The sequence below is a fragment of the Biomphalaria glabrata genome, chromosome 4 (genome assembly GCF_947242115.1).
Source record: "Biomphalaria glabrata chromosome 4, xgBioGlab47.1, whole genome shotgun sequence".
Lineage (NCBI taxonomy): Eukaryota > Metazoa > Mollusca > Gastropoda > Planorbidae > Biomphalaria > Biomphalaria glabrata.
This window is the reverse complement of record NC_074714.1, coordinates 33,001,434-33,125,110: the sequence shown is the minus strand read 5'-3', so window position 1 is coordinate 33,125,110 and position 123,677 is coordinate 33,001,434. Positions and strand designations below refer to the sequence as shown.

Sequence of the window (123,677 nt, the reverse complement as noted above, 5' to 3'; positions counted from 1 at the left end):
CTTGATGCTTTCTTTTAGGCACCATAATGGTTTGTGCGCTAGTTCCTAAGGACGCACTACGTTGAGGTCATTGCTCTGTTTGTTTTTGATGGTTAGCAGTCGTTCTGTTTACTTCCCCAGAGATGGATAAGTTCGTTTATTTTTGCTTTATTCTTCGCGTTGTAGTTTTAAAATAGTTACTAATATAATCTTGTGAATGGCGGTCTCAAGGAATGCGTATTTTTCTTGTTTAGGGACCCAGGCTTGTGACTCTGTTGTAGTCAAGCCTTATTTGTTATGGTATGGTCCTTACATCCTTGGCATCACTTACGCGACCGCAGTGGGCCCCGCACTTTCATAGGACCCGCGCTAATTCTAGGTCTATAAATTATTAAATGAAACCATTGTATAACTTATAACAGATTTCCCGCGGCCTCCTGTCAATTTACCAGGAGCTCCTGAAAATCTCCTGAAATTGCAAAATATACAAAAAAAAGTCCTGGAAATATCCAGAAATTATTAAAATCTTTAGAAAACTCATACAAATCTCCTGAAATATATAGACGAAAATTGTCATTTTGGGGTGTCATTCAATAAGGAAAATGCCAATCCTACGCGCGATAAAAAAAAACGGCATTATCCCGTAATTTTGGAATCTGGTGAAAGAAGCTTTTCGCGCCTCAAACTAATGAAGAATTACTTAAATTCAACAATTCTCGTAGATAAATTGAAACATTTGTTAATTCTTGCTATTGAACGTGATTTATGTAGGAAATAGAATTTTTATGATAGGCATATACTGTATGACTCGCTACACGCAAGGCTCGTAAAGTTCGTGGGATAACTCTATCCGCAGAAATAAAAGAGTGATCTTTTTTTTACTTCTTCTTCTCGTCCAAACTCTTGAGCGAAGAAGAGAATTATATATATATATAGATTGAGGCTTCATGATTCATATCATAATATTTCATTTGTTCATTAAATTGCTAAACTTAAGCTCTTGTTGTCAACTCATGTAAATTAAGGTATCGTTATTATTAACTATTGTTCGTGTTGAACCATTGTTGTTATTCAATAACTGTTCAGTTGAATGACATTTAGTCGATGTTTAGTAAGTCAGAGTTTTACACGCTAGTACTCCTTGTTTTGGTTTATACTGTTGAGCTGGGGGAGGAACCCGGGAAATCAATGCAAGTATGTGCACCCCTAGATAAGCAAACAGTACCTCACCTGACAGTCATGGAGGTTCAAGTCTATAATTAAGTCATGAAAGTTCCAGGATAGTTTCACACTAGATCTAGCACTTAGTAAAAGTAATAAAATGATCTTAAAGTTTTTTCATTACAGACACAGAGACAAATCTAAATCCACTTGTTTTTTTCTTTTATTATATACAAATATTGCACTTATGTGAATACATGAATTCTATTGGAAATCACGGTCTAACCATCACTTACTTTTAAGCATCTAACCAATAGAGTCTAGTATCTATCCTATCTCTGAAGTAACTGGAAAATGTTTACCTTAACAACCTGAAGACTATTTGATATCAAACTTTCAAAAGAGGATTTAGTTCTAGTGCTTGACTACTTCTGAAAAGATTGACTACCATCTACTCTAGCTCTGCAGTGCTCGACTACTTCTGAAATGATTGACTACCATCTACTATAGCTCTGCAGTGCTCGACTACTTCTGAAATGATTGACTACCATCTACTATAGCTCTGTAGTGCTCGACTACTTCTGAAAAGATTGACTACCATCTACTATAGCTCTGCAGTGCTCGACTACTTCTGAAAAGATTGACTACCATCTACTATAGCTCTGCAGTGCTCGACTACTTCTGAAAAGATTGACTACCATCTACTCTAGCTCTGCAGTGCTCGACTACTTCTGAAATGATTGATTACCATCTACTATAGCTCTGCAGTGCTCGACTACTTCTGAAATGATTGACTACCATCTACTATAGCTCTGCAGTGCTCGACTACTTCTGAAAAGATTGACTACCATCTACTATAGCTCTGCAGTGCTCGACTACTTCTGAAATGATTGACTACCATCTACTCTAGCTCTGTAGTGCTCGACTACTTCTGAAATGATTGACTACCATCTACTCTAGCTCTGCAATGCTCGACTACTTCTGAAAAGATTGACTACCATCTACTATAGCTCTGCAGTGCTCGACTACTTCTGAAATGATTGACTACCATCTACTCTAGCTCTGTAGTGCTCGACTACTTCTGAAATGATTGACTACCATCTACTATAGCTCTGTAGTGCTCGACTACTTCTGAAAAGATTGACTACCATCTACTCTAGCTCTGCAGTGCTCGACTACTTCTGAAAAGATTGACTACCATCTACTCTAGCTCTGCAGTGCTCGACTACTTCTGAAAAGATTGACTACCATCTACTATACCTCTGCAGTGCTCGACTACTTCTGAAAAGATTGACTACCATCTACTATAGCTCTGCAGTGCTCGACTACTTCTGAAAAGATTGACTACCATCTACTATAGCTCTGCAGTGCTCGACTACTTCTGAAAAGATTGACTACCATCTACTATAGCTCTGCAATGCTCGACTACTTCTGAAAAGATTGACTACCATCTACTCTAGCTCTGCAGTGCTCGACTACTTCTGAAATGATTGACTACCATCTACTCTAGCTCTGTAGTGCTCGACTACTTCTGAAAAGATTGACTACCATCTACTATAGCTCTGCAGTGCTCGACTACTTCTGAAAAGATTGACTACCATCTACTATACCTCTGTAGTGCTCGACTACTTCTGAAAAGATTGACTACCATCTACTCTAGCTCTGCAGTGCTCGACTACTTCTGAAATGATTGACTACCATCTACTCTAGCTCTGTAGTGCTCGACTACTTCTGAAAAGATTGACTACCATCTACTATAGCTCTGCAGTGCTCGACTACTTCTGAAAAGATTGACTACCATCTACTCTAGCTCTGTAGTGCTCGACTACTTCTGAAATGATTGACTACCATCTACTATAGCTCTGTAGTGCTCGACTAGTTCTGAAATGATTGACTACCATCTACTCTAGCTCTGTAGTGCTCGACTACTTCTGAAATGATTGACTACCATCTACTCTAGCTCTGCAGTGCTCGACTACTTCTGAAATGATTGACTACCATCTACTCTAGCTCTGTAGTGCTCGACTACTTCTGAAATGATTGACTACCATCTACTCTAGCTCTGTAGTGCTCGACTACTTCTGAATTGATTGACTACCCTCTACTCTAGCTCTGTAGTGCTCGACTACTTCTGAAATGATTGACTACCCTCTACTATAGCTCTGTAGTGCTCGACTACTTCTGAAAAGATTGACTACCATCTACTCTAGCTCTGCAGTGCTCGACTACTTCTGAAATGATTGACTACCATCTACTCTAGCTCTGCAGTGCTCGACTACTTCTGAATTGATTGACTACCCTCTACTATAGCTCTGCAGTTCTCGACTACTTCTGAAAAGATTGACTACCATCTACTATAGCTCTGTAGTGCTCGACTACTTCTGAAAAGATTGACTACCCTCTACTCTAGCTCTGCAGTGCTCGACTACTTCTAAAATGATTGACTACCATCTACTCTAGCTCTGCAGTGCTCGACTACTTCTGAAAAGATTGACTACCCTCTACTCTAGCTCTGTAGTGCTCGACTACTTCTGAAAAGATTGACTACCCTCTACTCTAGCTCTGCAGTGCTCGACTACTTCTGAAAAGATTGACTACCATCTACTATAGCTCTGTAGTGCTCGACTAGTTCTGAAATGATTGACTACCATCTACTCTAGCTCTGTAGTGCTCGACTACTTCTGAAATGATTGACTACCATCTACTCTAGCTCTGCAGTGCTCGACTACTTCTGAAATGATTGACTACCATCTACTCTAGCTCTGTAGTGCTCGACTACTTCTGAAATGATTGACTACCATCTACTCTAGCTCTGTAGTGCTCGACTACTTCTGAATTGATTGACTACCCTCTACTCTAGCTCTGTAGTGCTCGACTACTTCTGAAATGATTGACTACCCTCTACTATAGCTCTGTAGTGCTCGACTACTTCTGAAAAGATTGACTACCATCTACTATAGCTCTGTAGTGCTCGACTACTTCTGAAATGATTGACTACCATCTACTATAGCTCTGTAGTGCTCGACTACTTCTGAAATGATTGACTACCATCTACTATAGCTCTGTAGTGCTCGACTACTTCTGAAAAGATTGACTACCATCTACTCTAGCTCTGCAGTGCTCGACTACTTCTGAAAAGATTGACTACCATCTACTCTAGCTCTGTAGTGCTCGACTACTTCTGAAAAGATTGACTACCATCTACTCTAGCTCTGCAGTGATCGACTACTTCTGAAAAGATTGACTACCATCTACTATAGCTCTGCAGTGATCGACTACTTCTGAAAAGATTGACTACCATCTACTATAGCTCTGCAGTGATCGACTACTTCTGAAAAGATTGACTACCATCTACTCTAGCTCTGCAGTGATCGACTACTTCTGAAAAGATTGACTACCCTCTACTATAGCTCTGCAGTGCTCGACTACTTCTGAAAAGATTGACTACCATCTACTATAGCTCTGTAGTGCTCGACTACTTCTGAAAAGATTGACTACCATCTACTATAGCTCTGTAGTGCTCGACTACTTCTGAAATGATTGACTACCATCTACTCTAGCTCTGCAGTGCTCGACTACTTCTGAAAAGATTGACTACCCTCTACTCTAGCTCTGCAGTGCTCGACTACTTCTGAAAAGATTGACTACCCTCTACTCTAGCTCTGTAGTGCTCGACTACTTCTGAAAAGATTGACTACCATCTACTCTAGCTCTGCAGTGCTCGACTACTTCTGAAAAGATTGACTACCATCTACTCTAGCTCTGTAGTGCTCGACTACTTCTGAAATGATTGACTACCCTCTACTCTAGCTCTGCAGTGATCGACTACTTCTGAAAAGATTGACTACCATCTACTCTAGCTCTGTATTGCTCGACTACTTCTGAAAAGATTGACTATCATCTACTATAGCTCTGCAGTGCTCGACTACTTCTAAAAAGATTGACTACCATCTACTCTAGCTCAGTAGTGCTCGACTACTTCTGAAATGATTGACTACCATCTACTCTAGCTCTGCAGTTCTCGACTACTTCTGAAAAGATTGACTACCATCTACTCTAGCTCTGCAGTGCTCGACTACTTCTGAAAAGATTGACTACCATCTACTCTAGCTCTGTAGTGCTCGACTACTTCTGAAAAGATTGACTACCATCTACTATAGCTCTGCAGTGCTCGACTACTTCTGAAAAGATTGACTACCATCTACTCTAGCTCTGTAGTGCTCGACTACTTCTGAAATGATTGACTACCATCTACTATAGCTCTGTAGTGCTCGACTAGTTCTGAAATGATTGACTACCATCTACTCTAGCTCTGTAGTGCTCGACTACTTCTGAAATGATTGACTACCATCTACTCTAGCTCTGCAGTGCTCGACTACTTCTGAAATGATTGACTACCATCTACTCTAGCTCTGTAGTGCTCGACTACTTCTGAAATGATTGACTACCATCTACTCTAGCTCTGTAGTGCTCGACTACTTCTGAATTGATTGACTACCCTCTACTCTAGCTCTGTAGTGCTCGACTACTTCTGAAATGATTGACTACCCTCTACTATAGCTCTGTAGTGCTCGACTACTTCTGAAAAGATTGACTACCATCTACTCTAGCTCTGCAGTGCTCGACTACTTCTGAAATGATTGACTACCATCTACTCTAGCTCTGCAGTGCTCGACTACTTCTGAATTGATTGACTACCCTCTACTATAGCTCTGCAGTTCTCGACTACTTCTGAAAAGATTGACTACCATCTACTATAGCTTTGTAGTGCTCGACTACTTCTGAAAAGATTGACTACCCTCTACTCTAGCTCTGCAGTGCTCGACTACTTCTGAAATGATTGACTACCCTCTACTCTAGCTCTGCAGTGCTCGACTACTTCTGAAAAGATTGACTACCCTCTACTCTAGCTCTGTAGTGCTCGACTACTTCTGAAAAGATTGACTACCCTCTACTCTAGCTCTGCAGTGCTCGACTACTTCTGAAAAGATTGACTACCATCTACTATAGCTTTGTAGTGCTCGACTAGTTCTGAAATGATTGACTACCATCTACTCTAGCTCTGTAGTGCTCGACTACTTCTGAAATGATTGACTACCATCTACTCTAGCTCTGCAGTGCTCGACAACTTCTGAAATGATTGACTACCATCTACTCTAGCTCTGTAGTGCTCGACTACTTCTGAAATGATTGACTACCATCTACTCTAGCTCTGTAGTGCTCGACTACTTCTGAATTGATTGACTACCCTCTACTCTAGCTCTGTAGTGCTCGACTACTTCTGAAATGATTGACTACCCTCTACTATAGCTCTGTAGTGCTCGACTACTTCTGAATTGATTTACTACCATCTACTATAGCTCTGTAGTGCTCGACTACTTCTGAAATGATTGACTACCATCTACTATAGCTCTGTAGTGCTCGACTACTTCTGAAATGATTGACTACCATCTACTCTAGCTCTGCAGTGCTCGACTACTTCTGAAAAGATTGACTACCCTCTACTCTAGCTCTGCAGTGCTCGACTACTTCTAAAAAGATTGACTACCCTCTACTCTAGCTCTGTAGTGCTCGACTACTTCTGAAAAGATTGACTACCATGTACTCTAGCTTTGCAGTGCTCGACTACTTCTGAAAAGATTGACTACCATCTACTCTAGCTCTGTAGTGCTCGACTACTTCTGAAATGATTGACTACCCTCTACTCTAGCTCTGCAGTGATCGACTACTTCTGAAAAGATTGACTACCATCTACTCTAGCTCTGTATTGCTCGACTACTTCTGAAAAGATTGACTATCATCTACTATAGCTCTGCAGTGCTCGACTACTTCTAAAAAGATTGACTACCATCTACTCTAGCTCAGTAGTGCTCGACTACTTCTGAAATGATTGACTACCATCTACTATAGCTCTGTAGTGCTCGACTAGTTCTGAAATGATTGACTACCATCTACTCTAGCTCTGTAGTGCTCGACTACTTCTGAAATGATTGACTACCATCTACTCTAGCTCTGCAGTGCTCGACTACTTCTGAAATGATTGACTACCATCTACTCTAGCTCTGTAGTGCTCGACTACTTCTGAAATGATTGACTACCATCTACTCTAGCTCTGTAGTGCTCGACTACTTCTGAATTGATTGACTACCCTCTACTCTAGCTCTGTAGTGCTCGACTACTTCTGAAATGATTGACTACCCTCTACTATAGCTCTGTAGTGCTCGACTACTTCTGAAAAGATTGACTACCATCTACTCTAGCTCTGCAGTGCTCGACTACTTCTGAAATGATTGACTACCATCTACTCTAGCTCTGCAGTGCTCGACTACTTCTGAATTGATTGACTACCCTCTACTATAGCTCTGCAGTTCTCGACTACTTCTGAAAAGATTGACTACCATCTACTATAGCTCTGTAGTGCTCGACTACTTCTGAAAAGATTGACTACCCTCTACTCTAGCTCTGCAGTGCTCGACTACTTCTAAAATGATTGACTACCATCTACTCTAGCTCTGCAGTGCTCGACTACTTCTGAAAAGATTGACTACCCTCTACTCTAGCTCTGTAGTGCTCGACTACTTCTAAAAAGATTGACTACCCTCTACTCTAGCTCTGCAGTGCTCGACTACTTCTGAAAAGATTGACTACCATCTACTATAGCTCTGTAGTGCTCGACTAGTTCTGAAATGATTGACTACCATCTACTCTAGCTCTGTAGTGCTCGACTACTTCTGAAATGATTGACTACCATCTACTCTAGCTCTGCAGTGCTCGACTACTTCTGAAATGATTGACTACCATCTACTCTAGCTCTGTAGTGCTCGACTACTTCTGAAATGATTGACTACCATCTACTCTAGCTCTGTAGTGCTCGACTACTTCTGAATTGATTGACTACCCTCTACTCTAGCTCTGTAGTGCTCGACTACTTCTGAAATGATTGACTACCCTCTACTATAGCTCTGTAGTGCTCGACTACTTCTGAAAAGATTGACTACCATCTACTATAGCTCTGTAGTGCTCGACTACTTCTGAAATGATTGACTACCATCTACTATAGCTCTGTAGTGCTCGACTACTTCTGAAATGATTGACTACCATCTACTATAGCTCTGTAGTGCTCGACTACTTCTGAAAAGATTGACTACCATCTACTCTAGCTCTGCAGTGCTCGACTACTTCTGAAAAGATTGACTACCATCTACTCTAGCTCTGTAGTGCTCGACTACTTCTGAAAAGATTGACTACCATCTACTCTAGCTCTGCAGTGATCGACTACTTCTGAAAAGATTGACTACCATCTACTATAGCTCTGCAGTGATCGACTACTTCTGAAAAGATTGACTACCATCTACTATAGCTCTGCAGTGATCGACTACTTCTGAAAACATTGACTACCATCTACTCTAGCTCTGCAGTGATCGACTACTTCTGAAAAGATTGACTACCCTCTACTATAGCTCTGCAGTGCTCGACTACTTCTGAAAAGATTGACTACCATCTACTATAGCTCTGTAGTGCTCGACTACTTCTGAAAAGATTGACTACCATCTACTATAGCTCTGTAGTGCTCGACTACTTCTGAAATGATTGACTACCATCTACTCTAGCTCTGCAGTGCTCGACTACTTCTGAAAAGATTGACTACCCTCTACTCTAGCTCTGCAGTGCTCGACTACTTCTGAAAAGATTGACTACCCTCTACTCTAGCTCTGTAGTGCTCGACTACTTCTGAAAAGATTGACTACCATCTACTCTAGCTCTGCAGTGCTCGACTACTTCTGAAAAGATTGACTACCATCTACTCTAGCTCTGTAGTGCTCGACTACTTCTGAAATGATTGACTACCCTCTACTCTAGCTCTGCAGTGATCGACTACTTCTGAAAAGATTGACTACCATCTACTCTAGCTCTGTATTGCTCGACTACTTCTGAAAAGATTGACTATCATCTACTATAGCTCTGCAGTGCTCGACTACTTCTAAAAAGATTGACTACCATCTACTCTAGCTCAGTAGTGCTCGACTACTTCTGAAATGATTGACTACCATCTACTCTAGCTCTGCAGTTCTCGACTACTTCTGAAAAGATTGACTACCATCTACTCTAGCTCTGCAGTGCTCGACTACTTCTGAAAAGATTGACTACCATCTACTCTAGCTCTGTAGTGCTCGACTACTTCTGAAAAGATTGACTACCATCTACTATAGCTCTGCAGTGCTCGACTACTTCTGAAAAGATTGACTACCATCTACTCTAGCTCTGTAGTGCTCGACTACTTCTGAAATGATTGACTACCATCTACTATAGCTCTGTAGTGCTCGACTAGTTCTGAAATGATTGACTACCATCTACTCTAGCTCTGTAGTGCTCGACTACTTCTGAAATGATTGACTACCATCTACTCTAGCTCTGCAGTGCTCGACTACTTCTGAAATGATTGACTACCATCTACTCTAGCTCTGTAGTGCTCGACTACTTCTGAAATGATTGACTACCATCTACTCTAGCTCTGTAGTGCTCGACTACTTCTGAATTGATTGACTACCCTCTACTCTAGCTCTGTAGTGCTCGACTACTTCTGAAATGATTGACTACCCTCTACTATAGCTCTGTAGTGCTCGACTACTTCTGAAAAGATTGACTACCATCTACTCTAGCTCTGCAGTGCTCGACTACTTCTGAAATGATTGACTACCATCTACTCTAGCTCTGCAGTGCTCGACTACTTCTGAATTGATTGACTACCCTCTACTATAGCTCTGCAGTTCTCGACTACTTCTGAAAAGATTGACTACCATCTACTATAGCTTTGTAGTGCTCGACTACTTCTGAAAAGATTGACTACCCTCTACTCTAGCTCTGCAGTGCTCGACTACTTCTGAAATGATTGACTACCCTCTACTCTAGCTCTGCAGTGCTCGACTACTTCTGAAAAGATTGACTACCCTCTACTCTAGCTCTGTAGTGCTCGACTACTTCTGAAAAGATTGACTACCCTCTACTCTAGCTCTGCAGTGCTCGACTACTTCTGAAAAGATTGACTACCATCTACTATAGCTTTGTAGTGCTCGACTAGTTCTGAAATGATTGACTACCATCTACTCTAGCTCTGTAGTGCTCGACTACTTCTGAAATGATTGACTACCATCTACTCTAGCTCTGCAGTGCTCGACAACTTCTGAAATGATTGACTACCATCTACTCTAGCTCTGTAGTGCTCGACTACTTCTGAAATGATTGACTACCATCTACTCTAGCTCTGTAGTGCTCGACTACTTCTGAATTGATTGACTACCCTCTACTCTAGCTCTGTAGTGCTCGACTACTTCTGAAATGATTGACTACCCTCTACTATAGCTCTGTAGTGCTCGACTACTTCTGAATTGATTTACTACCATCTACTATAGCTCTGTAGTGCTCGACTACTTCTGAAATGATTGACTACCATCTACTATAGCTCTGTAGTGCTCGACTACTTCTGAAATGATTGACTACCATCTACTCTAGCTCTGCAGTGCTCGACTACTTCTGAAAAGATTGACTACCCTCTACTCTAGCTCTGCAGTGCTCGACTACTTCTAAAAAGATTGACTACCCTCTACTCTAGCTCTGTAGTGCTCGACTACTTCTGAAAAGATTGACTACCATGTACTCTAGCTTTGCAGTGCTCGACTACTTCTGAAAAGATTGACTACCATCTACTCTAGCTCTGTAGTGCTCGACTACTTCTGAAATGATTGACTACCCTCTACTCTAGCTCTGCAGTGATCGACTACTTCTGAAAAGATTGACTACCATCTACTCTAGCTCTGTATTGCTCGACTACTTCTGAAAAGATTGACTATCATCTACTATAGCTCTGCAGTGCTCGACTACTTCTAAAAAGATTGACTACCATCTACTCTAGCTCAGTAGTGCTCGACTACTTCTGAAATGATTGACTACCATCTACTCTAGCTCTGCAGTTCTCGACTACTTCTGATAAGATTGACTACCATCTACTCTAGATCTGCAGTGCTCGACTACTTCTGAAAAGATTGACTACCATCTACTCTAGCTCTGTAGTGCTCGACTACTTCTGAAATGATTGACTACCATCTACTCTAGCTCTGCAGTGCTCGACTACTTCTGAAATGATTGACTACCATCTACTCTAGCTCTGTAGTGCTCGACTACTTCTGAAATGATTGACTACCATCTACTATAGCTCTGTAGTGCTCGACTACTTCTGAAAAGATTGATTACTATCTACTCTAGCTCTGTAGTGCTCGACTACTTCTGAAAAGATTGACTACCATCTACTCTAGCTCTGTAGTGCTCGACTACTTCTGAAAAGATTGACTACCATCTACTCTAGCTCTGCAGTGCTCGACTACTTCTGATATGATTGACTACCCTCTACTATAGCTCTGTAGTGCTCGACTACTTCTGAAAAGATTGACTACCATCTACTATAGCTCTGCAGTGATCGACTACTTCTGAAATGATTGACTACCATCTACTCTAGCTCTGTAGTGCTCGACTACTTCTGAAAAGATTGACTACCATCTACTCTAGCTCTACAGTGCTCGACTTCTTCTGAAAAGATTGACTACCATCTACTATAGCTCTGCAGTGCTCGACTACTTCTGAAATGATTGACTACCCTCTACTATAGCTCTGTAGTGCTCGACTACTTCTGAAATGATTGACTACCCTCTACTATAGCTCTGTAGTGCTCGACTACTTCTGAAATGATTGACTACCCTCTACTATAGCTCTGTAGTGCTCAACTACTTCTGAAATGATTGACTACCATCTACTCTAGCTCTGTAGTGCTCGACTACTTCTGAAATGATTGACTACCATCTACTATAGCTCTGCAGTGCTCGACTACTTCTGAAATGATTGACTACTATCTACTCTAGCTCTGTAGTGCTCGACTACTTCTGAAAAGATTGACTACCCTCTACTATAGCTCTGTAGTGCTCGACTACTTCTGAAATGATTGACTACCCTGTACTATAGCTCTGTAGTGCTCGACTACTTCTAAAATGATTGACTACCATCTACTCTAGCTCTGTAGTGCTCGACTACTTCTGAAATGATTGACTACCCTCTACTATAGCTCTGTAGTGCTCGACTACTTCTCGAAAAGATTGACTACCCTCTACTATAGCTCTGCAGTGCTCGACTACTTCTGAAAAGATTGACTACCATCTACTATACCTCTGTAGTGCTCGACTACTTCTGAAAAGATTGACTACCATCTACTCTAGCTCTGCAGTGCTCGACTACTTCTGAAATGATTGACTACCATCTACTCTAGCTCTGTAGTGCTCGACTACTTCTGAAAAGATTGACTACCATCTACTATAGCTCTGCAGTGCTCGACTACTTCTGAAAAGATTGACTACCATCTACTCTAGCTCTGTAGTGCTCGACTACTTCTGAAATGATTGACTACCATCTACTATAGCTCTGTAGTGCTCGACTAGTTCTGAAATGATTGACTACCATCTACTCTAGCTCTGTAGTGCTCGACTACTTCTGAAATGATTAACTACCATCTACTCTAGCTCTGCAGTGCTCGACTACTTCTGAAATGATTGACTACCATCTACTCTAGCTCTGTAGTGCTCGACTACTTCTGAAATGATTGACTACCATCTACTCTAGCTCTGTAGTGCTCGACTACTTCTGAATTGATTGACTACCATCTACTCTAGCTCTGTAGTGCTCGACTACTTCTGAAATGATTGACTACCCTCTAATATAGCTCTGTAGTGCTCGACTACTTCTGAAATGATTGACTACCATCTACTCTAGCTCTGCAGTGCTCGACTACTTCTGAAAAGATTGACTACCATCTACTATTGCTCTGCAGTGATCGACTACTTCTGAAATGATTGACTACCGTCTACTCTAGCTCTGCAGTGCTCGACTACTTCTGAAAAGATTGACTACCATCTACTATAGCTCTGCAGTGATCGACTACTTCTGAAAAGATTGACTACCATCTACTCTAGCTCTGCAGTGATCGACTACTTCTGAAAAGATTGACTACCATCTACTATAGCTCTGTAGTGCTCGACTACTTCTGAAAAGATTGACTACCATCTACTCTAGCTCTGCAGTGCTCGACTACTTCTGAAATGATTGACGACCATCTACTCTAGCTCAGCAGTGCTCGACTACTTCTGAAATGATTGACTACCCTCTACTATAGCTCTGCAGTTCTCGACTACTTCTGAAAAGATTGACTACCATCTACTATAGCTCTGTAGTGCTCGACTACTTCTGAAAAGATTGACTACCCTCTACTCTAGCTCTGCAGTGCTCGACTACTTCTGAAATGATTGACTACCATCTACTCTAGCTCTGCAGTGCTCGACTACTTCTGAAAAGATTGACTACCCTCTACTCTAGCTCTGTAGTGCTCGACTACTTCTGAAAAGATTGACTACCCTCTACTCTAGCTCTGCAGTGCTCGACTACTTCTGAAAAGATTGACTACCATCTACTATAGCTCTGTAGTGCTCGACTAGTTCTGAAATGATTGACTACCATCTACTCTAGCTCTGTAGTGCTCGACTACTTCGGAAAAGATTGACTACCATCTACTCTAGCTCTGCAGTGATCGACTACTTCTGAAAAGATTGACTACCATCTACTATAGCTCTGCAGTGATCGACTACTTCTGAAAAGATTGACTACCATCTACTATAGCTCTGCAGTGATCGACTACTTCTGAAAAGATTGACTACCATCTACTCTAGCTCTGCAGTGATCGACTACTTCTGAAAAGATTGACTACCCTCTACTATAGCTCTGCAGTGCTCGACTACTTCTGAAAAGATTGACTACCATCTACTATAGCTCTGTAGTGCTCGACTACTTCTGAAAAGATTGACTACCATCTACTATAGCTCTGTAGTGCTCGACTACTTCTGAAATGATTGACTACCATCTACTCTAGCTCTGCAGTGCTCGACTACTTCTGAAAAGATTGACTACCCTCTACTCTAGCTCTGCAGTGCTCGACTACTTCTGAAAAGATTGACTACCCTCTACTCTAGCTCTGTAGTGCTCGACTACTTCTGAAAAGATTGACTACCATCTACTCTAGCTCTGCCGTGCTCGACTACTTCTGAAAAGATTGACTACCATCTACTCTAGCTCTGTAGTGCTCGACTACTTCTGAAATGATTGACTACCCTCTACTCTAGCTCTGCAGTGATCGACTACTTCTGAAAAGATTGACTACCATCTACTCTAGCTCTGTAGTGCTCGACTACTTCTGAAAAGATTGACTACCATCTACTATAGCTCTGCAGTGCTCGACTACTTCTAAAAAGATTGACTACCATCTACTCTAGCTCAGTAGTGCTCGACTACTTCTGAAATGATTGACTACCATCTACTCTAGCTCTGCAGTTCTGGACTACTTCTGAAAAGATTGACTACCATCTACTCTAGCTCTGCAGTGCTCGACTACTTCTGAAAAGATTGACTACCATCTACTCTAGCTCTGTAGTGCTCGACTACTTCTGAAATGATTGACTACCATTTACTCTAGCTCTGCAGTGCTCGACTACTTCTGAAATGATTGACTACCATCTACTCTAGCTCTGTAGTGCTCGACTACTTCTGAAATGATTGACTACCATCTACTATAGCTCTGTAGTGCTCGACTACTTCTGAAAAGATTGATTACTATCTACTCTAGCTCTGTAGTGCTCGACTACTTCTGAAAAGATTGACTACCATCTACTCTAGCTCTGTAGTGCTCGACTACTTCTGAAAAGATTGACTACCATCTACTCTAGCTCTGCAGTGCTCGACTACTTCTGATATGATTGACTACCCTCTACTATAGCTCTGTAGTGCTCGACTACTTCTGAAAAGATTGACTACCATCTACTATAGCTCTGCAGTGATCGACTACTTCTGAAATGATTGACTACCCTCTACTATAGCTCTGTAGTGCTCGACTACTTCTGAAATGATTGACTACCCTCTACTATAGCTCTGTAGTGCTCGACTACTTCTGAAATGATTGACTACCCTCTACTATAGCTCTGTAGTGCTCGACTACTTCTGAAATGATTGACTACCCTCTACTATAGCTCTGTAGTGCTCGACTACTTCTGAAATGATTGACTACCATCTACTCTAGCTCTGTAGTGCTCGACTACTTCTGAAATGATTGACTACCATCTACTATAGCTCTGCAGTGCTCGACTACTTCTGAAATGATTGACTACTATCTACTCTAGCTCTGTAGTGCTCGACTACTTCTGAAAAGATTGACTACCCTCTACTATAGCTCTGTAGTGCTCGACTACTTCTGAAATGATTGACTACCCTGTACTATAGCTCTGTAGTGCTCGACTACTTCTAAAATGATTGACTACCATCTACTCTAGCTCTGTAGTGCTCGACTACTTCTGAAATGATTGACTACCCTCTACTATAGCTCTGTAGTGCTCGACAACTTCTCGAAAAGATTGACTACCCTCTACTATAGCTCTGTAGTGCTCGACTACTTCTGAAATGATTGACTACCATCTACTATAGCTCTGTAGTGCTCGACTACTTCTGAAAAGATTGACTACCATCTACTCTAGCTCTGCAGTGCTCGACTACTTCTGATATGATTGACTACCCTCTACTATAGCTCTGTAGTGCTCGACTACTTCTGAAAAGATTGACTACCATCTACTCTAGCTCTGCAGTGCTCGACTACTTCTGATATGATTGACTACCCTCTACTATAGCTCTGTAGTGCTCGACTACTTCTGAAAAGATTGACTACCATCTACTATAGCTCTGCAGTGATCGACTACTTCTGAAATGATTGACTACCATCTACTCTAGCTCTGTAGTGCTCGACTACTTCTGAAAAGATTGACTACCATCTATTCTAGCTCTGCAGTGCTCGACTTCTTCTGAAAAGATTGACTACCATCTACTATAGCTCTGCAGTGCTCGACTACTTCTGAAATGATTGACTACCCTCTACTATAGCTCTGTAGTGCTCGACTACTTCTGAAATGATTGACTACCCTCTACTATAGCTCTGTTGTGCTCGACTACTTCTGAAATGATTGACTACCCTCTACTATAGCTCTGTAGTGCTCGACTACTTCTGAAATGATTGACTACCATCTACTCTAGCTCTGTAGTGCTCGACTACTTCTGAAATGATTGACTACCATCTACTATAGCTCTGCAGTGCTCGACTACTTCTGAAATGTTTGACTACTATCTACTCTAGCTCTGTAGTGCTAGACTACTTCTGAAAAGATTGACTACCCTCTACTATAGCTCTGTAGTGCTCGACTACTTCTGAAATGATTGACTACCCTGTACTATAGCTCTGTAGTGCTCGACTACTTCTAAAATGATTGACTACCATCTACTCTAGCTCTGTAGTGCTCGACTACTTCTGAAATGATTGACTACCCTCTACTATAGCTCTGTAGTGCTCGACTACTTCTCGAAAAGATTGACTACCCTCTACTATAGCTCTGTATTGCTCGACTACTTCTGAAATGATTGACTACCATCTACTATAGCTCTGTAGTGCTCGACTACTTCTGAAAAGATTGACTACCATCTACTCTAGCTCTGCAGTGCTTGACTACTTCTGAAATGATTGACTACCATCTACTCTAGCTCTGCAGTGCTCGACTACTTCTGAAATGATTGACTACCCTCTACTATAGCTCTGCAGTTCTCGACTACTTCTGAAAAGATTGACTACCATCTACTATAGCTCTGTAGTGCTCGACTACTTCTGAAAAGATTGACTACCCTCTACTCTAGCTCTGCAGTGCTCGACTACTTCTGAAAAGATTGACTACCATCTACTCTAGCTCTGCAGTGCTCGACTACTTCTGAAAAGATTGACTACCATCTACTCTAGCTCTGTAGTGCTCGACTACTTCCGAAATGATTGACTACCATCTACTCTAGCTCTGCAGTGCTCGACTACTTCTGAAAAGATTGACTACCATCTACTCTAGCTCTGTGGACCCTCTGCTGCTCGTCCTATATACGGGCAGCCAGCCAACAGACTTGCATTTTTTCTGCATTAGTTCCTCGGGCATTCTACTTGACTGGGACTCCTGGGATTCGCTGGACGGCATGCTCTCCTGTCTCTCCTGCTTGTTCATGAACACCAACTGAATCTCCTCCAGCGTCTTGCCTTTGGTCTCTGGCACGTAGAGAACCACGAAGCAGGAGCCCAGCACGCTGGCTAAGCCGAAAAGTAAAAATGTTCCTAGAAATTGGAGGAAACAAAAACAGAGTACATCTAGGCAGAGTTTGAATTTTTTGTTGTTACATCTAGTACATTGAGGTGTCCTAGTCGTACATTGATGTGTCCTAGTCGTACATTGATGTGTCCTAGTCGTACATTGAGGTGTCCTAGTCGTACATTGATGTGTCCTAGTCGTACATTGATGTGTCCTAGTCGTACATTGATGTGTCCTAGTCGTACATTGATGTGTCCTAGTCGTACATTGAGGTGTCCTAGTCGTACATTGATGTGTCCTAGTCGTACATTGATGTGTCCTAGTCGTACATTGATGTGTCCTAGTCGTACATTGATGTGTCCTAGTCGTACATTGATGTGTCCTAGTCGTACCTTGAGGTGTCCTAGTCGTACATTGATGTGTCCTAGTCGTACATTGATGTGTTCTAATCGTACATTGATGTGTCCTAGTAGAGAACTAATAGGCCAGTCATTTCGGAGTTTATGTATTCCACAGACCAAAAAAATGAAAAAGATTTAATAGGCCAACATTTGGATATAACTAATAGAGTACCAAGTGGGTCTAAAAGTAAATACTTTTCTTTGGTGATCCATTCTCGAAACTTTTTTTTAAAGTTTGATTGGATAGCATCCCTTTAGAACAAAACAAACTGGCTTTTGAGTGGACTGATGAATGAATTCACATAGCAGACTTGGACACTTTAGATCATCAAACGGTAGTTGGTATAGAAAGGTTAGCTGAAGTGGTTCAACATGAACAAACAAAAATTCACCATTTCAAAAGCTGGTAATAATTTTTTTTTCACAAAAATATAATAAGCTCAAGTAGTCTCCCTTGGTTACTCATTGTTTCTTGCTAAGACTACGCTGTGTGTTAGCTCGGGGTACTCACCCCACAACGTAACAGCTCTATGTACTCACCCCACAAACATAACAGCTCTATGTACTTACCACACAAACTTTACAGCTCTATGTACTCACCCCACAAACATAACAGCTCTAAGTACTTACCACACAAACGTAAGATCTCTACGTACTTACCACACAAACTTTACAGCTATATGTACTAGATGTCATTATCCATATATTTAACAGCTCTATGTACTCACCCCACAAACATAACAGCTCTATGATCTCACCCCACAAACATAACAGCTCTATGATCTCACCCCACAAACATAACAGCTCTATGATCTCACCCCACAAACATAACAGCTCTATGATCTCACCCCACAAACATAACAGCTCTATGTACTCACCCCACAAACATAACAGCTCTATGTACTTACCACACAAACTTTACAGCTCTATGTACTAGATGTCATTATCCACATATTTAACAACTTGATATACTTACCCACATATTTAACAGCTAGATATACTTACCCACATATTTAACAACTAGATATACTTACCCATATATTTAACAACTAGATATACTTACCCACATATTTAACAACTTGATACCCACATATTTAATAGCTTGATGTACTTACCCACATATTTAATAGCTTGATGTACTTACCCACATATTTAATAGCTTGATGTACTTACCCACATATTTAATAGCTTGATGTACTTACCCCACATATTTAACAGCTCTATGTACTTACCCACATATTTAACAGCTTGATGTACTTACCCACATATTTAATAGCTTGATGTACTTACCCCACATATTTAACAGCTCTATGTACTTACCCACATATTTAATAGCTTGATGTACTTACCCACATATTTAATAGCTTGATGTACTTACCCCACATATTTAACAGCTCTATGTACTTACCCACATATTTAATAGCTTGATGTACTTACCCACATATTTAATAGCTTGATGTATGCACCCCACATATTTAACAGCTTGATGTACTTACCCACATATTTAATAGCTTGATGTACTTACCCACATATTTAATAGCTTGATGTACTTACCCCACATATTTAACAGCTCTATGTACTTACCCCACATATACAGATAGTATTTTAGTGTCAGGAAACTGAAGGAGACAATCAAATTGCATGTCCAGTTAGTAAGCGTGGCTAGGGAGTTTGCCATTCCCCGACACCAGGAGGGGTAGATCTCAGCGTTGATTGTCCATGGCATGGGGCCAGCACCTGAGATCATACATGGCCTGGTGACCAACAATTTCTAAAGCACACACCCTTTCACTATCGCTTTTTTTTTCTCTCTGATTTATTAAAGCAAGTAAAGAACCCTCACTCGAACTTAAACTTCATGGCTCAGGAACTAAATGTTTAGCCACTCTACCACCATGCTTCAATAGAGCCAGGAACTGTACGTTATTGGTGCAAACTTTGATCAGGAGATTTTCAAGTTTCTTGTTATATTTGCCCCCCCCCCCCCAATCCACCACCACCACCACATATTGCGGATTAGGAACTAAGAATAATTAGTCAACCAGAAAATAAATAGTGATTCGTAAATGACTAGACATCAGTTATCTATATTAAATCCAGTGACGTGTGTAGGGTGGGGGAGGGGTGTTCAAATTTTAAAATCTCCCTCACTTGAGAGGGTCCCCCAAATGATTGTCCGAAATGTGTTTTACATGAGATATGAAATGTGAAGCCACTATCTCGTGTCATAGATGTTGAATGTCAAAATGCAGGGCCCCCCAAAGAGGTCAAAGTCCGTGGGTCCCCAAATCCCTAGCTATGCCACTGAGTAGATCGATGGTAATCAAGAGGTGTCAATTATTTATATAAAGCTTTTATCAACTCACTCTATCTGTCAGTCTTTCTCTTTGTCTATCTGTTTATCTGTCTGTCTGTTTGTCTGTCTGTCTTGTAAAAGTTTTTACACATTATTTATGAAGCTGAAATTGTGCACAATTATTTATTTTTGACAACATAAGGATCAATTTAAAAAAAAATACTAATTAGTTAATTAACTATTGGTTATTAATTATTTTGTTAGGTATCTTGAACAAGCGTGAATGCTCCACAAAACTGAAATGGTGGTATAAGCTGAATTAGTCCCCTTTATAGGTCACCGCTCTAAATTAAAGCAAACAATATATAACTATACAATTTCTTTAGTCATAAGTACCTCACTGGCAAAGTGGCCAGCACGTGAGCCCGAGGGGGCGTGAGTTCGAATTCAGGTCGTTACCCAGATACACTTTTTTGTAAATGTTTTTTTAAGCCAATTATGGTAAAAATCTACCCAGATCTCGATTTCTCTCTTCTCCCCATATTCCCAACTAGTCCAGATAAGTCATAGAGTATTGAGAAAGCTAAAAGCATGAAATGGCGCTAAACAAAATATATATATTATTAATGGCACAGATTTATTGTTGTTGGTTTAGATTTATGACAAATGTAATGACATGACTGATCCAAGCTAGTGATACAGTCACACTTTGCATAAGCTTTGTTTTGAAAGAATGTTTTTGTTTTTCTGGTCATTGTATTTTGGAAGTAATCATCAAATATTGGGCAGTATGAACAAACCATCAAATTGAAAAAAAAAACTATTAAATAATCGTTGTTTTGTTTCATTTTCAATGTTCATAAGCGTTCATGTCACGTGATAAAGTTGTTTTAAGACCAACTTGAATTTTTCGACCTTTTTTTATATCTTCTTATCTTCTTATCTTATCTTTCGGAGAGGTTCTTTACCTGGAGCAAAGCTGAGGACCACCAGGATGAGCCCAGCCTCTGCAAAGAACGAGAAGACAGACGGACACAGTCCGTACACCCACATGACGTCATTCCTCTTGTAGGAGTTGGAGATGTTGGAGTAAGAACATTTGCCCCACAAGGCGAATTGCTTGTCGCCAATGTCGGTGCTGATGCAGGAGCCATTCAGTGGCTCATCGTCGTCCGTGTTGCTGGCGCAGTAGCCGCAAAGCTTGTCGTAGATACACTCTTCACAAGTGCTGAAATAAAACATGATACAGTTCTTAGGCAAAGTCCAACAGCTGAAATAAACATGTGACAGTTCTTAGGCAAAGTCTAACAGCTGGAATAAAACATGATACAGTTCTTAGGCAAAGTCTAACAGCAGAAATAAAACATGTGACAGTTCTTATGCAATGTCTAACAGCTGAAATAAAATATAAGACAGTTCTTAGGCAAAGTCCAACAGCTGAAATAAAACATGAGACAGTTTTTAGTCAAAGTTTAACAATAGAAACAATGTTTTTAATGTCGCTGATAAAATCAAGCAATGTCGCAAATGTCGTAAGATATCAAATTTCTAAGAAAACCGTTGGAGTCATCTTTAAGATACGTGTTCAGGTTCCATGTTTAGCCGATGAAGAATTTGCAAGCTGATAAGAGTAAGTGTACAAAATGTCGCTGAAAAAATCAAGGAATGTCGCAAGAGTTGTAAACATAAGTCCATTGGATCTGTGCGAGTCTTTCTTTGTGCTGCATAACAAAATACAAACTGAAGTCAGTCTCAGAACTCAGGCCCCATTCTAAACGTGTCGCACACGTTGTCTAGCGCTCTGGGGCGTACGATCTTTTACACAGGGATGATGTTACCTTTGTAATTCTTAAATCATTTTACATTTTATATTATATCATAACTTATCATATTATATTACACTGTCAAATCCGGTTAGCCAAGCCACAAATTAATCGGATCAGCCACTTATTTGGACCATTACCTAAAGATTCAAAATAAATATTATTGCACAGTAGTGTATCGGACCAGAAGGTTGACATGACCAAAATGATCGAGGCATGTCGTGGTCCGACGGGTTCGACTGTGTTTTATTATTTTTAATATGATCCGCACACCCTTTATTCTCCACGAGAACCAGTTAATGTCACATCATGGCCAGTTTCATGTTTACTTGGAGTCTGGAGTACAATAAAAGTCAAATATGAAGGGGCTTTAACAATATAGCCCCTAACTCACAATCATGGTTTGTGACATTTAGTAGACCGAAGAATGACTAGGAAATAAACACTTCACTAATAAAAAAGTTTTTATCAACTCACTCTGTCACTCTGTCTGTCTGGTAAAAAGTTTGAACACGTTATTTTCCCCACACCCATTCTCGGAACAAGTTCAATTTTTGCACAATTTATTGATAGGCGAAGACAATACATAAATCAATTTTTAAAAATATAGCAAATAAGTCAATTAATTACTAGTAATTAATTATTTTGTTTGATACCGATAATCAAAATTAATGTTCAATATTCAGAGATATGGTTAATATTTGGGTTTTGTCCCCTTAGAAAATTGTACATGTTATTTCTCCCACACCAATTCTCGGATCAAGTTGAAACTTTAGGCAGTTCTTTATTGTACCTAATACAAAATGAATCAATCAAAAGTTGGTATTTTTTATGTAGAAAAAAGGAAATAAATTCTACATTAATGAGATATATAGGTGTAAATGTAAAGTTATTCACCCTAGATTAGTTTTTTTTAAAGTATTTTTATATTATCCTTGTTTTATTGATGAAGCTAGATTAACAACTGTAAAGTAGCCGATTTCTAGCTTGTGTCAAAAAAAGGTCTACAGAAGTGTATTCCGTCCACTTACTGATACTGACTGCATAGGTCCTCCATAGGGTTTTCTTCGAAGCTAGACGAAGCTGGTGGAGACTCCAGATGGACCATAGCGAAGCCGAAAGACATGACGCCCAAGGCACCAGCTATAGCTGTAACATTCAACAACAGAGTGTTCATTAGCCTATATCCATAGCTGAACTGATACGGAACACTTTTGTGGATGGAATCTTGTTTGGTGTTTGTCACAACTAGGATGGACCATCCAAACCCCACGGTATAGCTGGATAGTCATACATATTTAAATCATTCATTGAATTTCACATGAACGTGCACACAAGTCAACACAATAAACCTTTTGGAATACGACCCCACGGTACTTGTTCTTCCCTGTTTTTTTAAACATGACCCGCGTCTGAAATAACTTCAAATTTAGTTTAGTACAATGGAATTCTATTATGTGCAAGTTAGTGTATCTTCTCGAAGCTACGTCATTATAAACAATATATTTATATGACAGTAAAGCGTAGATACATATATACAGTATTAGATTGATTTGAATCATGAGACCTTGACGCGTACATTACGCGACAGACTATAACATTACATAAAGTTTATCAATATCCAGTCATAGCTGTAACATTCAACATTATTGAAACCAGAGAGAAACAAAACCTGGTGAAATAGGACAAATCGCTCTGTGACTTGAGTGTTGACAGAAATAACAAATGGCATTTAAGAAACCGAAGCTCTCTGCAAAGTATATTATCTAAGACCCTCAATTGTTTTCAGTATGCCAAGGACGCAGATGGGTCCGTTGGCAGGTTTTCAGAGGCGTAGATAGGGTGGGGGAAGGAGGGGAGAATTTTACAAATCCCTTCGGGCCCTAGTTGAGAGGGACCCCCAAAGATGTCAAGCCCTCGGTCACCAAATGATTGCAAATTCCTAGCTACGCCACTGCAGGTTTTGTTTTCTAGTTTGCAATCTCAGCAGTTTGGCAGTTTTGACTTAGCCTCTCTCTCTCTCTCTCTTTCTCTTCTCTCTCTCCCTTAGATTGCTTCTAATTTGCTGTGTACTATTCATTATGCCAGATATCAAACTTAAAGTCCTGTCTTTATCCCTCCCTCTCTCCCCAATGCCAATGTTATCCCAAAGACGTCGATCCAGATCTACGCAAAGCACTGCCAACGTGGCAGACATGTAGGCTCCACAAGTCTTCTTTTACTCACCGCCGAAACTGAAAGCCAAAATCATTTTCCGCCCTGTTGTCTCCACTGCCCAAAGTGCAATAAAAGTGGCCAGGAAATTGAAGGTGGCAGGAATGCAAGCCAACCACAGCGCCTGTTTTCTAGCATAGCCAGCATATTTCAAAATGGTGGCGCTGTAATAACTGTTGTTTAAAATAAATGGACTCGTGTTTACATTTGGACTCAAGCAGCAACTTCTTTGGCAATAAACGTTAAAAACTGCACTCTCTTTTAGAAGCGAAAACTAACGAAACTTGTTAACTCCAGTGGGAAATGAGAGTCGTTAATTACATGGGCGTAGCCAGGGGGGTTTGGGGCTCAAACCCCCCCCCCCCCCGAAATGAAATCCTCCCTCCGCAGGGGGGGGGGGAGACGGACTTTAGTGACTGATTTTTTTCTTTGATTTTGTTTATTTTAGGGGAGATTTTAATTCTAAACCATCACTTGCCTAAGCGCAGCCAAGGGGGTTTTGAGTTTAAAACCCCTACCAGGGGGTTTTGCAGTTAAATTCCCCTCTTCTATAAAACAAAAGAAAACGACAATCCCCAAATTCCAAGAGCATAGCTAGGAAGATTTTGATTTTAAAACCCCTCTCCGAAATTTACTACAAAACCCCCTCTTCAATATAAAAAGGCAAATTACACAGTGAAAATGCTATGAGCGTAGCCAAAGGGGTTTTGAGTTTAAACCCCCCTTCAGCGGATTTAAAGCTAAAAAAAATACCTCTTCAATATAAAAAAAGCAAATTACACACTACAAATTCTATGAGTGTAGCCAAAGGGGATTTTGAGTTTCAACCCCCCTTTCAGTGGATTTGAAGCGAAAAAAATTCTCTTCTATTAAAAAAAAAGCAAATTACACACTCAATATTCTATGAACGTAGCCAAAGAGGGTTTTCAGTTTAAACCCCCATTCATCGGGGTTTGATGCTAAAAAATACTTCAATATAAAAAAAAATGTGAATTACACACAAAAATTCTTTGAGCTTAGCCAAGCCAAAGGGGAGTTTTGAATTTAAACCCCCTCTTCCAGATGGCTTTTTTAAAAGTTGAAAACCATTCCAGATGTTTTTGAGTTTAAAATCCCCCTACAGAGAGTTTTGAGGTTGAAAACCTCTCTCTTCAATATTATTCAAAAGCAAACTACACTCACCAAATTCTATGAGCGTAGCTAAATGGGGTTTTGAATATGTTAAAAAAAAACTCCAGAGATTCTTTTAGTTTAAAACCCCACAACAGATTATTTTGACGATAAAACTTCCCTTTTCAATATAAAATCTAAAGCAAACTACAGTCACATAATTCCAAGAGCGTAGCCAAGAGAGGTTGCAAAATTTATACCAGTGGCTGGACTTTATTAATAAAGTGCAGTGGATAGTCATCTGCCGATATTGAAAAAGACTAAATGTGGCTCAACAAAGATGGCTCAGACGGATTTTAGGAGTCAGTTATTTTTAAGTTATAGAGATCGGGTCTCAATCAAGGAAATCTTATGCCAAACTGGGAGTCGACCCCTTGGTAAGGTTGTGACAGAGGGTTGCATGAGGTTTGCGGAAAATGTATTCCGACAAAAATGAATTACGCATAATAAGAGTTGCAATGACATAGAGGCCATTACGAGGAAATCGCAAACAGGAACATCCTAGTACAACTTCACGCCACACTTTTATAGAGATCCTCAGAGCAGATGGGAAGAAGCTTCAGACATTGCCAGTGACAGATTTTTGTGGAAACAGCTTGTCGCCCAATGAGCCGAACGGCGCGGGAGGATCTAAGTCAGTAAGAATAGCACAGGTTTTGAAATAAAACTTTTTAATAGCAGAATAATGCACTGTAAATACCTCAGTGCTTGCATTTTTTAGGCTTTCAATACCGGAAATAGTGCTTGGCGAGCTCACATTGCTCCCCCAGACCCCATTACTGTCAAGGTTCGGGGAGTCTACAATTTTTCCACAAAATCCAAGAAGAACCTATTTTAGGGTATAATAAACGTCTTCCGAAAGAATGAAGAGTCAGAATGTAATAAAGATTATTTATACACACACAAACACACATATACATACATACATACATACATACATACATACATACATACATACATACATACATATATACATACATACATACATACATACATATATATATATATATATATATATATATATATATATATATATATATATATATATATATATATATATATATAAATATATAGCGCGGGGGGGGTGGAGAAAAAATCCCCCCAACACTCCCCCCTCCCCGAAAAAAATCCTGGCTACGCCCATGGTTAATTATATATAGTAAAGTAGCAATCTATAGTATATTGAACTATGTTCCTATATATAGTATATAGTATATTCCTAAAAGGGTACTGGTTCATGTACTGGCATAACACTCATTCTCTACTTGAGGTGAACGAAAAAATACGAAAACTTCACCAGTTATTATTTCCCTTGTGCCTAGAACAACTACGCACCTTTCATGAGCGAAACCACAGGGATTTACTGAAAGCGAGTTTGTATCCACAAGGTACCTGATTAAAAGTTGTTCCGTTTTTTACGCACTATTTCAACTTGTGTGTGTGTGTGTATGTGTGTGTGTGCATACATTTCTCTCGGGCGCCAAACTTGCTTTTGTTTATTCTTCCTATGAAACAGAAATTGACTGAGTACGGAGTTTTGTTGTACAAATGTATCAAAACAAACTTCTATGTAGCTCGAGTTATAACTTTTATTATTGTGTGTGTGTGTGTTGAGGGTGGAAGTGAGAACAAAAGGGGGGGGGGGGTCCGACCAAAGGCTTGGAGAGACTGGAATATTAAATACGAAGCCGAAGATTGTATGTCAAGCGATTGTATGTCAAGTGATTGTATGTCAAGTGATTGTATGTCAAGTGATTGTATGTCAAATCATATTGAGGGGTGATAACGAGGAAAGCTAGACAAGTGTGAACCATGTAAGTCTCAGTCCAGAAGTATGTGTTGGCGTATGGGAGGTCAATAGAAGCGGGCCGAGATCTAATTCAAAGTAACACAAAGTAGAAATCACGGCCAAAATATGTTACAGGAGAGTTTAAATGAGGGGGGGGGGGAAATTTGGCCAAAATATGTCAGCGTTCGATGCGCATGATACAATATTAACAAAAGCTCAAGCAACAAAGAGCTTTTGAAATATTTGAAAGATCGAGACCTACTCCGAGATAGTATTTGGTGGAGGGGGGTGCGTGATACCGGTCATCGAATTTACCTCTAATTAATATTTGGGACTACAGTGCTTACATTGATGCATAAACATGCATAGAACCTACCTAAATTTACCTTTGACGAAACGCCAATAATGAGGCCTATGCGTATAAAATAAGATAAAATAGCTTCTAATTGTCTGAGTCAAAAATAACCATAATACTAGTATTGATGTGTGTTACTGTATTTGTTGATGTGTGTTACTGTATTTGTTGATGTGTGTTACTGTATTTGTTGATGTGTGTTCCTGTATTTGTTGATGTGTGTTACTGTATTTGTTGATGTGTGTCTTGACACGTGTGTTTCAGTTCACATGGTTTAGGCTACATACATGACTGTGTTGATACCACAAAACTGTTGAAACATCTGCAGGGAACAGCCGATGAACAAGGCTTTCCTGACATGTGGAGTTTGCAGCATCTTGGCCAGCACAGAGACATCTACATCCGGTGACGTCAGAGAACAAGATAAGACCAAGACCGACCATTAGTAAAACGTTAAATTCGCACAGTATACAATGAATATAACAATGCCGGTTACCTTATGAAGGCATGTACGTGTGTGTTAAGTTTTCTTTCATATTAGCTTTTATAGTTATCTATTGTTAGTTTCAAATTTTTAATTGACGACCTAATTATAAAACAAAATTAATTAATGAATACTAATTTATAAAATAATTGGTCAAATTTTGATTCCCATGTTGTTTGGGGCAATGGTTAGTTGTTTCAACTAGAGGAGAGAATGAGGAGAGAATGAGGAGAGAGTGAGGAGAGAGTGAGGAGAGAATGAGGAGAGAGTGAGGAGAGAGTGAGGAGAGAGTGAGGAGAGAGATATAACGTGTACAAACTTTATATCAGAGACACCGCGAGGAAGTTGGTAGAAGTTTTGTAAAATAAAAGTAGAGAGGTCATTATATCCATCAGTTTAAATCAGTCATGTCATTAAATTTGTAAAAGATATTGACTAACAATAAATCTGTGCGGTTAGAAATATTTTCACCAATTGTTTTGTTCTCGCTATTCCATGCATTTAGCTTTCTTTTGTCAAGGCGTTATGATCGTATCACTTGCAAGGGGAGGGGGGGGGGGAATAAATACAAATGTGAATGTTACCATGGTCGCTTTTTAAATGAATAAAACAAAAGTTCGGCTCAAGCCTCCTCAAGGGGACTAATTCAGATTAAACCACCACATCTGTCAAGTACGAATTCTTTCTTTTGCTCGATACCAAAATAATAATAATAATAATAATAATAATAATAACCCAAGAATAAAACAACTATTGAAAGTCTGTATGGATAATTGGAAGATAAACCTGCACCTAAATCGTGATAAACTAGGTTCTGTGCACATAAGAAGAGGTATATACCAGGGTGACTCACTATCTCCACTCTGGTTCCACCTAGCGATTAATCCTCTATCTACATTACTCCAAGACTCTACAAACGGTTTTAGGGTTGACACTAAATGTACAAAATGTGTGTCCCACTTATTATACATGGATGATCTAAAGCTATATGCAGAAACCGAGCAAAAATTACACACCTTAATCAAAACGGTAAAATGCTTTAGTGACGATATCTGTATGTCTTTTGGCCTGGATAAGTGTGGCATCATAAGCATTAAAAAGGGCAAGGCAACGAACACCAACATTGAATTTGAAGGCATCGAGGAATTGAACTCCGCCTCTATTTATAAATATCTTGGAATAAACCAGAATGCCAAGATAAACCATAAGAAATTAAAAGAGGACTTTCTTGGCAAATATAGGCAAAGAGTTAATAAAATCCTCAACACCAAACTGTCTGGCAGTAATCTCATCACTGCAATTAACAGCTGGGCCGTCCCTGTGCTCCTTTACACGTTCGGTGTGATCAAATGGACTGACACCGACCTACATGACATTGACAGACTCACTAGAAAATTACTAACCAAGTTTCGATGTCTACACCCCAAGTCCTCCACCATAAGGTTATACCTGCCCAGGAAGGATGGGGGTCGTGGATTGCAGAACATCTTCAAATTGTGTAAGATGCAAGTTTTAAAAATACGATCAAAACTGCTCGCCTCCAGCAATAAATTAGTTTCCTTCCTACGGAAATACGACTCCGATGCAACCCCTCTGAACCTACACAATGCTGATGTCAATATCGGTTTGGACGACGCAGGGCATGAGATTCGCCAATGGGAAGAAAAAACACTCCACGGAAAATTTCCGGCTTCATTACATGGGGACAACATCGACAAGGCTGCTTCCTTAACATGGCTCAAAGCAGGTCATCTCTACCCTGAAACAGAAGGCTTTGTTACAGCAATACAGGACAGAGTAATCAGGACAAAAAATTACGAGAAGCATATCCTGAAACTCAATGTTGTCGACAAATGCCGAAAATGTGGAAATGTGGGCGAGTCGATTGAACACATTATGGCAGGATGTCCAGCCCTATCAGAATCAGCCTACCTAGGTCGCCATAACCAAGTTGCAAAGTTAATACACCAACACCTGGCTTTGACGTACAAATTGATCGGTAAGGACACTCCCCCTTATTATAAATACTCTCCGCAAGAGGTTCTCGAGTCTACTGAACATCTGCTGTACTGGGATAGGCCTATTCTGACCGACAAAACGGTAGATCTCAATCGCCCGGATCTGCTGTTCATCGATAAAAAAGAAAAAACCGCTACCATTATCGATATCGCCGTACCACTGTCTCATAATTTAAGAAAAACTGAGATAGAAAAACAAAGAAAATATGGGAACCTAGGCTTGGAGATTAAGCGTCTATGGAAATTGTCCAAAATAACAATATACCCCATTGTTATATCAACCGAGGGGATAATAACAACTGACCTCACAGACACCTTCAAGGCCCTTAACATTCCTAGGAACATCTTCGTTGCCTGTCAGAAGGCGGTACTGCTGCAGACCTGCCACATCACCAGAAAATTCCTCAGTGGAAACTGTTAAAGGGACTACGATGAATTTTGTTTCTCTTTAGCGAAACTCGACCCTGGCAGCGCCAGAGAATGACTACTCGTTCATTTCTAACATAATAATAACTAATAGTAAATTAAGTAAATAGATAATTGTTTTGTTAAGAGATAATTGTGCAAAACTTCAACTTGCTTGAGATAGGGCGACAAGCGTTTTACTAGACAGACAGACAGACAGACAGAGTTGATAAAAAAAACATCGTTAGATAACAAGAAACGATAATATTAAGAAAAGCAAAGGTGACATCAGGAGAAACAGTATAATGTTGTCTCTAGGCTTATGAAAGGAATATTTGAATGACCCCATACAACAGGACATTGATCAATGTGACCACTGATGTTGTGTGTGGAGATTGATAAATGTGAACAACCACTGATGGTGTATGGAGATTGATAAATGTGACCACTGATGGTGTATGGAGCTTGATAAATGTGACCACTGATGGTGTGTATGGAGATTGATAAATGTGACCACTGATGTTGTGTGTGGAGATTGATAAATGTGACCACTGATGTTGTGTGTGGAGATTGATAAATGTGACCACTGATGGTGTGTGTGGAGATAGATATATGTGACACTGATGGTGTGTGTGGAGATAGATAAATGTGATCACTGATGGTGTGTGTGGAGATAGATAAATGTGACGCTGATGTTGTGTGTGAAGATTGATAAATGTGACCATTGATGTTGTGTGTGGAGATAGATAAATGTGACCACTATTGTTGTGTGTGGAGATTGATAAATGTGACCACTGATGGTGTGTGTGGAGATAGATAAATGTGACGCTGATGTGTGTGTGTGGAGATAGATAAATGTGACGCTGATGTGTGTGTGTGGAGATAGATAAATGTGACCACTATTGTTGTGTGTGGAGATAGATAAATGTGACCACTATTGTTGTGTGTGGAGATAGATAAATGTGACGCTGATGTTGTGTGTGGAGATAGATAAATGTGACGCTGATGTGTGTGTGTGGAGATAGATAAATGTGACGCTGATGTGTGTGTGTGGAGATAGATAAATGTGACGCTGATGTGTGTGTGTAGAGATAGATAAATGTGACCACTGATGTTGTGTGTGGAGATAGATAAATGTGACCACTATTGTTGTGTGTGGAGATAGATAAATGTGACGCTGATGTTGTGTGTAGAGATAGATAAATGTGACGCTGATGTTGTGTGTGGAGATAGATAAATGTGACGCTGATGTTGTGTGTGGAGATAGATAAATGTGACCACTATTGTTGTGTGTGGAGATAGATAAATGTGACCACTATTGTTGTGTGTGGAGATAGATAAATGTGACGCTGATGTTGTGTGTGGAGATAGATAAATGTGACGCTGATGTTGTGTGTGGAGATAGATAAATGTGACGCTGATGTGTGTGTGTGTGGAGATAGATAAATGTGACGCTGATGTGTGTGTGTGGAGATAGATAAATGTGACGCTGATGTGTGTGTGTGGAGATAGATAAATGTGACGCTGATGTGTGTGTGTGGAGATAGATAAATGTGACGCTGATGTGTGATCAATTCATTTGTTAGAGCACTAAAGTTTCCAATGTTTCTCGTGCTTATTATTTTGCAGCCATTCTAATGACACAAGAACAAAATGTTGCCGGGCATCCATTACGTAGAATTCACTTAACATTAACCAACTATTGTACATTAAATCATATGGGTAGATACTAGAAGCTTGAATCATAGAAACAAAAGTAGCGTAAAAAAACTTCAGGCATTAAGCTTAGAATAAATGAATTAAAAAAAAACAATACATAGAAAGTATTGAAATAAATCACACAAAAAACTGACCGAGAATTTTCTCTTTTGTCCCTTTATATACTCTGTGATACAGATAAAATACATCTAGAAATATCAAGATTTACAACTTGTAAAAAACTTTGTCTAATTAATATCTCCGTTAGGCTTTTAATAAACTATTTTTTTTAGCTCTACCACAAGTTTTCAGTCCTTTCAAGAAGACAAGTTGATAAAACAAAGCCGCTACTGCACTAGAAACTTTGAGCTTTGACTTTCTAGAAGTCCAACTCTTCTACACTCACGTTTTCCTGCTTCTTCTTCGTCCAAAGATTGTTGAATGTCCAACATCTCCTTCTCAACATTCTCCAGGCCACGTATCCGTCTGAGTGTGTTCAGTGCCTGCAGAGTTTGGCCTCTCATCATCTAAACAAACATTCATTTTCAGGATGTGTATTACATGTATTAGGGATTTATTGAGGATGAGTACAAATCTAGTTCATCACATTAATCTACTCTTGTACAAATCTAGTGCATCACATTAATCTACTCTTTATTTACGAACCAGTTGACATTTCAAAGACATCTATTTACATATGGCTACAGATGGATACACATGGCTACATATGGGTAAATATATAAAAAGAACTGCTTTGCCGTTTCGTCCAAGATAAAATCCCTTTGCTCAAGTAAGAGTCATATAAGAGTCATGTAAGAGTCAAGTAAGAGTATACATAGAAATATAAATTCATCTAAAGAATATAAAAAAAACGTTTCATAGTTTTGTCCCAAACTTACAAAGTCACCAGTTGAACTAGTGACTACTCGCCCAGTCTAGTTTAATGAGTTGAACTAGTGGCTGCTCGCCAAGTCTAGTTTAATGAGTTGAAATAGTGGCTGCTCGCCAAGTCTAGTTTAATGAGTTAAACTAGTGGCTGCTCGCCTAGCCTAGTTTAATGAGTTGAACTAGTGGCTGCTTGCCTAGCCTAGTTTAATGAGTTGAACTAGTGGCTACTTGCCTAGTCTAGTTTAATGAGTTCAATCAACAACAACAACAAAAAAACAGTTATTGACTTAATTTTTTTTAAAAAGAAGTATTTTTTTCACTGACCTGATACCTGGGGGATTCAGGAAGTAAAATGAAGAATATAAATTGAAACATTCCAGGTAGAGCTGCTGAGCCCAACATCCACCTGTACACAAAAGAAGTCTCCAAATTGATGGTAGACCATCAAGTAACTAATTGCCAAAAATGACTGTCAAAACTAAGAGCTAAATAGAATCAATTAAAAGTTATACGACTAGCCTAATTGGAAATCCTGTACTTCACATTCCATCTCTGTACTTCACGTTCAGCTCCCTGTACTTCACATTCCACCCCTGTACTTCACGTTCAGCTCCCTGTACTTCACATTCCACCCCTGTACTTCACGTTCAGCTCCCTGTACTTCACATTCCATCCCTGTACTTCACATTCCACCCCTGTACTTCACGTTCAGCTCCCTGTACTTCACATTCCACCCATGTACTTCACATTCCACCCCTGTACTTCACATTCCACCCCTCCCTTTACTTCACAATCCACCCATCCCTTTACTTCAAATTCCACCTCTGTATTTACATTCCACCCCTGTACCTCACGTTCAGCTCCCTGTACTTCACATTCCAACCCTGTACTTCACGTTCAGCTCCTGTATTTCACGTTCAGCTCCTATACTTCACGTTCAGCTCCTGTACTTTACTTTCAGCTCCTGTACTTTACGTTCAGCTCCTGTACTTCACGTTCAGCTCCCTGTACTTCACGTTCAGCTCCTGTACTTCACGTTCAGCTCCTGTACTTCACGTTCAGCTCCCTGTACTTCACATTCCAACCCTGTACTTTACATTCCACCCCTGTACCTCACGTTCAGCTCCCTTTACTTCACATTCCACCCCTGTACTTCACGTTCAGCTCCTGTACTTCACGTTCAGCTCCTGTACTTCACGTTCAGCTCCTGTATTTCACGTTCACCTCCCTGTACTTCACGTTCAGCTCCTGTACTTCACGTTCAGCTCCTGTACTTCACATTCCACCCCTATACTTTACGTTCAGCTCCCTGTACTTCACATTCCACCCATGTACTTCACGTTAAGCTCCCTGTACTTCACATTCAACCCCTATACTTCACGTTCAGCTCCCTGTACTTCACATTCCACCCATGTACTTCACGTTCAGCTCCTGTACTTCACATTCCACCCCTATACTTTACGTTCAGCTCCCTGTACTTCACATTCCACCCATGTACTTCACGTTCAGCTCCCTGTACTTCAAATTCCACCCCTATACGTCACGTTCAGCTCCCTGTACTTCACATTCCACCCATGTACTTCACGTTCAGCTCCTGTACTTCACATTTCACCCATGTACTTCACGTTCAGCTCCCTGTACTTCACATTCCACCCCTGTACTTCACGTTCAGCTCCCTGTATTTCACATTCCATCCATGTACTTCACGTTCAGGTCCCTGTACTTCACATTCCACCCATGTACTTTACTTCAGCTCCCTGTACTTCACATTCCACTCCTATACTTTACGTTCAGCTCCCTGTACTTCACATTCCGACCCTGTACTTCACATTCCACCCCTGTACTTCACATTCCACCCCTGTACTTCACACTCCACCCCTGTACCTCACATTCCACCCCTGTACTTCACATTCCACCCATGTACTTCACGTTAAGCTCCCTGTACTTCACATTCAACCCCTATACTTCACGTTCAGCTCCCTGTACTTCACATTCCACCCATGTACTTCACGTTCAGCTCCTGTACTTCACATTCCACCCCTATACTTTACGTTCAGCTCCCTGTACTTCACATTCCACCCATGTACTTCACGTTCAGCTCCCTGTACTTCAAATTCCACCCCTATACGTCACGTTCAGCTCCCTGTACTTCACATTCCACCCATGTACTTCACGTTCAGCTCCTGTACTTCACATTTCACCCCTATTTTTTACGTTCAGCTCCCTGTACTTCACATTCCACCCATGTACTTCACGTTCAGCTCCCTGTACTTCACATTCCACCCCTGTACTTCACGTTCAGCTCCCTGTACTTCACATTCCATCCATGTACTTCACGTGTTCAGGTCCCTGTACTTCACATTCCACCCATGTACTTTACTTCAGCTCCCTGTACTTCACATTCCACTCCTATACTTTACGTTCAGCTCCCTGTACTTCACATTCCGACCCTGTACTTCACATTCCACCCCTGTACTTCACATTCCACCCCTGTACTTCACACTCCACCCCTGTACCTCACATTCCACCCCTTTACTTCACATTCCACCCCTGTACTTCACGTTTAGCTCCCTGTACTTCACATTCCACCCCTGTACTTTACATTCCACCCCTTGTACTTCACATTCCACCCCTGTACTTCACATTCCACCCCCTGTACTTTACATTCCACCCCTGTACTTCACATTCCACCCCTGTACTTCACATTCCACCCCTGTACTTCACATTCCACCCCTGTACTTGACATTCCACCCCTGTACTTCACATTCCACCCCTGTACTTCACATTCCACCCCTGTACTTGACATTCCACCACTGTACTTCATATTCCACCCCTGTACTTCACATTCCACCCCTGTACTTCACATTCCACCCCTATACTTCACGTTCAGCTCCTGTACTTCACATTCTACCCCTACACTTTACGTTCAGCTCCCTGTACTTCACATTCCACCCCTGTACTTGACATTCCACCCGTGTACTTCACATTCCACCCCCTGTACTTTACATTACACCCCTTGTACTTACATTCCACCCCCTGTACTTCACATTCCACCCCTGTACTTCACATTCCACCCCTGTACTTCACATTCCACCCCTGTACTTCATGTTCATCTCCCTGTACTTCACGTTCAGCTCCCTGTACTTCACATTGCACCCATGTACTTCACGTTCAGCTCCATGTACTTCACAATCCACCCCTCCTTTTACTTCACAATCCATCCCTCCTTTTACTTCACATTCCACCCCTGTACTTCACATTCCACCCCTGTACCTCACGTTCAGCTCCCTGTACTTCACATTCCACCCCTGTACTTCACATTCCACCCCTATACTTCACGTTCAGCTCCTGTACTTCAAATTCCAACCCTATACTTTACGTTCAGCTCCCTGTACTTCACATTCCACCCCTATACTTCACGTTCAGCTCCTGTACTTCACATTCCACCCCTACACTTTACGTTCAGCTCCCTGTACTTCACATTCCACCCCTGTACTTCACATTCCACCCGTGTACTTCACATTCCACCCCCTGTACTTTACATTCCACCCCTTGTACATTACATTCCACCTCCTGTACTTCACATTCCACCACTGTACTTCACATTCCACCCCAGTACTTCACATTCCACCCCTGTACTTCACGTTCAGCTCCCTGTACTTCACATTCCACCCATGTACTTCACGTTCAGCTCCATGTACTTCACAATCCACCCCTCCCTTTACTTCACAATCCATCCCTCCTTTTACTTCACATTCCACCCCTGTACTTCACATTCCACCCCTGTACCTCACGTTCAGCTCCCTGTACTTCACATTCCACTCCTGTACTTCACGTTCAGCTCCCTGTACTTCACGTTCAGCTCCTGTACTTCACGTTCAGCTCCTGTATTTCACGTTCAGCTCCCTGTACTTCACGTTCAGCTCCTGTATTTCACGTTCAGCTCCTGTACTTTACGTTCAGCTCTTGTACTTCACGTTCAGCTCCCTGTACTTCACGTTCAGCTCCTGTACTTCACGTTCAGCTCCTGTACTTCACGTTCAGCTCCCTGTACTTCACATTCCACCCCTGTACTTCACATTCCACCCCTGTACTTCACATTCCACCCCCTGTACTTTACATTCCACCCCTGTACTTCACATTCCACCCCTATACTTCACGTTCAGCTCCCTGTACTTCACATTTCACCCATGTACTTCACGTTCAGCTCCTGTACTTCACATTCCACCTTTATACTTTACGTTCAGCTCCCTGTACTTCACATTCCACCCATGTACTTCACGTTCAGCTCCCTGTACTTCACATTCCACCCCTGTACTTCACGTTCAGCTCCCTGTACTTCACATTCCACCCATGTACTTCACGTTCAGGTCCCTGTACTTCACATTCCACCCATGTACTTTACTTCAGCTCCCTGTACTTCACATTCCACTCCTATACTTTACGTTCAGCTCCCTGTACTTCACATTCCGACCCTGTACTTCACATTCCACCCCTGTACTTCACATTCCACCCCTGTACTTCACACTCCACCCCTGTACCTCACATTCCACCCCTGTACTTCACATTCCACCCATGTACTTCACGTTAAGCTCCCTGTACTTCACATTCAACCCCTATACTTCACGTTCAGCTCCTGTACTTCACATTCCACCCCTATACTTTACGTTCAGCTCCCTGTACTTCACATTCCACCCATGTACTTCACGTTCAGCTCCCTGTACTTCAAATTCCACCCCTATACGTCACGTTCAGCTCCCTGTACTTCACATTCCACCCATGTACTTCACGTTCAGCTCCTGTACTTCACATTTCACCCCTATTTTTTACGTTCAGCTCCCTGTACTTCACATTCCACCCATGTACTTCACGTTCAGCTCCCTGTACTTCACATTCCACCCCTGTACTTCACGTTCAGCTCCCTGTACTTCACATTCCATCCATGTACTTCACGTTCAGGTCCCTGTACTTCACATTCCACCCATGTACTTTACTTCAGCTCCCTGTACTTCACATTCCACTCCTATACTTTACGTTCAGCTCCCTGTACTTCACATTCCGACCCTGTACTTCACATTCCACCCCTGTACTTCACATTCCACCCCTGTACTTCACACTCCACCCCTGTACTTCACATTCCACCCCTTTACTTCACATTCCACCCCTGTACTTCACGTTTAGCTCCCTGTACTTCACATTCCACCACTGTACTTCACATTCCACCCCTGTACTTTACATTCCACCCCTTGTACTTCACATTCCACCCCTGTACTTCACATTCCACCCCCTGTACTTTACATTCCACCCCTGTACTTCACATTCCACCCCTGTACTACACATTCCACCCCTGTACTTCACATTCCACCCCTGTACTTCACATTCCACCCCTGTACTTCACATTCCACCCCTGTACTTCACATTCCACCCCTGTACTTGACATTCCACCACTGTACTTCATATTCCACCCCTGTACTTCACATTCCACCCCTGTACTTCACATTCCACCCCTATACTTCACGTTCAGCTCCTGTACTTCACATTCTACCACTACACTTTACGTTCAGCTCCCTGTACTTCACATTCCACCCCTGTACTTGACATTCCACCCGTGTACTTCACATTCCACCCCCTGTACTTTACATTCCACCCCTTGTACTTACATTCCACCCCCTGTACTTCACATTCCACCCCTGTACTTCACATTCCACCCCTGTACTTCACATTCCATCCCTGTACTTCACGTTCATCTCCCTGTACTTCACGTTTAGCTCCCTGTACTTCACATTGCACCCATGTACTTCACGTTCAGCTCCATGTACTTCACAATCCACCCCTCCTTTTACTTCACATTCCACCCCTGTACCTCACGTTCAGCTCCCTGTACTTCACATTCCACCCCTGTACTTCACATTCCACCCCTATACTTCACGTTCAGCTCCTGTACTTCACATTCCAACCCTATACTTTACGTTCAGCTCCCTGTACTTCACATTCCACCCCTATACTTCACGTTCAGCTCCTGTACTTCACATTCCACCCCTACACTTTACGTTCAGCTCCCTGTACTTCACATTCCACCCCTGTACTTCACATTCCACCCGTGTACTTCACATTCCACCCCCTGTACTTTACATTCCACCCCTTGTACATTACATTCCACCTCCTGTACTTCACATTCCACCACTGTACTTCACATTCCACCGCAGTACTTCACATTCCACCCCTGTACTTCACGTTCAGCTCCCTGTACTTCACATTCCACCCATGTACTTCACGTTCAGCTCCATGTACTTCACAATCCACCCCTCCCTTTACTTCACAATCCATCCCTCCTTTTACTTCACATTCCACCCCTGTACTTCACATTCCACCCCTGTACCTCACGTTCAGCTCCCTGTACTTCACATTCCACTCCTGTACTTCACGTTCAGCTCCTGTACTTCACGTTCAGCTCCTGTACTTCACGTTCAGCTCCTGTATTTCACGTTCAGCTCCCTGTACTTCACGTTCAGCTCCTGTATTTCACGTTCAGCTCCTGTACTTTACGTTCAGCTCTTGTACTTCACGTTCAGCTCCCTGTACTTCACGTTCAGCTCCTGTACTTCACGTTCAGCTCCTGTACTTCACGTTCAGCTCCCTGTACTTCACATTCCACCCCTGTACTTCACATTCCACCCCTGTACTTCACATTCCACCCCCTGTACTTTACATTCCACCCCTGTACTTCACATTCCACCCCTATACTTCACGTTCAGCTCCCTGTACTTCACATTCCACCCATGTACTTCACGTTCAGCTCCTGTACTTCACATTCCACCTTTATACTTTACGTTCAGCTCCCTGTACTTCACATTCCACCCATGTACTTCACGTTCAGCTCCCTGTACTTCACATTCCACCCCTGTACTTCACGTTCAGCTCCCTGTACTTCACATTCCACCCATGTACTTCACGTTCAGCTCCCTGTACTTCACATTCCACCCATGTACTTTACTTCAGCTCACTGTACTTCACATTTCACCCATGTACTTCACGTTCAGCTCCCTGTACTTCAAATTCCACCCCTATACGTCACGTTCAGCTCCCTGTACTTCACATTCCACCCATGTACTTCACGTTCAGCTCCTGTACTTCACATTTCACCCCTATTTTTTACGTTCAGCTCCATGTACTTCACATTCCACCCATGTACTTCACGTTCAGCTCCCTGTACTTCACATTCCACCCCTGTACTTCACGTTCAGCTCCCTGTACTTCACATTCCATCCATGTACTTCACGTTCAGGTCCCTGTACTTCACATTCCACCCATGTACTTTACTTCAGCTCCCTGTACTTCACATTCCACTCCTATACTTTACGTTCAGCTCCCTGTACTTCACATTCCGACCCTGTACTTCACATTCCACCCCTGTACTTCACATTCCACCCCTGCACTTCACACTCCACCCCTGTACCTCACATTCCACCCCTTTACTTCACATTCCACCCCTGTACTTCACGTTTAGCTCCCTGTACTTCACATTCCACCACTGTACTTCACATTCCACCCCTGTACTTTACATTCCACCCCTTGTACTTCACATTCCACCCCTGTACTTCACATTCCACCCCCTGTACTTTACATTCCACCCCTGTACTTCACATTCCACCCCTGTACTTCACATTTCACCCCTGTACTTCACATTCCACCCCTGTACTTGACATTCCACCCCTGTACTTCACATTCCACCCCTGTACTTCACATTCCACCCCTGTACTTGACATTCCACCCCTGTACTTCACATTCCACCCCTGTACTTCACATTCCACCCCTATACTTCACGTTCAGCTCCTGTACTTCACATTCTACCCCTACACTTTACGTTCAGCTCCCTGTACTTCACATTCCACCCCTGTACTTGACATTCCACCCGTGTACTTCACATTCCACCCCCTGTACTTTACATTCCACCCCTTGTACTTACATTCCACCCCCTGTACTTCACATTCCACCCATGTACTTCACGTTCAGCTCCCTGTACTTCACATTCCACCCCTGTACTTCACGTTCATCTCCCTGTACTTCACGTTCAGCTCCCTGTACTTCACATTTCACCCCTCCCTTTACTTAACGTTCAGCTCCCTGTACTTCACATTCCACCCCTGTACCTCACATTCCACCCCTGTACTTTACATTCCACCCCTGTACCTCACATGCCACACCTGTACTTCACTTTCCACCCCTGTACCTCACATTCCACCCCTGTACTTCACATTCCACCCCTGTACTTTACGTTCAGCTCCCTGTACTTCTCGTTCCACCCCTATACTTCACACTCCACCCCTGTACCTCACATTCCACCCCTGTACTTCACATTCCACCTCTGTACTTTACATTCCACCCCTGTACTTTACGTTTAGCTCCCTGTACTTCACATTCCACCCCTGTACTTTACATTCCACCCCCTGTACTTCACATTCCACCCCTGTACTTCACATTCCACCCCCTGTACTTTACATTCCACCCCTGTACTTTACATTCCACCCCTGTACTTCACATTCCACCCCTGTACTTCACATTCCACCCCCTGTACTTCACATTCCACCCCCTTTACTTCACATTCCACCCCTGTACTTCACATTCCACCCCCTGTACTTCACATTCCACCCCCTGTACTTCACATTCCACCCCTGTACTTCACATTCCACCCCTGTACTTCACGTTTAGCTCCCTGTACTTCACATTCCACCACTGTACTTCACATTCCACCCCCTGTACTTCACATTCCACCCCTGTACTTCACATTCCACCCCCTGTACTTCACATTCCACCCCTGTACTTCACATTCCACCCCTGTACTTCACATTCCACCCCTGTACTTCACATTCCACCCCCTGTACTTCACGTTTAGCTCCCTGTACTTCACATTCCACCACTTTACTTCACATTCCACCCCCTGTACTTCACATTCCACCCCTGTACTTCACATTCCACCCCCTGTACTTCACATTCCACCCCTGTACTTCACATTCCACCCCTGTACTTCACATTCCACCCCTGTACTTCACGTTTAGCTCCCTGTACTTCACATTCCACCACTGTACTTCACATTCCACCCCCTGTACTTCACATTCCACCCCCTGTACTTCACATTCCACTCCTGTACTTCACATTCCACCCCCTGTACTTCACATTCCACCCCTGTACTTCACATTCCACCCCTGTACTTCACATTCCACCCCTGTACTTCGTAAGCTCAACTTGTTTTGTTTTACCTCCAGCCGCTCTCTTTCAGTTCTTGTAGTCCTGCTGCCAGAAGAGCAGACGCCATGATGCCAACAGTGATGAACAACTGGTACATTGTAATGAGTTGACCCCTGATGTCCGCTGGGGCACATTCTGACACATACACTGGTACTACTGAAGACGCAATTCCTTTAGAGGGAGACAAAGGTGCAAAGAAACCGGTTAGTTCTTAGGAAACACTAGCACTACCCAACAGTGACGCCCAGCCTATATATTGTTTATTTTGTCATCGATTATCTGGCTATTCGTCTGCTTTTCAGTTCTTATTTCCAAATATTTCATACGCTCTATGGTACTTTTTGGCCTGGACCCTTTTTTTCTTTTTACATCCTACAAATCGTTACGCTCACATAATACTTTAGTCGAACTACCAACACCCTACTTTTTTTTATGTTAGCACTTTTAATAAAGCTACCCGCATTGGAAGAATCCCTCAGTGTCTTCTAGTAGTTGATACGTTTAACTAGAACGGTCCGCTTTAAATTGCCCTCCCAAAGACTTCCAGCGTGTCGTTTTTATATCATTTTTCTCTCCCTTTTGACCCGTCACGCCCACCCCCACCACATAAAAACATGAATTTAGTATCTGTTACGTCTTCTAACCCTACCCCTCCCAAACATATACTTTTTTTTGCCCGTGCGGTATTACTTACCCCCCATACACACACACACACACTACGCCGTACAAAACAGTCGCACATACAATCTCTGATTATTCTTTGATATTCTACGGAAATATTTGAAAGTCGCTTTGATGTTTTTCACCTTTTTTATTAGCGGCCCCCGAAAGGGGAAAAGACGCTATTAGTTTTGTGCGAAATGTCTGTCCGTCTGACCGTCTGTCCGTCCGTCCCGTTTAGATCTCGTAAACTAGAAACAATATTGAAAATCCGTCATCACAATATTTTAGACCATTCAAAGTTCTGATGCAACGGCTACTTTTTTTTTCTGAAAGCGAAAAATCTAATTTTTAAAATCAGTTATGCAAGCAGTTTTTTAAAGAGAAAAAGCTAATTAGTATGCATTATAAATTAGATCTAATTTAAAATGAATACTGATCTTATAAACTTCATTTTTCTGAACATTTTTTTTTATTGCGGAAATTATTTATTTTTTTTGAGGATTCGAATAAGAGATTGATTAAGTAGCTAACACTTGAGGATTTATTTCTGTGGATTACTTGTGTTTCTGTGGTTTTTTTTGTGATTCTGCGGATTTTTGTGTGTTACTGTTTAGAGTGGACGGCGCGAGGGTTGTGTAGTAAAGTACTGTGTAGTTTGTAGTGTAGTTATCGTCTCTTTTCTGTCTCTGTACTTGTGATAAACCCTTGTAAAAATGTCAGTTAAGACATTTTTTATTGAAAAAAAGGACCTGGATGGTGGACTTGTCTACGCCCCAGGTACCTTGTAGAGATGGGAATCGAACCCAACTTTTTAAGTTCGGGTTCGGTCAGATTTAAGTTCGAGTTCGGTTCGGTTCGATGACGAGTATAGTTCGAGTTCGGTTCGGTTCGGTCAGGTCTAAAGTTCGGGTTCGGCTCGGTTCGATGTTATGAAATTATGTAATAGCAAAATTAAGTTATAAGGTTTAATGCAATGTATTAGTTAAAACACTTTTATTTGAATTTTTACATAAAACAAATACTTTGCAATATATAATAGGCCTATGGGCAATACTTTTTCCAAAATAATGTTGCCTACATACATTTTAAGCGTTGTAAAAATTTCTTAATGGAGATAGAAATGAAGATGCGCAGGTTTTCGCTCAAGTCGGCAAGTGGTTTAATTTAGGGCGTGACTCGGCGCTAAGCGAATTTTTTTTAAAAGGCTAATATCGATGTGCTTTCTTTCAGAAGGCACTATTCATCATAATAAAAAAAAGTCGAGGGCCATATTAAATCTAATAATAAAGAGGCAGACCTGGCCAATAGAATTATGCAAAGGACATTCTAGGTAAGCCTACATATTGCGCACGTACTTCTATAATGGGCGTGATCTTTTTAAAGAAATATTCTTCGTGTAAAGACGTCTCTATGGAGGATTTTTTTTTCACACAAAAGTCGTCACTATAATAAATTGCAATATACGGAAGAAATTTGACTATTCTGAGACAAAAAAAATTGCAGAAGAATCACACTAGCGGAGATGTTTTAAAATGTTTTCTTCAAAATGTTTTTTGTCCCATATTGTGCATACGCGCCTCGCAAAAGCAGTCTTCAGTTGACAAGGTCTTATTAGAAGATACAATGACATCTCCTACTTAATATATTTTAATTTTTAAACATGTAATTATACCAATATTCAGATAAGTTACACTAAAAATAAAACTTTTTTCTATGCCCCCTCTCCTTGTTAGTTGGTCGTTGGTTTGTCGCTTACAAACAGCTAGTATAACTGAACCAATAAAGGCCTTTTTATATTTTTACCGGTAAGGATAGTATAGAGGAACTTCTTATGGTCCGACAGTTACGCTGGGCAGGGCACGTATCCCGTATGGGAGACGAACGCATGCCAAAGGCAGTCTTTTTTTTTTTTGGTGAGCTAAAAGGTGGTCGACGTAACAGAGGCTCCCCACGGAAACGCTTTAAAGACCAGCTTAGGCGTCAACTTTGCTTAGCTGACACAGAAGAGAGCACCTGGTTGCATGCGGCCTTAGAACGAGTCAGTTGGAGTTCACTCCCGAAGGCCGCGGGATACACATTTGAGACCAAAAGAAAATCCGCTGCAGAGGACAAACGCAGACGCGTTCTGCAGTGGTTCTGCTTGCCCTGGATGTGGCAAAATATGTAGGTCGCAGCTGAGCCTGCGCAGCCATGGGAAAAACTGCATTCCTCACTAATCTTCGGACTCGAAGACAAGTCTTATAATAATATATAAACTTAAAAAACTTTAAAATAATATAGCCTAACTGTTATTACAATATTCACATATTTAAATTGTGATAGAGATGTAAAATTAATTAAATATACTGATATTTAAACTAAATCTAGGTCACCACAAAACAACATCTTTACTCTTTCATATCTCAAGATAGTCTGCCGTTTCACATTTGCATTACGCTAATTTCATCATCGTCAATGCATAAAAACCAATCAATCGCTTAACCTCTTCTTACCGCCACCAGAAAACACATACACACACACTCTGACACCCCTTTTTGTGAGGAAATTGCGTCTCCACATCCCCCAATTCAAGGTACTCGCCATCCCCACCTACAGGGGAGAACCCAAAGTTTGAGAAACGCTGCATTAAAAATACGGATAATCAATAATGCAAAACAGAATAATAGTAAAAATATTAAGCGGCGTAGATAGGAATTTTTCATCATTTGGGGGCCGGGGAGGGGCTGGACCTCTTTGGGGACCCCTGCATTTTGCGTAATATTGAATATTTATTGTAAAAAACACTCATTTGGGGCCCCCCTCAAGTGGGGGCTCGTGGGGATACACTCTCTAATAGGCAAAAACTATTCTACTCTCAACTAACAGCCATCTCAAATAAAAGTGACAATATTATAATGTTTACTTTTTACTTACTAGGAACTAGAGTCTAGATCTAGATCTAATTAGAGGGCGCCTATTCGACTCAAAACCAATATTGCAAACAGCCCGCGAAAATTCAAGGCTAGGAGAGAGTCGGCACATACGAAAAACCCATGGGAATTACAGCGCGCCGCTTTTTTTTTCTTTTTAAAGTTTTTAAAATACCCCCCCCCTTTTCCCAAGTTTTCAAAGTATAATGGAATCATTAGAATAAAAAAAAATATTTAAGTAATTTTTTATATTTTTTTAAACCCAAAATATAAAAAAAGGGATGAACAAATTGCAAAATTAGTTCGGTTAAGAAAAGGAAGGTTCGTTCGGTTCGGTTCGTACCAAGCAGTTTCAAAGTTCGGGTTCGGTTCGGTTCGGTCATAAGTGAGGTTCGAGTTCGGTTCGTTCGGTTCGGGTTCGGTTCGTTTCCCATCTCTAGTACCTTGCTTCTAAAGCTGTCAGGCCAAGGGGCTGTTAAGGCCACTATGGCGAGCCTAATAGAGTGCCTGAAACTAGAGATGGGAAACGAACCGAACCCGAACCGAACGAACCGAACTCGAACCTCACTTATGACCGAACCGAACAGAACCCGAACTTTGAAACTGCTTGGTACGAACCGAACCGAACGAACCCTCCTTTTCTTAACCGAACTAATTTTGCAATTTTTGCATCCCTTTTTTATATTTTGTGTTTAAAAAAAATAATTACTTAAATATTTTATTTAAATTCTAATGATTCCATTATACTTTGAAAACTTTGGAGGGGGTGGTGGTATTTTGAAAAAAAAAAAGCGGCGCGCTTTGATTCCCATGGGTTTTTCCGTACGTGCCGACTCTCCCCCTAACCTTGAATTTTCGCGGGCTGTTTGCAATATTGGTTTTGAGTCGAATAGGCGCCCTCTAATTAGATCTAGATCTAGATTCAAGTTCCTAGTAAGTAGAAAGTCAACATTAAAATATTGTCACTTTTATTTGAGATGACTGTTAGTTGAGAGTAGAATATTTTTTGCCGATTAGAGAGTGTAGATATCTACAATAAGTTCATTTGTGTTCTAGTTTAAAATAAATTTTAATTATCTTCTATTAAGTGATTTATTTTTACAAAATTGTGAAGTATTCCATATTGGAATATTATCAGTGGCGTAGAAAGGGTGGGGGAGGAGGGGGAGAAATGTAAAATCCCCCCGAGCCCCCACTTGAGGGGGGCCCCAAATGAGTGTTTTTTTACAATAAATATTCAATATTACGCAAAATGCAGGGGGCAAAGAGTAAAGACGTTGTTTTGTGGTGACCTAGATTTTGTTTAAATATCAGTTTATTTCATTTATATTACATCTCTATCTCAAGCTAAATATGTGAATATTGTAATAACAGTTAGTGAGTTAGGCTATATTGAGTTGTTCAGATAAAAACTTTATTTTAAAGTTTATTAAGTTTAAATGTTATTATAAGGCTTGTCTTCGAGTCCGAAGATTAGTGAGGAATGCAGTTTTTCCCATGGCTGCGCTTGCCCAGCTGTGACCTACATATTTTTCCACATCCAGGGCAAGCATAACCACTGTTCGCAGGTGGTCAATTTAGTTTTTCTTTTCGCGTCTGCGTTTGTCCCCGGCAGCGGATTTTCTTTTGGTCTCAAATGTGTATCCCGCGGCCTTCGGGAGTGAATTCCAACTGACTCGTTCTAAGGCCGCATGCAACCAGGTGCTCTCTTCTATGTCAGCTAAGCAAAGTTGACGCCTAAGCTGGTCTTTGAAGCGTTTTCGTGGGGCGCATCTGTAACGTCGACCACCTTTTAGCTCACCAAAACAAAAAGACTGCCTTTCGCATACGTTCGTCTCCCATACGGGATACGTGCCCTACCCAGCATAACTGTCGGACCATAAGAAGTCCATCTATACTATCCATACCGGTAAAAATATAAAACGCCTATATTGGTTCAATTGTACGAGCTGTTTGTAAGCGACAAACCAACGACCAACTAACAAAGAGAGGGGGCATCGAAAAAAAAAGTTTTATTTTTAGTGTAACTTATCTGAATATAAGTATAATTACATGTTTAAAAATTAAAATATATTAAGTGGAGATGTCATTTTATCTTCTAATAACACCTTGTCAACTGAAGACTGCTTTTTGCGAGGCGCGTATGCACAATATGGTTCAAAACGTTTTGAAGTAAACATTTTAAAACATCTCCGCTAGTGTGATTCTTCTGCATTTTTTTTTTGTCTCAGAATAGTCGAGTTTCTTCCGTATATTGCAATTTATTATAGTGACGACTTATGTGTGATACAAAATCCTCGATAGATCTTTACACGAAGAATATTTCTTTAAAAAGATAGAAGTACGTGCGCAATATGTAGGCCTACCTAGAATGTCCCTTGCATAATTCTATTGGCCAGGTCTGCCTCTTTATTATTAGATTTAATACGGTCCTCGACTTTTTTTTTTATTATGATGAATAGTGCGTTCTGAAAGAAAGCACATCGATATTAGCCTTTTTAAAAAATTCGCTTAGCGCCTAGTCACGCACTGAATTAAACCATTGGCCGACTTGAGCGAAAACCTGCCGCATCTTCATTTCTATCTCCATTAAGAAATTTTTACAACGCTTTAATTGTATTTAGGCAACATTATTTTGGAAAAAGTATTGCCCATAGGCCTATTATATATTGCAAAGTATTTGTTTCATGTAAAAACTCAAATAAAAAAGTTTTAACTAATAAATTGCATTAAACCTTATAACTTAATTTTGCTATTACATAATTTCATAGCATCGAACCGAGCCGAACCCGAACTTTAGACCTGACCGAACCGAACCCGAACTATACTCGTCATCGAACCGAACCGAACTCGAACTTAAATCTGACCGAACCGATCCGAACCCGAACTTTAAAAGTTGGGTTCGATTCCCATCTCTACCTGAAACTAACACCGGACGAAGTGAGTTCTCTCTATCGCTTCGAGAACCCCTTTGTCTGGTTCCTGGTCCCAACATCCACCCGTATACTAGGGAAATCATTCGGGAATGATAAGGACTTCAAGGTAGATGTCTGTACCTTAGAAGACGAAAAAATCAGGGTTACCCTTCACTGGGTAGCACCAACCATAAACAAATCAAAGATAGGAGAAATCTTTGGAGCCTTTGCAGAAGAAGGCTCCAAGATAGAGCCAATCAAGCTAGGCAACTCAGATAAGTGGGCGGCTTGGATCAAACTCCGCAAACAGACTGAACTCCCACATTATATTCAGTTACGATATGAGGACGATCCGAGGACCTACAAGGTCCTCGTGACCATCCCGGGACGTAGACAACAGTTCTGGCATTGCGGACAGGATCAGCACTGGTCAAACCAGTGTCCAAATAGGGCGAACCCCAGACGGGACCAAAACCCCACAGAAGGTGCAAAGGAGGTAGGAGGGAAAATCTCCTATGCCATGGCCCTTAAAGGGGAGGGAGAGAAAAAGCAATCAGAGATTGATCAACAGCTAAAAAAAGATGGCTTCACAATGGTTGAAAGCAGCAAAGGAGGGGAAAAAAACAAATAGAAGCTATGGGAGCTACTCCAAGTGGTCTCCCCCCACCTAACAGCCCTGAAAACAAATCTAAGCAAAGTAAAAAAATTAAAACATCCGGAGGGGCAAGTTCAGCACCCACCACCCCAACCAAAATAACAAGAAAGAGGGCCCTCTCTCTCTCTTCCTCATCAGAGGATCTAAACGAGGATCCCCGGGTAGAGGAGGAGAAAAGAGAGGAAGAACAGTTGAAGCTCGAGCTGAACTTTCCAGACTCCCCGTCAGTGCTAGTCATAGATGAGGGCGAGGACCCTAACACACATTCAAACACATAAACAACAAAGCAACTCTTAAAGATAAAACGCACACACACACAATAGAATAACAAACACGCAAACCAATCTCACACACTCATGGCAGACATCAAAATTTTGACACTCAACATCAGAGGGCTTAACAATAAACACACCTACATAGCACACCTCACAAGGAAATACAAGCCAGATTTTATCTTTCTGCAAGAGACCAACACACAGTTAGAGTACAAGGCCAAAAAAGCAGTCTCTCTTATGGGCCTCCGGGAGGGTTATTTTAGTTTAGGTAGAAAGCCACGAGGGACAGCCATTTTACAAACATCCAATAGGTTTTCAACCACACACTCATATCAAGACAATAGCGGGAGGATAGTAATAATTAGGACAATCTCACAAAAACACACATACACGTTAGTCAACATTTATGCACCCGCTCAAAAAAAAGAGAAACACGAGTTTTTTGGAATGCTAAGTGACATTCTACACACTCAGTACGCAGGAGAAAATTTGATAGTAGGGGGTGATTTAAATTACATTGATTCCCAATTAGACAAGCAAAACACAAACACAGAGGGTCCTACTCCTCATGTAACAATTAAAACGCATGACTATTTGGGGGGAGTCATCAAGGCTTTCCGGTTAGTAGATGCCTATAGAGAAGTAGAGGTCACGGGCCGGGTCACCACGTTCAGGGACAAGGCACACCAAATAGAAACACGGATAGATAGAGTGTATGTGCCAAGGGCGTGCGAAACAAAAAGTGTAACGCATCTCGTAGAGACCTTACAATATACAGACCACAAAGGAGTCTTAGTGGAACTGCTGAACCCAAAACTAAAAAAGAAAAAACAAAAAACACCGATCTGGAAACTTAACAACGACCTCCTAAATGACCCGCTCTATTTAAAAACAATCGCAAACCTCCTCAAAAATATAATACATGACTCAAACACACCCCATTTCAAAGTCACACAAATATGGACGCTAATTAAAAGCTCCATTAAGCAGCAAAGCCAAATACTGGCCACACTAGTTAACTCAAAAAGGAAAAAAGAAGAGGAAAGACTTAAAAATTTACTAACACACGAAGAAGACGAAGCAGCCAAAACACATATACTAACACAACTAGAAGAACTATTTAACTATCAATACAAAGGAGCGGAATTGAGGTGCAAAAGTAAAAAAATAACCGATGGGCCTAACAAACTTTTTTTATCAGCAGAACAAAAAAAAAAACATTCAAATTGACAGAACTATTGACAACATTGTTGATAGTAAAGGAGAAACTATACAAGACCTGGACAAAATAACAGACACATTTACGAAACACTTTACTAATTTGTATGACAAGGAACAGACGGACGACAACGCACAAAAAGTATTTTTACAGAACTGCAAAGAAATACCAATTACAGAACAGATAGAGACAGACGCTCCCTTTACGCTAGACGAACTGAGGGCTGCTTTAGATATAACACAAAACAACAAATCCCCTGGCCCAGACGGTCTGACGTTTGAATTTTACAAAGCCTTTTTTCCCCAAATAGGACCCCTACTATTAAATCTATACAGCGACATGTTAGTGACAGAACAGTTACCTAGAGATTTCAACTTAGCATACATCACACTTCTACCAAAAAAACCAATAAAACAACACCTCACCTAGCGACTTTCGACCGATCTCACTTCTAAACACCGACTACAAACTCCTGACGAAAATGATTTTTTTAAGACTAAAACCCCTCATACCACACTTAATAGGACAGGACCAATACTGTAGCAACCCAGACAAAAACATCGACGAACTTAACCATTTTTTAAGAGACATTATATATTACTGTAAAGACAAAGACTTGAAAGCAGCCCTCTTTTCTATTGACCAGGAAAAAGCCTTTGACAGAATAGACCATGATTACCTTTTTCAAAATACTAGACAAGACGAAGACAGATGGAAGAATGAAGAAATACATAAAGCTAGTTTACACTGATGCCACAAGCAAACTCATAATAAACCAAACCCTTTGTGGCAGTATCCCTATTAGATCTGTTAGACAAGGGTGTCCCCTTTCTCCCTTTTTATACACCCTTTGCCTAGAACCCCTTTTAGAAACCATCAGGCTAGATAGTGGAATCATGGGGATAAAAATCCCAGGCCCCACGCCCGTAGTTAAAGTTAAAGCATACGCTGATGACACCACCCTTTTTCCCTCCTCAGAAAAAGACATAGCCGCAATCATAGATAAGTTTATTCAATTTGGGCGGGCAAACGGGTCAAAAATCAACATAAATAAATCTTGTATTATGGGATTGGGCAGGTGGGAAATCCCCTTAAACATCCCCTTTAACCTTAAAATAGAGAAGGCAATTAAAATATGCGGCATCACGTCGACAAGCAACCCAACATATTACCACACACAGCAGTGGGAAAATATTTTAAACAAAACAAAAAACACACTTAAAAGATTTCATTATACAGCAACTACTATATTTGGTAGAGCAATACTAGTACACAACCTGGTCATCCCGAAGATAGTTTATTTAGCAAACATCACAGAACCTCCACCAACTTTTATACCAAGCATAAACACAATCATTAGGAATTTTATATTTAAAAGCACTATCAGGAACATTAAACACACAACACTTATACAAAACAAAGAGGATGGGGGGATAAACTTACAGGACGTCAGAACCAAAATACAAGCACTTAGATTAAAATACATAGGACAAGTAGCCAAGAACCCAAACAATTTTCCATTAACAATATACTACTACGGCTTAAGGTTAAATAAAATAATTCCAATAAAAAATGACACCCCACATCACTTTGGTACAAACACACATCCATTTTACAGATCCATATCAAGAATACTCCCCGGCAATGAACATCTAATACACAGTAAATTAAAAGACACATATACAACACTTAAGAAACAGTTACAAGAAAGATTATTCAATAGGATCAAATGGAGTAGAGAGTTAGGTGTAACAGATTTCAGAGACACTTTTATAAACCTACACAGCAAACACATTACACCCAAAGCCAGAGAAATAACATACAGACTAATCTTCGGGATGACCCCTGTAGGAAGTAAGAAAAGAAATGTACACACATGTGTTTTCTGTCACACAGATAATGGTAACAATGAAAGCCATATTTTTTAAAATGTAAAATATTTGATAATGTTAGATGCACTATGAAAGTCCTACTAGAGGCAAACTGTAAGACCAATGTTAATCTTAACCTAGCTATTGTTTTAAATAAATTGCCTAAAATCAAAAGTAAGATGATTCATAAATTTAATCTAATAATAGTGAGTGAATACAGAAATCTTGTGTGGCACAGTAGAATTAAAGTTGTTAATAACAATGTATCTTTAAATCCTTATAATCTAGAGTTAATATTTAGAAAAATAATTGAACATAGAATTGATAACTATACTGGTTAGATAGAAATTGTAATTATTGTATAATTTATTGTCCTTGATTAAATTGTCAGACCTCAGAGATAAAAATCTAAATACTGTAATCATTCTGTAAAGTTACTCTATTGGTATTATGTCAGTTAGTTTAAGTGGTTTTGCGAGTGTGTGAGAGTGTGTATGTACCTGGGTTAAAGAGAGTTTGGGCTGAGAGATGCGGGATAGGAATCAAATTGAACTTTATTTATCTATGGAAAACTACTCAAGAACTGTCTTTTAAAGGGAAGTCAACACTTTAGAAGAATTATTTCTCCCTCGCGGTTACGTCCTCTTTGATCACATGATCGGAGAGCATGTCACAAGTCAACAACAAGTGTGTCTGTACAACACTCACAGAACACGGCAAGCCCGTGGAAACGTAACAAGAACACTATGACAATGTCTATATCTTAGCGGCAGCCTCATCCTAGACATACCGGGAAACAAAGGAACAAGAAAACAAGACGCAACTGAATGGAGCCTGCGAAGAGACTAGAAACAAAAATAACCAAAACCAATAATCCTAAAGAATATAGACAAGGGCAGACAATTGAAAGTCAAGAATCTTTTATGAATAATGTAATAGTTTAAGACAAATTAACTATTTTTTATTTATTTATCAATTTTTTTTTATTTATTTTTTTTAAACCCCTCGTAATGAGAGAAAAAAGAATCCTTAATCGACACTCCTATCCTGAAATAATTTACACATGACCCTAACAGAACCCTGAACAATTGTGATACAGCAGCACCTTTGCTTGGTTAACTATCCCAGAACGATTCTAACAGACCCAAGGGCCACCTTCATGATGCTAGAGTAGCCCTCTTACATCTCAAGGGGACCTTTAAAAATTGTCGTGAGAGGGATTAACCTGTTCCCTGATCAGTCTTTTTAAATACACAAGGCATACAAGGCAGCTGTATAAAACCTATATTAGCTTGCCTTGCCTAATTACTTGCTACTACCTGGGAACATAGCATTGCTACAAAGTCAATTTCCGGAAAGATTGTTAATGTTGCTGTGCAGCTTTGTTAATAAACTCATTTATGTAGAAGATTGTTACTGTTAAAGCAAAAATACTGAGGCCACTTATCAAGGAAGTCCTTTTTCTCTGTATTACTTTATAGAAAAGATGTTGTTCTGTTGTGTAAAATTAAATATTATTATATGTCTAAAATACTATTTGACGAGACAGAATGGAGGCTTAGGAGGAAATCAGTCACTTTTTCCTCTTCGTACTACCACCAAGATCAATACATTATGTCCCCTTTAACCATAAAGTGACAATGACAAAGCCAAGTGCTTAAAAGGAAACATAAACTAATTGGATACAATCACACTACAGATTTCCCTTTGTTTCGTTTAAATTTTTTTGGAAAATGTCTACAAGATAAGATAACTTAAATTCAGTTTGACTACAATTGACGGCGTTGTCAAACTAGTGGATATTAAATGAATTGTAATTTCTTGACCACTCATGTTTTATTTTTATTTTTTTGAAAATGACTACAAATTAGTAGAAATTAAATGAATTGTAATTTGTTGACCACTCATGTTTTATTTTTAATTTTTTGAAAATGACTACAAATTAGTAGATATTGAATGAATTGTAATTTCTTAACCACTATTGTTTTATTTTTATTTTTTGAAAATGACTACAAATTAGTAGATATTAAATGAATTTTAATTTCTTGACCACTCATGTTTTATTTTTATTTATTTATTTTTTGAAAATAACTACAAATTAGTAGATATTAAATGAATTGTAATTTCTTGACCACTCATGTTTTATTTTTATTTATTTTGAAAATGACTACAAATTAGTAGATATTAAATGAATTGTAATTTCTTGAAAAAAAAAAAAAAAAAGAAAAGAATAAGAGATTGAGCCTTTTCAAAACAATTAGATCGATTATAAGACATCAGTTAGGCCAGGGGAGGCGCGGTGGCTGAGCGGTAAAGCGCTTGGCTTATGAACCGGGGGTCCCGGGTTCGAATCCTGGTGAAGACTGGGATTTTCAACTTTAGAATCTTTGGGCGCCTCTGAGTCCACTCAGCTCTAAGGGTACCTGACATTAGTTGGGGAAAAGTATAGGCGGTTGGTCGTTGTGCTGGCTACATGACACCCTCGCTAATCGTAGGCCACAAAAACAGATGAACTTTACATCATCTGCCCTATAGACCACAAGGTCTAAAAGGGGAACTAGTTAGGCCAGGTTCACATCTAACTTTACATTCACTTACACCTATCCTTTGATTTGCTGGACCGTTGGGGCACTACGCAAGATCTGTTTACCTTCTTTCTCCATTCCTATCTCTCATTTGTCTTTGATATAATTTCTTTTGGATGTTCTTTCTGAAAATATTCAAGCCTGCCTGGGTGGACCTCTTCGGGGGCCGATTTTGAGTTTGTGTTTCCACACAAACTGTCTTTTGTAACCTTGTTTATTCTTGAATCTTGCGCATGGAACACTCACATAGAGTTTTGGCCGAATCCCCCAACACCCCAACAAAATTTTTATAATGTGTTACTTTGAATTAGAAAAGCCCCGCTTCTATCGAGCTCCCACACTGAAACACTTCTAGCCAGAGAATTGTAATATCACTTGTCCCCCGTCACCACCACTGATATTGTAATACTTCTACAAACAATCACTTCGGCTTCTTTATTGAATATTGAAGTATATCGTTTAAGCTCTATGATGCTTTTGGTCGGACCCTTTTTTGGTTATCCCCCTGGCAAAGTAACGGTCTCTCACCCAAGAATTCTATCACTTTGACAAAGTAAGGGTCTCTCACCCAAGAATTCTATCACTCTGACAAAGTAACGGTATTTCACCCAAGAATTCTATCACTTTGACAAAGTAAGGGTCTCTCACCCAAGAATTCTATCACTCTGACAAAGTAACGGTATTTCACCCAAGAATTCTATCACTTTGACAAAGTAAGGGTCTCTCACCCAAGAATTCTATCACTCTGACAAAGTAACGGTCTCTCACCCAAGAATTCTATCACTCTGACAAAGTAAGGGTCTCTCACCCAAGAACTATCACTTTGACAAAGTAACGGTATTTCACCCAAGAATTCTATCACTTTGACAAAGTAACGGTATTTCACCCAAGAATTCTATCACTCTGACAAAGTAACGGTCTCTCATCCAAGAATTCTATCACTCTGACAAAGTAACGGTCTCTCACCCAAGAATTCTATCACTCTGACAAAGTAACGGTCTCTCACCCAAGAATTCTATCACTCTGACAAAGTAACGGTCTCTCATCCAAGAATTCTATCACTCTGACAAAGTAACGGTCTCTCACCCAAGAATTCTATCACTCTGACAAAGTAACGGTATTTCACCCAAGAATTCTACCACTCTGACAAAGTAACGGTATTTCACCCAAGAATTCTATCACTTTGACAAAGTAAGGGTCTCTCACCCAAGAATTCTATCACTCTGACAAAGTAAGGGTCTCTCACCCAAGAATTCTATCACTCTGACAAAGTAAGGGTCTCTCACCCAAGAATTCTATCACTTTGACAAAGTAACGGTATTTCACCCAAGAATTCTATCACTCTGACAAAGTAACGGTCTCTCATCCAAGAATTCTATCACTCTGACAAAGTAACGGTCTCTCACCCAAGAATTCTATCACTCTGACAAAGTAACGGTCTCTCACCCAAGAATTCTATCACTCTGACAAAGTAACGGTCTCTCACCCAAGAATTCTATCACTCTGACAAAGTAAGGGTCCCTCACCCAAGAATTCTATCACTTTGACAAAGTAACGGTATTTCACCCAAGAATTCTATCACTTTGACAAAGTAACGGTATTTCACCCAAGAATTCTATCACTCTGACAAAGTAACGGTATTTCACCCAAGAATTCTATCACTCTGACAAAGTAACGGTCTCTCATCCAAGAATTCTATCACTCTGACAAAGTAACGGTCTCTCACCCAAGAATTCTATCACTCTGACAAAGTAACGGTCTCTCACCCAAGAATTCTATCACTCTGACAAAGTAACGGTCTCTCATCCAAGAATTCTATCACTCTGACAAAGTAACGGTCTCTCATCCAAGAATTCTATCACTCTGACAAAGTAACGGTATTTCACCCAAGAATTCTACCACTCTGACAAAGTAACGGTATTTCACCCAAGAATTCTATCACTTTGACAAAGTAACGGTCTCTCACCCAAGAATTCTATCACTCTGACAAAGTAACGGTATTTCACCCAAGAATTCTATCACTCTGACAAAGTAAGGGTCTCTCACCCAAGAATTCTATCACTCCGACAAAGTAAGGGTCTCTCACCCAAGAATTCTATCACTCTGACAAAGTAAGGGTCTCTCATCCAAGAATTCTATCACTCTGACAAAGTAAGGGTCTCTCACCCAAGAATTCTATCACTCTGACAAAGTAACGATCTCTCACCCAAGAATTCTATCACTTTGACAAAGTAACGGTCTCTCACCCAAGAATGCTATTTTTTTTTACCATTATTCTCAACACCCAAAATATTTTATTTTGCGTTTAAATTTTTTTACACACAAAATCACATATTGGGTCTAAATTGCGAATACAAAATCGCTTTAGTTCGATTTCACCTGTCCTGAAAATGGTTTAGTTGTTCTAGACCTAAGGCAAGTAATAAGAGGTCAAATGTTCGTATTGTGTCGTCCACGACAAGTGAAAAAATTAAAGATAGGTGAGTGGTGAGTAGTGTTTGAAAGAATGTCTCAGGGCCATTAGACATCTTTTATTAATTGATTACTTTAGTGGAAATCTATGGTTCCCACTATCACGTCTTCATCATCAAACGTCCTTTGAGTGAGAGAAACTTGATTTCATTGTGGTAGACATGCGCAAACATTATTAGATGCTTTAACAAAAAAAATACATAGATTATCAATTCTTGCGTTTTTTGCTGTTGTTTTTTTTTTTTATTTACACCGGAGGCCGACCACTTACCTATACTCGCCCCAACTACAAGTCTTCCAACAAGCAGCATTTCTGTACCATTGGCAACCCCCATGATACCTCCGCCTATGCTGAATACAACTCCTGAGATCATTATCGTCAACTGCAATGAGCCAATAAACCAAAACGTATATGTCCTCAATGCAAACAGTCAATAGGCCTACACTAGATTGACTTGTACTTAAAGGTAAGTGTTCACTGCGCACACCTCTGGAGAAAATGGGAACAAGTTAGTCCTTATGAATCTTGCAACTTCCCTTTCATAATATCTGCTCACTGTCCAGTAAACTGTTTAAGTAGGTCAGCTAATTTTGAGAATAAAATAATATTACGACATAAATCTCGCTGAAAAACAAAATGTCGGGTCCATACGTTGACCAGTTGTGTAAAGTTTGTCTATAAAATGTCGGGTCCATACGTTGACCAGTTGTGTAAAGTTTGTCTATAAAATGTCGGGTCCATACGTTGACCAGTCGTGTAAAGTTTGTCTATAAAATGTCGGGTCCATACGTTGACCAGTTGTGTAAAGTTTGTCTATAAGAAAAAAAAAGTATTCCGACTAGGGGGAAGAATGTTTCTAGACAGGTCCTTGTAAGAAATGGTCAAGATTTGTTGTAGTCCTTTGTTGATTACTGTCACTCAGGTCCATCTGTCCGTCCAGCGACCTTGTTGTAGTAATGCTAACATTTGTCTTCAATTGTGTGACAAACTTTCAAGGCATGAAACTTTGAATCACCTAAACATCGAGGTCGAGTTCCTTATGGAAACTAGTTGAAGATCCTGCGTTGAATTTGAGAGAAAATAAAGAATAGAGCTAACATTTTTTTCAACTCTGAAAACATAATGATCAATCATTCAATTGAAGTGTAGCGAAATCGTGGTTTTTTAAAATTAGTTTTTATTGTATTTTAATTAAATCATCCTCTTTATCTTAAAATTCCTTTCACAGGTAAAAGGGGGGGGGGGAGAGCATGTATTCAATAAAATCATGTCACACTGACCTTACGGCCTATTGTATCCGCGAGCGCACCAGAAACGAAAGAAAACATTGCAGCTGAAAAGATGGTGGAGGATACGATGAGTGAAATCCAGAGGTCCGTCAATGTGAACTGTTCGTCAATCAGGATCACAGCACCATTGATGATTCCTGAGGAGTTGAAACATAGTGATATAGCCATTACATAGTTACATAGTCACTTTGCATTAATATTACTCTTCATAAATATATAAATAGTACAAGATAAAAAATTATAAAGGGAGAAAAAGTTTGCATATCCAATTCTAAAAACAAGAAAAATATAAAAAAACATATAAAAAAAACAACAAAGTTTATATTAAGTGTAATTGTATGAATTAGTTTAGAGCAATCATGGGATTCAATTTTATAGACTAACAATAGACGAATCTAACGTAGACTAATTTGTGCCATTAAAAATATTTGAACCAATTGTTTTTGTTTAGCGCTATTTCATGATTTTAGCTTTCTCTCTGCGCTGCGATCCTAACACCGGTCTGGGAAAAGAAAGGGGTAAGAAAGGGGTATTTATGTGTGAAGGTTACCGTGATCGCTTTATAAATGCATAAAAAATTGTTCACTCATGGCTCAAGCCTCCTCAAGGGGACTAATTCAATTCTTACCACCACATCTGTCAAGTACGATTTCTTTCCCTTGTTCGATAGCAAACAAAATAATTAATTATCGATAGATAATTAATTTTTTAAATTTTTTTTTTATTCTTGTTTTGTTAGGTAGATGAAATAACTGTGCGGAATTCCAACTTGATATGAGATTGGGTGTATACACACCCTTTATCCGACAGATAGACAGAGTATGTTGATATAAGTTTTGTATTAAAATCTTCCATCCAGCCCGAGGCAGCCGTTGCACCAAAAGGGCCACAATACAAACCTAGAGGCGATGACGAAATCAAACTCTCAAAAGCACTATTCGTTTGTTGTTGTTGTTTTTTAGATCTAACCATGAAAGAGACGGACAGAATAAAACCCATACCAGCTCTTCTCTAACTGGAGCTCTTACTGGAGCTCTAAATTGTGCACTGGTTCTCTGAATTGAGTTTATGTAGGTAGGTAGACTATATTCCTACCAAGGCAAAAAGAAGAGCAAGTCTTGGATTGTGTAGGCCTAGTGTCTTAGTAGATGAAATGTGGACATCAGAGGACCTGTGTTCAATGTATACCGCGGTAGACTTCGGGGATCTCGAGCGCAGGTGGTATTTGTGCATAGAAAGAAATATATACCAGGTCTTCTATTGTTAAACCCTGATTAGACTAATAAAAGGTGGGAGAAATATGTATAAATGTTCGCTTTCGACACGTCATCATTGCGTTAAACTGTTTGAAACATAACTAATGTGTACACCTTAATAGTTTCAACATGGACACACAACACTAGGACATTACAACAATTGAACACACAACATAACAGTCAAACAGCAACACAATCTAGTTCTCTTCTTGTACTGTGAAGTTTACTCACACTGACCTGTGTCGTAACCCATCAGAAAGCCACTGACCTGTGTCGTAACCCATCAGAAAGCCACTGACCGTAGCACAGATCGCTAGACAGTAGATGACGCTTGGGTGTCTTCTGTCAGTGCCCGCACTAGTTTCATCGCCTTGCATGGTCAGTCACTGCATCCTGAAAGTAGAGTACTGATTCGTCTCTTTACCCAAAATACAGTCTATCATTTATTGAGTCACTGGTAGGTCTCTTTTTTTTTTTTGTTAGTGGTACGTCTGTCATTTATTTAGTCTGTAGTTTCAAGTTCTCTTAATAATACTTTTAATTGTATTTCAAATAATTCCCTGCAAAATCTATTTGTCTATATAGATGTTTTGACTAGCAGGGAAACTCAAACATTAAAGTACTAATTATAACTATTAAAAGGGTGCCAATAAATGTATACACCATTACATATATTTATTTATAAATCATGTAGATTTGAAGTCGTAAACAGAAATCATTTGAAGAAATAAAGTAAGTGTCGCAATTTTTTTTTGCATGATTCAAAAAAAAATGTGAGTGAACGGTACCAGCATAAATAAGACTATAAAACCAAGATCTCTATATCTAGTAGTGTCGCTAATAAGATCTATGACTGTAATTCTAGATCTAGTAGTGCCGCTACTAAGATCTCTAGTTCTAGCTCAACTAGTATCACTACCAAGATCTCTAGCTTTAGATCTAATTATTGTCACTTTGCTGTCGTTTATAACTGACAAGACTAGGTAACACCTCTGTTTGGGATCCCTCAAGAAAACAAAGTAACGAGAACAGAAACAAGTCGTGAAATTAGTGACCAATAAATACATTTAACTAGAATAGCAGCATTAGTAAAACCACTAAATTTATAGATATTTAAATATAGAAGACTACAAACCATAATTTACAAAGACAAAAACACAACCTAATAAAACACTCAAGCGTGGGACGGGTTGCCTGAATCAGCCAGGAAAACACATGACACGAGAGTAAATCTCCATTTGCCTGCACGACTAGATTGACTCATGGATACACGTAGGACGTCATTATCTTCTGCCAAGATTCTGTCAATTACAAGACAAGATACGAACGTTTAAGGCAATGAAGCTAATTAGCTTTCAAGTTTACAATTGTTTCCTTGGGTCTGTGACTTGGGCGAACCTACTGCACACTGTAGCTACTATTAGGCAAGGTCAAGTCACTATTCCCAGGTACTCAAAGTAAAACTGAAAGAACTGGTTGACCTGTCAACCACTGGGCAAGTCGTCACTTTTTCAATAGAATTCTCTGATACAACACACACATAGGCCTAGCTCTCTGATACAACACACACATAGGCCTAGCTCTCTGATACAACACACACATAGGCCTAGCTCTCTGATACAACACACACATAGGCCTAGCTCTCTGATACAACACACACATAGGCCTAGCTCTCTGATACAACACACACATAGGCCTAGCTCTCTGATACAACACACACATAGGCCTAGCTCTCTGATACAACACACACATAGGCCTAGCTCTCTGATACAACACACACACATAGGCCTAGCTATCTGATACAACACACACACATAGGCCTAGCTCTCTGATACAACACACACATAGGCCTAGCTATCTGATACAACACACACATAGGCCTAGCTCTCTGACATGTTCTTTGACTTGGAGTGAACAAAAGTATATTTAGTAACGTTGTTTTGTGGACTATGAATGTGTCCCTTGTCGACCAACACACCAATGAAACCAAAACGTCAGTCAGGCCTAATAGCTCATGTCATTTGCATGTCACAATAGTTCAATGACTGTATTATAACGTAACCATGACTTTTTTGTTTTACTATGTGAGCCACTATAGTGGTATGTTCCTTCATCAAACTAATCGTCTTCATAAACGTTTTAAATTGTTCTCAACATATTGGCTTCTGTTCAAAGAAACAATGTTTCGGAGAGTTCTCTCTCTTTTTATCGCTGTACCTCACGTGACCTGAGTGACCTGCAATCCAGTATAGGCCCTAGTCTTACTAAATGTATAGTCTATTACATGTACTACAGTCTATGCTTCAACCTTAGATCTAGGAATCTTGTTCTAAATTTACTTACAAATCTTAGAATCTTGGGGTGCCTTAGAGACCATGGACATGTTGCGCTTTTGACGTGACGTATCCATTTCATCTGTCTACCAAGTCTAGTTTATCAACAAAAATGTGTGTTTTTACCTACGAGAAGTCAAAGTGTGGCATTCACTATGAGGCTAGAACTCTTGTATAAATCTATATTGAAATCATGTTGCGTTGTTTGTTTTAGTGTAAGCGTATTTTAAACACTGTAATTTACACGTGATCTAAATGTCTCAGTCAACGAGTCTCAATGCTGCCATGTTTTCTTGACACATGACGTCATTACTTTCAGCGCTCATGGTAATTTAAAAGATCATTGAACTGTAAGAAATTGTTTTGTTGCATTTTTTTCTAGAGAAACTGGCAAGCAAACAAAAAAAATTTTTTTTTAGATATAAAAAAAACATACAATTTACTTTTAAAGCAAAAAAAAAAAGTTGTCTTTCATTCTACGATAAATATTACCATAATTTTGTCTAAAACCACAGTTTCTCACTGAACCATTGCATTTTAAATTTTTTTTTTTAAAGGTGATCAACTGCACTCGATAAGAGGCCTCTGGCAGTAGTAATGACACCAATCCATTTCATTAAGATTTTCAGTTATTTTGATTCTTACTTTATAAAGTACAGACGTTTCTTCTATGGTTTGTTGCTGAACATAAAAATTATATATGTGTCAGACGCGAATAGCCCAATTTTCATTAAAAGAAATTACAAAAGTCATTTCTCTATAGAAGTTACGAAGGCTATATAAAATACAACCACAGACCTATATATACTACAATAAATATAGGCTTTTGATTGCCAGTTACGATTTATTTAGGTAGGTGCTGTTTTACTATTACATACCAAGTATTAGAGTTTAGAAAAACCCAGGTTTCTTTCTTGTGCAACGCTATTAGCTAACACCTCATATCACCTCTCCATTAGTATATTTAGATCTATAATCTAATTCTAGTCAAGATCTATAGGCCTATATAAAAATCGAATAGATCTAGTAATAGTATAGATTCTATCTATAATAGCCTATGCCAGGGCTGGCGAACCTTTCTCAGTCCGAGTGCCAATTAATTTCAATTTAAAAACAATGAAGATTGTTGCGTGCCCAGTAGGTCTACTAGTGACGCCTCTATATAAAAGAAGTGCTACAGCCATGTCAGTAAGTTAACTGCATGCATAAAAACAGCTTAGTAACAACATTACTTGTTTATTCAATTTTATTATCCTGACCTACAGATTTGAAGTCTTAGGGCAGGTCAATCAGTGCGACTTCTGCTGTTGTGTGGTAGACGATAACAGTTTGATATCTGGTGTATACCGTGTATTCTTCAAAGTTACACACGCCGCACTTAGTTCATCGGTCAAGCAACTTCTGGCATCTGATTAATATAATTCATTGTAGAAAATAAAGATTCGCATGAGTAAGTAGACGAGAAAATTGACAGAATGGATGTTGCTACTTTTATCAGAGAATTGAAAGTTTTAGGCAGGTCATTCCAAACATGAAGAATCTCAGTTTCTGCTAATATCTGAGGTTCTAATAATCCATTTAACCGTTCACGTTCAATTAATTCAAGTCGTATTCGTAAGTTAATAAATTTCTATCTCCAAATTGCGCTGGACTGAAACTCAACAAGTTGCATTTCAAAGTCGTGTAATCCCATCCAAGAAAACATGGTCAAATCCAGAGTTTCTATTTGGATATTTTATAAATTTGGAGGTGTACTCGAATTTTCGAAATTGTTCAAAACGCATTGAAAATTGTTCAGCAGATGTGTCAATTATCTCTAAAAATAATCTTGTCTGATAATCTTTGCCGGTAGTATCATGAACTTTTAAATCATCATAAAATTTCTTCAGTTTGTTAAAATATTTTAATTCTTCCTTCTCTATGTCACGTTTGTAAATCTTCAACTTTTTCTCAAATGCTGTCAAGATGTCAAATGCCTGATCGACAGATTTTCCGAAACCTTGCAACTTCGTATTAAGTTCATTTAAATGGGATGAAAAATCGGTAAAAAACATTAGTCTGATAAGCCAGTCAATATTTGTCAATTCTGAACAATTTTGTTTGTTATCATCCATAAAGATTCGAATTTCATCAAGGCATTCCACAAACCGTTCCAGAACGTGACCTCGGCTTAGCCATCGTACGTTGTTGTACATTAATAAGCCAAAGTAACTGGACTGAACTTCATTTAGCAGCTGTTCAAATTTTCTCTAATTCAGTAATGAAGTTTACGGTTTCTGTTACACATTTCATAATGTCTTCAAGTTCCTTTAAGCCGTTTTTTAAACATAGGGCTTGTTGGTGAACAATGCAGTGAAAAGTTATTAGTGGGTGTCCAACATGTCCTGTAAACAAAGTAACGAAACCTGCATCTTTTCCAGTCATACTTGGAGCACCATCAGTTGTAACAGAAACTATTTTTTTTGAGATCTATACCTGCATTTCTGAGTTCAGTCACAACAGTTTGACATATATCTGCACCTGTTGTTGTCGTTGGTAAAGTTGCTAATTTTATTAGTTCTTCGTGTATTTTATTTTCTTTGCTATATTTGGCAATGATGGCCAGTCTAGCGGACGATGTCGCATCAGTACTTTCATCAAGGCAAATAGAATAGGCTTGACATGCATTAATATTCTTCTTTACTTGTTCTTGAATATTAACGTGCAATTTCATAACTCTCGCTTTAACCGTGTTTCGGCTTATTGGCAAATCCTTTATTCTCTGAATGACTTTATCCTTGTTTTGAAAGTCTTCAAACAAATAAGACGCACATTCTAACATTGCTTCCTTGTTATAATCACCGTCACTTAAAGGTTTTCCATGCTTAGCTATAGTTTTTGAAACTTCAAAACTTGCAGCCACTAAGTTAGAAGAACTTTTTAACAAAGCTTACAAAAGAACTGGATTGTGAAATCGCTTTTTTTAAACTCACGCGATATATGTTCTTTTTGCTCATCCTCGCTTTTGCCTAAAAGCCAGCTGTGATTGGACTCATAATGACGTTTTACTGATGATGTCCGACAAACAACACTTTCCAAATATATGGCACATAAGGCCTTGTTTTCTCTGTGAATCATTCCAAATCTTTCAGTCCACCACTCTTGAAAAGGTCTTCTTCATTTAGTTTTCTTTTTTTTAATTTTTGAGAATGACAGGTTATGGTAATTATTCTGATAAAAATTTATTGATGGTAACGCTAGCAATCGATGTAAGACCGACACGTTTTCAGTATCAACAAAATGGCGGAAGCTAAAAAGATCTCGTTCAAATACAAGAACTGTCTTGAAAAAAAATTATTATGCCCTATGCTCCCCAAATGAAACACAGTCGTATGAACAAATTATATGGAATATGATCCACTAGCGCTTCTTCCATATTATTTACAGTTCTCGGAATTAATTGAACGTTATTAATTATGGTAATTTGAGATATCCGTGATTTTTCCAAAAAAAAACAAATTTCTTAATATCATCGTCGTCGCGTGCCACACAAGATCGTTTCGCGTGCCACCTTGGGCACGCGTGCCATAGGTTCGCCAGCCCTAGCCTATGCTATGCCTATAATCAGTTTTTATTAGAAAAAAGCCAAGATATTAATAAAGACTAAAGTTTTTTTAATTATTAGATATAGACATAACACATAGATCTAATAATACTGTAATACGTTTACTATACTCTATACTTAATCTACTAAACTAGAGATCTATCTATAGATCTATCTATAATCTAGTCAATCTAGATCTATACAATATTCATTATAATACTTCTACTTACAATGACTTATTTAATAAGTTAGTACTTAGACTTATAGTTTATTAATAGATTTACTTTTCAATGCCTAGACCTAATAATAAAATTGCGAATGATGTCTATAATGACTATTATTTTTTTTTTTTAATAATAGGCCTACTAAATCTAGGTCTAGACTCTACTTAAATCTAGTCTAAAATAATGACTGTCTAAGACTCTAGATGATTGAGAAGTTCACATAGAGCTGTTTTTAATAATACGGCATGTTGGCTGAAAGTATATAAAGTGCTTTTTTTTTTAGTAAAAATAAAAAAGAGGCCCCGGTACTCATTGATAGATTGCCTAACTTTCAACTAATAATAAATTAACAATTAACGTTGAATTACAAGAAAAGTAACCATTTTTCCCGACATTGAAAAAAGGTGCCGGTACCCCGTACCGGTGCGTACCGTCACAAAAATATATGTATATCTCAATCTTCTTTCATTTTTTTTTTTTTTTTTTTTGCGGGGTTATTGCTACTTAATACCGGATCGATTTAAAAAGGGCCTAAGTATACAAGCAGGATTTCGAGCATTGGATAAATTTATTTTGTAAGTACAAAGTTTTATGGAAGAGGCAATATATTAGTTGTTTGAAGTTTGTAACTACTTAAATTCAGGCTAAAAATATCGAAGCCTACATTTTTACACTCATTTCTAAACAATTAGAAGAGATGTGTAGCTTAAAATGTGTAGCCTACATCTGCAAAAACACAAACTCAGTTAGACTTTCAAAACTATTAAAAGAAAAACTTAGTGATTATTTTTACTGTATAATTCTATTATTATTCCTTTTTAGAATTATGATATAAACAAAAATTTGCCATATGACTTTATCTAACAGAAAGAAAAAAAAACTTACGTCTATTTATGCGGTTATTTATAGTTACCTAGTAATATAAAATATATTGAACTAACACGTACATTCATCATAATGCAGCCATGCGATTTTTCGTTTATAAACATAGCATTATTTAGGACCAATATTTTACAAAGGCTGCTTGGAGAAATCAGGTATACCCATTAGGAGAAAAACGACCCCTTACTCAAGAAAAATTTAAGAAACTAGAACAGACACAAAATAAACAGTGACATTCATAACAAAATAATATTCAAAATTGATTAGAGTAACACCTTTTTAAGTAATCATTTAAAGTTTAAAATCACTACAATTTTTTTCAACAATTATTTTGTGTGTGAAATTGTGTATCGGAAAATGCCGGGTACATGAAATAAGCTAGTCCTAAAAAAACAACACAGATCTTGGGTAAAATACTCATCAAATAAAGTACTGTAAATGTGTAGTTTTACGCGCTAGTTTCAGGTCTTTTCTTTTTATAGCCTCTATCGGGTTTGATCACAACTACCCGTATTTTTGTGCAGAATTTTTTTTCTCTATCAGGCACACTTAAAATTATAGCATAATAATGTCACTTTAATTTAAAGAGAGAACTGAAAAATGCAAAGATATATAGGGAAAAAAGCGACTTCCGGCCCAATACTTTTTAATCAAAGAAACGAAACGGACTAGTCCAACAAACCCTATTAGAATCTTTCTAGTCTTGTCATTTTATCTACTGTTCCAGCAAAAATATAAATTGAGAAAAAACATGTAGATCTAGTCTTCATAAATAAAAATCCGATTGAATCGTATTGCTAATAGAAAGTGGTGGACATACAGATTAATTACCGGAAATATATAGCCCTTAGTGTTAACAAATGTCCTGCAAAAGAAGTTCGTGTCAGGTCGATAGGCAGCGCATTAGCCTCAAGAAAGAAAATATTGGACTCTTGATCTTATTGTTATAATTCCAAACTCACCCATAAAGGATTTAATGTCATGCGTACCAAAAAAAATTAATGTTAGGCCGGCCTTAGATAATTGAAGGCCATAAATGTAGTGAATTTAAAAATCCATTTAAAAAAAAAAAAAAAGCTTATCTCAGCGGGAAGAACTCGGTCCTTAAGACTATATCTTCCAATAATGTTCAAGCTATTGCCCTTATTTGATATCAAACAAAATATTTCATTACCAATAATTAATTGACTAATTGAGCATTTTCGTTTATTGATTCATGTTTTGTTAGGTGCAATTTAAAGTACCAACTTGATCGAAGATTGCTCGAGGGAGAAATTCCGTTAAACAATTAATGAAGGGGACTAAGCCCAACAAATGTAGCCATATGTGTGAATATTGAAGTATTCGTTTCCCTTGATGTAATTAAACAAAATAATTACCAGTAATTAATTGTCTAATTGGTTGCTCTTTTTTATTGATTCATGTCTTGTCTATGTCAATGAATAAGTGTGCGAAGTTTCAACTTGATCCGAGAATCGGTGTGGGAGAAAAAACGTGTTCACAATTTTACCAGACAGACAAACAGACAGACAGGGTGAGTTGATATAAGATTTGTCAAAATAAAAAAATAAACAGCGAAAAAAATAAACGCCATTTATTTACTACAACAGCCACTTTGGACAAAAGTTTTTTTTTTATTTCGTCCATAAAAAAATGTTTTCAGACCTGTGCGAGGTCCCAACCAATCGGAGGCCCTATGCCTTAGGCCGGCCCTGATGATGTACAGTTATTTAACTAAGACCGTATGAACATACAGCAGGACAAACAGACTGCACGTTTCTAACAAACTCCTTCATGAACAGTTCTGTTTGTTCATTCAATGTTCATTCAAGGCTGTTCAAACGAAAAGCTTCCGAAGATTTGTGAATTTCTTTTTTTTTGGTCAATGCGTTTGTGCTTGTTGATTCAGTGGCCGCACAATAGATAACATAACTATTCTCCAGTGACTCGGTGGAAGTTATTATAATCACTGAGAATAATGAGAATAAGATAAGATAAGATGTTCCACACGAGGGATTGCGCTTAATATATTCAGTTGTAGAGCCATTATTTACATTTTGCATAAATTAAAATGTAGACCTGGTTTTTAAGTTTGTCTTTTTTGTCCTCCTTTGAGAGATTTTGTCTTCTTTCTGTCCTCCTTTGAGAGGTTTTGTCTTCTTTCTGTCCTCCTTTGAGAGGTTTTGTCTTCTTTCTGTCCTCCTTTGAGAGGTTTTGTCTTCTTTCTGTCCTCCTTTGAGAGGTTTTGTCTTCTTTCTGTCCTCCTTTGAGAGGTTTTGTCTTCTTTCTGTCCTCCTTTGAGAGGTTTTGTCTTCTTTCTGTCCTCCTTTGAGAGGTTTTGTCTTCTTTCTGTCCTCCTTTGAGAGGTTTTGTCTTCTTTCTGTCCTCCTTTGTGAGGTTTTGTCTTCTATCTTTCCTCCTTTGAGAGGTTTTGTCTTCTATCTTTCCTCCTTTGTGAGGTTTTGTCTTCTATCTTTCCTCCTTTGAGAGGTTTTGTCCTCGTTCTGTTATCCATTAAAGAAGTAGGTGTCTGGTAGTCCTAATACCTCTAGACCACGTCAAAGTGAAGAGAAGATTTGTGAGACAAGCTATTCACAGTCAGATGTTCTCAACCTACGAAGTGAAACGAAATTTATCGGGGTTTCTATAAAGTCTAAATAAGCTCAACTAATACAATGTTCTGTTGGAAAGAGTTCTATAATGAAGTATATTCCAATCAAAAGTAAGTCAAGACACGAGACAGTCTCCCGTGTGTTTTCTTTGTCTAATGAAGAGAAAAGAAAATGACGTGTTCTCAAATATCGATCACATTTCAAGAAGATCGATGACCAGGCACGCGTACCAGTTTTTTTTTTTTTGTTTTCCCTCTTTCTGTGTTCTATTGTGCATCCTCTCTCCGGTTGCTCGGTACAAGTCTGGGTTTATTGAAACAAGCAGACACATGGATCGTCCAGCAACACTGGTTATGTAGTTTCACAGACAGGAGAGTGATGTTCAAAGTTTGTTGCTATGGTGAGCGAAATGGTTTCCCGGTAAGCTTTAGCATGTAGAAAAATGAGCTTAGTTTTCATGTTGTTTTTTTTTTTTTTGTTTGTTTGTTTGTTGTTGTTTTCTTTGTTTTTTTGTTGTCTTGTTTTAAATCTAAAGAGCTCTGATATTTTTTTTTAATGTTGACCTACAGCGGTCCACGTGATCTAATGTGTGGCACTTAAGAATACATTACAAATAGACATATACAACACATCTCCATACGTAGACACACCTTCATATACACCCCCACGAGTAGGGCCTTCACTACACGTTTATAGCCTCAATAGGGCCACACTAGGCTCTACTTGTATCTCATTATTTTAAATCAAACTCGACTCACATTGTAGGCCTACTTTTCATTTGAAAACAAATAAATCGAAGATTCCTGAACAATTTTCTGACAGACGAAATCTAGATCTATTAAAAGTAGATAAAAAGTTCCCCGTGCGGTCTAAAGGGCAGATAATGTAAATATCATCTGTTTCTTTGGCCAACGGTTAACGAGCAGGGTGTTATGTGATTAGCACAACGACCAACAGTTTTTACTTTCCCCAATTTAAGTCAGGTACCCATTAGAGTTGGGTAGACTCGGGGCGCCCTAAAAATCCCGAAATTTAAAGTCCCCGTCTTCACCGAGATTTGAACACAAGACCCCATGTTCGGAAGCCAAGCGCTTTACCACTCAGCCACTGTGCCCCCAAATATAAATCTATTAGCTAGGAAAATTTGTTGTTGTTGTTTTTTTTTTTTCAATTTTTTTTTAAATTTAGACCTAAAATTATATGACGCTAAATGTTAACGATTATCATTTGGTTCTGTTCACATGTACTGATATAGAGGTAATAGAGGCTCGGTCGTTCTTCATAGCTTCACACGAGCAATGTAAGGAGCTTTTAAATTTTGGTTTCAGTATGATATTCAACTTTTCTAGGATTCTAAGACAACACGAAATCTCTCACACGTCATTAGAAAGAATGTTTTCTTAGAGTGAATCTTGTCATGCAGGTGACTCTTACACATTGGTTGTTTCATGTAATGACATCATTATACATATAACAATCTATAAACACCTACTCCATTACTTAGGACGTAACTTTGTGAAACACTAATTTTGCGACACCTCGCAACATTATCTATTATGTATAAGCGAAGATACCACTCATTCAATGATTCACTCATCCACTGATTCACTGATTCACTGATCACGAAATCTCTTGACTCGCTTCTATTTTGAACTTATGGCGTAACTTAGTGAAGCAATAATTTAACACCACCTCGTAACATAGTACGCTTCTATTTTGAACTTATGGCGTAACTTAGTGAAGCAATAATTTAACACCACCTCGTAACATAGTACGCTTCTATTTTGAACTTATGGCGTAACTTAGTGAAGCAATAATTAAACACCACCTCGTAACATAGTACGCTTCTATTTTGAACTTATGGCGTAACTTAGTGAAGCAATAATTTAACACCACCTCGTAACATAGTACGCTTCTATTTTGAACTTATGGCGTAACTTAGTGAAGCAATAATTAAACACCACCTCGTAACATAGTACGCTTCTATTTTGAACGACAAAAATAGTGCACTTAAATAGACTTCATTACAATAATAGTGCACTTAAATTGACTTCATTACAAAAATAGTGCACTTAAATTGACTTCATTACAAAAATAGTGCACTTAAATAGACTTCATTACAAAAATAGTGCACTTAAATTGACTTCATTACAAAAATAGTGCACTTAAATAGACTTCATTACAAAAATAGTGCACTTAAATTGACTTCATTACAAAAATAGTGCACTTAAATAGACTTCATTACAAAAATAGTGCACTTAAATAGACTTCATTACAAAATAGTGCACTTAAATAGACTTCATTACAAAAATAGTACACTTAAATTGACTTCATTACAATAATAGTGCACTTAAATTGACTTCATTTCTGAGATATCACTTCTCGAGAAGGACTTGCATTTGTAGCTCAGTCATTATTAATTTTGACTAAACTCACAAATATCGCATGCTAGATGATTGATATAGCTATGGCTTAGAAATATTGAAATGTGCATTCACTTGCATTCACTGCATTCATTTGCTATTCACTTTATTCAGTTCTTGCTGAATGGTCTTTGTCTATCTTGGGAAGACGCGTTCGTAAAATAAATATCTGTTCACAAACAGGCTTGTTTTGTTTTTCAAACAAATGTGTGAGGAAAATAAGGATCATGGGAATGGAAAGAACTGCGGGTTATACACACACATTACGTGCTCATTGCACACCAGGCACACACACACACTATTACACCCACACTACACACTTCGTAGATTTCACATTTCTTCACTTTAATTTTTCAGATTAGAAATCTGAGCTCAAGAAAATGAGTCTTCAACAACTTCTCGATGCAAACTGGACATTGGGACCAAGCAGTGGTCAAGCCTTGCTAGTCCAGAGTTCTGATGACATAAATATGTTAAAGGCTCGTGTAGGTGTCAACTACAGAAAAGTCAAACTGTAATTTAATGTATTTTATGATTTTAAAAAAAGCTGCACTTTTTTTTTTTTGAAAGTCCTAAATTTATGGCTCATAGACTACGGCCTACATAAACACATACATTGATTTGTGCAACACAGCCGCGTTGGTTTTTTTTAACACGATGTTTAATGAAGATAATGTTATTAAAAATAAAAATTGGATGCATTGTATCCCTAAATCAAATGCGACTTAATTGGGGTATGGCTTATATTCGAGAATACACGGTAATATTGAGTCTATTGAACATACGATAAGAGATAGACGATTAGCTGATGTGACGGAACACAATTCTTAATCACTCTGTGTAGTAAGAGAAAGAGGCGTGGTAGTTGTTGCCCCTTGGTTTACCATTATAAAGTGTTAAACAGTATTGAAGTATTCTACTTCCATAGGTTATAAACATGAACTTTTCCCACCCTCCTTGTTTGAAAATAGTAACGAATTAACTTGATATACTTGTATTTATTGTGCCCACATTGTTCATTATCAATGAATGACTATTTTACTTGGCCTTCACTATTCTCTAGTTATTCTCTAGTTATGGAGTGTTATATCGTTATAACATATTTGTTTCTGACTAAAAAGTGAACTTGAAATGTTTGACTTCATTGGAACAGAAAGATTTCAACCATCTGGTCTACACGACCTCTCGCCGTCACCGTTATGAAATGACCCGATCTCTTCCAAGTGTATTAACTTCATCAACAGACCAAGGCATCAGGTGAGAACTAAGTCTGATAGGTAACCCTGATAGGTAACCCTGATAAGTCTGATAGGTAACCCTGATAAGTCTGATAGGTAACCCTGATAGGTAACCCTGATAAGTCTGATAGGTAACCCTGATAGGTAAACCCTGATAAGTCTGATAGGTAACCCTGATAGGTCTGATAGGTAACCCTGATAGGTAACCCTGATAAGTCTGATAGGTAACCCTGATAAGTCTGATAGGTAACCCTGATAGGTAACCCTGATAGGTAACCCTGATAAGTCTGATAGGTAACCCTGATAAGTCTGATAGGTAACCCTGATAAGTAACCCTGATAGGTAACCCTGATAAGTCTGATAGATAACCCTGATAGGTAACCCTGATAAGTCTGATAGGTAACCCTGATAAGTCTGATAGGTAACCCTGATAGGTAACCCTGATAAGCAAAACGTAGAATCCCATCACGCCCCTAAATAATGTTTCAAATGAAAGGTAATTTAAAACAAAAGAAAATGCGTCACATAAATGAAGCATTGCTTAACATGGCACAGTTCAACAAGTCAAAAAACTTCTTCTGAACATCTTGATCTATCAAAGTGTTAAGGATTGCTATGCTTGATGATCACAAAGATTAAAGGAGCCTATGATTTAACGCAGCTTAGTTACAGTCTACTTTTGATAATTGTTTCATGTTACTTGCTACCGACGTCAATCTTTACAAATTAAGACTACTAAAACATATCTTCAACATCGAAGCAAACAGTTGCTATTCAGTTGTTAAGTATTTCTGAACATTTCTTTGGAGTTCAACTATCCAATTTGAAACTGACATTAATATTACTTACTTGTTGTTTTTTATAAAGTGTCAGAATGACCGACTCGTCTCTAATCATGTATGTTGTTCTTTGAAGTGTAAATAACAGGCGCAGTACCAGGCGAAAGTAAGCCACAGACAAAAGAGAATATTTTAATTATCATTACAAAACTTAGTGAGGTCTAGAGAAGCTTAAATACTCCCTCCCAAAGCCCTGAACATGTCTCCGTACAAGTTAAAAGCATGTGGCTTCCCAGAGACGTGTCCAAACAAAATTCGGCGTGTCTGGGAGAGCCAAAAGAATACGAGCCACTGAATCCTCGACATGGATGATTGCCCGTCTTGCTCTGGACTAGAATAGCTTGTTCAGGACTGGGTTGCCTTCACCACGGGAAGATTAAGTCAGGGCGATGCATATCATCCCAATCTCCATGGGCTTCTTGAGATTTGTTCCTACACTCCAACCATTTCTCTACTTGTCTTTTGAATGAAGGCTCACATTTTGATGGCATTATCCTTCCCTACAGGCCAGAGTTTTCAATTGTAGGCATATTGTCAGTCTCGCATATGACCTGTCATCAGGGTTCCGTAGCGTTGGCCTACATTATGGACCATCAGAGTTTATTTTGTCAGATTCTTTAAGGCCGCTATGTCACAAACAAATGCGGAAGGTATAAGAAAAATAACAAAATGTCACAAATAATGTTTCTAGAGAACGTACAATGATGTAGATGTTGACATTTTTTTAAAACTGTTTCAGATTTGATGGTCGTAAGGCGATCGTTTTTCTCAGAAGACACAGTGAAGGTCATCTTGGTGTGGGTATCCAGGGAGGTCAAGAGTTTAACTCCCCTGTTGTTGTATCTGTACCAGGAGAACAGGGCCAGTCTCGGGTATTACACTATTTACACTTAGGCAATGTAATAGATCGAGATGTTAAACTTCATTTCCATTTCAACAGTTTATCTCATTCAGCTAAAGTTCTATTATCACCAAACAGTGTTTAATTATTATTTCGCTCAACTGAAGTTGTATTTCTCCAGGGCTTACGTATTGGGGACAAGATCCTAAACGTCAATGGCTATGACTTCAGAAACATCACTCACGCTGAAGCAGTGATGGTCATCCAGTCTGCATGGAATGTCCTTATGTTGGTGGAGCACCAGGACAACTCTATACATAAACAAGCACGTAGTGGTAAGTTTGTTTGTTTTTTGACAAGGTTCCCTTCTAGTGAAACACTGATACCGGTACAATCTACAATTCAATCGGTATATAATACTGTAAGCTTAAATTTAAACAATAACACTCTTCAGCACTAAGAGTTCATAAAGTCTGAAATTCAAACTTTTATCAGTGTACTTCATACTTTCCTTTTGAAATGTACCATCTGCAAGTCTTAGTTCAAAAAAAAAGTATATATCCTTACTGAATGGTAAAGAATGTCAGCAGGCAAGATTCAAACTTTGGACCAGCATAGAGACAGTCATTAGTGTCTACCATTTAGATGGGCAGTCATCTTGAATCATTGCCATTAGAAACCAATTTTCTTTACTTGAATTCCAAACGTAACCAAATTATTTGATTACAGATTTACAGTTGATGTCACTTTACAAAAATCTTATAGATCTATCAGGATGCTGAATTATGTTTTTCTTCTTTGGGTTCAATTAAGATTTTTTTCTTCATTTTGTGTGTTCTTAGAATTAAGTCTAAGACGACCAGTAGGCCAACATCAAGAGCTTGATCTATTTATTTACCCATCAAAGAATGGCAAACTTGGATGTGGTGTCACCAGGTAGGCCCCAAGTACAGATTGATTTATTTCTGATTTTTTTGTCAGAGGGTTTACAGTTAACTAGAACAATATCTGAGATGTCCAGCACAGGGGTTTGCAGATCAGGAAGCTCTCCATAGAGTTTTTCTTCTAGGTTTTTGGAACCAGTGTCCTGGTGTAGTCTCTATAGACTTTGTTTCTTTGAATATTTGTCACTACATCTGTGTCTTTGGGACTGATGTTTTCAGACACATAGTCCTGCAAAGGGACAATTTATCTCAACAGACATTAAGGGCTATAGGATTTTATTTTTCCTTGCCATAAAAAAAATCTAGCTTTGAAATAAAATGCTGGCAGATTAAATCACTTTTTCAAATAAGGCTAGTCATCAAAAAAGAGATACAGCCACCATTATGATTGTTACAATTAACACTAAGCATTGTCTCTTTAAGTGTAAAGATAAAAAAATATTTACAGCCCAGATTTTTTCAAATCTAAAGGTAATATTTCAGAGTTCAGTTAGAAATTCAGTAAGAGAGACATTCAGCTGAAACTATATTCCTTCCAGAGATACTAAAGGTAACTTAAAGATAGTGACATTAGATCAAGACTCCCCAGCAAGCAGGGCAGGTCTACACATTGATGATTGTCTAGTTCAGGTCAGTATTGGAGTTGGACATTTTTTACTCTAAGTGTATGGATACTTACAAGATGTCAGGTTTACTGAAACACTACAGCATGACACATACAAATATCCTATTCCCATTGACATATAGACCTTTTTTTTTTTCAAAGAGAACAAAGATTAACACATAATTCAAGTAATGTTTAGGTCAGTGAGTTAAGTTCTAGTTTCTATAATACCAGTACCAAAAATGTTTCAACACTAATTTCAATACATTTAATTAAATGGGGATTTCATTACAAGTTTAATTAAATGGGGATTTCATTACAAGTTCAATTGATGGATTTCACTACATTGGTTATATTATAACAATAAAGATTTGTATTTTTGTAAATAGTGTTTTACCCAAGTGTCGACTACCTCTGTTGTATAGATTGAAGGTATTCCAGTGTCTACACTCAGTGACCAACAAGTCTTTGCCTTAATTCAAAATGTCAAGAGAATAGGCATCAAAGTGAACAGACAAAGCAGTAAGTTATGCTCCAAATCTCTAGTCAGTAGATGACATCTCTAGTCATGTACCAGTATACTTAGACTAAATGTAGTGGGATAATATTTTAATTTTGAATTAGACATTGCAGATTTATTAAAAAGATAAAATAAGATAAACATAATTATCTCCCATGCAGGTCATCATCTTGATCAACTAGAAAAGTAAGTTAATTTGTAATAAAATGCTTTGATTTACTTTAGTAATACTTTTACTTTTTCTCATGACATAATGCATATATTTTATATGACCCTGTCAAGAAGTTCTAGAGCATAAACAACTTTAGGTGTAGTACCTTTTTTTTTTTTTTTTTTTTTACACAAAATACATGAACATTTAATCAGAAAATCTATGTTATGATCATTGGTGCACATAGTAGTACATAGTAAATAACGCTACAAAAAAGCAAAACCTGCAAGCCTTAACAAAGTGCCTAGAACAACTCTTAGGTTATTGATCCCACCAAATGCAGCCGTCTAACGGCCTGCACAGAAGTTTTTTTTCTGATAACAAAAAAAAAATGTGCTTGTTTTATCTTACAGGCTCGTTCAAACATCGTTTGCCAATCTTAGTATGATGTAACTTTACATGATGATACTTTGTCTAAAGTAAAATGATGTACTAACATTTCATTTAAGTAAGAAAACCTAAGTATGGTTGACTGTTAGGGATACAAGTTGAAAAAGCCTAAAGACTAAACACATTGTTTTGCTGGAGTATATATATAACCTACTTTTGGCAGCAGTCCTAAGACTTGTGTTGTTTCTACACTCTACTCTATCTAGTGGTTATGTTAGGTCCTAAAAATTTAGCTAGCTAAATTATTTAAGCTCATATCTTATTTCAGCAAAGTAGGCAAGCTGTCCATATCAAATGAATCACCTCAAAGCCTTCTGCAGTTTTGGTCTTCCACACCGAGAAACTACACAAGCAATTGTGAAACCAAAGAACAGGGCATGAAAGCTCATGGTCATTCAAGAACTTGTTCCAAATCTTTATTCAACAATTTAAGTTGACAAATCTAGTCATTTAGCTGTTCCCACATTTCTATTCATTTTGTATATATATATATATATATATTGTACATTAAACTTTTAATTATAAATTTTTAATCAATAAATATTTATCTAGGAAATATATGAAAAAGTTTTCCAATTTTTCTCCATTGCTCTTCACAATTTTGTGTTCACTGTCTATTAAGTTTGATAATTTACAGATGTGTACATGATCTTCAGTTTGTGCCATAACAAAACAAAAATCTACAGCAAGGTTTGGCAACAAGCATGCCACGTGTCACATGTGGTTTGCCAAATGTTTCCACGGGGCCCAGTGACTATTCCACAAACACAAAAAATATCACACTACTTTTTACAAATTTAAAAACAAGATGGAAATTAATAATTAATACAATAATTACTACAATTACTTATTAGACAGTTCTACCGGTTTTAGAAAACATATTATCTGTTTAATGTTCAAGCTAATCCAAGTGTTATGAATGACAAACTAGCTGCACATCATTTTAAAACAAAAAGATCTAAATTCAAGAAGTGTACAAGTTGTAATGAGTTTTAAATTGATAATTTTTTTAGGGGATGAATTTCTGACAATGTACATCTGCTTATATTTTACAAGGCATAACTAATTGTTTTGAAACCTATGAACTAGCTGTCTCTGTTTGAAGATGTTTATCTAAGTTTGGCATTGGGATACTTTGGATATTAGCACACAGTTGATGGGGCTTACAATCTGTGCAACCACCCAAAATGGACTTGTGTCAAAGCCAATTCGTCACTATTAATTCTAGCTCACCTATAGTATTACACTGCATCATCATTCAACCTTAAAAGTAAATTTCCTAACCACAATGAAGTTTGGTGGTTTACGTAAGGAAAGTTCTTACTTTTTTACTCAGAGATACAGATTCTCATAAATGAACCCTCATATGGTCCTAGGCTATTGGAGTTGGCATTAATGTCAAATTGCAGGGCAAGAAAAAACTACTGCAAAAATGCCTCAGTGAAGTCTTTGAAGCTTGTGGTAATAAATTGTTACTAAGATACTGACTCATTTGAGGGTAGTGTGGTCAGTGCTTACATTTTATTAGGCCAGTGTTTCCCAAACTATGTACCACAAAACCCTAGTGTTTCGTAAGGCCTGAATAGGTGTTTCACAAACTACTGGAATAATTAACGAGTTGACCACCATGTGAATTAACATCTCTTAAAAAAAAAAAGCAAAAGTGTTCCGCTAAATAATCAGAATGTATAAAGTGTTCCATTAAGAAAAAAGTTTGGGAAACACTGTATTAGGCTATACAAATACTGCAAAATGAATTCTCAGCTAATTTTTTCATGCTTATCATTGCTTATGACGCTAAATTATTATGAATCAGCTTACAATTCATAGTGAACAAATTGAACTTGCGCAAGAATAAGTTGTTGTGTTTACTGATGAGCATGTGCATCAACAACTGACAATTGCAACATTTGGTTTTCTAGCTGACATTACAACTTTGCAAATAAAATAAACCAGCAGAAATTACACTTATTAACATTATTATCTATTTGTGAATTGCGTTAAAAAAATGTTTATCATCAAACTCTCAAGTGAATGAGACTCAAATACTCTCTTGCAAAATCCTTGGAAAATAAACCTGAGATGTATTTGCCCCATACAGGCCAAGAGAATGTGGCTTCCTACACAAAAAAATTATGAAAGCTGTCATTTTATTTTTATACAGAATTTGTAGATAATTTTTACTCAATCTGTCTGGTAAACAGTTTGTACACCTTATTTCTTTCACACCCAATCTCAGATCAAGAAAATTTTAGCAAAATTATTTCTTGCACCTGACAATAAATAAAACAAAAAATCAATTTAAAAAAAAAAGATCAATTAGTTCATTAACTATTTTAGACTTATTTGACCTGTCTCCTCAAAGATGTCACTGGCAATGTCTGAATCCTCTTCCCACCTGGTGTCCACTCTGAGGTCCTCCATGAAAGTATGGCACCAAATTGATACAAGGACATAACTGTTTGCAGTTTCCTCATATTCCTCTTGGTATGCGTAATTCATTGTTAGAGGACATGTCCTCTACTGGTAATTATTTTGTTTGGTACGGGACAAGGGAAAAAAATTGTATTTGACATGTGGTGGTATAAGGTGAATTAGTCTCCTTGTGGAAGCTTGAGACCTTAATGAACAAGTTTTTTTTTATCTATTTAAAAAAGCTTTCACTGTAACATTCACCCACATACCCCTTCTTTACTTTTCCTTTTCCAACTGGTTCAGACAAGTGATAGGATCATAGTGCATTGAGACAAGTGATAGGATCATAGTGCATTGAGACAAGTGATAGGATCATAGAGCATTGAGACAAGTGATAGGATCATAGTGCATTGAGACAAGTGATAGGATCATAGTGCATTGAGACAAGTGATAGGATCATAGTGCATTGAGACAAGTGATAGGATCATAGAGCATTGAGACAAGTGATAGGATCATAGTGCATTGAGACAAGTGATAGGATCATAGTGCATTGAGAAAGCTAAAAGCTTAAAATTGCACTAAACAAAAACAATTGGTACTGGTAAAAATATTTCTAATTGCACATATTTATTATTGTTTATAATGAACAGAAATGTTCGCTGTAAATACTAAAACTTTTGAAATATTAAAAGGTACACTTATACTTTCCTACTTATGTACTGAGTATACTAACTATAGAATTTAATAGTAAAAAATGTGTGTCATTGTTTCAGATATTGTAGCAAAGTGTCTTGCAGCCCAAATGATGCTTCTATTAATTTTGTGGCCCACCAGTTTAAAGGTTGTTGACCCCTGATCTGATGATCTGAGTCAAACCATAGCCATTCAAGCATTTGAACAATTACAGGTGAGGAAATTGTCATCTTCCTTAAAAGTTTCATTTCAATAAGGAAGAGTAATTTATACATTTTAATATAATATTAAATTGCTAGTTTTTAAACCATGAACTAACGCATAAAAAAAGTGAATTAAAACAATGAAATTTAATGACTCAATATTTGTATTATTCTGTACATAAACATAGTTGACAATGTGCAAGTTTAAATTGAATTACTTTTCAAGGGTATTACAACCCATCCATTTTTGGCATCTTTAAGGTGCCACCATCTGCCCATCCGATGCTCTTGTCCAACTGCTGCTACCAAAAAATCTCCTTTGTTGGAAAATTTCAAACAGTTCACAAAACCTTTCTGGGGAAAAAGAAAAAGCATAGTTAGTATTTGATTTGAGTATTGGAGAAATGTCTAACATGTCACTGAAGTGTAAAATAAAGTTGTTACAATAACATAATGCATAACTTACCACTGGTACATTAAATAAAGGTGATAATGTCCTATATTCAGCTCCACATTTCCAAAGACGAACATTACCATCTTTAGAACCTAGGAATAATTGAGAATAAGATTGTTATCAGCAACACAGCTCCATAGTTATGAGAAATTAATTGGATAGTCCAAAACTTAATGAATGTAGTTTTAGGATTAGGGCAGTTTTATTTGTAGAATTTTTCTGGTTTGCAAAAAAGCATCACAAAAAAAAACAACATAAATTAACCAAAAAAATGTTCATTGATAGATAAGATTTTGTAGGATCTTTTTCAAGCTACATTAAATCCTGGTTATCCTAAACAGATTTAGCCAGAAGAATCACATGTATACTATCAAGTGAAGTATAGAATACCAAAGCCTGCTCATGATAGATCCTTTTCACTTTTTTTTTTTTAAATTGTATTTGCAGACCTAATTTTAAAAAAAAAAAAAAAAACATTTGGGCTTTTGGGACAACCAAAAGTAACAGTTACACCTATTTCTAATATGAAGATGTCACACCTAACACCCCTTCCTGTGCAACCAGGTTAAATGGTTTATCCATTAAAGGGAAACTTAGATGGTTTTGACTATTTTTTATACAGTATGTGTTTTGATTTTAAGACAATGTATTATTCTTCTTTTTAAATTTGCATTAATAACTTAGTAATTGATGTTTTTCTGGCGTCCAAAACGATCAGATATTCACCGGGTTTCTATGTGACGTCACACTAACCTATTAATTTAATCTATTGACTTATTGTATAACGGGAGGACCATACAGTAAAGTTTACATTCTTGTAAAAGAAATATATCTTCGTCTATGCAGTTGGATCTAGATCTTGTAAGTAAAGAAAAAAAATGCAGGTTGAAAGTAGATTTACATGCATGACTAACCACGGCAGCGTGTATTTTCTTGCCTGACCACTCAACACACACACAAACACTATCGCTTAATTGTCTTGTCATGACCGACTACATGTAGTCTAGACTAGCCTTACACTGACCAGTTTGTTAGAATCAGTCAGACAAACGATCTATTTATTTTAGGACAGGGAAGGGCTTAGATGAAAATGTTACTTTTTTCTCGAGCTGGTTATCTTAATGCTTTTAGATCTCTCTCTATATATAACTGTACCATAGCTCTGGACTAGGCCGTCACTAAGCCTAACCTACTGTAAGAATGAAGCGATACAATTGGTTAAATGTAGTTTCTCTTTCAGTATTGTTGAGGGAAGTGACGTTTGACTGAGCTAAAAACAGAATCTCAAAGAACCCTATTTTTTTAGATGTCAAGAATTTACTGACTAATTTATTAAATATAAATGTTTCTAAGCATTTAAATACAAAATGGTAAAATGTTTACTATTACAACTTTTTACGCAGAATTTAAATATGTCAATAACTCAAATTTGAAAACCATCATTGTTTCCCTTTAAGGGGACATTACAAAGCTAATTTACCTGAGGCCACTAAATCCGTATGTTGTAGAGCAGCTACTGAGGCTATCCAATGTTCATCTCCTAGACCATTTCTCTCCCCGTGAGCATTCTTCACTGTTGTTAGTGGTTTTTTCTTTAAAACACTCCACAAACTTACAGAGCTAAAGAAACAAGCAAACACACATCAAGTTTTGACCTGTGACATGTTTCAGCATGTAATATAAACAAAAAATCAAACATCAATTCACTACAACTACACTAGTATGAATATAAATTGCACTGCTTAAAAATACAAAATTGTGTACACTCACTTGTCATCTGCACCAGTAACAAAATTACTTTCACTGATCAATGCAACACATTCTATGGAGCCACTAGGTAAAAAAAAATACAAAATACAAATGTTAGCACATATGAGTTTTAAAACTATATATATAAATATTGTTGTATACCTGGTGGTGACACACATGGGGGTAGTGCTGTGTGTTTTAAGCCTACTCAAATCGCCACAGTCCAGCGCAGTGACCAGTGACAGTACACGCCAGTTCGGCAACGACCTGTGTGTAAATATTACGCACGCAAGTAATGACGATTGTGATCATTTCGAGTGGCCAAGAACGTTCCATCCCATTCTAGAAGGCCAGTAGAGACTCTATATAAGAGCGAGTGTGTTAGAAAGACTGGACTTCACGTTACCTCGCTATGTCACCAGTACGAGGCGAGAACCAGCACGGTGTGTGAAGTCAGGCGGAGCAAGACTAGGTTTTTGTAAAGACAGTGTTAATGTTGTTGCCAATTGCAATGTATTTGAAATTAAACCGACTGATACTTTGGAGCCCTGAGTTGTGAGGTTCTTTAAGTTCGTTGTGTTGTGTGGTGCAGTAGGAAGAGAGCCTGGATAGTAGAGAAGAGATCGTAACAATATATATATAAAGAAAGAAAGAACCTTGTATCAGTAGATACATTTAAAAAAATGATATTAAAAATGCTACAGCTCTTAAACTTTTAAAATTTAAATTGAGGAGGTTATAAGAACTTAAAAATTGTATTTAATGTACTGGCAGAGTATAAGAATATAAATATTTAGGTCTAACTTTAAATAATATGGTTTCAAGAATGATAACTCTCTACTATTTCTAAAATCCAAATGGACCCTTCTCACCCATTACACAAGTTATTTAAGATATGGACAAACTAGCTCTTCTCAATAACAGAGATTTTAAAGCTCATTTTTTTGGTGTTGTATTGGTAGGGTATTGCAAGGCTATTCCTCATCAGAATTACCAAGCTGCTTTATGCATTATACTTCCTGGAAGAAAATGGGAATGTTTATGAAACAATAACTTACTCATGACCATGAAACAATAGCTGGGAGTCTTCAGTAATTTTCCAAATATGCACTGATTTATCTCTCCCTCCAGATGTGATAGCCCTGTCTCTGGCTAAACTGTCTATGCCAGTGATTGGTGAATTGTGGCCAAATCTGAAAAAATACGGGTACTTGAATATTCCTGCATGCATACTTTCTTAAATTAAATTTGATAAGCTAATTACTAAGGCAGGTTATGAATTCCTTTCTAAAGGAAGAGAATAATTTTGAATTCGGTCAGCTCAAACCAAATTTTTAAAATTTATTCATCATGATTTCTTTTGATGCTGAATGAAAAATATATGAATAATATTGAGTAAAGCTACAAAAAAATGTAATAACCTTTTCTCTATAATTTCTAATGACAATGAATGAAAAATATAAGAGCGTTTTAAATGAAGCATGAAGGGGGCGCAGCATCTTATAATTGCAAAGAAAGAAAAATGTAGGTAACAAACAATCATAGCTATCAATATTTATAACTAAAGTGATGAAATGAAATATGGTCTTACAGTGTTTCTACATAGGCTAGATCATCAACACTCCAGACTTTAACTACCTTATCAGAGGAACAGCTGTACAGAGTATGAGTGCCTTTTCTGAAGGACACACCCTACAAGAGACATAATAATAAACCATATATAGAAAAAAAAACATAATTTTTTGTGTCTGTTTATGTTTAACATTGTTTCTGTCTACAAACATTCTATTTAAACATTCTGTACAGCAACTCACTGTGACAGGACCTCTGTGACCTTTGAACTTGTGAATAAAACTACAGTCTTGTGGGTTCCACAATTTAATCATGTTATTCATATCCCCTGCAGCCTAATGAAACACGCACAGATAAAATATAAATCATTAACATAATAAAACAATTCCATAACAATAATTTCAAAATTATGTGACAAATGAAAAACACAATTTTACCAAAAACTTTCCATCAGAGGAAATAGCTAAACACAAGATGTGGTCAGTGTGTCCAATATGCTCATCTTCTGTGCCCTTTCTTCCACCTTTGATTGTTTTTTCTTTCAAGCCTGTTTCTAGATTCCCTACAGAGCACAAAGTTATACATTGTTTTAATCAGGCTACACCTGGTGAGGAAACTAAGGAAACTGTGGGTTTCAAGGAGAGGAAAAACAAAAATCAGTTGCTATTCTAAACAATAAACATTATTATTATAAACTTATAAAGCAAGTGAATCTGGTTTTCTTTTACTTCATGGCTTTATACATTTTGGATTTGTTTTTTGTTTTTTTGGAAAGTATTTTCCATTCATACTTGAAAGAAGCCCTAAGAAATATCTACAAAATACAATGGTAATGTTTCCTCTTACAGACTACTTACATTTACAAATATTACAATCTTTGCTGGCTGTAAAAACATATTTGTCATCAGGGGAGATAACTAGAGCAGTTAATGGAAGCTTGTGACCTCTGAATATACGCAGATCTTCAACTTTAGGACATATACACTTAAAAAAAAAAAGACAATTGTAATAAAATAACACACAAGTCTAAGAAAAACATAATGTCCTAAATAAGTGTTAATATTATTTTTTATTATTTATTTGTCCAATAGTCTTTTGCATTCATAACTGATCAATAGTGCTCATTCAAAAGAATAGCTTAGAAAAAGAAAAGTATTACATATTACCCCATCAAACACACTTTATCAAAATCCAAAAATAATTCTAGTAAACTATTTTCCTACATCAACTATAAATAAACAGTGTGGTCTTACTCTCAGTGAGTAACTTGCTATCAAATATTTAATTATTATATTAATGTTTATAATGTTACACTTTTCATTTCTCTCTTTTTTTTTTATTTTCCAGATTGTTCTTTGTTTTAACTGTAAATTGGATACAGGACAAACATATTTTATTTTAAAAGTCAACATTGTGTTCCTGTTTCTTAGTTTATTTCACAGAGCCCAAAATATTGTAAATAATACTATTTATTATTGCATTAGTTCATCGTTTATGAAATTTGAAGGGAAAAAATGTGTTTAGTTTTGTGATTTTTAATTATTTATGTATTAAATGTATAATTAAAAGGTGAAATCTTTTAATAAATCAATTTTTTTTTATGAATTGTAATTTTTAAATATTTTTTTCATTAATAATTTATTCTATTTATAACATTTTTTGTAGCCATTTCATTTTTCTTTAAAATAAAATCAAATATGTTAGATTATATAATAAAATAAGAAAGTTAGTTTAGTTTTAGTAACTCTACCCCCCCGCCAAACAACACATTTTTGTTCGTTCCAGAAAACTCCAATTTTTCTATCAAAACACTACGCACTTAAAGAGTTAAGCTGTTGGTAAATACAATGAAGAAGAAAACAGTAGATTGTTTTCAGGAAGTTAAAATCAAGAAAAAGGGAAATACATTCTGTATCAACATATTCTTTTAGAAAGACTCCACGGAACACTGGAAAGTCTATCACAAATGGTTTATGGAACTAAAAAGAGGAACAACAACTAAAATGTTTCTTTAAATGTTAACTGCTATCTATAAATATCTACTATCTACTTACCAAATCAGTAAACTGCTATCTATATATATCTACTATCTACTTACCAAATCAGCTACTTTTTTTGTGAGTTTGCCCGCTTGCTCAGACTAAAAGTTGAACATATAGAAGGAAAAAATTTACCTTTAAAATTATTGAAAGCAAATATGAATAAAATTCATAAATGAACAAAAAACAAAAACAAAAAAAAAAGAATACATTTAAGAGGAGAAATGTGCTTACAATATCATGTTGAAGTCGACTTGCAACAGCATCTCTTAATACATCAGCCTCCTCTTTTTTTTGTGCCTCTGTAAACATACAAAACTAGTGTCTGTATTTGTATCTTACAATAACAAAGTATCTAACAGGAACACATTTTCTCACAAAATCAAATTTTCTAACAAAGAATCTCTCTTAAAAACATTAATTTATATTTCAATTCTATTTTCATCAATTTCCATGTCTGGTGCTTGAGGCACAATTAATGAAAAAAAAAATTAAGTGGATGAGATATAGCCTTTTGCTAATCAGGAAAATTTTATCTGGGTAAATTTATTGCATTGTTTCAATTTAAAAACCATTCTTTAGTTTCTATGTTGCACATTAAGGTTCGTTTAAACAAAGTCATGAGATCTTTTCTAAATGTTTTTCCACACAGAAACAAATCATTAAGTGTTAGAGCAAAAAACACTTCTAAAACTTTGGTGTCTTTTGGAGAAAGGACACAATTTTAAATATGTTTCTAATATTATGAACTATTTGTATTTTAAAAAACCCACACTCTTTGGAAAAACTGTTATAAACTAATAGAATTTTTGCAAAAGCCAAAAAAATGTATACCCTCCTCTTCCAATTTAGATAAATATTCTTTAGCTAAACGTAATTTCTTTTGCTGTGCAGTTTCTTCCTCATCTTCAGAACTATACAACTTGTCTCTGGACTCAGTGAACTCATTGCTGCTGAAAAGAAGGTTTCTTTTATTTACTCTAGAAACAGTATTTACCAACAAAAATGTTAAAATAACTAAATGTATAAAGACTAATGATGAAAATCTTTTTTTGTAATTCACCTGTCCACATCAGATTCACTCTCAACCTCTTCATCAAGTGCTTTATTGACTTTGCTTGGAAAATCTTTCTTCTTGTTTACATTTGGATTCTAGTTTGAAATTTATGAAAAAAAATAAATATGTACTCTAATTAGCTTGCTAAATTTTTTTTTAAATTACTTACAAAATAACAGTCCAGTATCTGATTAGTTCTTTGTAATTTTTTTTTTACAAACTATATTGACTAATATAAAGAATAGGGGACCTGTATATTGAAGTTATAATTTTACTTTAATACAAAGTAAACAAAAATGTCACACAACTTTGAGCAGTTGTTAAAAACCATTCTGGGGGATCACAATTTTTGTACAAATTTTCATAAAAATATTTTAAAATAAAACTTCTCTAAAATTAATGTAATGTAAGAAAGTCATGATTGCCTATGTCTGGCTATATATCATAATAATAATATATAATATAAATTTTAAAAATATGTAAGAGGTTACTTTTTTTTTAAGATTAAGATTAGTTTTGGTTTTAGTAGTCAGTAGAAGTAACAACATTAAGAATCTACTACTAATTGAAGTATTATTGAAATGTATTACTAAATCTTAATAATACTACATTCTATCTATATCTATAGAAAGCCCAGCATAATGATTGAGGCACAGTGGGTTCTAAATCAAGAAGTCCTGGGTTTAAATCCTGGTGAAGACTAGGATTTTTAAGTTTGAGATCTTTAGGGTGCCTCTGAGTCCACCCAGCTCTAATGGGTATCTGACATTAGTTGGGGAAAAGGCAGTTGGTAGTTGTGCTGGCCACATAGCACCCTGCTCATTAACCATTTGCTTCAGCATAATGATTAATGTCTAATCACTTTTACTTTTAATATCAGGTATCCATTAAGAGTTTTAGAATTTAGAGTCTCAGTGACTTCCTTAGTCTTAGAATCCCAAAGTTAAAAATCCCAGTCTTCACCAGACTTCTGACCTCTCTAGACTCTTGGCACAACAGGCCTCACACACACACACACAATGGCACATTATGTCCCATAATGACATAATATAACTACAGGCTTCTCTCAGGCCTGTAACGAGTATGGGATATCCATTAGCACGAAGAAAACTAATGTTATGGGGCCACCTGCTACAACATCACCCTACATCCTCATTGATAAAAACAAGCTAGATACCATAAATGAAGTCTGCTACCTTGGATCCACAATTCAAGATGACCTGTCTCTAGAAGAGGAAATAAAAATAACACATTCGGAAGGCTGCATCGACCTTCACTAAACTCAGACCAAGAGTTTGGGAAAATCGGAAGCTCACTACATTGACCAAAATGGAGGTCTACAAGGCATGCATTATGAGCATGTGACTGTAGGCATGGTTCATACAACTTTTGTGAAAATGAATTCCAGACATTTTCCAGGCATTAATCTATGTTTTCCAGACTCACTAACAGTAAAGTGCATGGCTACCTGAGCTTGTGGTATGCGCTCTGGACTGTCATATTCATGGTCTTGGGTTCAAACCTGCCTATAACTAACCCCTGCGTTCTGTGGGAGGTTTCAACTAGGATGTAATAATAATCTTCATCCAAAACATGTTTTAAAAAAGTCACTTATCTTGCAGCACCTAGACTTAGGCAACTCAATAATATATAGTATATAACCTAATAGACCTAACTTAGTTGTAAAATCTTATTTTAAATCTCAAAGAATTTGTACATAGATTTTAAGTGGCTTAAACATTAGATACAAGTTAAAAAACAAAGACTTAGTCTTAGACTTCAGGTCTATCAAGCCTAGGTTACCTCTAGTATAATTCTTTTGGAAGAGATCTATATAGATAAAGATCTAGAGTTACTGTATTTAAATTTAAATTGTAATAGTGGTCTCTAGATCTAATTCCCAATCATGGTGTGTCAATAATGATTTGATTGTTTGTTTTTTTAACTGGATAAAAATTGATATCTCTAGTCTAGGGGGTGGGGGCTTCCTGACTTGCACTCTTTATTTTACGGCCGGGGGAAGGGGGGGGGGGTAAAAACTCCACGACTTGCACTAACAAGCGCAAACAAATTCAAGCGTCCATATTAGTTCTAGATACGGTTCAGATACTATTACTATTATAGACTTAGATATCTATCAGTCATAATAGGCTAGGCATGGATCTATATAATAGATCTAATAAGTAATATATAATATTACTGAATTTGATTTAAGTTTGGAGTACACTCTCTAGAGTCTAGAACTTGAATCTAAATCTAAACAATTCTAATTTGATAAAAAAACAATAAATAAGCATCATTAGATTAGTTTTGGAATTAGATCTAGAAAGTAGTCTAATAACTAGATTAGGTACTTTGATAAAAATTTCAAACTCAATATATTGTAATGAAACTGATATAGTTAGATAGAGCTCTTTAAACTGAATTTATTGATGTATATATCTAATTTATGTTTATAAGATAATTAGAACAGAAGTTATAGCAATTTTAGTGGCGAAAATTTTGCCTATATTTTTAAAAATATTTCGTGACCGAAAAAGGGAAATTTTGCAATAAAAATGCTGTAACTTATAAACTATTTAATTTGAGTTATTTGAATGAAAATTTCACAAGAAATGCATGATTATGTCCTGATATTTATTTTACTTTCAAACAAGGGATAGACTTTGACGAAATTTTCTTATTAATTTTTAAAGTGAGGTTACTTGTAAAAAAGAAACGATCGACGAAGAAGTACTTTTCCACATTTCAAAGACTGTAACTTTTGAACCGTAAGAGATAATTGAATAAAATTTTAAACAGATGCTTGATTACCTGTTACTACTTATTTTACCTTTAAATTATACATAGAAGTCCAAGAAAATATTTTACACTTCATGATGAGGCACCATGTGTCAAAAAAAAAAAGACAGAAAAGTACTTTTTTTTCTGTTAAAAAGGCTGTAATTTTTTTATTTTCAGAGATATATGAATAAAATTTTCAGCACAAATGCATGAATTTAATTGTGTTGTTCTTTTCATTATTTTGAAACCTGAGATTGAAGTTAGCACAAAAGTTTTTTTGGTTATAGATCTGTGGCGACAGTAAGTAGATGTAATAAGTCACCAGGTCAAAAATAATTTTCAAATATGAACTATTTTGCTTGCCCTCAGCCTCAATGATAGTGGCAGAATCTGTTAAAGAATTAAATTACATCCCTGTCTGTTGCTGCCACAATAGTGTGTATGACAATCATGTCAAACCGCAGCCACATCTCCTTCTTGAGCTCTGCGATGCTGCCAGGTGTCAAAGTTAGTGTATCATCCAATACAACTTAACTACACCACTACTGCTCCCTGCCTCTGCATCATCAGTGTATGTTTTGTTTGTTTTACATGTTCCGGATGTTCCTTCAGAGTTGAAGATAGTTACTTCCTAGTCCAAACCTCCGGTTTGACGAGGAGGGAGCGGGTAGGGTTTGAACCCGGGACCATCGATAAATCCAAACGACAATCCAGCGCGCAGAGCGCACGACCAGGCAGCCATCCATCTGACTTTCATGTCACCACACTCACCACCTAGTGGCACACCACTGCCAGTTACGTCCATGATGAAGTTTTCTGTGAAAATAAAAAAATATTTATAATTGAATAATTGTCTTTAATTTGATTTTCAATTAATTATCATATATTCATATTCATAATTTAACACAATTTATTAGATTTTGATTTATTTTAGAAAAGTTATTTTAAAATATTTTCTTAGCTACTGATCTAGCATAGTATGTAATAATAATATTCTTTTAAATAGACCTAGTATTCTAAAATTGAAAAAAAAAATTATGTCTTTAGAAGATGGGTCCTTGCTAATCCAATCTAATCTTAATTATATTTGTATATATATGTATAGATCTACTATTTGAATTAAATAGCAAAGATTTTTAAATAGGCTTAATTATAACGGAGTTATGATCTTGCAACTAGATCTAGCTTTAAAATTATTTCTTAATTAACGGCCTTGATCGCGATTGAATATCAGGCTTCTTGCGAGATAAATAAAGAAAATAACATCATAAAAGTTAAATATTATCATCAAAATAATATTTATAAAGTTTTAAATTAATAGATGATCAAAGAATTGATCGCTGTTGATGGATTTAGAAATAAAAGGAATGAAAGAAAAATACGATACGGCCATTGTTATCATTGTTTCCATCATTTCCGGTAAAATGGTCGCGATCGCTTCGTTCTCGAAAACGATACCCCGTCCTTAGAGCTTACAACTGGCCATCAAGGCAACAACTTATTGAGATAAAACTAATGAAAATAGTTAGGTCTAATGTTAATCTACACGCAGTAATTAGTTTCAATGATGACACGTGATAAAAAATATAAAAATTTTGAAGTCAACTTACGTACGTGAAAATGTCCATGAAAACAATAGAACCACGCTGATGTCAATCTAAATAATTAACTGATATCCTATCCATGTGAAAGGAATGGGCACAATTAATCCGATTAAGGATGATTTTGAGAATAAAACCACATTATACTAGACCACACATTGTCTCAGCCTTATATACTGCCGCAGGGGAACACCAGTTTCCGGTAACCAAAAAAAATCTACTTATTCCGGAAAATCAAAGTACCTAAGTAGATATATATATATATATCTAATTTCCAGACACTGAATAGTAAATCTAGAACTATGGCTTCTACACAATATCTAGAGACGGACTAAGCTGAGGCTCTGAGCTAAGACTAAGGTCACTAACTTGTGACTAATCTAAGCCTAAGCCCTAAGGAAGTGTAAAAATCTTTCTCTAGATCTTGTTAGATTTCTATTCGAGATATCAGAACAAATTTAGATCTAGATTAGTGTTACAAGTAGTTTGGACAAGTGTATTTTTCTTTCTCCCTACTCTGTTAATGTTTTTTATCTACTCGTAAACCTTGTACGGTGGGGGGGGGGGGGGGGGTGAAAAGAGCGTGTATAGTATTTTCGCTTTGAATTGTTTGCAACTTCATAAAGTCTGGTGATGGTTATTGGTTATTTTTGTTAATGAGGCAGTTCACCCTCTGAAGTTGGTTGAAACAGACTGTGTGTTGGTCCTTAAAAGATTATTAGTTTACTTAAACAAGTACTATTTCCTTGGACTTATTATTCTGTAGGATTTTTTTTATCCATGTTTAGGGTGAGTTACTTTATTTGTGATATCTCTATATGTTCTGTGAGGATTTAGATCACTATTTCTAGTTTTAGAGTAGACGTTGAGTTTATTTTTGTAAAGGTTGCCAGTGTTGGAATTGTATTACTGAACTTGATTCTTCCCAGTTTTAGCATTGCATTATCCTCTCAGAAGTATATCTATATCAGTCTTCAGTGTCATTGTCAGATTGTCGTCAATAACGATGTTGAGTGTAAGTGGCCGTTACAGAAGAGTTGGTGCCAGTTGGGGATCAGTTGAATTCTAGCTCTGAACATTGCCAATGTTGTTATTATTGTAATGTCATTCTGTCAGCATCTGGTTTACTATGAAACCATGGTGATAAGTTTCTAGCAGTAGCAAGATGCTTATTAAATACATAGTCATAGATATATCATATAGATCTATACTTATACCATTAAATTCATTTCTATCATTCTCATTGTACATGACATATTATATTATACACTCTATAATGACTATAAGTATCATGTAATTAAATTCATTTTTTTTATTTAAATCATCCACATAGTTGGTTACTTTATGTAAGACTATGGCCATGGCTTGTGTGTGGGAGTGTGTGAATGGTGTTCTTGTCAGGCTGAACCGACCTAGGCCTTGGCCCTTAATTTTGTTTTAAAGTTTAAAGCTATCAAATCAGGCTATTCAACTATTGAGCAACACATGACAATTAGATCTAGATCAAGATCTAATGATTAATCTAATCTTTTTTAACACTGATAAGTTCAAATGGTAGATCTATCAACTGGATTAAATTTAAATGCCAGCAGCAGCCATCATGGCAAATCAGAAAATATAGAATAATAGATTATAGATCTAGATCTATTTATTGAAATCATCAAAAATCATATCTCATGACCAACCTTCTGGCCCGACTTTCTTTTCCGTGATTTTAGAAAAAATGACATCATAAATCCTAGATCTAGATCCTTAGATCTAATCTAGTCTTGATATAGATCTAATACGCAGTAATTAAAATCTACAGGCTAAATATTTTTAGTCGAGTTTAGATTATTTATTTTTTTTAATTGACTGTGCCGTCCCTGTGGTTGATCTAAATTAAAGTGTTTATGCTTGTTTAGTCTGCCTGCAGTAAAAAATGTCAACATGTGCTACTTCCGAATCTTCGTGGTTAATATAAAATTTGATTTAGAATAACAAAACAATAATATAATATTTACACCTGTCATCGAGTTGAGAAAATTAACAAATCAGTCTTAATACTTTCTCTAAAATGTTAATTTTAACATTAATAATCATTAAAATTTTAAAATATACATTCATTGTAGATCTAGATCAGACTTTATCAAAGGCGTAGAATCTAGTTATCTAGAGAGAGTCAGTTGGGGAAAAGTAAAAGCGGTTGGTCGTTGTGCTGCCACATGACACCCTCGTTAACCGTAGGCCACAGAAACAGATAATCTTTACATCACAAGGTCTGAAAGGGGAACTTTACCTTCTCTCATTGTGTGGAATGCATGCTAAATGGTCACTAATTTACACATTACACAACACATGAATAGCACGGTAACATGGCATTGGCTTGATATATAGCCTAGGCCTAATGTAAACACAATTTTGGACACTTGTTTTTGGGAACCCTCAAGTGGGGTCCCGGGGGGGGGGGTCAAATTTGGACACACACACCCCTCCGACCACCCTAGCTTCGCCTCCTAGGGTGGAGGATTGATGAGAATATTTACCAAAAAGAGACAAGAAAATGAATCGGCTGTAAGGCTAGCTACACGGTAGGCCTAAGTAGGGACATAAGCCATTTTCCATCGGCGAAGGCATACAACAGTACTTGCTAGCAATGATAAGAGAAATGATTCCTGAAAAGAAGAATGCTGTTGAAACCGTCAGCAGCTCAGATAACAATTAAAAGTAAGTGAAAGATATGTGTAAAAATCTCCATTTAGAACTAACAGACAATCCATATTTCGAAATGTTTTCTACTGCCGCTGACGAGTCTACCGACATATCATAGGCCTACCGCTCAAAATCTTGGTAATTATTCAAGGTACAAGCGGCAGTTTTGAACTCAGAGAAGTTAGTAGGCCTAGCTGTGAGTAGCATGCATGGGACCTCCACTGGCGAAGCTGTAACATATTGGTATTATATGTACACTTCCACACTAGCGCGTCAGTGCAACACCGCTTGTGTTTACGTAATAAATGGAGTTCCTAATATGTCTTCCCTCTTAAACACTAGTTTGTTATTTGTGTAACACAAATAGCCTATTCTACAGAAGCCCTAAGAAGTTTCGACCATTAAAGAGGATCTTTCTCTTCCTTGGGAGAAATGAATGGGAGTGACTCATGATGGTGCCACATTAAGTATGGTTGACAGCAAGAGTTATGAGAAAAGTTGTCGAGTCTAATGGAAACTCGATGGCTTCATAGAATTAGTCGCCAACAAAATGTATGTGGCAAGATGTTCAGTCTGGACCATGTGCTCACATTGGTCGTGGTTTCAAGAATCCATCTGCGACCAATTTGTCAAGTGCCCATACAGAAATGCAATGGAACTGATAGACTTACAAAGCTAGACATTCTTGCTTGACAAATATTAGGTGATGCAGACAATTGATTTGTAATCTGTGTTGCTTGCAGAAACTTTTCTAAAACTCCGAAAACAAGCACTAACGATGATCACAATAATTACAAGGGGCCTGTTTGTGAGGACACATATTTTCAGCGATAAATCTTTTGAAATCCATGTTATGTAATCGTCTCACGGACGAACATCTAGATTTCTAGATTCAGTGCTCATCTCGTGTAGCCGGATATTCAAAAGTTCTCACGAATTAATGTATGTACTAGGTTCACGGGTTTCATATAAAAATGGTTTATTGTTTATTTCCTTTTAAAAAAAAATTTTTTGTTGACGTGGCCCGCCATATGAGTGTCGGAAATTGAAATGGCCCGCGGCCGAATAATGTTAAGTATCACTATGGTATGGTGCGCTTAGATACATGACTGATTTAGACTAATTATAAACTTTGTTGTTTTTTTTTAGGCCGCCTATTTTTTGTTTTTCTGGTTTAAAGAATTATAAAAAAAAATCCATGCCGCCAGAGAAAAATAAATTATATATCTATAAATCTGTCGCCATATTCTACTATTCTGTTTTAAAAGTCATGTTTTCTTTGGAAAATAGGGGGTGGGAGGAGGTGTTGAGTGAAAACTATTAATCATGTTAGAGTTCTCTCTCCATTTTGTTTTGCTAATCATTGTATTTGGCATTAGAGAAATGGCTGTGAAGCGACTCAATCTGTGGCATTTGAAATTTCACGTTTCGAGAGATGATCTTTCATAGCTGTTTTACAGAGCCTATATAAGTTATAGTATTATATAAAGTGATTTCTCCACTAAAATACGAAAGAAAAAATAATGGTCTGTCCAGGAAGGTGTGTGTGTGTGTGTGGAGGGGGGCAGAGCATCTGTCATCTCTTCCACAGACCTACGGCATACCGACCACCCTCTTTCATTTTATATTTACTAATAATTTAATTTCAGATTAGAGTGTGGAGTGACATAATATACATCTAGGTTCAAATATCAATAAGTAGCTCATGTAGATATTCAACAAATTTTGGTCACAATCCCTTGGGTGTGGGGGTCAGTCGAGTGGAGTAGGTGATCACCCCTACCGCCCCCCCCAACAGATCCGCCAGTGAGTGAGGGGGTGCTAGGCGTGCTTCATGCACCACTTGCAGATGGGCGCCAGAAGGTCTCTAAATGAAGTTCTGGAAAGTAGATCTATATAATGTTTTAATTTAAACAGGTATTTTGGGTCCCATGATATAAACTAAAAAGCTGATCCATTTACACGGTTTTATCATTTTACAAGCAAAACAAATAACAATCTTACATGTGGAAGGTAAAAAATAAAGAAAGAAATAAAAAGCTTAACATTATAATGATACTGAAACAAAATTGTAGGGCCTCAAAAAGAGTAACATAGCAAAGAAAGAGTTAATATAAACTTTGAGTATTTTTGTGTGTGTACTCTGCTTGTTTTTCAATTAAACGTACATTTTTTTTAAAGATGCAAGTAAATTAGTAAAAGATACATATCTAAACTCTTGATTTTATTTCCACCGCTGATAAAACATTAACAATAAAGTAAAGATGACACAATCAATAACTTCAATATTTTCTCCCAGTCAACAAACACAAAATGTACACTTCAATGAACAAACACACAGTTTGCAGCCAAGAAACCCAGTTCTGGGCACAAGACCAGGTTCAAAGTTCACCAAGATTAAAACTCTAACAATGCTTTTATTTACAGAATGTAAATATAAACATTAAAAACAACAACAACAAAACATAAACTTAAAACTATTTACAGGCACGACACCTTAAATAATAAGGTCATGAGTGTGAAGAGGATAGGCTGAGGCAGTGGCTGAGGTCATTAGGGTTATTCATCATTAATAATACAGAGTTAATTGAATGAATACTGGTATGTTTTCAGGGGATGACAGACTTCATCTAGTCATGTATGTAGATCACCAAACTATTTTTACATAATTAAATAACAAGGAAATGAACATTTGTTTTAATTAGTTGCAAGGTCAAATAAAAAAAAAAAATAATTCTAACATAAAGAAACACATTTAAAAATACAAAGTAACAATTACAATTCCTTCAAAAAGACATTTTACAATTTAACATTAAAGCAAGCAAAGTTCATTGTTTATTGTAGCCATGAATGTTTTAAGATTTAATTCAAAACTTAATATCCATACATATTCAATGCATAGTCTTTGCTTCAGTTCAAAGGAAAACATTGACAGTGTCATCTGCTAAATGGTAACCAAATTGTGTACAAGAGACATTAGAAACTATAAAAAGCAGCAGTGAAAGTGATAAAATCTCAAAAGGAGAACCTTTTCCAATTGTATGTCAATCTTTTTTTTTCCCAATTTATTATATTCATACAGATGTTTCCCCCTAGCAAAATGTAATTTGTAAAATTTTTACTTCAGTTGAGGCCTTATAAAGTAGAGGAGAAATGCAGTAGTCTATCAATCAAAAATCCACAACATGTTGAGTCCAGACATTCCCAGGTTGACACGGCTGAAAAAATAATTTATAAGTAATATATTAAGTTACAATATCAAACCATGTCAATGGTTGATTAGTAATTAGAGTGCTTAGCTGCTGACTTTAAAGGCCTGATTGAGGCAAGAAATCTTTAATAACGATTTGAGTAGGTGCCTAACATTTATGTGGGGCAACTGCTGGGCACAGAAATCAGCTTCACCAACACTTTTTCATACAAGAGCTTTCACTGTACATAATTTTATTTAGTTATGTGGCTTTGCTGATTGAGAACTCTGGCATCAAGCTCTTGAAAGAAGAGGGCAATGAGTCAAAAACCACTGAGGCTTTAAAGGCTTTATCCAAAAGAAAGAAAAAAAATCAAACAAGCAAGGAAGGTGATTTTGCAATATTCTGCAGAGAAGTTTAAAGAAAAGAAATAAGCATATACTCTGACTGTGCAACTTTCAGTCTAGAAAACTTTACTTTCTCAGGCATGATATTGGATAACCAGACACCAATTGACAAATACATACTGAAGGCTAAGCAGGACTAATTTATAGAGAAAGGGTTCAGATGTTTGTAAGTGTAAAATTAAAGCCACCTTTCATTACCTCTTTCACTTCAAACCTTTTAAAATGTTTCTATGTTTTGTAAGATTGAACAGATTAAGCATTCTTTCCGAATTCACCTTTTTGTCTTTCTAGTATTATATGTCAACCTTCTAATGAACAAATCAATTTTGGGCTATAAATACTTGGAAAAAAATTTGGCATGTATTGTTTAAATTACTTTTCCTATCAAAGTTAAAAAAACATGAATTCAGTACAGGTACTACCTAATGGGGAGCATCAGGGATAATGTAAAGGTATATGTCTGCTTAGCCCTGAGACATCTACAGGGTAATTTAATTTTCTTTGATAAGTTTTATTTTGTAGGATCTATGTTACTTGTTTTGGAGAAGTTTTATAATGATCTAATGAACATGTTGAGAACTTACCCAAGCATTCCACTTTCTTTGACTTTAATGTGGTACAAAAAGAGCAGAATAGCTTGAAACATATTGTTCCTTCCCTAAGAGGATAAAAGATACAAAGTTACATACAATACACCACAGCACCGTATGTTCATGATTCAGAGTAAAATCAAATTAATTTCTGAATGGGGAATTTATAACTTGAGACACTAAGAACCCAAGTCAAGACTTGGAGAAGCCTGATAATTGGGTGATGTCATCTTACATAATTAGAAAAGTTCAATTGACTATAGGGTTAAGATTTATTGTTCAACAATGAAATATATATATATTAGCCAAGAGGAAGCTATTATTTTTTGGCCAATTTAAAAGTTCTATTAGATTTAATTTTAATATCTATCCATCCAAAATAGATTTTTTACATTAAAGGGAAATTTCATACTATTAGTATAATTAGTAATGACAAAACATATACTAGCTAGTTTTTCTGAATTACTTTCTTTGCTCTATAAAAAAAAAAAATTTTAACTAAAAAAAAAACAACTTAGGACAGGGTTGGCCTTAGACAATTGGAGACCCTAGGCAAAGTGAATTAGAAATAGAAAATAAATTAAAATAAACACTCCCCCCCAAAAAAAAACAACTAAAATTACTCAATTAAAAACCTAGTTTACTGTAACAATTACATTGAGGACAAATTTCGCTATTTCTTATCTAAATGTTTTAGAGTCCTGTGCAAGGCCCCCACCAAATTGGTGGCCCTAGGTGGTTGCCTAGTTTGCCTATGCCTAAGGCTGGCCCTGCTTAGGACAAATTTCCTAAACCAAAATGCAGATTGAAGTAATTGTGGGTTAATATGTAAGATCTTAGAAACATGCTCATAAAAAAAGCAAAGATTTTGTTAAACAGTACAATACAACAATAATAATAAGAAAAAACTCAAGACCCTAAGAACACTGTTGCCATTACCTTAGACAAATTGTAAATCTGAGATCCAATGACAACTTGAAAGTGTGGAGGATTGATGCAGCTTTGATAGATCTGAAGATTGTCTTTGCGGTCTAAACCTGTTAAGAGAAGTCAAGTGAATTGGAAAATGTATTGCATTGAACACAATGCTTTCAGTAAGAATATTATGACTTGTAAATATAACATGATTACGTCAAAATATCATTTCTCGGAAGACTATGTAATCTGAACACTTTCTGTGCATATACATAATATTCATTCTGATTTACATCTGATAAGTGTTTAAAAGTAAATTAAGCTTACCAAATGTTTGTTTACATTATAATAAAATTTTTATAATTCTTTTGATTGTAAGATATAAAACTAACTGGGCTTATCCGGTGTCTTAACAAAATGTTGTGCAGTGAATGATTTTCCGTCTGGATATCTGGGCTGTGCAGGCAATCGAGAGTCCATGTAGCAGCAGAACAGGTGCATGACTAACTGTTGGTACAAAAAAAAAGATGTGTCAGGAATCAAATTAGCCAACTTGGTTAATTCTAAGCTATTTTTGTTTCTATTCATTAGTTGTTGAACTCACAGCAGCATCAGTAGTTAGGTGCTCATTCCAAGGTTTGCCATAGTTGCCCCCTCTGTCCCAGGTGTAGGCACTCATGCTACCAGTGCTAAGATCTAAGCAAGCAAAACAAAGAGTACTAAACATTCTAACAGACTGTGGAATATACTGATTGCAACGTTTATAATGTGTAAACAATAAGACTTTACAAAACATTACTATCTGAATATTGGCTACATACAAAACAAAATAAATTAAACAATTTACTGAATGTTTTCAAAATCAACACAACTTGAAGGTTAGGTATACAAATCTTTGGGACAACTTACCTCTGATTCTAGTTCTGAGGTACTCTTGATTGGGTGTAAAGTCCAGGTAAGAAACGACTGAATTCAGAGTGGGAACATAAGTTCCTTTAGTCAAAGCTAATTGTTTAAGTGTTGCTACTCCTACCTCTGAAACACAAATATTGATAGCACTAGGGGCTATAACTTGTACAAAACAGCTCTACTTCATTCTACCTTTCCTTTATGTTATCTACTAAAGTGCCCCTCATAAACTAAACTAGACATGGTATCAATAATATAGGAGGAGAAAAACTGAAGAGAAACTTAAAACAAATCCTTACCTATGTAATATTTTGGACTATTTTGGGTTTAATGTGCTATGTAAAACATATTAAAATTCTTTTATTTGCTATTAAACCGCCATAAAAAAATACTGACCACATACAAAGTTGCCATCAAATTAATCTATATTCTAACACTAGTTGTATAACTTTGTATAAAATTAACTTATAAATATTTCTAAAAAAAAAAATAAAGATTTTTTTTCTCCTGGCATGTAAAGGGGTTCACAAACAGATGGAGCTCATCCAAATGTAGGAAAGGTATTCTGCTTTCAAAGCTACACTGCCTTGCAGAGATAAAGCTTCAGGAGTCAAACTTAAGAAAAATCAGGAGTGGAACCCCTAGGCATACTATCAACTATGGTATTTCATCCAACAGCTTCTGTTACTGAGTTGATGCTAAACATTCCTTTCTATGTAATCAGCTAGTTCAAGAGATGACACAGGGGCAAACCATTATCTATCTATGTAAGAGGCCTTAAGAAGAAACTCAGCTGCTACTGCAGAGCTGTAGGGCCAATTGTACATCCAGTTGTATCCGCTGTCTCCAAAAACAAAAGGAGACATAAAAAATATCTCTTTTTTCAGTTTTACTTTCCTGTAAAGCACCAATAATTTTTTTTGCCATGTTTACTTTGCATTGGCATTCAAAATTTATATCCATTTCAAGTGTTATAAGTATTTCAAGTTATATATTAACTAATGAATATATTCACAAATGTAAAAAAAAATGTATTAATAACAATTAACATTATACTGATACATTTTTTTATAATCTAAATTGATTGTTTTTAATGTAAATAAATAAGCAGCATATTCACCTCCAATAAGAGAGTCTTCACATCCTATTTTTTGCAATGTTGCATTGATTTCATCTATTTCTGTATTCAATCGAGTTACAATTGTAAAGCTGATCCACTGAAAAATAAACAAAAATAGTTTTTAAACATATATATATATTACTATAAAAAAATATAATAATATATATATATTATAATTATATATCTATATTATAAAGTAGAATGTGAGGTGTATGTATGTATGTTACTTATAGACATCAAAACCGCTTGACCAATCTTGATAAAACTAGGCAGGAATGTTCCTTGGGTACTAACTTAGACCGTAGTGTATGTATTGTAGCCCTAAAACAAACTTAAGACCCTCAAAAAAAATAAAGTTGTCCGACTCTATTAGAGCTATAGTATTTTTTGGATCTAGGCCATGTCTACAATGTTGACACGAGAAAAGATAGAAAGGATTTAGACCTAGATCTAATTTTAAGAAATACACTTTATGCAGATAGTTTTTTACTTTGACACATGAAAATACAAAAGAAGATCCATTGATTTCATTATATAATAAAATTAACCTTCAATTTTGTGTTTCAAAAGCATTTTTTACATAGATTAGTTCCTTATATCTGTGACTACAGATTTCCTGACGAACATTCTTTCATTAGACAATACCGTAATGAATCGCTTACTAAAAATTAATTCGTTTAATTGTTTACTTTATAATCCCATCCCTAGATCTAAAACTCTAATTCAACTCTAAGATGATAAAACTTCTCTTAGCACAGATAGTTTTATACTTTAACACATAGACATATTAATTAAAGTCCATTCATTTCATATTTTGATCAAATAAACATTCAAATTTGGTTTTCTAAAGCTACATTCGTTTACGAAAGCTGCGAAGCCGAGTTGAGATAGGCCTAGATCTATGTCCATTCATGAATCGCGTACTAAAAATTATTTCGTTTAATTGTTTACTTTATAATCCCATCCCTAGATCTAAAACTCTAATCCAACTCTAAGATGATAAAACTTCTCTTCGCACAGATAGTTTTATACTTTAACACAAAGACATATTAATTAAAGTCCATTCATTTCATATTTTGATCAAATAAACATTCAAATTTGGTTTTCTAAAGCTACTTTCTCTTACGAAAGCTGCGAAGCCGAGTTGAGATAGGCCTAGATCTATATTCATTCATGAATCGCGTACTAAAAATTATTTCGTTTAATTGTTCACTTTATAATCCCATTTATTTAACAAAGCTATCGCTCTTTTCGTTTTTAATAGATAAGAATGTATCGACTTCGGGTAAACCATTTTCGCAAAACTAATTTTATTTTCGTAGCGAAAGAGAAATAACGTGAAAGAATCATTAGCTACGTTTAACATACATCTAAATCCAATCCACTAGATTATTCAAAAGCAAATGTTTTAATTTTAAAAAATGGATTGAAGCCTATTAGCTATTTTGATTTGATAGCTTCATTCACACTATTTTTACATTGACACATTCGCTTTACTTATTACATTATTATTTCGTTTAATTGTTTACAAAACACTCTCAGTGACTATATCGACAGTAATGCGCAAATAAAGACCCGTGGGTCGCGGGTAACATATGTCTAGTATAATATATAAATAAAATAATAATAACAATTTTATAAAGAAAAGTCTATTTCTAAAAAAAAAAAAAAAAAAAAGAAACCAGTCACCTTTCTTAGTTTCTCTATCCAAATATAAAGATCATCTTCTGTAACACCATAGGTTTTCCACACCTGTAGAGCATTATTGGTTACACTGAGAGATAAAAAAAATACTTTAAAAAATATCTTTCAAATAAATTTCTATTATAAAATTATCAAGAACTCTGTAAAAAAAAAAATACCTCTCCAACACCATGGCTGGTGCTTTGATCATTGGAAGAGCTCTGAGTTGGTGCTGCAGATGACCTAGGTGAGAGCTGGTAAGCAAATCGTCGCAGTATGTATGAGAAGTCTAGTGGGCTTGAACCATAGTTCCAGAATGAAGTATTACCTGAACTAACATTTTCCAGAGATACTTAAAAAAAAAACAAAAAAAAAAACAGCTATGGTTAATTATGAGAAACATTTACTGCAGTTCTGAAAAAAAAAAAAAGGAATCACTGAATAAGAAAATAAAATTGTAATTATTTTCCAATAACAATAGATCTATAAGTAACCTTCCTTTCATTTCAAAAGTGAAAAAAAGGCAGCATAAAGAACTTATTCATGACATAAGCAGACCAAACTACTCTGACTCAATGAAGGAGCTTTTATAAGCTATGAAAAATAATGCTACTGGATCATTTGATACATGGACAAAATTGAGAGATACCAGTAAATTTGGAATTTATTGCATTATTCTCAGATGACTTGAAATTTAAGACAGAGAAGATGCAAGCATTTTTATTCCCACAATGCTCATGTGCAAGACCAAATATATACATGTAAAATGTAGTACCAGAGAATATATCTTCATGAATATGTAAATTGCCAACCTTTAAAGATAAATTGTTAACAACTATAAAAAAGTAACAGCCATTTCAGTGCATTAATGGTGAATTATTTGATTACTTTAATATATTAAAAATGAAGTAATCAAAAGTAAAATTATTTTACTTGGGGCAAAAACTTAACTAAAAATATTCCAAACATCTAGCACAGTGTTTCTCAAACTTTTTTGTCTGCCGGCACAGTAAAAAGACTACTTAAATTTTGCGGCACACTAGGATGAACAAACAGATGTTTTATAATAAAATGAAAAATGATTTGAGCTGTTTTTAAGTATTATATTCAATGTGAAAGGTGTGCCTGTTTTTGAGAGGAAATGCTATATAATCGAGACTCCAAAGTCGATAGACAAACTCGCTTTTCATTGTCTATTGTAAGAAGTCTCTCTCTTTTCTTAGACTTGATTTCAGTCAGTACTGAAAATCCAAATTCACAAAACCATAAAGATATAAACTGATTGCAGGATATAACTTGTTGATTGAAATCATAAACATTAACAGACATAATTTCACAAAATTTGACTTAAGAACTGCATCATTTTTTAAATCAATGAGCTGCTCTTCTTCATCAGTTGTAAGATTTGTAGCTTCATTGTTTCCAAATAGATAGCTAACCCATCCATATTCAAGACTTTTAACTGTTGGGATGTAATGCTGCAATGCTGACTGCAGGTGTGTCAAAGTGTTCAGAATTTCGGGGGGGAGGGGGGGGGGATTTCTTTAATTGAAGCATATTCATTGTAAGTAGGAAAGCAGTTGAAGACTCCTTTCGAGATCTTACTTTGCCACAAAGACAATTTTTCACCAAGTGACTTCAGTTTTGAGGATGCAGTGATGGTCCTTGAAGAATTAAATTCAATGAATTTAATTTGTCAAATTAATCAGAGAGAAATGTCACCTTAACCCACCAGATCTTATCATGAATAGAAAATCCAAAGTATTTTTTTTTCAACCTGAAGAGACCACAGCAGAGACACTTCATCGTCAGTCATGTCGAAGTGTTCTCAGATTTGATCTTGTAAATCTGATGATAAGTCTGCACGAGATAGTATCATTTGACAAAGGAACTTTCTTAACATTTTCGGCAGCATCGGGTTCTAGAATAGTTTCAACAACTATTGCTAAAGCTAGTGCAATTACAGATGCAGCCTCTGTGTGTGCGTTTTTGTGTTTTGCTAATAACTGAGCAACCTTATAACTTGCAGCTTTAGGTAGTTCGTAAGTTTCTTAGCTTGTTTATTTTGTTGAGCCCTGATGTTTTCAAAGTATTCCTTTGGTTGCGCTTTTACAGCTGGATATTTTGTTTCCAAGTGTCTCTTCAATTAGCTTGGAACAAGCGCCTCATTCGACAGAGTTGCATTGCAGATTAGACAGAATGACAATGGAGCATCTTCAGGTCCAGAAGATATGAATACATATCCAATGTAATCTTCTTTGTACCTTCGTTTGGTTCCTTGCTTTTCATTTAACGCTATCGCAGTTTCATTCTTGCTAACGTATTTCTCCATGGATAACAATGAATAATGCTTAGTGATAATTTGTTATTATTATTATACACCTAAAAAATTTACATGAAACGCATCGCTTATTATTATCGTTACCAATTCAAGAACTGCTGTGCGTCAGCTAAGGCGGCCTGCAGTTCAGTCATTATAATAATATAAGTATAAGTATTTAATAACCGAAATGGCTAACACCCCTTTCCGTCAAAATAGAGCAATCCGATTTAGCAGGGCAGAGAAAATGGGAGAGTGCGGACTACTATTACTGGACGTTACAAGTGGGGATGTCGTCGCAACGTAAAATAACAATTTAATACTAGATACTAGGTAGACCTGTGTAACGCTTCACATATGGCATTTTGAAAACTCCCGCTGCACATCTGCAAATCTTCGGCGGCACACTAGTGTGCCACGGCAAACAGTTTGAGAAACACTGATCTAGCACAATAGTCATTTGATAAAGCCTAATAACTAATCTAATGTCAGGCTGTAGATAAACCATTTGTTTGAAGGAAATTATTAAATGAAACTGTATGTCTACAATGTAGTGTCAGAAATATTTTAACCAAGAAGCAAGGGAAATATTAGGTCTCATTTATTTGAAAACAATTAAATGCAGTAAGACTGCTGCCTTAATAAACTTAAAAAAAAAAGATGTTTACAATACATAGTGGAACTAAAAACTTCCAAATAACAAAAATCCATAAGAGAATATAGATATTAACATTGAAAAATAATTATCTGATCTATTTTTAACACTACACAAAATATGAAATACATTTGAAGATTGTCTTGTTCCTAATTAAGCAATACAAGTGCTAAGTGAGTTATATTTGTATATCTTAGTAATAATTTTTAAAATGTTTAATTAATTTAAAACCTAGCTTACCCTGTGATCTATTGCGTTCTTTTTCCTCTTCTTCATGTATGTACTTGCGCAATTCACTCACATCAGTTATTCTACTATACTTTGATGCTGTAATACATAATATAAATACACAACTTTTGTTTTCAATTATAATTACAACTTAATTGAAAGAATAGAACAAAATGACACAAAGTTAAAATTATGTAACTGACATTTAGTGTTAACTGGAACTGATGCAGATCTCCTAGATCTTGAGCTACTTCTATCTACATCATATAAACCAGAATTCACTGAGTTTCCTGACATGTTGAGACTCTGAAATTAAAAAAAAAGTTTTTTACATTATAAATTATGGAAATAAACTCAGTGTACTTCAACTGAACTAAAAGTTCTTTTTTTTAATGAGATGGTTAGTAAGGTTTATGGTACACAGTTAAAAAGCAGGATATATTATGATTCATGCATCAATTATGGATATTATAAACTGTTTAAACAATGTGTATAACAGAGTCACTACTATCCATGTATACTAAAGCATCAAAATCATGCAATGTATAAAATGGAAAAGGTAGAGCATATTTACCATATCCATTGAAGTGTTATAACTGGTGTGGAGGGAGGATGAGTTCATCAGGGAGCTATACGGTGACATCACCATGGATGTAGAATGTTGCAAGGGCGTGTGATACCTGTTAGGAGAAGGAGATGTATAGCTGCTATTCAACCGATGAGGTGAATTATCCCCAAAGTTGTAACTTGAAGACTGATTAAAACTCAGAGGAGAGATAGATGAGAGGTTGCCATCTTTTTTTTTAGGAGGAGTAAAAAAATTTTTGTCTGAAAATGGAAAAAGAAATTGAACATTACATTTTTCCTTCTTAGTCATAACTAAGAAAATAAGATTTGATATAAATAATTCATAAAATTACCAGTCTGTGGAATAGCCATTAGCTTTCTTTGTTCTTCAGTGACTACTACTGCAGAGCCAAAGAAATACAACCAAAAATATCGCACAAGTAACAGCCCATTGCTAATCAACTGGAACAATAGCAGTATGGCAATGGAAAGCTCTACAAAGACAAAAATGGGAAATTACAAAGTACAGCAACAACAAAAATTAAAATTATAATTACTATGATTAAAAATAGTTGATAACATATTTTTACTTTTCTTTAATTACCACACTAAGTATTACAGTAAAGAAAAAAAGGTCTTTTTTTTAAAACAGACATAAAGTAAAACATTAATGATACATACATTTTTCCAACAAATAGAACTTAAAAACTGAGGCCTATTCTTACCAACAAACCAGAAGACAGGATGAACCATTGAAAACATTCCAGAAAAAACTGAATATGACCTACAAAATTATAAAGAGTATTTTCCAAACAAAAAATTATAATAGGTCATTACATTAAAGAATGTACTTCAAAATATTAAAGAATATATTAAAATATTTTTTATTTAAAAAATTAGCTTTGTGTTAAATAAAATTTAAAAAAAAATAATAATAAATAAAAAAGCGTACATATCTGTGAACAGAAGTACAAAGATAAAAGCTGTTTTCAGACATGACAGCAGGGCCTGTCTTGCAGCACGAGTCATATGTAGTTTTCTCCATGAATATTCCACAACATCACTTTGGTAGTAAGATGACATCTTCAAAGAGATGTAAGGATCCAAGAAATTGTGCTAGAGGTGGCTTCTAAAAATTAAGTAGAATCAGTCTTGTTAGTATTTTTTAAATCATGAAATAGAGATCTAATCTAGAGCTAATAAAAGTTCCCTTTTAAGACCTTGCAATCTATAGGGCAGATGATGTTAAGGTCATCTGTTTCTGTGGTCAATGGTTAGGATTTAGTACAGAAGAGTGAGTATAAAAGAATTGCTTTTTTTGAATTAATGTGACAAGATTAAAGCTTGGTATTTCCTAGGCATGTCTTCTTAAAATTAAAGTTATGTAGTTAAACAGTCACAACCTACTACACCAACATTACAACATATTTACTAAAAATGCTTGTCTTGATCCCATATAGATCTATATTAAAAAGAATATTTACAGTTTAAGAATATCATCATATGCTAAGCCCCCCCCCCCACCACCACCACCCAAAGAAAATGTGAGGTTGAGTCAATGTGTATGAGATTAAAAAAAAGGGCCATTCTGTAAATATGTATTAGTGCAATTTACAAAAAGACATTTTAATGAATGTAATATAGATCTACGACATCTTTTTAATCTAGATCAATATATAAAGTTCAATTTATTAACTATATTTTTTTTATATTGTATATTTTATATATCCCATTTATTAACTATATTTTTTATATATCTAGATATCTGAATAGATCTAGATTATCTCTCTATATATATCTACTAGACTCTAGAAGCAGATATCTATCATCTAGACTAATACAGTTCAAACATCAGCCCCTGTCAGTTTGTCAAGAACATCCTCCACCTCAGAGTATTATTATTAAAGTAAAATTATAATTAAATTTGAATTGTTTATTACCCAACTTCCTTAAAGATACTGTGAATGCACCATTTTTTCATACTTCTAACAAGTGTAGCCATAAGCTATCAAAGGGAATAACTTGAGTAAGTAAAGAAGGGGAAATACAACTTTTGTTGTTTTTTTTTTAAATGTTTACACAAATAATTTTGTAGTTTTTCAAAATAAAGTAGTACAAAATGTATACATAATATAAGTTGTCTTATGTGTGTTAGTTCCATGTTTCACTGAAAAAAAGCTTAAAAAATATTTTTTTTCTAGAAAACTAATACAATGTATGCAAAAAGTATTATAAATATTTTTTAAAACCATAAAATGCAGCTGGTAGAGAATTTGTAAAAATGTCAAACTCTACGCAATACTATTTACAATGGTAGAAAAAAGTCATTAGCTAAAGAAAATATAAAAACAAGCACAAACAATGTAGGCCTATAGCCTACAATTATTGATGGACAAGGTATGTTAAAGGCCTTGGTGCGAAACAATTATATATATATATATACCGAATTTGTGAGACGTGTATGTGTGTACACTCTATGCTTTGTATGTTTTCAAAGATTGTCCAAATCAGAAGACAATGTGAAAACTACTCCTCCTTCTCCCTCCTTCCATTTACACCAAGCATGCTAGAAGAGTAGAGACACCAAGCATGCTAGAAGAGTAGAGACACCAGGCATGCTAGAAGAGTAGAGACACCAAGCAAGCATACTAGAAGAGTAGAGACACCAAGCTTACCAGAAGAGCAGAGACTTCAAGCATACCAGAAGAGTAGAGACACCAAGCAATCTAGAAGAGTAGAGACACCAAGCAATCGAGAAGAGTAGAGACACCAAGCATACTAGAAGAGTAGAGACACCAAGCATACCAGAAGAGTAGAGACACCAAGCAAGCATACAAGAAGAGTAGAGACACCAAGGATACCAGAAGAGTAGAGACACCAAGCATACTAGAAGAGTAGAGACACCAAGCATACCAGAAGAGTAGAGACACCAAGGATACCAGAAGAGTAGAGACACCAAGCATACTAGAAGAGTAGAGACACCAAGCATACCAGAAGAGTAGAGACACCAAGCAAGCATACTAGAAGAGTAGAGACACCAAGCATACTAGAAGAGTAGAGACACCAAGCATACTAGAAGCGTAGAGACACCAAGCAAGCATACTAGAAGAGTAGAGACACCAAGGATACCAGAAGAGTATAGACCACAAGCATACCAGAAGAGTAGAGACACCAAGCAAGCATACAAGAAGAGTAGAAACACCAAGCAAGCATACTAGAAGAGTAGAGACACCAAGGATACCAGAAGATTTTAGACCACAAGCATACTAGAAGAGTAGAGACACCAAGCATACCAGAAGAGCAGAGACATCAAGCATACCAGAAGAGTAGAGACACCAAGCAAGCATACTAGAAGAGTAGAGACACCAAGCATGCTAGAAGAGTAGAGACATCAAGCATAGCAGAAGAGTAGAGACACCAAGCATACTAGAAGAGTAGAGACACCAAGCATACCAGAAGAGTAGAGACACCAAGCAAGCATACTAGAAGAGTAGAGACACCAAGGATACCAGAAGAGTAGAGACACCAAGCATACTAGAAGAGTAGAGACACCAAGCATACCAGAAGAGTAGAGACACCAAGCAAGCATACAAGAAGAGTAGAGACACCAAGCAAGCATACTAGAAGAGTAAAGAATCTAGAGATACCAAGCATACTAGAAGAGTAGAGACACCAAGCATGCTAGAAGAGTAGAGACACCAAGCATACCAGAAGAGTAGAGACACCAAGCATACCAGAAGAGTAGAGACACCAAGCATACCAGAAGAGTAGAGACACCAAGCAAGCATACTAGAAAAGTAGAGACACCAAGCACACTAGAAGAGTAGAGACACCAAGCATACCAGAAGAGTAGAGACACCAAGCATACTAGAAAAGTAGAGACACTCTAAAAAAAAAAACATTTTCTGATGACAAACAAAAAAGATAGTGAAATAGAAATAAGCAAAATGAATATTTATATTATATAATACTATCGAAACAAGGAAAATAATTACGGAGAGAGAGTTTAAAAGCCTGCCTAATGACTAATCATAATATTTTTTAATGCCCTGCCCTAGCCTGATAACAGATAACTAAATGACTAAATATCTAATTAATAAGTCTAATCGTATAAAATTAGTATATAAAATATATAAATAATATAGATCTAATAATAAAATATATGAATGATGGCTAGGCTACTAAATCTAATCATACTAGTAACTAGATCTAACTATTTTTTTTTACTATTAATAACTAGAATTACTAGATCTATTCTAATGTTAGTAATGTAAAAGACAGTAGATCTAAAGACTAAATCACTAGAGTATTTAAACGTTTGGAAACGCGCACGGTTTGGAAACACCCATCGTATTTTTTTAATCACGGCGCTTTTATTGTAAAAGGAAATAGAAAACTACTACATTGGTAATGCGCATGCATCATTTCTGTTTCTTTCCTGCACGTCTGCTATTTGTTGCTATCCAGACAATCGAGGTTACACGAGGTCAAAGACCACAGGTACATGAACTTTTTTTTTCTCCTACGTAGGGAAAATGAAACCAGGTCAGGGGTGATTGCTATTTTTAAGCATCCTGACGTATTAGCTATAGCAGACTTGTGTTTTAGGGTTTAAAAATGGTTGGAAAACACACACTAAACAGCCCAGATTATTCACTGAACTGAATTAGAAATAAAAGGGGGGTGATCACAATTATTTACAAATGTCATAGAGAAGCAAATGGAAACAGTAGTAAAATATAAGAGTAGAGCTAACTATGACTAAGTTAGATCTAATTGCTTTATTAATTTGATTTGTTTATTATACTTTTTTTTTCTCTGTGACAGTCTAGATACCCGTATCCAATACTTGATCATCTATTAATGTCTATATGGCTTCAGAAAAGAAAAGAAAATATATTCACCACAAGCCTGAAATTGTTAAAGCTGCCATAAAGGCAATGGATAAAAATGAAATGTCTATAAGAAAAGGCAACTAACAAAGTTGTGAAGGACAAGGAAAAAACAACAACAAATGCACAAGCAAGTAATAGAAAGGAAGAAACTAGAAGCTAAGAAAATGAACAAACCGAGTACTTCAAAAGACATAGATGAAGACAGTGATGAAAATCCATTATTAAGAAGGGAAAGATGGAAAAAGAGCAGGTGTTGATGGTGCTGACCAAGTAATAAATCAAACCACAAAAGATACTTGCTCAGGTTGTGGCTAAAAAAGGTGGAAATATTTAGATCCTGTGTGAAATATGTGATCAGTGGCTTCATGTGGAATGCACTCACATGTCAAATAATTTGACAACTGAAGAACTTGAAGATCTTTCTTTTGTGTGCCAATTATGTTGCCCAGATCAATGATCTTGACTTTGGGTGGTTTCCATGCCTTTATGCAAATTTTAATTGTATAAAATGAGTTACTGTATGTCTGTATTAGTGTATGTAGTATGTGTATAAAATGTATATATATGTAAATATCTAAATGTAAATATGTTTAAAACTAACATTTCCTTTGCAGCTAAATAAATACTTAAAGGCTAAATATGTATATAAATATGTAGACGTTTTTTTTTTTGTAAAATTGTAAAGATCAATTGTAAATATTGGCTGTATATTTGTATATATATATAAATGTAAATATATATAATATATATGTTTAAAAAAACATTGTGTTGTTATTGTTTTATTTCTTTGAAATCAAATTAATAAAAATACCAAAATATTTATAACAGAATCTAAATGTAAATATGTTTAAAACTAACATTTCCTTTGCAGCTAAATAAATACTTAAAGGCTAAATATGTATATAAATATGTAGACGTTTTTTTTTTTTGTAAAATTGTAAAGATCAATTGTAAATATTGGCTGTATATTTGTATATATATATAAATGTAAATATATATATAATATATATGTTTAAAAAAACATTGTGTTGTTATTGTTTTATTTCTTTGAAATCAAATTAATAAAAATACCAAAATATTTATAACAGAATCTAAATATTAAACATCTCCTGCATCAAGCAAAAAAAAAAAAAAAAAGAACGAAAAAAGAACATGTATTTTATAAGGGGGAGGGGGCATTGATATCACCTAAAATACTACAAGTCTAGGCACTCTAGGCAACCATATTTATTCTCCAGACTAAATAAAAAGAAAGAATAGATGCTGAAGTAAATGTTAAAAATGACTTTAGTTAGGAATCTTAAATTAAAATTAATTTTAAAAACATTTTAATTAACGTGTTTACAAATTCTTCTCAGTGTATTCATTTGTTGCACCTCGAGAAAAAGTGTTTTCAAATGTTGACGACCCTACAGTAAGTTTACATGAATTTCAATATGAAAAATGCAATGCAGAGACTTGCAACTGACTTATTATTATAGATTAAAAGTTGAAGATTTTCTGGGTACTTTCTTTTTTTTTCTAGGTATTGCCATTACTGAACTATAAATAAAAAACAAAAGATCGTGCCAAAGTGTTTCCAAACGTTTAAATACTCTAAATGTGACTAAAATAAATATCTCTAATCAGTCTAATGAAGTTTTTAATCAAATTAATCAGAATTAATGATAATCAATCATAATTATTAAATTTAATCAAAAATATAAAAAAATATTTTAATTAATCATAATATTAAAATTAAATAATAATGCCATTAATCATTAATGGCTTAATAATGGCAATAAATGAATAATTATAATCATAATAATGCCTTGCCTTCAGTTTCAGTCTCAGTCAGTGCTTCACACACACGACTTCACGACACACTCACAGCCTTGTAACTTGTTTTATGTTTACTTGTTTGATTTTTTATTTTATATATATAAATTTTCCTAGATCCTACTTCTAAGTTCTAGCTAGATCTATAGATCTAGGTATAAATACCAATCAGTTAATTTTATCTATATATCTACTAATCTAGATCTAGACTTATTTGTAGATGCCGCTGCGGCATCACATTCAAAACAAATTAGATCTACACACATTATTGTTTATCCATTATTTACTACTGTAGCTTTAGTGCATAGTATGGATCTATATTAGATCGCAGACCTACCTATATATAGAGTAGAGTCACTATTGCGGAACAGTTTGCAGCTACTTTTAGTTTTCAATTTTTTACTCCGTAATGGTTAGACCTATGGAAAAACTAAAAGTATCTAGGCATTGCCCATCCGTTTTCCGATAAAAATAGACGCTTTGTTTAGTTTTTCAACAGATATTTAAATTTTACATTCAATTCGACTGAGATATGGGTAGTCACAATTACGGAACAGGATTTTTAAAGAAGTCACAATTGCGGAACACGGTAAAAATGTCGGAACAAAGCCTATATAAAGTATATATTTTATTACTCTAATACTTGAACTCCTTATCCTTTACATTAATTTTATTTTATTAAAGCTTAAGGCAACACATTGTCACTTTTAGGATCTCTACCTCTTCTTTAATTGTATTTGACGTCACACTACCCTGATTTTCCTTACAAGGTTTTTTTTTCCCACTAATCTTTTATTCTTTTTTGTTATATTAATCTTATATATATATATATATGAAAGGGTGTGGTTCCCAATTTGTATTATAGGTATTTCTGCAACGTCTTGTGCCAGGATTTCGGTCTTGGAGAGACTTATAGTAAGGCTAAACTCTTGACAAGCAGCTGCTAAGGCGTTCACTAGCTTCTGTAGACCTCCTTGTGAGTGAGATACGAGTGCCGCGTCATCGGCAAACAGCAGCTCCCTTATCAAGATACGACGCCTTTTCGTTTTGGCTTTAAGACGTGCCAGGTTAAAGAGCCTTCCATCGGATCTGCTATGGATGTATATTCCGTCTTCCAGGGATTTAAAAGCACTGGATAGTACGACTGAGAAGAAGATGCCAAATAGTGTAGGGGCCAGTACACATCCTTGTTTTACACCGCTCTTAATGGAGAATGGCCTGGAGGAAGAACTTTCAAACTGAACGGTGCCCTGCATATTTTCGTGAAAAGCTGACACTAGTTTTCTTAACTTATTTGGACAGCCGATTCTCTCTAGTACAGCAAACAGACCGCTTCTGTTAACAAGGTCAAAGGCCTTGGTCAAATCAATAAAAGCTATGAAGAGGGGCTGCTTTTGTTCTCTGCTCTTCTCCTGTAGCTGCCGCAGAGAGAAAATCATATCTGTTGTAGATCTTCCTGCCCTAAAGCCACACTGCGACTCTGGATAAACACGATCTGCCAGGATCTGTAATCGCTTTAGTAACAGCCTTTCCGACTATGCTAAGCAGTGAGATGCCTCTGTAATTGTTACAATCAGAGCAGTCGCCTTTATTTTTATAAATTGTAACAATGTTGGAGTCTTTCAATTCCTGGGGGACCATTCCTTGTTCCCAGCACAAGCTTAGCAGTTCATGGAGTGGTTTGATTAGGGCATGTTTTCCAGCCTGAATTACTTCAGCAGGAATGCCATCTCCTCCGGGTGTTTTCCCATGTGCCAGCATGTCAATGGCAATGCTCAGCTCCTTTACTGAGGGCGTTTCGTCTAATTCCGTCAAAACTGGAAGTGATGGGAAGTTGGAAACAGCATTTGGTGAGATGGCGTTTTCAATCTGGTAGAGTTCTGCATAGTGTTCTACCCATCGTTCCATTTGCAGCGCACGATCGCTGATGATTGAGCCATCTTTTGACTTGAGCGGAGCACACTTGCTGGTGTGAGGTCCAAAGGCTTTTCTCATGCCCTCATATAGTCCTCTTATGTTACCACAGTCGGCACAAGATTGAATATCTTCGCATAGCTCCTGCCAGTATTTGTTAGCACATTGTCTCTTTTCAGTGGTGCAGGAATTTACCTACTTGGGTTCAACAATTGTCAGTAACCTAGACTTAGACAACGAGCTGACAAAAAGGATAGGAAAAGCTACCACAGCATTGGCAAAACTCTCCAAGCGCGTCTGGGAAAATGGTAAATTGACCACAGCGACCAAAATCCTAGTCTACAACGCCTGTGTTGTGAGCACTCTCCTTTATGGCAGTGAAAGCTGGTCAACATACATGTACCAAGAGCACAGATTGAATAGTTTCCACTTGCGCTGCCTGAGACGCATAATGGGCATCTCTTGGAGGGACCATGTCTCCAATCAGGAAGTTTTGAGATTGGCCAATATGAACAGCATGTATGCTCTCCTGACACAAAGGAGATTACGCTGGCTCGGACATGTCACCCGCATGCCAGATGGTAGAACCCCGAAAGATATCTTATATGCTGAGCTTGTGGAAGGAGTCAGACCCAAGGGCCGCCCAAGACTAACATATAGAGATGTCTGCAAGCGAGACATGAGAGCCTCAGGCATCAGTGAAAGTATGTGGGAAAACATAGCCAAAGACCGGAGTGCATGGAGACAGACTGTGCGTGCTGGGACAACCCTTGCTGAGAACAAAAGAATTGAAGCGGCTTTAATCAAGAGGGAAAAAAAGAAAGCTGCCCTGTCTGCTAGCCCTAAATCAGAGGCATACAAATGTACGAATTGTGGCAAAGTCTGCCGTTCTAGAATTGGCTTTATTAGCCACACCAGATTCTGCCCTGTCTCAAGATTAAGCCAAAACCAGTGACTCACTTGGGCGCATCCATTGCCTTTCGAGACAAAAGGAGCCATATATATATATATATATATGGTATTATGATTTGTCTTCTTTTTGCTGGACGTATGGTAATCATAAATTATATATTAAATGTAATATTATTCTCTAAATGTTTTTAAATTTATGTATACTAATACAAACTCATATTTAAATTCCGATATCTAAATCAATATGTAAATATTAAGCTAAATGATAGTAAATGCGCAGGTCAAATAAATAACATCTATAGTGTTCCACAATTGTGACTATCTTAAAAAAGGTAAAAACAGGATAAACACCTCCTAATTTTTTTTAAATTGAATTCCTGGTAGATAGCTATGAAATGAAATTTTTTCTCATTTATTTATAAACCGAAAAATATGTGTATCATGCAGATGATGTGTCATTATCATTTTTAAAAAGCCTTAAGCCATGGCCTATGCGGTTCTCCTAGTACGTGAAAAAAAAATGGACGATTCCACACCTGTCATCTTTAACCTGTAGTCAAAATTAATTTTCTGCTGTGAAAGGAAAACCCTTATATTGGAAATGTAGAGAAATGGACCATGCGCAGTACCATTACAGTAGTTTAGCAGAAAAATTCAAAATAAAGTAGATTTTAACTAATTTCGACGAGCTGTTCCGCAAACATGCCTGGTCCGCAATAGTGACTCTACTATATACCTATAATCTAGCTCTTTTATTTAGGTTATAATCACATACCTGTATATATTTCAATATCATATTTTTGTCTATAAATATGAATTCCATGGTTGTAGCAGCTTCTGCAACTGAGTTGGTGCGGCACCTTCGGAGGTCACGGTTGGTGCCAAATGTAAAACTATACATGGGCGTAACCAGTGGTGGGATGGGCTTCAACCCTCCCATGTAATGAAATCCTCCCGTAAGGTGGTGGAATTTTATGCCTGATTTTTTTGCTTTCATTTTGTTTATTTTATGTAAGATCTTAATGTTAAACCAACACTTGCAAAGCTCAGCCCCCTTCCAGGGGGTTTTGACGTTAATACGATAAAACAAACAAAATGCAAATGACAGTCACTAAATCCCATGAGAAGAGCTAAGGATGATTTTGAGTTTAAACGCCCCCTCCAAAATGTTTTCTACAATAAACCCCCTCTTCAATATAAGACTAAAGCATACAACAGTCACCAGATTCTTTGAGCGAGGCCATTAGTAGTTTTGTGTTTAAAAAATCCCCTCCAGAAGGCCTTAAGTTAAAACTCTCTCCAGTGAGTTTTGTTTAAAAAAAACAAACCTCCAGCGGTGTTTGAAGGTCATCATCATCATCAAACTCCATTAGAGTGAGGTCGAGAGGCTCAAATCCTCTCTTGCAAAAGCCCTGGACAGAAACCCTGCTGTCTTGCGTAGTGCATAAATGTCGCCATACAGGTCGAGAACTTTGGGTTTCCCAGAGCCGTCGAGACGGAGATCAGCAAGTCTGGGGCAGTCAAACAGAATATGAGGCACGGTTTCCTCTTCTTCCCCGCAGCGGGGGCACCGTGAATCAACATTTGGCCATAGCCGCGAGAAATATGAGCCAACAGGACAGTGGCCTGTCCTGCACTGTGCTATAATAGCTTGCTCAGGCCTGGACAGCCTCCACCACGGGGAAGTGCGGTCAGGGCGCCTTATGCGCTCTGTGACAGGTGGGGAAATGTGACGTGTGTTTGGCGCGTTTTTATGTCTAGGGGATGATTATTTTTAAAGCTATCACACACCAACCTATCAGCATATGAATCGGGAGCAGACACGCAACGAGACAAAGCAATGAAAGATAGATACAAAAGTTAAAATAAAGAATATTTATTTACATAAACATACATATAAGGATAAAAAGGGGGAGGGTTTGCATCTATCTCTAGTATATTCTATGTTTAATCATCACTCTTGCACCTAATAAGAGAGTATGTCACTTTGTCCTCTGACTTAGCTGGTATTCCTGTTGATGTCGCAGCTGGCTGTGTCCTGGCTTGAGGTTCTGCAGCTGGAGGTGGCGCTCTAGCGGATAGAGGGACGCCGGTGATATAGTTCTTGTGGAGTCTCAATCCCCAAAATCTAATATCTGTAGTGGGCACAGTAGTGCGGGTGGCCGGCTACCGTGGGCACGAGGTTACTGCGGGCAGAGCGGATCTGCCATGGGCAGCGTTGTTGACAGGATATGTCCAGTGAGTTGCGGAGGGTTGGCGTAGCTATGACGTCTCACACAGATCTGAATCTATAGGGACGTCGCACCTAATAGCTTGACAGGTGGGCTGTCGAATAGGCGGGCAATGCCGATAGCGCCAAGTAATAGAGTTGAGTAGATCTCAGTAGGCAAAGGCAGTGCTGAATAGCACTAAGCACAGATGCGGGTAAATAGATCGTTGATCCAATGAATAAATAGGCAAGTGCAGCGCTGAATAGCACTAAGCACAACTGCAGGTAAATAGATCGTTGATCCAATAACTAGGCAATAGGCAGGTCAGTGAGCTAGTGCAGTGCCGAATAGCACTAAGCACAAAGATAGTAGGTGATCCTTGATATCAAACAAATAGGCAGGTAACTCTTGATAGCAAATAGGTGATTAATCCAATAGATAAAAGGCAGACACCTGAGGGAGGCAGCGGATAAATAAAGACAAGTTAGGACATGTCTCTTATGCATCTTATCGATGCCCTCGACTGAGGTGCATTCGTCAGATTGGTAAAACTGCTCTAGAGCATAATGGGGAGATGATGACAAATGGGGTTTGGAAAAATAGATGGCTGATAGTAGCAATATAAAATGTACATAAAAGGGAAATACTAATATAAAAATGTACATAGAAGGGGAAATAATAATCTGAAATAAACAACACAGGTGGATAGAGAAAGAGAAGGGGGGGGGATGGGCGGTGGTCAGCGACCCAGACGATTTGTTTACATATGACCGTGGGTCGAGAACAATGGAGCGCGCTTGAATGGAGAGGGTGTCCCGGCGCAACTCTCATTAGAGTAAAATGAGTAAAGGGGAGATAATTCATTACAGGGGAGATAACTCATATCTCCTTTCTAAGCGCAGTATTAGTGCGATAGTAAAATTATCAAGGCTGTCAACCGAGATAAAGGAAATAAAATAAGATGTACAAATATATACATGGTTGCATCAATGATCAATTGAGCAACGTAGCATTAATAGATTAATGCAATACATAAAATATACATTAGCCATGTTCATGTTTTCTACTTACGACAGTGAGAAACACACAAATATATACATGGTTGCATCAATGATCAATTGAGCAACGTAGCATTAATAGATTAATGCAATACCTAAAATATACATTAGCCATGTTCATGTTTTCTACTTACGACAGTGAGAAACACACAATGCACTAATTAAATATAAATGAACTAAGCAAAATACACATGATAAAATCCAACGGAAATATACACAGAGTAATTAAGATGGAACTTGTGATTAAGTTCGGCTTACCACCAGGTATTCCTCTAGGAGTGGGAATGTGTGAAGTAGTCCAGACTCGATTGCTCAGATAGAATGAGAAATAAGAGGGTCTGATTTGATTTGGATCTACTTTATATATGCCTGGAAAATGTGGGCGGGAACAGGAAATGTCCTAGGCTAAGAATTATCTTACACGTGGGTGAATTAGACTTGAGATGGGAGTGGCACATGGGTACGTCGAGAGGCGCTTTGACTCGAGTAATCTCCTAGATCAAAGAGAGACGTAGAAGAAAAGGGGGGGGGGTAGGATTGACTTGCAGTCCACACAAGGTGTTGTCCACTGCGGCTGTCAGACATCCTGCCGATAAGATCAAAGTCTGTGCGTATCTTTGCCCCGGTCAAGGGAAGATAGCTCGAAAGACGTGGCCTTGCTATCTCCAATGTGGTCATCTAAGTCTAGCCTGGAGCGGAAAAGGTGGTGCGGGTGAAGAAATTGGAGGTAGGATGGGGAAATAAATAAAATAAATAAATAATGAAAAATAATAATTAATGCTGTGATAAATTTGAGTGACTCTGACAGCGAGTTTTTGACTTGTCACATACGCCGCCGCCAAGATGGATCTATCGCAGAAGATCCATAAAGTGCGAGAGACTGATGTCACTCTAACTTTAAGATCAGTTGTTATCACAGCATTAGAAAAAAAATCTGGAAAAATAAAGGGGTAGCCATGCCAGGAGGAGGGTCTGTCCAAGTCTGTCCGTGGTCTACTTCCCGTCCCTGTGTTGTATGTAGTCACCTGAGTGAAACATATGGGGTTGCTTGGGAGAGTAGATTGGGCGACTGGGTGAGTAATAATTCCTTCCTGGGGCGGATTGGGGAGTGTGATTGGGGCTTAGGCGGGGTGCCCAAGGCGCGTGTGCTCGTTGGGGCTTACCTCCGAAGCCGCTGTGAGGCGCTTCTTCACGAGAGTAAGTAGTCAGCTTACCTCGGTATCGTCTGACACGATCAATGTCAGGGAAGAGTGGCCTGATAAAGAATGTGGAGTTCTGCCTGAGAACGTCCCCACGAGTGCGATAATCTGGCTTACACCGTGGCTTCCTGACACGGTTAATGCCAGGGGAAGGTTGATATTGAATGGTGGCTGAGGAGCCAGGGTGAGAAGAGTTTTCACGAGCGCGAGGGTTCAGCTTACCTCGGGACTTCCTGACACTATCAATGCCAGGGGAAGGATGATTTGGAATGGTGGCTGAGGAGCCATGAAGAGGAGTGAGTCCACGAGAGCAAGGGTTCATCTTACCTCGGGGCATTCTGACACTGTCAATGTCAGAGGAATGTTGCTTAATTTTGGCTGAGTAGCCTGGGTCAAGTAGACCCTCACGAGCGCAGGTATACGACTTAACTCGTGACTTCCTAGCAGTATCAATGCCAGGGCGGAGTGGTTTGAGCTTCGCTGATGAGTTGGGACTAGGCGTGTTAGCGTGGCGACCAGGGCTTCCAACCTGTTGGTTACGGCCACTTCTCTGCTTTGTCGATCTACCGACGGGCAGAGAGAAGTATGGCTTGTTGACTACTCCAAGAGGGACATATATGGAGCCTAGAATGAAATCATACACTGGCGTGTCCCTGACGGCGGCGTCAATGGTGCCATGTACGTATCTGCACTCCACGTGCACCCTCGCGACAGGTAGAACCTGCGGAGGAGTGCCACGGTCTATGGACTGGATCGTCACTGTTCCACCAGTGAGATCCGATGGGTCAATCAGCGTCTTATTAATAACCGCGCCGAACGAACAGCCTGAGTCGTATAGGCCCAAAACTTCGACACCGTTGGCCAAAATGTTCTCTACTCCCGGAGGAGAAGAGATGGGGTGAGGTAGCACTGGTGGGAGTTCTGGTTGGCCGAGATCAATGGCAGTGGGTTGAGGAACCACGGCCATCGTGGAGACGAAGTATGTGTCCTCCTCCGGTTGGTCAGTGTGACAGGTGGGGAAATGTGACGTGTGTTTGGCACGTTTTATGTCTAGGGGATGATTATTTTTAATGCTATCACACCCCACTTATCAGCATATGAATCGGGAGCAGACACGCAACGAGACAAAGCAATGAAAGATAGATACAAAAGTTAAAATAAAGGATATTTATTTACATAAATATACATATAATAATAAAAAGGGGGAGGGTTTGCATTTATCTCTAGTATATTCTATGTTAAATCATCACTCTTGCACATAATAAGAGAGTATGTCACTTTGTCCTCTGACTTAGCTGGTATTCCTGTTGATGTCGCAGCTGGCTGTGTCCTGGCTTGAGGTTCTGCAGCTGGACGTGGCGCTCTAGCGGATAGAGGGACGCCGGCGATATAGTTCTTGTGGAGTCTCAATCCCCAAATCTAATATCTGTAGTGGGCACAGTAGGGCGGGTGGCCGGCTACCGTGGGCACAAGGTTACTGCGGGCAGAGCGGATCTGCCGTGGGCAGCGTAGTTGACAGGATATGTCCAGTGAGTTGCAGAGGGTTGGCGTAGCTATGACGTCTCACACAGACCTGAGCCCATAAGGACGTCGCACCTAATAGCTTGACAGGTGGGCTGTCGAATAGGCGGGCAATGCCGATAGCGCCAAGTAGTAGAGTTGAGTAGCGTCGTGTAGACACTGAACAGCAACAGCAAATAAATAGGCAAGTGCAGCGCTGAATAGCACTAAGCACAACTGCAGGTAAATAGATCGTTGATCCAATAACTAGGCAATAGGTGATTCTTGATAGCAACTAGGCAAGTGCAGCGCTGATAAGCACTAAGCACATGAATAGGCCAGTAGGCAAATGGGCAGGTCTCAGTAGGACAGTGCAGTGCTGGATAGCACTCAGCACATAAAT

General features: G+C 37.4%; 4 protein-coding genes across 10 annotated transcripts; 1 reads left to right on the top strand and 3 right to left on the bottom strand.

Annotated features, from left to right (window-relative positions):
* Window positions 1-16,969: 16,969 nt before the first annotated feature.
* On the bottom strand, window positions 16,970-60,674 carry LOC106052400 (proton myo-inositol cotransporter-like). 2 transcript variants are annotated; one of them, XM_056026976.1, is made up of 12 exons: window positions 60,550-60,674; window positions 59,017-59,162; window positions 58,007-58,118; window positions 42,183-42,342; window positions 33,250-33,331; window positions 32,444-32,564; window positions 27,720-27,828; window positions 24,131-24,291; window positions 22,936-23,053; window positions 21,050-21,309; window positions 19,370-19,522; window positions 16,970-17,410 (listed from the first exon to the last, which is right to left on the bottom strand). In XM_056026976.1, the coding sequence occupies exons 1-12, from the start codon at window positions 60,656-60,658 to the stop codon at window positions 17,145-17,147; spliced, it is 1,797 nt and encodes a 598-aa protein (XP_055882951.1). In that variant the 5' UTR covers window positions 60,659-60,674; the 3' UTR covers window positions 16,970-17,144. The 2 variants fall into 2 exon arrangements, with proteins under 2 accessions (XP_055882951.1, XP_055882952.1); XM_056026977.1 differs by having other exon boundaries at window positions 60,519-60,617.
* On the top strand, window positions 60,611-81,206 carry LOC106072344 (protein lin-7 homolog C-like). Of its 3 annotated transcripts, none has more exons than XM_056026984.1 (10): window positions 60,611-60,738; window positions 72,696-72,823; window positions 73,492-73,595; window positions 75,155-75,287; window positions 75,438-75,591; window positions 76,099-76,192; window positions 76,740-76,830; window positions 77,230-77,326; window positions 77,486-77,510; window positions 78,194-78,475. In XM_056026984.1, the coding sequence occupies exons 2-10, from the start codon at window positions 72,719-72,721 to the stop codon at window positions 78,360-78,362; spliced, it is 972 nt and encodes a 323-aa protein (XP_055882959.1). In that variant the 5' UTR covers window positions 60,611-60,738; window positions 72,696-72,718; the 3' UTR covers window positions 78,363-78,475. The 3 variants fall into 3 exon arrangements, with proteins under 3 accessions (XP_055882959.1, XP_055882960.1, XP_055882958.1); XM_056026985.1 differs by lacking the exons at window positions 60,611-60,738; window positions 78,194-78,475 and adding exons at window positions 70,204-70,335; window positions 81,114-81,206; XM_056026983.1 differs by lacking the exon at window positions 60,611-60,738 and adding an exon at window positions 70,206-70,335.
* Window positions 81,207-81,364: 158 nt separating this feature from the next.
* Window positions 81,365-94,419, bottom strand: LOC106072343 (U3 small nucleolar RNA-interacting protein 2-like). 4 transcript variants are annotated; one of them, XM_056026978.1, is made up of 14 exons: window positions 94,178-94,419; window positions 88,114-88,202; window positions 87,885-88,003; window positions 87,285-87,352; window positions 87,110-87,151; window positions 85,869-85,995; window positions 85,449-85,573; window positions 85,254-85,346; window positions 85,031-85,131; window positions 84,498-84,632; window positions 83,461-83,523; window positions 83,171-83,310; window positions 81,703-81,782; window positions 81,365-81,590 (listed from the first exon to the last, which is right to left on the bottom strand). In XM_056026978.1, the coding sequence occupies exons 1-14, from the start codon at window positions 94,223-94,225 to the stop codon at window positions 81,441-81,443; spliced, it is 1,380 nt and encodes a 459-aa protein (XP_055882953.1). In that variant the 5' UTR covers window positions 94,226-94,419; the 3' UTR covers window positions 81,365-81,440. The 4 variants fall into 4 exon arrangements, with proteins under 4 accessions (XP_055882953.1, XP_055882954.1, XP_055882956.1 ...); XM_056026979.1 differs by having other exon boundaries at window positions 87,885-88,000; window positions 94,178-94,418; XM_056026981.1 differs by lacking the exon at window positions 94,178-94,419 and adding an exon at window positions 89,285-89,304 and having other exon boundaries at window positions 87,885-88,000.
* A 2,973-nt stretch (window positions 94,420-97,392) lies between these two features.
* LOC106075194 (transmembrane protein 209-like) lies at window positions 97,393-114,757 on the bottom strand. Its single transcript, XM_013236136.2, has 16 exons — window positions 114,479-114,757; window positions 108,721-108,897; window positions 108,494-108,552; window positions 108,122-108,262; window positions 107,776-108,029; window positions 107,405-107,507; window positions 107,214-107,300; window positions 104,178-104,350; window positions 104,005-104,067; window positions 102,316-102,412; window positions 101,196-101,321; window positions 100,891-100,982; window positions 100,679-100,793; window positions 100,311-100,408; window positions 99,366-99,439; window positions 97,393-98,401 (listed from the first exon to the last, which is right to left on the bottom strand). Exons 2-16 carry the CDS (start codon window positions 108,849-108,851, stop codon window positions 98,350-98,352), a joined length of 1,665 nt encoding a protein of 554 aa, XP_013091590.2. The 5' UTR covers window positions 108,852-108,897; window positions 114,479-114,757; the 3' UTR covers window positions 97,393-98,349.
* Between the last annotated feature and the right edge of the window lie 8,920 nt (window positions 114,758-123,677).

What these genes read in the sequence shown, in the direction of transcription:
- LOC106072343 (XM_056026978.1), bottom strand. Translation starts at nt 94,225, where the DNA reads ATGATGTCATTTTTTCTAAAATCACGGAAAAGAAAGTCGGGCCAGAAG. An exon ending in AAAGAAAGTCGGGCCAGAAG is followed by an intron (nt 88,203 to 94,177) that starts GTTGGTCATGAG and finishes ATTTCAAACTAG; the next exon opens with AATCCAAATGTAAACAAGAA. An exon ending in CTAGCCTATGTAGAAACACT is followed by an intron (nt 84,633 to 85,030) that starts GTAAGACCATAT and finishes GTATTTTTTCAG; the next exon opens with ATTTGGCCACAATTCACCAA.
- LOC106072344 (XM_056026984.1), top strand. Translation starts at nt 72,719, where the DNA reads ATGAGTCTTCAACAACTTCTCGATGCAAACTGGACATTGGGACCAAGC. An exon ending in ACATAAACAAGCACGTAGTG is followed by an intron (nt 75,592 to 76,098) that starts GTAAGTTTGTTT and finishes GTGTGTTCTTAG; the next exon opens with AATTAAGTCTAAGACGACCA. An exon ending in CATCTTGATCAACTAGAAAA is followed by an intron (nt 77,511 to 78,193) that starts GTAAGTTAATTT and finishes ATCTTATTTCAG; the next exon opens with CAAAGTAGGCAAGCTGTCCA.
- LOC106052400 (XM_056026976.1), bottom strand. Translation starts at nt 60,658, where the DNA reads ATGCAAGGCGATGAAACTAGTGCGGGCACTGACAGAAGACACCCAAGC. An exon ending in GACCTATGCAGTCAGTATCA is followed by an intron (nt 21,310 to 22,935) that starts GTAAGTGGACGG and finishes GTTTTATTTCAG; the next exon opens with CACTTGTGAAGAGTGTATCT. An exon ending in GGTCCTCAGCTTTGCTCCAG is followed by an intron (nt 19,523 to 21,049) that starts GTAAAGAACCTC and finishes GTATGATCTCAG; the next exon opens with GTGCTGGCCCCATGCCATGG.
- LOC106075194 (XM_013236136.2), bottom strand. Translation starts at nt 108,851, where the DNA reads ATGTCATCTTACTACCAAAGTGATGTTGTGGAATATTCATGGAGAAAA. An exon ending in GTACTTCTGTTCACAGATAT is followed by an intron (nt 108,553 to 108,720) that starts GTACGCTTTTTT and finishes ATAATTTTGTAG; the next exon opens with GTCATATTCAGTTTTTTCTG. An exon ending in TAAGACACCGGATAAGCCCA is followed by an intron (nt 100,409 to 100,678) that starts GTTAGTTTTATA and finishes TTCTCTTAACAG; the next exon opens with GTTTAGACCGCAAAGACAAT.